Here is a 144,179-nt window from a genome sequence, read left to right as displayed (position 1 = left end):
TTACCCCTCATCAATCTACACACAATACCCCATAATGACAAAGTGAAAACAGGTATTTTGAATTTTTGCAAATGTATTAAAAATAAGTATTCAGACCTTTTGCTATGAGCCTCAAAATTGAGTGCAGGTCCATCCTGTTTCCATTGATCATCCTTTAAATGTTTCTACAACTTTATTGGAGTCCACTTGTGATAAATTCAGTTTCTTGGACATGATTTGGAAAGGCACACACCTGTCTATATAAGGTCCCATGGATGATAGCGCATGTCAGAGCAAAATCCAAGACATGAGGTTGAAGGAATTGACCAAATAGCTCAGAGGCAGGATTGTGTCGAGGCACAGATCTGGGGAAGGGTTAAAAAAAACCTGCAGCATTTAATGTTCCCAAAAACACAGTGGCCTCCATCCTTTTACAAATTGAAGAAGTTTGGAACCACCAAGACTCTTCCTAGAGCTAGCCGCACGGCCAAACTGAGCAATCGGTGGAGATGGACCTTGGTCAAGGAAGTGACCAAGTACTGTCAGAGCTCCAGAGTTCCTCTGTGGAGATAGAACCTTCCAGAAGGACAACCATCTCTGCAGCACCCCACCAACCAGGCCTTTATGATAAGAGTGGCCAGACGGAAGCCAGTCCTCAGTAAAAGGCACATGATAGCCCGCTTGGAGTTTGCCAAAAGGCACCTAAAGGACTCTCAGACCATGAGAAACAAGATTATCTTGTTTGATGAAACCAAGATTTAACTCTTTCCCCTGAATGCCAAGTGTCAAGTCTGGAGGAAACCTGGCACCATCCCTACAGTGAAGTGTGGTGGTGGCAGCATCATGCTGTGTGGATGTTTTTCAGTGGCAGGCTGAGGGAAAGATGAACAGAGCAATGTACAGAGAGATCCCCATCCAACCTGACAGAGCTTGAAAGGATCTTCAGAGAAGCATGGGAGAAACTCCCCAAATAAAGGTGTGCCAAGCTTGTAGCTTCATACCCAAGAAAACTTGAAGCTGTAATCACTGCCAAAGGTGCTTCAATGAAGTACTGAGTGAAGGATCTGAATTCTTAAGTAAATGTGATATTTTGTTTTCTTTATTTTTAAGTACATTTGCAAAGAAAATCTGTTTTTGCTTTGTTATTATAGCGTATTATTGTGTGTCGATTGATGTATTTAAAAAAAAATCTGTTTTAGAATAAGGCTGTAAATGAGCAAAATACAGAAATAGTGAACGGGTTGGAATACTTTCCAAAAGTTTTTATACCCCTTGACTAAATCCACATGTTGTTGTGTTACGGCCTAAATTCTAACTGGATGAAATACACACAATACCCCACAACGACAAAGTGAAAACATGTTTATTGGAAGTTTAGCAAATGTATTGAAAATGAAATATCTAATTTACATGAGTATTCAAACCCTTTTCCTATGACACTCCAAATTGAGCTCCAATTTCCTTTGATCAGCCTTGAAACATCCCTACAACTTCCCTGACGTCCACCTGTGGACAAATCAATTGTTTGAACATGATTTAGAAAGAAACACACCTGTCTATATAAGGTCCCACAGTTGACAGTACATGTCAGAGCGGAAACTATACCATGAAGTCAAAGGAACTTTCCCTAGATCTCTGAGATCACTCTGACAAAATGACAGAGTTCCTTGGCTGAGATGGGAGAACCTGCCAGAAGGACAAAAGTCTTTACATCAAATAAAATATTAATTGTCACATGCTTCGTAAACAACAGGTATGGACTAACACTGAAATGCTTGCGGACCCTTCCCAACAATGCAGAATAAAACATTTAAATAATAATAATACAAAATAAAGTAGTAACACCAGGACTAAATACACAATGATAGCTTGTATTAATATATACAGTACCAATCAAAAGTTTGGACACACTTACTAATTCAAGTTTTTTTTTTTTGTAATATTTTTTACATTGTAGAATAAATGTGAAGACATCAAAACAATGAAATAACAAACAGACTGGCCCAACACTCTTACCAACTAGGCAACCTGCCGCACTATAAGTTGAGATAAAGTGACTAGGCAACAGGATAAATAATGTGTGTGTGTGTGTGTGTGTGTGTGTGTGTGTGTGTGTGTGTGTGTGTGTTGGAGTGTCAGTGTGAGGGTGTGGGTGTGGGGAGAGTCAAGAAGTGTATGCATAGAGTCAAAAAGAGTTAATTCAAAAAGGGTCCAAGCAGATAGTCCGGGTAGCTATTTGGTTAACTAGCAGTCTCATGGCTTGGGGGTAGAAGCTGTTCAGGAGCCTTTCGGTCCCAGACTTAGTGCTCCGGTACCATTTGCCGTGTGGTAGCAGAGAGAACAGCCTATGACTTGGTTGGCTGGGGTCTTTGATAATTTATAGCTCATTCCTCTGACACCACCTGGTATAAATGTCCTGAATGGCAGGGAGTTCGACCCCAGTGAAGAACTGGGCCGTACACACTACCCTCTGTAGAGGATGCCGAGCAGTTTCCAAACCAAGTGACCTCCTACCTATAAGCTGCATCATCGTCGTTGGTGATCAGGCCCATCACCGTCATGTCATCGGCAAACTTGATGATGGTATTGGAGTCGTGCGTGGCCATGCAGTCTTGGGTGAACAGGGAATATGGGAGGGGACTAAATACGCACCCCTGATGGGCCCCCGTGTTGAGGATCAGCCTGTCGGATGTGTTATTGCCTACCCTCACCACCTCGGGGTGTGCCATCAGGAAGTCCATGATCCAGTTGCAGAGGAAGATACTCAGTCCCGGGTAATTTAGGCTTAGTGATTAGCTTGGAGGTCACTATGGTGTTGAACCCTGAGATGTATATGAACAGCATTCTCACACAGGTGTTCCCTTTGTTCAGTTGGAAAAAGACAGTGTGGAGAGCAATGGAGATTGCATTATCTGTGGATCTGTTTGGTTGGTATGCAAATTGGAGTGGGTCCAGGGTTTCTGAGATTATGGAGTTGATGTGAGCTATGACCAGCCTTTCAAAGCTTTTTATGGCTACAGATGTGTGTGCTATGGGGTGGTAGTCATTTAGACAGGTTACCTTGGCGTTCTTGGACACAGGGATTATTGTGGTCTGCTTGAAACATTTAGGTATTACAGACTGGGTGAGGGAGAGGTTGAAAATGTCAGTGAAGATACTTGCCAGCTGTTCAGCACATGCACTGAGTACGCATCCTGGTAATCAGTCTGGCCCTGAGGCCTTGTGAATGTTAACCTGTTTAAAGGTCTTACTGACATCGGCTACGGAGAATGGTGGTCTCACGCATGGTTCAATGTTGTTTGCCTCGAAGCAGGTATAGAAGATATTTAGCTCATCTGGTAGGCTTGCATCACTGGGTAACTCTCGGCTGGGTTTCCCTTTGTAATCCGTGATATTTTGCAAGCCCTGTCACATCCAATGAGCGTCAGAGCCAGTGTAGTAGGATTCGATCTTAGTCCTGTATTGATGCTTTGCCTGTTTTATGATTTGTTGCAGGGCTAGTGGGATTTCTTATAAGCATCCGGATTAGTATCCCGCTCCTTGAAAGCGGCAACTCTAGCCTTTAGCTCAGTACGGATGTTGCCTGTAATCCATGGCTTCTGGTTGGGATATGTACGTACTGTCACTGTGGGGATGACGTTGTCAATGCACTTAATAAGGAAGCCAGTGACTGATGTGGTAAACTCTTCAATGTCATTGGAATAGTCTCGGAACATATTCCAGTCTGTGCTAGCGAAACAGTCCTGTAGTTTAGCATCCGCTTCATCAGACCACCTCCATATTGGTATACACAGGTACTTCCTGTTTTAAATTTTGCTTCTAAGCAGGAATCAGGAGGATAGAGTTATGGTCAGATTTGCGGGCAGGAAAGGGAGAGTTTTGTACGCGTCTCTGTGTGTGGTTTAAAGGCGATCTAGAGTTTTTTTCCCCCTCTAGTTGCACAGGTAACATGTTGTTAGAAATGAGGTAAAACAGATTTGAGGTTTCCTGCATTAAAATCCACAAAAGATAAATATGTGGCGTGGTTATGGCGTTGAACTGAGCGGACATGTTTTTAGTGCTCTCCTGCCAACTTCCGCAAAAATTATTTTAATATATTATTTTAAATCCTCGTAACACAACAGCAATTTTGTTGGACAATTTTGGGCAATTCTACATCCATTATAAAACAAAAATATCATCTCGCATCGACAATGTGGTCCAGGCTAGGCCAGTTAGCTCTACTAATTCAGCTGGCACTACTAACCTAGTTAGATCTGCAAGCTCAGCTAGCCTCTCGCATCATGAGTCCGACATGGCAACCAACGATGTTGATGACCTAAACCAGAACCAGAGCAAAGTAGTTTTAGAAACAATCTCTGCCATGAGGGCAGACTTTTCCACCACACTCAAAGGTGTCTTAACAGCGATCTAGTGAGGTTAAACTTGACCTTCAAGCTTACTACACTTGCTTGAACAAAGCAGAAGAGCGCATTAGGAAAATACTGTCGTCACTGTCAAAACAACCCGAAAAGTTGGAAAAACATTTGGCGGACCTTACTTTAAAACTATGCTTGCTAGAGAACCACTACAGAAGGTATCATTTGAGACTGGTAATCTACCCAAAAATGTTTTAAATGGTGATGAGAGAGATGGCTGCCTGAGGCATTGGGGCTGGAAAACCTGTCTGGTTTCAGTCAACAGATAAGGTAGGACAGCCGTGAGTTAGGGAGGAAAGAGGGCTGAGGTCAGGCCAGATGAAGTGAAGAGGAACAGTCCTATGACATACACACATAGGAGGCAGGGCCATGACTACACCAATGAGAGGAACCACTTAACTTCTTGGCGGTAGGTGGCAGTTTTTTCACGTCCGGATGAAAAGCATGCCCAGAGTAAACAGCCAGCTACAAAGCCATTAAAGCTAGAATATGCATATTATTAGTAGATTTGGATAGAAAACACTCTGACGTTTCTAAAACTGTTTGCATGGTGTCTGTGAGTATAACAGAACTCATATGGCAGGCGAAAAATCTGAGAAAAAATCCAACCAGGAAGTGGGAAATCTGAGGTTGGTGGGTTTTCAACTCAGCTCCTATTGAAGATATATTGGTAATGTTGCACTTCCTAAGGCTTCCACTAGATGTCCACAGTCTTTAGAACCTTGTCTGATGTCTCTACTGTGAAGTGGGAGCGAATGAGACGGGAATGAGTCAGAGGTCTGCGAGCAGCCACGAGCTGACCATGCGCGTTCACATGAGAGTTTGCTCCCTCACTGTACCAATTCGGCCACGTGGGTACATTTCGTTACATTTGTGTGGGACACCTGGGTGACTTCATGCTCAATGTCATGTAGCTCGCTCATTTTTGAAGTTATCTGTCTAAAACTTTGCTCAGCTATTGTTTCCATCTTATGTTCTTCATTAAAATCATCCCAGCATCCTATCTGTATGTTTGGCTGTTCTTGGCCATTTCAAAGATGATGCAGCAACAATAAAAAACAGAAAACATGTTTATTTCCTTGTAATTTCTTCTACCAGATCTATTGTGTCATATTCACCTACATTCAATTCACATTTCCAAAAAATTCTGAGTGTTTCCTTTCAAATGATACCAAGAATATGCATATCCTTGCTTCTGGGCCTGAGCTACAGACAGTTAAATTAGGGTATGTCTTTAGGCGGAAATTGTTTATGTAATTTCCAAGTTTATATGATGTTGAACAGTATGGAGTTACTGTTTAAAAGAGGAGACTATGGGTACTGGACATGAAGTTTAAGTTTATTTTTTGTTATGTTGATCATTCTCTTCCATTGGATTACATGAGACACTGTAAAAATGCCTGCGAAGATGTATTGCTCCGGTCTCTAAATGGTTAACGTTACCTTATTTAGGCAGTGAGCCAGCCATAACGTAGTGGGATCTTATTCATTCATTCTACACACCCTATCCACATACACCCCCCTATCAACACTGACAGTAGTGTAGAAGGTGGAAAGTTTTAAGTTCCTTGGCGTACACATCACGGACAAACTGAAATGGTCCACCCAAACAGACAGCGTGGTGAAGAAGGCGCAACAGCGCCTCTTCAACCTCAGGAGGCTGAAGAAATTTGGCTTGTCACCGAAAACACTCACAAACTTTTACAGATTATCAATCACGAGCATCCTTTTGGCCTGTATCACAGCCTGGTACGACAACAGCTCTGCCCACAACTGTAAGGCTCTCCAGAGGGTAGTGTGGTCTTCCCAACGCATCACTGGGGGCAAACAACCTGCCTTCCAGGACACCAAAGGCACCCGATGTCACAGGAAGGCCCATAAGATCATCAAGGACAACAACCACATGAGCAACTGCCTGTTCACCCCTGCCTGTTCACTGAAAAAAAGCTTCTATCTCAAAGCCATCAGACTGTTAAATAGCAATCACTAGCACATTAGAGGCTCTGCCCAATATACATAGACTTGAAATCACTGGCCACCTTAATAATGGAACACTAGTCACTTTCTAATGTTTACATATTTTGCATTAGCCATCTCATATGTACACTACCGTTCAAAAGTTTGGGGTCACTTGAAAGTAAAGCACATTTTTGGTCCATTAAAATAACATAAAATTGATCAGAAATACACTGTAGACATTTTTAAAGTTGTAAATGACTATTGTAGCTGGAAATGGCAGATTTTTTATGGAATATCTACATAGGCGTACAGTGGCCCATTATCAACAACCATCACTCCTTTGTTCCAAGGGCATGTTGTGTTAGCTAATCCAAGTTATAATTTTAAAAGGAAAATTTATCATTAGAAAACCCTTTTGCAATTATGTTAGCAGAGCTGAAAACTGTTGCTCTGATTAAAGAAGCAATAAAACTGGCCTTTTTTAGACTAGTTGAGAACCTGGAGCATCAGCGTTTGTGGGTTCAATTAAAGGCTCAAAATTGCCAGAAACAAAGACCTCTCTTCTGAAACTAGTCAGTCTATTCTTGTTCTGAGAAATGAAGGGAATTCCACGTGAGAAATTGCCAAGAAACTGAAGATCTGGTACAACACTGTGTACTACTACCTTCACAGAACAGCGCAAACTGGCACTAACCAGAATAGAAAGAGGAGTGAGAGGCACAACTGAGCAAGAGGTCAAGTACATTAGAGTGTCTAGTTTGAGAAACAGACGCCTCACAAGTCCTCAACTGGCAGCTTCATTAAATAGTACCCGCACAACACCAGTCTCAACGTCAACAGTGAAGAGGCGATGCCATTTGGAACACAGGAGTGATGGTTGCTGATAATGGGCCGCTGTACTCCTATGTAGATATTCCATTAGAAATCTGCCGTTTCCAGCTACAATAGTCATTTACAACATCAACCATGTCTACACTATTTCTGATCAATTTGAAGATATTTTAATTGACCATTTTTTTGGCTTTTCTTCAAAAACAAGGACATTTCTAATTGACCCAAAACTTTTGAACGGTAGTGTATTTGCTGTATTGTATTCTATCTTAGTCTGTGCTGCGCTGACATTGCTCTTAAAAATATTCATATATATTAATTACTTTCCTTTACTTCAATTTTTGTGTATTGAGTGTTGTTGTTGTGAAATTGTTAGATATTACTTGTAAGATATTACTGAACTGTTGGAGCTAGAAACACAAGCATTTCGCTAAACCCACAATAACATCTGCTAAACACGTGTATGTGACCAATACAATTTGATTTCATTTGATCAGGTGGGGTTTCAGTGATCTGAAAGTACATTATACAAAAATAGCAATAGGCAAACAACAACACTAAGTCAATCACAAATTTGAAAGACTACACTATATGCAAAAATTGTATATACAATTGCATTGTTTACCTCAGTCAACAGCTGCGGCTCCCGTCCATAATGGTGGAGGCCTGGTTGCGGTTTTTGCGTGCAAAGAGAATTACCTCCAGGTTTTTCTCCCACCCTTCCTGGTACCAATCAAGGGACTTGCCCATGGCAGTCCTGAGGGTCTGGTTGGTCCAGTCACCAAACTTGGAGGAGGGGGTAGGAAAGTGATATCTATTGACAATGTAAGATATTGAAATATGTCTGATTATGTACCATGTAAAAAACAAAAACAAATTGTACCAAATAAATAAAACACACCAGAAAATAACTTATAACATCCGTACCTTGTTCCGGCGTTCATGACCTCAGTCACTCAAGATAAACTCAGGAGAACCGTGGGTGTTAAAGATGTCCATTATCGCCTTGGAGGTGGCCTCTCCAGTCTCGTCCTTGATGGGTATCATACAAAATGAAAATCCATTTTTGCTCCAATCACCTTGTTTAATGGGTTACAGAAGGGAATGTAGAGTTAAGCACATACTCTTCATTTACTGATGTTAATGCGTATTGTCTCCACCCACTTGGTAAAGTGATCGGTCGTAGTCAGACTCCAGCTGTTGCCTTACCTGGAGTCCGATGAGGTTCACCCCTAACATTTAAACCGGTCAGATGAGGTTCACCCCTAACATTTAAACCGGTCAGATGAGGTTCACCCCTAACATTTAAACCGGTCAGATGAGGTTCACCCCTAACATTTAAACCGGTCAGATGAGGTTCACCCCTAACATTTAAACCGGTCAGATGAGGTTCACCCCTAACATTTAAACCGGTCAGATGAGGTTCACCCCTAACGTTTAAACCGGTCAGATGAGGTTCACCCCTAACATTTAAAGTGTTAGAGAGAACATTTCTTTTTTTCTACCCCTTATTTGTTTCATACAGTATGCAGATTTTCATATTTATAAGGTTTTTGACAGACACACACACATTCTATAATATTGAACCCTGCTGAGGTCAAATAAAACAACCATTACAAAACAATTTATCTGGACAAAATTTGAATTGGGACACTTACCGTTCATGTGCCATGGTGAAACAACTTTGATGGGCTTCATCTCCGGTGCCACAGTCTTTGCCCTCTCAAACTTCTGGCAGGCTAGACAGGGTACTACTTTAAGAAAAAAAAAGATAAACAAAAGGTTATTTCACTTTCCCAGCTGTCCATCTCCTTGACAATTCCCCGTCAGAAGAAGCGTAGGTTGATTTTGGCAATCATGCTCTTCACTCCAAAATGGCCAGCATGCATCTCGGTCAGCACGGCCTCCTCCTTAGTAAAAATCACCCTCCTGTGTGGCTGGCCATCCTTCCCCCGTAGGTACATATGATTGCCTAACAAGTTGGAAGATAACAGTTGCTGAAATACTCTAGTCTAAGTACATTTGCACTGCTGTCTTTCTCTCTCTGTTTCTTTCTCTCCATCTCTGTATGTCTTCCACTCTCTTCCCACCTCTCTCTCCCTCTCTCACTTTTATCCTTTCTCTGAATGTTGCGCCTCTTGTCAAGATCAGTGGTGCCTTCATAGTACTCCGCCTCGTTCGAAAGATAAAATAAAATCTCCTCGAGGATGCCGTTGAAGTGCAAGCTACAACAACAGTTACAGTAACTAGCTAGCTAACATTAGATAAATAAAACTATCTGGCTAGCTGACTAGGCAGGCAGAGATAAATACAGTGCCTTGCGAAAGTATTCGGCCCCCTTGAACTTTGCGACCTTTTGCCACATTTCAGGCTTCAAACATAAAGATATAAAACTGTATTTTTTTGTGAAGAATCAACAACAAGTGGGACACAATCATGAAGTGGAACGACATTTATTGGATATTTCAAACTTTTTTAACAAATCAAAAACTGAAGAATTGGGCGTGCAAAATTATTCAGCCCCCTTAAGTTAATACTTTGTAGCGCCACCTTTTGCTGAGATTACAGCTGTAAGTCGCTTGGGGTATGTCTCTATCAGTTTTGCACATCGAGAGACTGACATTTTTTCCCATTCCTCCTTGCAAAACAGCTCGAGCTCAGTGAGGTTGGATGGAGAGCATTTGTGAACAGCAGTTTTCAGTTCTTTCCACAGATTCTCGATTGGATTCAGGTCTGGACTTTGACTTGGCCATTCTAACACCTGGATATGTTTATTTTTGAACCATTCCATTGTAGATTTTGCTTTATGTTTTGGATCATTGTCTTGTTGGAAGACAAATCTCCGTCCCAGTCTCAGGTCTTTTGCAGACTCCATCAGGAGTTCTTCCAGAATGGTCCTGTATTTGGCTCCATCCATCTTCCCATCAATTTTAACCATCTTCCCTGTCCCTGCTGAAGAAAAGCAGGCCCAAACCATGATGCTGCCACCACCATGTTTGACAGTGGGGATGGTGTGTTCAGAGTGATGAGCTGTGTTGCTTTTACGCCAAACATAACATTTTGCATTGTTGCCAAAAAGTTCAATTTTGGTTTCATCTGACCAGAGCACCTTCTTCCACATGTTTGGTGTGTCTCCCAGGTGGCTTGTGGCAAACTTTAAACAACACTTTTTATGGATATCTTTAAGAAATGGCTTTCTTCTTGCCACTCTTCCATAAAGGCCAGATTTGTGCAATATACGACTGATTGTTGTCCTATGGACAGAGTCTCCCACCTCAGCTGTAGATGTCTGCAGTTCATCCAGAGTGATCATGGGCCTCTTGGCTGCATCTCTGATCAGTCTTCTCCTTGTATGAGCTGAAAGTTTAGAGGGACGGCCAGGTCTTGGTAGATTTGCAGTGGTCTGATACTCCTTCCATTTCAATATTATCGCTTGCACAGTGCTCCTTGGGATGTTTAAAGCTTGGGAAATCTTTTTGTATCCAAATCCGGCTTTAAACTTCTTCACAACAGTATCTCGGACCTGCCTGGTGTGTTCCTTGTTCTTCATGATGCTCTCTGCACTTTTAACGGACCTCTGAGACTATCACAGTGCAGGTGCATTTATACGGAGACTTGATTACACACAGGTGGATTGTATTTATCATCATTAGTCATTTAGGTCAACATTGGATCATTCAGAGATCCTCACTGAACTTCTGGAGAGAGTTTGCTGCACTGAAAGTAAAGGGGCTGAATAATTTTGCACGCCCAATTTTTCAGTTTTTGATTGTTAAAAAAGTTTGAAATATCCAATAAATGTCGTTCCACTTCATGATTGTGTCCCACTTGTTGTTGATTCTTCACAAAAAATACAGTTTTATATCTTTATGTTTGAAGCCTGTAATGTGGCAAAAGGTCGCAAAGTTCAAGGGGGCCGAATACTTTCGCAAGGCACTGTAAGTACAATAGCTAGCAATGTCAATCTAAAAACAGCTTAAATTATTTCTTCCTATTTAACAATATTTTCTTATATAAAGACAAATATATGATAAATAAAGAGTGTTCTCTTTCCAGTCTTTTCGGGTATTCTGAAGCAGCAGGTAGTCAGCAGGTTGGCACTGTCAAAAATACCATCCATGGAGACAAATTCTGAGGTAATTATTTTGCGCAGACTGAGCGAGCGTTTTTGAGGTGAAATAGAACTACAACTGCCATGTCCTCCCTCCTTCCTTCATAACCGCTATGCGGTAAAAAGAGAGCCAAGCAACCAGCACAATAATGGACGCTCATTACGTAATCCAGTCAAAATGTTGCAGGTTTTAGTAACAGCCCTAGCAACAAAAGGTCGAACTCTTCGAATCCAATTGTGACTTTTTGGCATGAAAGGCCCACCTGTCAATTAGTGGAATTAAAACATCATATTTTGAACATCAAGTGGCCCTGTATTTGTATTTGTATTTATTATGGATCCTCATTAGCTGCTGCCAAAGCTACTCTTCCTGCGGTCCAGCAAAATTAAGGCAGTTTATACCATTTTAAAAACATTACAATACATTCACAGATTTCACAACACACTGTGTGCCCTCAGGCCCCTACTCCACAATTACCACATATCTACAGTACTAATCCATGTACAGTGGGGAGAACAAGTATTTGATACACTGCCGATTTTGCAGGTTTTCCTACTTAACAAGCATGTAGAGGTCTTTTATCATAGGTACACTTCAACTGTGAGAGATGGAATCTAAAACAAAAATCCAGAAAATCACATTGTATGATTTGTAAGTAATTAATTTGCATTTTATTGCATGACATACAGTAAGTATTTGATCACCTACCAACCAGTAAGACTTCCGGCTCTCACAGACCTGTTAGTTTTTCTTTAAGAAGCCCTCCTGTTCTCCACTCACTACCTGTATTAACTGCACCTGTTTGAACTCGTTACCTGTCTAAAAGACACCTGTCCACACACTCAATCAAACAGACTCCAACATCTCTACAATGGCCAAGACCAGAGAGCTGTGTAAGGACATCAGGGATAAACATTGTAGACCTGCACAAGGCTGGGATGGGCTACAGGACAATAGGCAAGCGGCTTGGTGAGAAGAAAACAACTGTTGGCGCAATTATTAATTAATGGAAGAAGTTCAAGATGACGGTCAATCACCCTCGGCCTGGGGCTCCATGCAAGATCTCACCTCATGGGGCATCAATGATCATGAGGAAGGTGAGTAATCAGCCCAGAACTACATGGCAGGACCTGGTCAATGACCTGAGAGAGCTGGGACCACAGTCTCAAAGAAAACCATTAGTAACACACTACGCCGTCATGGATTAAAAATCCTGCAGCGCACGCAAGGTCCCCCTGCTCAAGCCAGCGCATGTCCAGGCCCGTCTGAAGTTTGCCAATGACCATCTGGATGATCCAGAGGAGGAACGCCTTTCCATAGGGTGTTTTTTAACATATATTTTCAATCTAATTTTACTGCTTGTATGAGTTACTTGATGTGGAATAGAGTTCTATGTAGTCATGACTCTATGTAGTACTGTGTGCCTCCCATAGTCTGTTCTGGGGTACTGTGAAGAGGGGACTGTGAAGAGAACTCTTGTGGCATGTCTTGTGGGGTATGCATGGGTAGTATGCCAGTAGTTTAGACAGACAGCTCGTTGCATTCAACATGTCAATACCTCTCAGAAATAAAAGTAGCGATGAAGTCAATCTCTGCTCCTCTTTCAGCCAGGAGAGATTGACATGCATATTATTAATATTAGCTCTCTGTGTACATCCAAGGGCCAGCCATCCTGCCCTGTTCTGAGCCAATTGCAATTTTCCTAAGTACTTTTTTGTGGCACCTGAGAACACAACTGAACAGTAGTCAAAGTGCGACAAAATTAGGGCCTGTAGGACCTGCCTTGTTGATAAGAAGGCAGAGCATCGCTTTATTATAGACAGACTTCTCCCCATCTTAGCTACTACTGCATCAACATGTTATGACCATGACAGTTTACATTCCAGGGTTACTCCAAGCAGTTTAGTCATCTCAACTTGCTCCATTTTCACATGATTTCTTACAATATTTAGTTGAGGTTAAGGGTTTAGTGAGTGTTTTGTTCCAAATACAATGCTTTTAGTTTTAGAAATATTTAGGGCTAACGTATTCCTTGCCACCCACTCTGAAACTAACTGCAGCTCTTTGTTGAGTGTTGCAGTCATTTCAGTCGCTGTAGTAGCTGCCTAAACAGCTACCCTGGGGAATTCCTGATTTTTAACTGGATTATATTTGAGAGGCTTCCATTAAAGAACACCCTCTGTGTTTTGTTAGACAAGTAACTCTTTATCCACATTATATCAGGGGGTGTAAAGCCATAAGACATACGTTTTCCAGCAGCAGACTATGATCGATAATGTCAAAAGCTGCACTGAAGTCTAAGAAGACAGGTCCCACAATCTTTTTATCATCAATTTCTCTCAGCCAATCATCAGTCATTTGTGTAAGTGCTGTGCTTGTTGTGTGTCCTTCCCTATTCACGTGCTGAGATCTAAATATTTCTCTCTTCCATCTCCAATTTAATTAATAGGGTGCAAGGTTATTTTTCTGGGTTAGTTTTCTGGGTTTAAAGTGAATAAAACCAAATATCCTCAACAAGCAAGAGAGCAAGAGAGAAGCAAGAGAGACTGAATCCTGTTGTACAGCAAACATTTGTGAATACAGAACAAGGTTTCACATGTCTTGCTCTTACAGTTTTTTTCGATTGCTAAACGACAGTGGGCACAACTGGAGTCACATGTGCAAAACTCTAACTACAGTCTGCACTACCAACAGTCACCTGAGCTAAACAGTTCACATCACCTGCAAAACTCATTCCAAGCAACACATGGCTCAAAACACGCTCAGTGCAGCCAAACACTATGCACAACCCTCACTGAGAACACACACTGTCACTCAGAACACACTGAGAGTAAAAACACTAGCATCAAACACCAATACAGAAAATACAAACTTTTCATCTTTACAGTTTGAACAATTTCAGTGACTTCATACAAAGTAATATTTTCTTCAAAGAAAAGAGTGACATTCTTTCACATGATTTATATATATTTTTAGAACATAACAATTCTTTAAGGTAAATGAAAATTAGCAGTTTGCTTCAATAGTCTGTAGTAATTTACGGAATTACAGTAATGAGAAAAAAAAGGTAGAAACTAAATGTACATACTGTAATTCGAACAAATAATTGAGGGGCTAATCCTGCCTCTCTCTAGCATCAGGCCACAGGTTTTCTTCAACATCACATCTAATGTTTTCTCTTGCCATGCACCTGGGGAAGAACCTTCTGGAGTGCCTTATCCATCCCTGGCAGTCCTCTGGACTCGTGTCCTCACATCCGGCACGCATGGCTTTCAAAAGAGACATTTGGTCATGTGGGTGGTGACCAAACACTCTCCACCTCCAGGCAGAGAAAAACTCCTCTATTGGGTTGAGGAAGGGTGAATATGCAGGCAGGTACAAAACCATAAATCTGTGATGTGCTGCAAACCAATCTGTGACATCTGCACTGTGGTGAAAAGCAACGTTATCGCATACTATGACAAAAACTTGGGGATTTCTTACTGGCTCCCCCTGTTCTGCTGGCACTAGCTGAGCATAGAGCTGTTCTAGGAAAGCTATAAGCCTTTCTGTGTTGTATGGGCCAATGAGTGGTGTGTTGAGAAGCAAACCATCATTGGCCATTGCAGCACACATGGTGATATTTCCCCCCCTTTGGCCTGGAACCTCCACAGTGGCCCTTTGACCTATAACATTCCTTCCTCTGCGCCGTGTTTTGGCAAGGTTAAATCCAGCTTCATTGATAAATACAAATGAATGTGGTCTTTCCAGTGCTTCCACCTCCATTACTCTCTGAAAAACAGTAAGTGCACAGTTTTACTGTAGAAATGCTAGTGTTTTTTTTACTGTAAATATTTTGTATAGCTGTGTACGTAACCTCAGACGTCTTACCTGGACATATTGGTATCTTTGCTCTTTTACCCGTTCACTGTTTCTCTCGAACGGTACAGTGTATAACTGTTTCATTGTAACTTGGTGTTTCCTTAGGACTCGAGCAATAGTTGTTGTGCTGACAGAATTAACATTTTCAAATATATCATTATCAGCCAGCACTCTATCTTGAATCTCCCGCAGTTTTATTGCATTGTTGACGACAACCATGTCAACAATAGCATTTTCCTACGCATCTGAAAATATTTTTCCTCTTCCCCCTGTTGGGGGCAGCCTTTGGGTCCTGTTGTAAAAATATATTTTACAGTCAAACTTACTGTAATATATATCTGTGTAAATATTCTATAATTGCAATACAAAATAGATTCCTGTAATGTTTTCATTTACTGTAAGGATGTAACTCTCACCTGTTTGCATGATGGAAAATTCGCATTACAGATGCCACTGTGGATCTTTGCAGTTTGGGTTGCACCCTCAACCCTGCCTCTCTCAATGAGAGACCATGGTTCACAACATGGTCTATAAGTGTAGCCCTTATTTCATCTGAAATAACAGCTCTTTGTCTTCCTCCACGCATCCGTCCTCTCCCTGCCACCCTTCTCCCTCCACGAACCCATCTTCCTTGTTCCATTTCCAAAATGAGTCTTTCTGAGCTCTACCTATATATACTGTAATATGTGTGTGTGTTCACTAACAAGTCTAAAACAAGACACCTGCTTAGCCTTTCAGCTGAAATTGCAATCAGCAGTGTTAGAAAGGCACAAGGCTGAAATCTATTCCGTTTTGAATGTGTGGTTCACAGTTTTGACAGCAGTGTGTTAGCATTTGAACAAAGTGCTGTAAATCCACAGTGTTGTGCAGGTTGTGGTTAAAGTCATGGGATAAGTGTGTAGAGTTTTGAAAACTGTGTTCAAGCAATGAAAAACGAACTAGAGTTTGGTCCACATGAACTGCTGCTGTGCAGACTGTAGTTAGAGTTTTGCACATGTGACTCCAGTTGTGTCCACTGTCGTTTAGCAATCGAAAAAAACTGTAAAATCACACCAGAAATTATCTCCTTAAATTCAACAAATGATGAACCCATGGTAATGAGTAACAGAATCCATCAACAGATGGACATCATTGCCTATATCTATTATTGGTGGAATAAATATTATTAGGATGAATATTCTGCCCAAATTTCTCTATCTATTTTAATCAATTCCTCTGACTCCACCACCTTTATTTTCCCCAAAGATCAGAAATATACTCTCAGTTTGATATGGAGCAACAGAAAACCAAGGCTTAGACTTTCTCTTCTTTATTTATCCTATGACAAAGGGGGTTGCAACTTCCAAACCTACAGTGATATTGCTGGACTGTTCTCCAAGAAATCATACTTACCTTGGCTGCAGACTGAAATGTTGTCCACAAAAGGCTTAAATTGGATGGATATTTGTACTCTGCTCCCTTAAAGAAACAAAAGAAGAATACTACTAATCCCTTTGTTAAAAACACCCTAACTGCACGCACCACATTTCTGTTTTTACATTAAAAAAAATAATTTAAACAAGTATTTTTTTTTCATTTCATTTCACCAATTTGGAATTACAGGTTTTAAATGCAACAAAATAGGAAAAACGTCAGGAGGGATAAATACTTTTGCAAGGCACTGTACAAGCTAGATGTTGAATTGCTCTCTCTGGATGTCAATTCCCCCTCACTTGGTCATTGTTTAAAACAATGAAGCTCTGTCACGTTCTGACCTTAGTTATTTTGTTATGTCTTTGTTAAGTATGGTCAGGGCGTGAGTTGGGTGGGTTGTCTATGTTCCTTTTTCTATGTTTTGGAATTTCTGTGTTTGGCCTGGTATGGTTCTCAATCAGAGGCAGCTGTCAATCATTGTCCCTGATTGAGAACCATACTTAGGTAGCCTGGTTTCACTTTTGAGTTGTGGGTGATTGTTTCCTGTGTCTGTACCATACGGGACTGTTTCGATTTTCATTTGTGCATTCATGTTGTTATTTTTGTAGTGTTCAGTTTTATATATTAAAATGGACACTTACCACGCTGCACATTGGTCCGACATCTCTTACTCCTCGTCAGAAGAAGAGGAGAGTCGTTACAACGTCAAGCCTGGCTCTTGAAAAATGTACTTATATAGTGAGAAAGAAAGCCCCAGAAAGCTCCATGATATTTGGGATATGTTTTTTTTTATTTTTACAAACAGGTTATATTGTAGACGCATTGGAACTGTAAATCTGTATATTCTCAATTGTTGTATGTTAATATTGGTTATAGTTTAATCGTAATCTGTATTATCTGCAACTGCATATTATAATTATTATTTATTTTTATTATTTGGAATGTGAGGACTTTTTTGTTGTTGTTAATGTTTGACCAACTTTACTCCACACATACAGACGTGTACAAAGTTCTCCCTTGCCCTCCATTTGGCAAATCTGGCCATAATTCTAAACTCCTGATTCCTGCTTATAGGCAATAACTCAAGGAGGAAGTACCAGTGACTCGCTCAATGCGGAAGTGTTCTGATGACGTGGATGCTAAGCTACAGGACTGTTTTGCTAGCACAGACTGGAATATGTTCCGGGATTTATCCCTTGGCATTGAGGAGTATACCACAGAAGTCAACGGCTTCATCAATAAGTGCATCAACGACTTCGTCCCTACAGTGACTGTCTGACATATCCCAACCAGAAGGCATGGATTACAGGCAAATTCCACACTGAGCTAAAGGCTAGAGCACCCGCTTTCAAGGAGCAGGACACTAATCCTGCTCTGCTTTCCGATGAACCATTAAACAGAGCTGCCCAGTGATGCGAGCCTACCCGATGAGCTAAATGCCTTTTATGCTCGATTCAAGGCAAGCAACACTGATTCATGCATGAGAGCACCAGCTGTTCCGGACGACTGTGTGATCACGTTCTCCGTAGCCGATGTGAGTAAGATCTTTAAACAGGTCAACATTCACAAAGTCGCAGGGTCAGAAGGATTACCAAGATGCTTACTCAGAGCATGCACTAACCAACTGGCAAGTGTCATCACTGACATTTTCAACCTCTCCCTGACCGTGTCTGTAATTCCTACATGTTTAAAGCATACCACCATATTCCATGTGCCCAAGAACACCAAGGTAACCTGCCTAAATGACTACCGCCCAGTAGAACTCACGTCTGTAGCCATGAAGTGCTTTGAAAGGCTGGTCATAGCTCACAGCAATACCATCATCCCAGAAACCCTAGAACCATGACAACTCGCATACCGCCCCAACAGATTCACAGATGACGCAACCTCCATTGCACTCCACACCGCCCTTTCCCACCTGGACAAAAGGAACACCTACGTGAGAATGCTGTTCGTTGACTACCGTTCAGTGTTCAACACTAGTGCCCTCACATCTCTTCACTAAGCTAAGGATCCTGGGACTACACCTCCCTCTGCAACTGGATCCTGGACTTCCCGACGGGCCACCCCTAGGTGGTAAGGGTAGGCAACAACACATCTGACATGCTGATCCTCACCACCGGGACCCCCTCAGGGGTGCGTGCTTAGCTTCAAGTTCCTTGGTGTCCACATCATTATCAAACTATCATAGTCCAAACACAGCGAGACAGTCATGTAAAGGGCACGACAATGCCTATTCCCCCTCAGGAGACTGAAAAGATTTGACATGGGTCCTCAGATCAACAAAAGTTCTACAGCTGCACCATCGAGAGCATCCTGACTGGTTGCATCACCACTTGGTATGGCAACTGCTCGGCAACCGACTGCGAGGCGCTACAGAGGGTAGTACGTATGGCCCAGTACATCACTGTGGCCAAGCTTCCTGTCATCCAGGACCTCTATACCAGGCAGTGTCAGAGGAAGGCCCTAAAAATTGTCAAAGACTCCAGCCACCCTAGTCATAGACTGTTCTCTCTGCTACCGCACAGCAAGCATTACCAGAGCACCAAATCTAGGTCCAAAAGGCTCCTTAACAGCTTATACCTCCAAGCCATGCTAAACAGTTGACCTGGATTTACATTGACCCCCTTTTTTACGCTGCTGCTACTCTCTGTTTATTATCTATGCATAGTAACTTTACCCCTACCTACATGTACATATTACCTTAACCACCTCGACTAACCTATACCACCACACATTGACTCGGCACCGGTACCTTCTGTGTATAGCCTCATTATTGTTATTTTATTGTGTGAATTTTTTTCTTACTTACTTTTTTTAACAATTCTGGATTGTTGGTCAAGGGCTTGTAAGTAAGCATTTCACAGTATGGTCTACACCTGTTGTGACAAATATATGTCTCTGTGCATGTACTCCCACCATTGGCATCTGCGCTTGGCTACATTTCCTTGGGTAACACTGCCCCTAAGCTGCCATTCAGAGAAACCGCATGTTCAATTCCTGCCGATAGTTTTCGAAAGTCTTTTGACAGAGACTAACCAATTAAATAATGGGGTACTGTCAGAATCCAGTTGTAAGGGGTGGGTTTCATCATCACCTCTGACCTGAAATGGGGTCCTTCCTCATCCCTCAAGGCAGTCAGCTGAAACAGAATCATGTCTCTGCCCAAACAACCTTGGGTCTCTGACCTTGGCTTGGGGCTTTAATGAATCAGTAAAATAGGAGTCGCTAATCAGCCCAAATTGCTTCTCATATTAACTGTATTTACCAGCCAGCTATACCTGAAGAAAAGCACATAGCGGTTCTCCACTGACTCTAGGCCTAGACCACAGGAGGTTGGTGGCACCTTAATTGGGGAGAACGGGCTCGTGGTAATGACTGTAGTGGAATCAGTAGAATTGTATCAACTACATCAAACACATGGTTTCCAGGTGCTCCGCTCAGGACATTATTATGAGCCCCTCAGCAGCCTCCTGTGGCCTAGACATTACATTTCATTGACTCATTTAGCAGTAGCCGGGTTAAAGGTCGGTTAGGGCCATGTTGTATTGTTTTGTTTGTTTTGTGTTTGAAACATCAGCCATGAAATATGATGCCTGATCAATTGTCTGACATTGTCTGACATTACCATTAATTAACTTGCATCTTGTCTGTGTGTTTTTGAGTTCTCCAGGAAAGCGTGGTTGACTAACGTGAAGCACGTAGCCTACTGGTGCGTTCCTGCCTTTGTGAGAATGCTCGCACCTGATTGGGTGCCTTAAAATATTTTTTTCATTTTACCTTTATTTAACTAGGCAAGTCAGTTAAGAACAAATTCTTATTTTCAATAACAGCCTAGGAACAGTGGGTTAACTGCCTGTTCAGGGGCAGAACGGCGGATTTGTACCTTGCAGAGGCGCTACTCTATTTGGAGAGGGCGTGGTATAGAGAGAAATAGTAATGCCATCTTTTTGTAAGCAGTAACTCCGCCGTGGTTTGTTGCACAAAGACTTTGGGGAGATGAACGCCAAAATTAAGGTCTGTGGTAATCACAGGCTTAGGAGATCTTATACGTTTTGTTTAGTGAGATAATCTTCATCAGCTAATGCCACTTCTTGTGAGTTTTGAAGCATTTATGTCATTTAAAAAAAGCACATCATTCATTAAGGTCATGTTAACTGTCTGATATTATCTCATAGAACAAAACTTATATAATCTCCTGAACCTGTGTTAACCAATTCTTTCCCCATTCATTTTCCCCATAGGGATGGCTGAACGAAAAAGAGGTAACTCATTTCTTGTTCTTAGGACTACAAGCTGGCGAGCTCTATATGCCTATTTTTGTTTTGCCAGTGATACAAGTAATGTGTTCAGCATTTATATATCGAATAATTAATATAATATGTATATTTAAACTGTAAAATTGAAAATGAATTATATGCTGTGGGAATGTTCTTGTTTAAAATGTATTCATGTGGCTAATTACCTGCCTTGTTAACTTCAAGGTATGGGCGGGGCTATATAAGCAGCTATCTGGCAAGTTTATGGAAATCTCCGATTCAGAATCAGATTGGGGTTGGATGACTGCGCCTAGCCCACAGGCCAGTGTTAAACTTCCCAATATCAGGTAACCTTTCTGGACTTTATTCTGCATGAGTTTTGCAGGGTTAGTTGTCATTCTTTAAATCAGCAGGGCAGCAGGAAGCCTCAATGTTAGAGCGTTGGGCCAGTAACCGAAAGGTCGCAGGTTCGTATAGTGGAGCCGACAAGGTGAAAAATCTGCTGCTGTTCCTTGAGCAATGCACTTCACCCAAATTGCTCCAGGGGTGCTGTACAATGGTGACCCTGGCTGTGACCCCACTCCCTGGGGGTGCCTCAGGGGCAGTTGGGATATGCAAGAAACACATTTCAATTACACACTTGTGTGTATAAGGACAAATATCATCACCACCAAATGATTATTATAGCTGTCTTTTTACTTTTCCCTCTTTGGAGCCTTGTTACAATTTTATTTTTTATTTATTTCACCTTTATTTAACCAGGTAGGCTAGTTGAGAACAAGTTCTCATTTGCAACTGCGACCTGGCCAAGATAAAGCATAGCAGTGTGAACAGACAACAACACAGAGTTTCGCATGGAGTAAACAATAAACAAGTCAATAACATAGTAGAAAAAATATATACATTGTGTGCAAAAGGCATGAGGAGGTAGGCAATAAATAGGCCATAGGAGTGAATAATTACAATTTAGCAGATTAACACTGGCGTGATAAATGATCAGATGTGCATGTAGAGATACTGGTGTGCAAAAGAGCAGAAAAGTAAATAAAATAAAAACAGTATGGGGATGAGGTAGGTAAAATGGGTGGGCTATATACCGATGGACTATGTACAGCTGCAGCGATCGGTTAGCTGCTCAGATAGCAGATGTTTAAAGTTGGTGAGGGAGATAAAATACAACCTGGACTCAGTAGTAGACGTTACATAGTAAATGTAAATCTTTCTCATTCAATTTAAATCAAATCAAATGTGATTTGTCACATGCTTTGTAAACAACAGATGTAGACTAACAGTGAAATGCATAATTACGGGCCCTTCCAAACTATTTCAGAGTGAAGAAAAAGGGATATAATAACACAAGGAATAAATCATCAAGAGTAATGCTAACTTGGCTATATACAAGGGTACCAGTACCAAGTTTATGTGTAGGGGCAGGGGGTAATTGAGGTAGATTATGTATGTACCTAAAAGTAGGGATAAAGGCAATAGGATAAATAATAAACATTAACAGCAGCGTATGTGATGAGCCAAAAGTGTTTAAAAAAAAAGGGTCAATGCACATAATCCGGGTAGCTATTGGTGAGCTATTTAACTAACTATTTGGCAGTTTTATGGCTTAGGGGGTAGAAGCTGTTCAGGGTCCTGTTGTTTCCAGAATTGGTACATTGATGCCACTTGCTATGTGGTAGCAGAGATAAGTCTATGACTTGGGTGGCTGGAGTCTATTTAGTCTGATATGTTACCTGGTATGGTATGTATTAATTTGTGTATGTCCATCATCCATTTCTTATATGTTACGAATTACAAGTTGTATGAGGTTACGAATTGCAATTCATACAATATGTTATACATTTGCAATATATTTGATATGTTACGAATTACAATTTGTTGTGGCTAACGTTAGCATTAGCTAGGCTAGGGGTTAGGTTAATGGGTTAAAGTTAGGGGAAGGGTTAGCTAATATGCTAAGTAGTTGCAAAGTAGCTAAACAGTAGCAAATTAGCTCAAATTGCTTGTGATGAGTTTCAAATGCGCATCCTTTGGATTGCTAGACATTCGTGTTATATGTCCACCCATCCACCCTTCTTTCTTGTAACCATACCATACTAATTTGAGTGTCTCAGATTTACATTTACTATGTACCGTCTAGTCTTTTTATTTATATAAAAACACTTGGATTCCTTTGCCATGACTGTACCAATACCTTTAGCCTCTTCACTAGTATCCAACCTTCACATATCTACACTATTTAATGTTACATTTGCAGTGTCTTTGAGAAAAAAAAGTGATGGGTCTCTGAAGAACTGACATCTTTGACCAAGACTCAGGGGTCATGACCTACACTGCCACTGAATTGAATCCCGTTACAGCTTTTTCAGCATGAAATTATCATACTCTCCCTCTGCAGGTGTCGCCTTCCTTCCCCAAGTATGTTGACTGAGACATGGCATGCATAAATAATGAATTCTCAAATACCCGGTTGTCACAGAGACTCACATGCTGGGGTTTCAGATAATTTCACAGCCCCCCCCACACACACGAGAGGGGCTGCCGCTGAGCTAGCGGATTAGAAAATGCAGCTCAGTCAAAAGTTCTCTGATGAGGTTGATGCTGGGAGATTGATCTTCATGGTTGGTTGACTTTCTCCGGCTCATGCTGCTGCAGCCTTCCTCCCCGAACAATTAGCATCGGATTGGGGGGATATGTGGGCGCTGTGAAGCCCACTGCATGGACTATGTGATGCCTGGCATACAATTCTGAAGAAAAACCACATTTTTGCTAGATTGCCATTTTAACAAAAGAAACATAATGCCAGATCAATGTCAAAGCTTTTAAGAGATTTAAGGAATTAAATGCTTTGAAAGGGGCAATTAGGCTACTTTATGACAGCAACTTTTTATCATGATTGTACCATCATGTATTGATGAAGGTGATCTTATGATTTGACCTGCTCCACAATGCCCTGGGCCATGGTTAAACATCATTTAAATGAATTGCACTCCATACAATGGTGGCACAGCTCCTTCTTGTGGTTGTCTATGTAATTGTCTTAATTTCATTGAACACAAAAATCCATACCACACAGAAAATCAGTGATTCAATACCATTTTTATTTTATTTTCAGTGTTTTTATATAAAAACATACTGGACTTTGCCAGCATCCACTCCCATTGGCTATAATGTGGTTTTCCCAGAGAATAAAGACCAGGATCAAGTCTATTTACAGAACATCCATACAAAAATGGATTTTGAAAAAAAATCTACCCACTGCTACCCCAGATCCTCCTAACTGAATAAAACGTAATGGATTCTATCACCCCACCTTTAAGATTAATGCCTCTGATTAAAACAAACAATATGCAAAAATGGCCTTTACACAGTTGGCTCCTAGTGAGACAATAGTATCTCTTACAATTCTTTCTATATAAAGTAATGCATATACATTTCTCCTTTACAATAAATTAGTACAGGCACATTCACCTATGGTCATGGTATAGGTCCCTGTAACACAGTCAAAACCATTGTGAACGAAGACAACGTTTTTACAGGTTATTCACAGATCTCTCTCTCTCTCTCTCTCACACACACACACACACACACCAAAAACTGTAATAAAAAAAATAATAAAAAATAAAATGAATCAAATCTGGGCAGCAAATTTTTGGTTTTGTGTGAATGATGCACTTTCTGGTTTTAAACATTGAAAGCATCTTATGTATACAATTATATAGATTTATATAAATATGTACAAACAAAACACACTAATTCCCATAAAAACATTATTGTATTCAAAAACCACAATAATGCAGAGAGAAGCTTGTCCATAAACTTCAATAACTTAAGAAACCATAAAAAAAAGTAGCCGAAATAAAAACAAACGTTCAATCGATACAGTATATATTTTGCCCTGGATGAGTCTCAGTTGTAGCCAAGACTTGCACAGGTTGTAGCACCAGCAAATATTTAATAAGCACCATAGTGCTGACATGAATCACCCCTACAGCATAAATAGCAAGAAAGTGAACACGCAGTACCAATAACTGAAAACAGAATAAATTAGTGTCACGCCTTGTACAGGTATTTACAGGGTTAAATACAGGGCAACTGCAGAGAGGAAATGAGGGTGAGAATCATGATGGAAGTGAAAGTTGCAGCAGTGAAAGGTGCAGCATATTACAGGACAGAAATTCAACATTCATCAGGTTAGGCCAGTGATTTTCGTGAGTCAGTTCTAGGACTCTGTATTAAGGTTTTTTGCACACGCCAACCCAAATCGCTTGAGTTCAGTTGCATAGCTCATTGATTCATGTGGATATTACATGTTGCCAGCTACAGTTTTTAGAATGGAATAGATTAAAAGGGAGCATGCGTGTAGTGGTGTCATACACATACCATTTACCCATGAGCAGCTCAGTTGATATAATCAAGACGAGGTGGAATGGAAACCTGCACCAAGAGACCGTAGGGCTACTTACTTGAGGGCTTTAGATTCTCCCCCAGTACACAGTAAACACGAAGAGAGGGTGTGTGTGTTAGAGGAATACTGGGACTGCTGTGGAATATCAAGTAAACTAAGGAGAGTTGAAGAAGGGCTCCACCTAGAGGTGAGGGGATGCATGAGCAGGTTTAGTCCACATTGCAGGGCTTGCTGCTAGGCTTGTCCTTGACCTGGCTCAGGTGGCTCACAGCGCGATGAAAGGCGGTCTGCACTGCTTTACGGATGCCAGAGGAGCAGCCCTCCATCAGTTTGATCTTGTCCACAGTCTTATTGATACCAAAGGGAACCATCTTGGCTCTAGGAAGCCATTGCCTGTCAAAGCCAGTGATGTATCATTAGGATGATGCTAGAATTATGCTACATCATATTACCTCTGACTGCCATTGCAACTCAAGATAACCTGAGCACTGACTATTTGATTAAAAATAAACTGTTGGCCAAGTTTGAAGATTATTACAAGTGTCAAACTATAGAAGGGGAGTGTCGTCTCACCAGCTGCGCTTGTTGTCGAAGAAGTGGACGAGGAAGAGTTTCTCTTCGGACCTGTACTGCATCTGCTCGCCGACCCTGAGGACGTCCAGAGGGGGTAGAGGGAGAGAGACCCCGTTGTGGTGACACCCCGCCCTCGGCATCTTGTGGTCTATGATCTGCATGGGGGAGGGGGCGAGAGAAGTGATTGGTTGTAGTGACCTGAAAACAAGAGGATGCAGGGGAATCCTGGTTGTGGTGCAGCAAAGTGGTGGACAGGAACGTACATTAACACAATCACAATCACACACACTACCACACACAGATGCCATGCTACCTGAGTCACCCAGAAAGCTGTAAGCAATCTGTGTGACTCCTAACACACTCAAACCACCCACAACACACTGAAGCTGAGCAGCTAGCTGCAGGGCGTGCACAAACACGAGCTACACCACTTACGATGAGAGGAATGGATGGAAATGGGACATATATAGATGGGCATTGGCCAGGCTGGGACATGCGCTCACTCAAACTCACCAAAGCGGGGTAGGAGGGATATCCACTACATTTTGCCCAAACTAGTTTAAGGGGTTCCAGTACATATGTTGCAGCACTAGCAGGCATCCAAATATTTCCGTTGCCAACTTCTACGGAAGCAGGAATAATGACAAGCAAGTTATGGGGGGGTTCACTCCAGACAAGAGACTACTCTAAAAGCCATGCTCACACTGACAGGACACACAAAAACATGAACATACAGTACGTTCACACACAGGGAAGTATTACAGGGCATCAAAACACTGAAATACACGTTCAGTTATAGGAATTTTGAAACAATGTGAATTGTAGAGGGTAACCACTTCTTTGTTTGCGACAAGAGTAGAAGATGACTGAAAACTGCTGAATTATGTATAGGAAGTGGGATTTCTTAGTCTAGACTGGGTGACGAGGAGACCATTGGTGCCTTGGGGCATGTCAGCTCAGTCCACTAGGACAAGATGGTGACAGAATAAGGGTTGTTTAAAAAAAGAAAAAAAGTTTGCCCTGGCCCCAGTCTTAGAACGCAGAGTGCTGGGAGCCTCAGTTGTCCTTTGTCAAACAAGCTCATGTCACTTGTCACACTGTGCTCAGATGCATTCTTACCAAGGAACACACACATGCTGGCACACATATTCTTGTCTTAATCAAAATACATTGGTTCCCCAAACTATCTTGCATTGATTATATGCACACTCACAAGACTATATACACTGAGTGTACAAAATAGGAACCACTGCTCTTTCCATGACAGACTGACCAGGTGAAAGCTATGATCCCTTATTGATGTTAGTTGTTAAACCCACTTAAATCATTGTAGATGAAGGGGAGAGAGGTTAAAGAAGGAGTGTGTACGTGTGCCACTCAGAGGGTGAACCGGCAAGCCATTGAACGGGGAATGGTAGTATGTGCTAGACGCACTGGTTTTAGTGTCAAAAACTGCAACGCTGCTGTGTTTTTCACGCTCAACAGTTTCCCGTGTGTATCAAGAATGGTCCACCACCTAAAGGATATTCAGCCAACTTGACAACTGTGGGAAGCATTGGAGTCAACATGGGCCAGCATCCCTGTGGAACGCTTTTGACACCTTGTAGAATCCATGCCCCAATGAATTGAGGCTGTTCCGAGGGCAAAGGAGGGTGCAACTCAATATTAGGGAGATGTTCCTAATGTTTTATACACTCAGTGTATATCTGCTATCAATCTCAGAACTTGCTTAACACTCATTCTATGAATATCAATAAAACACACTTCGGGACAAAAACAGCCCCTCTACTAAGCCTGGGTACGAGTCAATTTGTGCTAACCTTCCACTCCTTGCCACTAGCAGGTCTGGATTTCAGGCTACCCTCTACTTTTCTAAGCTGAGACTTGTGGTCCATGGGAAGCAAATTAATGTAAGAACAGCAGAATTCCGTGATGTCTACTGGCCGATGAGTTATTGAAAGTGGTAGAATTCCAAAGCTAAAAACAAACTACTATGAACAAGCCTTTGGGTAGCAGGCAATGACAAGAGGACTTAGCCAGCTATTCCAGATAGAAATGTTAGAACGATACAACAAAAATGTATACATTTATCATTCATAATATAAGTCCAGTCTTCGCATTTATTTACAGAAAGAACCAGTGTCTCACCTGCTGCAATCTTAGCGGCTTTGGTAAAGTCCCCATTTTCGATACAGGTGATGAGTGCGTTTTTGTCGTCCACTGTGCTCCTACGTGCCATGGATGGCCTCCCTTTTCCGTTTTTTGGCACTCTGACCGTGCTACAGTAAAAACAAAGGAAAACCGAGGAGGCTACTATGAGCAAATGGCAAATGCGCTAATAGTCGAGTGCAACATTTTGCCTGGTAAGTGATGATAGACTACAGACAGCTGCTGGAGGATCTAGATACTACATTAACGTGGCACTGTGATGTAGGCCCACTGCCAATCCTGTACCTGGTGCTACACAGCAGAGTGCTGCCGGCAGAGAGTCTGCATTATTGCCATTGTGCTGAGGTGTTAACAAGCATACCTTGTGCTACACAGCACGCTGCCGCTAGAGGAGATGCTGGACTCAGAGGCACAGCGTCGGCGAGGCTCCAGCGGCCTACTGGGGCTAGCCTCGCTCTCTGGCTCAACGACAAAGCCATTAGCTAGTCCTGGAGACAACGAAATGGTCAGAGCCTGCACACACACTTGCCTCTCCATTACTATGACATTTGCAAACCAAAAATATGAATTTTGTACATGAATGAGAAGGGTGACATTTGCATATTAACACTGGGCTTTACCTGTGTCAAGGCGCTTGATGGGCGATTCCTCCTCATCTTCGTCACAGTCTCCACTGGAGCTGTGGGTCCTCTTCCTGGGTAAAAGGAGGGTCTCAAGGCGAGGAATGACAACAGAGAGGAAGGTTTTGGCCCCCAGCGGCGGGGAGCCGGGCAAGTGCTCTGCTGTCCTTGGGGGCTTCTGCAGGCTAGCACTCTTGGACTTGCATAAGAGCACATTGGTCCGCCTGTTGCCCGTGCCAGAGGGCTCTGCGAGCATAGAGGTGGCCACGAAACTGAGGTCACTGACTGGGAACAGCGGGTTACAGATGTGCCCGTTCATGGGTTCCTGGGGTACAGAGGTAGCGGTCTTGACACCGTTGCACTTGGAGGTCTTCTGGCTCTTGTCTGCATTGGATTTGATGGGCTTGAGCATGGGAGGTTCTGAATGACTGTCTGAGTTGACAAGCGGCGGCGAAGAATTCAACGGCTCTAGTTTTGGTGGGGGCAAAGACTTGCCTCCTATACAATCAAAACAGAAGCACAGTAGAAAATGAAAATGATTTTTGACATGTGGAACAAACAATCATTAGCTAATAGCCTACAGTTCATCAAGTAAGATAAAAAGAAGGTTTAATTGAACCAATTCATAGCTTTAGGACAGCCCGATATGTACCTTCTTCCTGTGTGCTGTGTCCAGTGGGAGGCAGCGGTTTATCCTCAGTATCTGCTGGTTTCGGTTCAGAGGAAGCGGCAGCGGGGTGCCTCGTCTTTAGGTATATCTCGCTGCGAACGTCTGCGATGGTCTTTTTGAGCAGCTTCAGTCGCTTGCTGCGAGACGGACTGGACTTCATGGCACTGCTCAGGTCCAGCTTCTCCAGCAGCTCTTTAAGTTGCTCCTCCAAAGACATGTGCTGGCGGTTGGCTGGGTTTAGTATCCGGTCCACTGCAAGACACACACAGACAACAACTTAGTTGGCTGAGCTCAAAACATTTCCCCATTCCCCAAAACTACAGTAACATAAATCAATCGCTGTGTGCAAGCATACAACTTAGGCCGTGTACAAGATAAATGGAGAAGTAAACATATGTAGAATGTCCTTACCATCGTCCCAGGAGAAAGGGGGAAGAGCCTCCACCTTGGGCGGCTCAGGGAGGTGCATCCCGCTGACAAAGTCAAAGCCGATTCGCTCTGCATACCGACGAGTCTTCCTGAGGATGGCCTCGCCTTGGTCTTGTAGACGCAGACCGGCCTTGTGGAAGAACGTGTCCTTGGCGTTGTACTTCATGCAGTTGAATATGATCTGGTTGAAGTCGGCCTCAAACTCCTCCAGGCTCTTGTAGCCATGGGCCTCAATGCGCTTCCTCATGGTGGAGAAGTCCATTGGGTTCTTGATGTGGTCCAAGTAGTCAGGCACCTGAGGATGGAGAGATAATTTAATTTAAAAAACATGATGCTAAGTGAAAGGTACCCAAATAACTAAATAGAACGATATACAATCTCTGTGAGGGTACCATTTGTTTTTCATTTGTGAAAGTAACATTCTATTGGGGGTATGGGGGATCATACCTCTTTAACGCTGACAGGCTGGGCAAAGATCTTGGCCTGGTCCTTCTCCTGAAGCTGGTCCAGGACAGCTCGTAGTAGAATGTTGAAGGGTGTGAGCTGTACCTCTAGAACGGACTGTTGGAGCTTCATCTGAATGGTTACAGGACATAGCACAAAGCTGTAGTATACTAACATTTACAAGGGGATCCAACAACCAATTCTAAAGCTCTTTTAACAATGCAGATTATCTTTTAAAAGGAAATTAAGTTGACCTCATTTTATTGATAGGAGGGCTTACAACTACTAGCCATTGATATGCTGTCACACAAACATTCTTATTTCACTACTGGGGTTATGAGAATGAAAAACCGAGACCAATTCTCTGTACCTCCTCTCTCTTTATCTTCTCCCTCTTCCTGATCATTTCGAGCAGTAGGCGAGCTCGCTCCAGGTCGTGGCGTAGGCGGTGCCATTCCTTTAGCTGCTCCTTCATCACTCGATTATCCTCCACCCTGCGATCCTGTAACATCAGTGTCCAAAAGGGCATTTTAATTAACATCCACAAGACCTTAATCTCAGGTAAGGCGGCAAAAAATTACAAAGAGCTACAGTGCCATCAGAAGGTGTTCACACTCCTCGACTTTTCCACATTTTGTTGTGTTGGAGCCTGAATTTAAAATGGATTAAATTGAGATGTCACTGGCCTACACCCAATACCTCAAAGTCAACGTGGAATTGTGTTGTGAAATGTTTACAAATTAATTACAAATTTAAAGCTGAAATGTCTTGAGTCAATAATTATTCTTCCCCTTTGTTATGGCAAGCCTAAAGTTGCATGGGCTCACTGTGTGCAATAATAGTGTTTTAAATTATGTTTGAATGACTGCCCCATCTCTGTACCCCACACTAAGGTCCCTTAGTTGAGCAGTGAACTTCAAACACAGATTCAACCACAAAGACCAGGAGGGTTTTCCAATTCCTCACAAATAATGGCACCTATTGGTAGGTGGGTAAAAATATCAAAAGCACACATTAAATATCCCTTTGAGCATGGTGAAGTTGTTAAATTACATTTTGGATGGTGTATCAATACACCCAGTCACTACAAAGACACAGGCGTCCTTCCTAACTCAGTTGCCGGAGAGGATGGAAACTGCTCAGGGATTTCACCGCGGTGACTTTAAAACAGAGTTTAATGGCTGGGATAGGAGAAACTGAGAATGGATCAACAACATTGTAGTTACTCCACAATACTAACCTAATTGACAGAGTGAAAAGAAGGGAGCCTGTACAGAATAAATACAAATATTCTAAAACATGCATTGTTTGCAACAAGGCACTAAAGTAATACTACAAACATTTTGGCAAAGCAATTCACTTTTTGTCCTGAATTCAAAGTGTTGTATTGGTTTTGCCTTAAAATATTACTGAGTACCACTCTCTATATTTTCAAGAATAGTGGTGGCTGCATCATGTTATGTTTGTAATCGTTAAAGAATGTGTTTTATTTTTTTTTTGGGGGGGGGGGGGGACCTAAGCACAGGCAAATCCTAGAGGAAAATCTGGTTGTCTGCTTTCCACCAGACACTGGGAGATGAACCACCTTTCAGCAGAATGATAACCTAAAACACAAGGCCAATCCACACCAAAGTTGTTACCAAGAAGACAGTGAATGCTCACGAGTCACGAATTTTGACTTAAATCTGCTTGACCATCTATGGCAAGACCTGAAATGGTTGTGAAGCTGTGATCAACCACTTTGACAGCGCTAGAAGAATTTTTAAAATATTAATGGGCCAATGTTGCACAATCCAGATGTAGAAAGCTCTAAGAGACTTACCCAGAAAGGTGCTTCTACAAAGTATTGCCTCCGGAGTGTGAACACTTATGTAAATTAGATGTTTCAGTATTTCATTTTCAATAAATGTGAAAACATTTGTAAAAACATGTTTTCACTTTGTCATTATGGGGTAGTGTGTAGATGGGCGAGGAAAATAATATACTTAATCAATATTGAATTCAGGTTGTAACAACAAAATGTTGAATAAGTAAAGGGGTATGAATACTTGCTGATGCACTGTACTTTCAATGGACATCGACTGTTATCTATTTGTTTTTTTTACTCCACTGACCAACAAACTAGGCAAATTTCTATTAAATGTATTCTCTTCTTTTATAGTCTATATTGAAATGGATAAATGGCCCATATCTCTAGCATCCAAAAACCTACTTTTGAGGAAAAAGGCCTAGACACAGGAAACTGTCTTTTTCTCAATTCAAGTATTAGTGTGCTTTATTTTGATTTCCAAGCACTGGAGAGCGGTTTAAAAACAACATGTTTAAAGCAGACACAATTGTCTATTACAAGGATTCGGATACCATGAAAACGACTAAACAATTACACTGACCACTAGACTGACCGGCTGCTCTGATTTGGGGGGTTGAGGGTTGGCCTGTAGCCGCCTGATCAGTGGCACGCCGTTCCTCGACTGTCGCTTCAGCATCCAGTAGCTCAGGACCCGCTCCACAAACGCCTTCTTCTTCTGGACAGACACTTGATTGAGGATCGTGTCGAAACTGAGAGGGGAGAATATGTTAGCATTGGTCAGACACAGGATTATACTTTTTAATGCACATTTCACACATTCATTGGGAGATTTGTTATTTAGGAAAATATTTAGTTATTGGTAGACAAAAGAAGTAAAAAATAATATGCCAACCTGCTGGGGGTTATACTAGGCCCAGGCACAGCTGGAACCTCTTCCTCAGGCACCACCACTATTCTCTTGCTCTTCTTCTTCTGCCACCCTTTTAACCTCGTCATCCCTCTTTTGTCACCCCTCTTGTGACAGACACCGTTTTTAGCATGGCCTTCCTTGTAGATAGCAAGAGGTCTCCGGGTGCACCCTTTAGGAGTGTGAGCACAGCAGAAGGCTGTTTTCTTGACAGAGAAAGTGGGCGACCCCGTATCTGTGACTTCTTTGACAGGCTCCATTTTCATGTAGAGGCCGGCCTTTTGGGCACAGCTGACATGGAAGGCCGTATAACAGTTAACCTTGTGACACTGGATGCAGGCCCCGGCGCCCTTCTCCTTGCAGAGGTAGCAGGTGAGTTTCCAACGGGCGGGCGGAATATTGCTGACACCGTCGATGGGCTCGATAAAGACTGTGTCGGAGAAGCCCACTTCTGGCACCCACAGGGCACACACCACATGGCCCCAGCGGTCATCATCAGTCTTCTTCAGGGCACCGCCTTTATTGGGGCAGAACACACACTCAGCGGGCCGTGAGGGGCACTGGAGGCAGTGGCGACACAGCCACTGGCCCTCAGGGATGTAGGGAACACCGTAGCACTCCTGGTGCACGGCAATGTTGCATGAGTCACAGAAGAGGATGACGTTGCTGTCCTGTCCGTCTCCATCCATGCAGATGCAGCACACAGCATCCTCATCGATGAGGGTCTGCGGGTCGCTCCGACCCTGGCTGGCAAAGAAGGACTCCTTCTCAAAGCGGTCCATAAGGAACTCAAAGAGGTTCTGGGACACCTGACTGACGCCCTCACTTTTCCTCTTCTCATTGAGAAGATCCAGCCAAGCGTAGTCCTCCTCATCCATGTCGTACTCCACTTCCTCATCCAGCTCTTCGGCAGTCTTCTCAGAATACTTATAATATATGGAGGGCCGCCGAGGCACCGCGGGAAGGTTGTACTCCACTGCGCGGAACTTGGGTTCCAGGAGGGCGCTCCCTTGCGGGGCAGCCCCATGCGTGGTGGTGAGGGCAGCGCTCTTCTTCTGCTGGTTGTTTTTAAGCCTCACCGAGCGCACCAGCACTTGCTGGGGCTTCTCGTTGTTCTCCTTGTTACTGTTGCACTCCATGATCTCTTGGGCCATGGGATCATCGTCAGCGATGACATCCAGCTTGTCATAGATGCTGATCCTGTGCACGCGGCCATCTATCTCTAGGTCCACCATGCGCTGGGCCTGGGCGTATGTCAGGGTCTCCTTGTTCGGTGAAGGTTTGATGGGAGAGGGGGGCCTCTGGGGCGTGGACATGCGATTATAATGCCGTACTTTTTTCTTCATCATGAAGACCTAAAAAAATGCTAAGAAAACCCACTTTGATTGAGATTTTACTTAGGCCAATACCAACCAAGATTGTAATATCAATAGTCACAATTTCTCTTTCTTGGTTTCAGTTGTCTATTATTTTTTTGAGTGGACATAACAGAAGGCTTTTCATTGACATGACAAATATCATGGCATGGATGAATACAATGTGTCATCACTTTTACTTCCTTATGGTGTGCAGACGGGAAATAAAAGTAAGTAGGTGTATGTAATAAATGCAATTTCTCCACAACCTGGATAGGCCTATATTATTACAGTACCTGTGCCAATTTGCTTGCTAGTAACCTAGGATGGGGCTAATTAACTTTTATATTCACCCAAAGTCCCAAACTAGCCTACTTGAAGTGTGCAGAGGCATACCTTTCTTGTTGTTCTGTGAAATCAGAAACTAAATATTTGTAACTACTCTAAATTATTTGGAAGGTAAACGGTATAAAATATTAGTGTTGCTAACTGTTTGCTGCATAATAAGTGAACAGACACTATTAATTTCGTAGTTGAGCATTCATTCAAAATACATGCTAAACAGGGGAGTAGCTAAATAGACAGTTTGCCTGAGCTGTCATCTCTTTTTCGAAGAAACACAGTCATTGAAATATTTGGCAGACTCTGGGCATGTACACACTACACAATGAAAGCCAAACACAGCAGCTGATTTATGACTCCAAATGGTACCAGGCGACTGTTCTTGGGAAATTCCACTGACAACAAATGTAGGTATTCTCAACTAACAGAACACATTGTAACGAAGGGGGTGAGACGGGAGAAACAAATGGGAAGTCCCTTGCGCGCAACATCTTATTAAGTTGACATAATTGCTAAGCAACCATTTAGCTAGCCTAGCTAAAGTTAGTCAACTTTCAGCAAAAAATAGCTAACCAATTAGCTATCCTGGCAATGCTAAATTGTGCTACTTAAACACACCTATATAGATAGCTATCGTTATGGTAGAGTTGCCTTGATAGGTATATTAGGCTAGCTGGCTAACTGCTAGCGTAAAGCCAATGTATTGTGGCCACCTAACGTAGTAGTTAACTTAGTAGCTAGCTAGTAAGACATATAACCTACATAGCTTTAGAAGTAACGTTAGTTGAAGGTTGAGCCAGACATAAATAATATGTATATTGAGCTAGGACAGGAGGATCCCGTAAAAGTAGTGCCAGCGGCCTCAAGTCAAGAGCTAGCTAGCTAACGTTCACAATAAACCAAGGAAGGAAATATGGCGTCCGACTAAACAAGAATCCGAGTCGATTCGGTCACGTTTAAGTTATAATTTTCTTCACTAGAATGTATAATCCATTTGTATAAATGCATTTAGGTTGTTCTGAAAAGCATGCATATGTGCATAGACAGCAAATTCGGCTATAGCCATCTAACGTTACCTTTGTATTTTCGGTAATTCCGCTTTTGAAAACAGCAGCGCTTGCAAGCAATGGCGATGTGGCCTGCAGAGCAGCAGTAAATCCACACACAATCCTCTCATCCAACGGGCACCGCTCGAGCAGCTTTGAATTATAAATTTAAACGACGACGGTCTAAATTCCAAATTCGATTCTATTACAAACATAAATATTTCTGAAGAGCCACCAAATACTAATGTCCTTTTGCGACTTGCTAACGATCAGTAGCTAGCAGCCCCTGGTTTCTTTTCGCCAACAACAATGCGGTTGTGCGGCTCCCCAGTTACGGCATGACGTGATTACGTCCCAGCGAAAAGAAATTGCAAACATCAAGGAGGTGGGGGGAGTTTTAGCTAGAAGGGATCAAGTTTTTGTTAAATTGACGTTTCGTAGCACAAAGTTTCCCACAAAGGTCCAGCCAGGGTGGCTGGTTGCCTATTCGAATCGCAAATATGATGGGACAATCTGGTGGTGGTAGGGTTGTTAATGTTTGATTATAGCTTGGATTTCCTATCGTGAATGTCGTTTTCTCTACCCTAAATTGAGACAACATTCCCAGGACATAAAAAAAAGATAATTTCCTGCAATTCCACATATTTTTACATTGTTTAGGGCCATGACCAGGGTGAAATAAAAAAGGTTTATTATTCAGGATTCTTTTCAAATTTAATTTGAAATTACTTGGTTTGAAGTTACTTTGAGATTATTTGGGCATTGAGAGTATGCTAACTGGGGGACACTGAATTACATTGTTTTTTGGTTAGAAAATGTTCATATTAACAGTTGATGGAAGTGGTCATTTACGGCATATTGTTTTGTAGTTGTACAGTGTAATTGTATAATCAACTTAAATTGAATGACATATATTTCGATTTGTTTAACACTTTTTTGGTTACTACATTATTCCATATGTGTTATTTCATAGTTTAGATGTCTTCACTATTATTCTACAATGTGGAAAATAGTAAAAAATTAAGAAACACCGTTGAATTAGAAGGTGTTCTAAAACTTTTGAATGGTAGTGTATATAAATCTCACAACCCCATACAAAACAATATATAATAAAGATATGTATTTTCATTACTGTAGATTACAGTACTGTAGATTACATTTGCCATCTCATTTTGAGATTAGATTGAGATGGTATAGACAACTATTGTAGGTTTATAATTTGTGATGTAAACGTTTTGAAAACGTATGATTTATGTTACTGTACTTGCAGTGCTTTCTAGTCATTTACAGCATATGACTAAATTATTCATTTTTTTGCAGATCAAAATTGACCCAGGTTCGAACTTTACAGTCCCAAAGAACGTCAGGAGGGCAGCCATGCAACAAGGCAACAGTTCCACTGCGATGGTAAGAGCGCTGTTGGGTGCTTTAAGATGTTGACATGTTGCTGAAAAGCAACCTGAGAGCTTCTGTATGTACAGAGATTATTTTGACTGTAGAATTAGAATCGAAGAAGATCCAATCACATTTGGTCATTTTTGGGAGTGCTCCACCTTAGAATGCACATCAAAGGATAACAAACAAAGTGTTGGAGATACATTGGCTGTGAAAAGAGGCTACTTGCTGTCCACCCCAACCAGCACTGTTTGAAATAGGAATATCCATTCTACTCATTCCAATTATATCGACAATGGCAGTAGTGCAGTATGTACAGTCGAAGTTGGAAGTTTACATAGACCTTAGCCAATTACATTTAAACTCAGTTTTTCACAACTCCTGACATTTAATCAAAGTAAAAATTCCCTGTCTTAGGTCAGTTAGGATCACCACTTTATTTTAAGAATGTGAAATGTCAGAATAATAGTAGAGAGAATGATTTATTTCAGCTTTTCTTTCTTTCATCACATTTCCAGTGGGTCAGACGTTTACATACACTCAATAAGTATTTGGTAGCATTGCTTTTAAATTGTTTAACTTGGGTCAAACTTTTCGGGTAGCCTTCCACAAGCTTCCGACAATAAGTTGTGTGAATTTTTGCCCATTCCTCCTGACAGAGCTGGTGTAACTGAGTCAGGTTTGTAGTCCTCCTTGCTCGCACATGCTTTTTCCGTTCTGACCACACATTTTCTATAGGTTTGAGGTCAGGGCTTTGTGATGGCCACTCCAATACCTTAACTTTGTTGTCCTTAAACCATTTTGCCACAACTTTGGAAGTATACTTGGGGTCATTGTCCATTTGGAAGACCCGATTGCCACCAAGCTTCAAATTCCGGACTGATGTCTTGAGATTTTGCTTCTTTTGAGGAAAAAGGGGGAGGCTTGCAAGCCGAAGAACACCATTCCAACCGTGAAGTATGGGGGTGGCAGCATCATGTTGTGGAGGTCCTTTGCTGCAGGGGCTGGTGCACTTCACAAAATAGATGGCGTCATGAGGGAGGAAAGTTATGTGGATATATTGAAGCAAAATCTCAAGACATCAGTCCGGAATTTGAAGCTTGGTGGCAATTGGTCATTATGGCAAAACAGTTCTATTTTTGTTTCATCAGACCAGAGAACATTTTTCCAAAAAGTAAGATCTTTGTCCCCAGGTGCAGTTGCAAACCGTAGTCTGGCTTTTTTATGGTGGTTTTGGAGCAGTGGCTTCTTCCTTGCTGAGCAGCCTTTCAGGTTATATTGATATAGGACTTGTTTTACTGTGGATATAGATACTTGGTTTCCTCCAGCATCTTCACAAGGTCCTTTGCTGTTGTTCTGGGATTGATTTGCACTTTTCTCACCAAAGTACGTTCACCTCTAGGGGACAGAACGCCTCTCCTTCCTGAGCGGTATGACGGCTGCGTGGTACCCATGGTGTTTATACTTGCGTACTATTGTTTGTACAGAGGGATGTGGTACCTTCAGGCATTTGGAAATTGCTCCCAAGGATGAACCAGACTTGTGGAGGTCTTGGCTTTCTTTTGATTTTCCCATGATGTCAAACAAAGAGGCACTGAGTTTGAAGGTAGGCCTTGAAATACATCCACATGTACACCTCCAATTGACTCAAATGATGTCAATTAGCCTACAGAAGCTTCTAAAGCCGTGACATAATTTTCTGTAATTTTCCAAGCTGTTTTAAAGGCACAGTCAACTTAGTGTATGTAAACTTCTGACCCACTGGAATTGTTATACAGTGAATTATAAGTGAAATAATCTGTCTGTAAAGAATTGTTGGAGAAAATTACTTGTGTCATCCACAAAGTAGATGTCCTAACCAACTTTCCAAAACTATAGTTTGTTAACAATAAATTTGCGGAGTGATTGAAAAACAAGTTTTAATGACTCCAACCTAAGTGTATGTAAATTTCCGACTTCAACATTATATGTAAGTATTATTTGTAGTGTTGTACAGATAAGCCAGAGTCATTATCTTCAGAACTAACTCAAATCTGTCTGTGTCATTATGACTTGGGGGAATTATGTATGACAGATAGGTGGCAAAGCTACACTGAACAAAAATATAAATGCAACATGTAAAGTGTTGGTCTCATGTTTCATGGGCTGAAATAAAATATCCCATACATTTTCTATACGTTCATAAAGCTTGTATAACATTTTCTGCAGAAATTAGTTTACATCCCTGTTAGTGAGCATTTGTCCTTTGCCAAGATAATATCCATCCATCTGTCAAGTGTGCCATATCAAGAAGCTGATTAAACAGTGTGATAATTACACAGGTATACCTTGTACTGGGGACAATAAAAGCCCCCTCTAGAATGTGCAGCTTTGTCACACAACACAATGCCACAGTGGTCTCAAGTTTTGAGGAAGAGTACAATTGGCATGCTGAATGCAGGAATGTCCACCAGAGCTGTTGCCATGCCAGATAATTGAATGTTTCTTTCTCTACCATAAGCCGCCTCCAGCGTCGTTTTAGAGAATTTGGCAGTTCGTCCAACCGCCTCACAAACGTAGACCACATGTAACCACGCAAACCCAAGACCTCCACATCCGGCTTAATTCACCTGCGGGATCGTCTGGGGCAAGCCACCCGGACAGCTGATGATACTGTAGGTTTGCACAACCAAAGAATTTCTGCACAAACTGTCAGAATCATATCGGAAGTTCATCTGCATGCTCGTCGTCCTCACCAGGGTCTTAACCTGACTGTAGTTCGTCTTTGTAACCAACTTCAGTGGGCAAATGCTCACCTTTGATGGCCATTGGCACGCTGGAGAAGTGTGCTCTTCACTGATGAATCATGGTTTCAATGGCAAACAGCGTATATGGCTTCGTGTGGGTTATTGGTTTGCTGATGTCAACGTTGTGAACAGAGTGCCCCATGGTGGCAGTGGGGTTATAGCTTGTCTCACAAAGACACAGCGGTTGGAACCAAAAATCTCCAATTTGGACTCCAGACCAAAATGTCCATTGCTTATGTTTCTTGGCCCAAGCAAGTCTCTTCTTCTTATTGGTGTCCTTTAGTAGTGGTTTATTTGCAGCAATTCCACCATGAAGGCCTGATTCACACAGTCTCCTCTGAACAGTTGATGTTGAGATGTGTCTGTTACTTGAACTCTGTGAAGCATTTATTTATGCTGCAATTTCTGAGGCTAGTAACTCGAATGAACTTATCCTCTGCAGCAGAAGTAACTCTGGGTCTTCCATTCTTGTGGCGGTCCTCATGAGAGCCAGTTTCATCATCGCTCCTGATGGTTTTTGCGATTGCACTTGAAGAAACTTTCAAAGTTATTGAAATTTTCCCTATTGACTGACCTTCATGTCTTAAAGTAATGATGGGCTGTCATTTATTTTTTCTTATTTGAGCTGTTCTTGCCATAATATGGACTTGGTCTTTTACCAAATAGGGCTATCTTCTGTATACCCCCCCTACCTTGTCACAACACAACTGATTGGCTCAAACACATTAAGAAGGAAAGAAATTCTACAAGAAGGCAAATATGTTAATTGAAATGCATTCCAGGTGGCTAGGTCATAAAGCTGGTTTAGAGAATGCCAAGAGTGTGCAAAGCTGTCAAGGCAAAGGGTGGCAATTTGAAGAATCTCAAATATAAAATATATTTTGATTAGTCTAACACTTTTTTGGTTACTACATGATTCCGTATCTGTTATATCATAGTTTTGATGTCTTCACTATTATTATACATTGTAGAAAATAGTAAAAATAACCAAAAACCCTGGAATGGGTAGGTGAGTCCAAACTTTTGACTGGTAGATGAGCAACCCAGAACTGTGTGAGTATGTTTGCCTCAAAAAGCATCTTGCTTCAATCAGTTTATTCCAGTTAAGAATCAAAATTATTATTGTATTTTAACAGCAACAGTTACAATCTAGACTAGTTTTCAACAATACTTTCTTCGGTAAGATGTACAGTAGGCCTGATCATTCTTTCATCTTCATCTGTACTGTTACTAGGGTTGCACTATCAGTAGCTAGCTTGCTGTGGTGAATGATAGCTATTAGCTATGTACAGGGCCAAGTACAAGGAAAATGACAACAATGCCTTGCTAGCTGATTTACTTTTTCACTGTCGAAGCACTGTTACCTGAAGCATTCGACCCTTTTCTGAAAGAACTCCCTGGGTTTACCATCATGCTGTGGATGTTTGGTCAGGACGTGTCGTTTCATTACTAAGAACTTTCCCACACAAAACACATTGTGGGCGCTCCTCGTTATAAGTTTGTATGAAAGAGAAACTCATCACTGTATATGTGTTTCATGACAATTGAGCTCAGTCAGAACTTGTGGCTAGCATGAATCCATTTGATGACAGCAGTGAGTGATGACGAGTGGGAATGACAAGTCAGTGGTAGACAGCGCATCATCTGCTGCTGAACGACAGCGCTGCATCACGTGTGTCGCGGAGTAATCTTCAAGCACACGGGCATCTCCCTCTCACATTCACGCAGCTGCCAAACTAAGCAGAGACCGTTGCAAAGCAGAGAAATCAATTCCAGTAATTCAAATCAAATCAAATCAAATGTATTTATATAGCCCTTCGTACATCAGCTGATATCTCAAAGTGCTGTACAGAAACCCAGCCTAAAACCCCAAACAGCAAACAATGCAGGTGTAAAAGCACAGTGGCTAGGAACAACTCCCTAGAAAGGCCAAAACCTAGGAAGAAACCTAGAGAGGAACCAGGCTATGTATATGGACCACATGTTATGAGATTATTATTAATAATGATTAATTAATGAAATAATTATACATTTACTCTGACACATCGCAACCCAACATTAACAGGTCCGCGACCCACTTTGGATCACGACTCATACTTTAAAAAAGGCTAGTCTAGAGTTAAAATTGGATATTTTTGTTTCCAACCGCCATGTCCTTGTGAGACGTGGTGTGGGTGAACGGATGACCCTGCATGTGTATTTCCCACTGTAAAGCGTGGAGGAGGAGGTGTTATGGTGTGGGGGTGCTTTGCTAGTGACACTGTCTGTGATTTATTTAGAATTGAAGGCACACTTACCCAGTATGGCTACAACAGCATTCTGCAGCAATACGCCAATGAGTAGGTGTGATAACATTTTTTGACAAGTAGTGTATGTTGAAAATATGATATCACTGGAGTCATTGCAAATCAATTTGTGCCACTTGTGTAGCCTACCTGGAGCAAGCAAACCAATTTAACAAATAACCTGTAACTTCAGTTTATAGTTGTTGTAGCCTTGTGTTATTATCCAATTATTAATTGCACGTTTAGTTAATTAAATTGGAAATTATCAAAGCTCTATCGCAATTGCCAAGCAGTTGTTAGAATGCATTTGAGGGACAGTAACAGTAGTCAGATTAGGCTACAGGTAATGCAAATTCTAAAAAATAAACACTGGCTGTTTGTTGACAAGCATATTCAGTTCATATACATATTATTAATATTTAATTCAGTGATTAAAATGATGACCCCATTCTCAGTATCCTATTCCAGCAGGCATTGGGGAAAAACAAGCATTTCTTATCTCAAAATCGCCTCCCTATTAATGTTGAATAAATTAGTCTGTTAATTTGAACTAAGCAAGCTTCTAAATAGTTCAGTTCACATATTGCCTGCATCTTGTCTAGGCTACTGTAGAGTATCTGAAAATGAGATGTAGACCTATCAGGGGCTATAGGCTATCTGCCTTTATCTAAGCAAACCATGGAAAAATTGAATTACAATCATAAACACAGATTTTAGTCTGTAGCCTATGCCTATTGCAATAACAAGTCAATCTCGTAAATGGGCCATTTATAAAAGGTTATAGTCTTAACAATTGTCAAATAACATCACAATTGCCAGAAAATAGCCTAACATTCGTTTTTTTGTTCGTCCAAGTGTTTCTTGCTCAGAGATTGAGATCCTCTGTCCAACTTTTATCACTCAAACTCTCCTGTCGTATTTACTACAGTTATGCACTAGCACAAAGGGGATTTATTTACAATTATAAACCTGGTTCGAGCCTTGAATGCTGATTGGCGGAAAGCCGTGGTATATCAGACCATATACCACGGGTATGACAAAACATCACATTTTACTGTTCCAATTACGTTGGTAACCAGTTTATAATAGCAATAAGGTCCCCTGGGCGTTTGTGGTATATGACCAATATACCAAGGCTAATGGCTTTATCCAGGCACTCCGCGTTGCGTCGTGCTTAAGAACTGCCCTTAGCCGTGGTATATTGGGCATATACCATATGCCCTTGTGCCTTATTGCTTAATCATAGGAGTCAAACGAGTTAAATCGACATCCATTGGAAAATTATCTTGGGGAGTTGAAAAAGGGCAAAATATATTTTCTCTTGCCACATATTCAAATTCCTATATTATATCATGTCATAGCTTGTAATAATTATTCTTTTGAGGCAACACACATTTTGCTTCCAACTGGCTATGACATCATTACAATATACTATGATATTCCTTCTTTAATTGACTCGATAACGTCATGGGAAAAGGGTTTATTGTATAAATATGGCAACTCTTCTCGTTGTGGAGAACAAATTGGGCGAGTTTTCAGGCCTTTGGATATTTTAGCTTGACCTCGCAACAACAGCCGAGTGGCTACCCCAAACTGCATGATAACAGTGCCTAAAACTAGTTGATTCATCACCAGGGACATTTTCTGTAGAGTATTTGGCTGTTCCAACAAGGCAGGAAAGGCAATGGGAAGAAATATGTTTACAGATTCCCCGCAACAATGAAACACCATTGGTGACACCAATGAGTTAAGACTCAAGAACTGTCAGAAAAGCAAAGAAACCTTTTTGGCAGTCTAGACCTGAACCTAGACAGCTGTTGGTAATGGGGCTGCTATGATCATTTCATCACTAGTAAATCAAGTCTGACCAGATGTTAACAACAACACTGAAATTAGCCAAAATTAGCTATTAAGATAGTTCCTAGTCTATCAATTAGCATGTGTCGCGTGAGTTTTGGGGAAGCTACTTTTCACCATAAAAATGCACCTTTATAACAAAGGATTGCATGCCTCTATCATTGTATTTGCAGACTAATGTAAGCCTACTATTCCTAATGTCATATAGATTGGATTATTTGTGCTATTAATAAATGCATAGATGCATAGGTTTATAGGCTATATCAGAGACGTTTCCTTTGCATGGAAAAAATGTACCATTGATAAACATTTCATGTAATTCTACCAGTGGAGGCTCCTCAGAGGAGGAAGGGGAGGACTATCCTCCTCAGTGAATTTCATAAACATTTAAATTGTACTTTCTAAATAAAACTATACTAAATATAATCATGTCACCAAATAACTGATTAAAACACACTATTTTGCAAAGAAGGTCTACAGAACTCTGTAGGGTAGCAACATGGTGTAGTTGGAGGACAGCTAGCTTCCATCCTCCTCTGGGTACATTGACTTCAATACAAAACCTAGGAGGCTCATGGTTCTCACCCCCTTCTATTGACTTACACAGTAATTATGACAAATTCAGGAGGATGTCCTCCAGCCTATCAGAGCTCTTGCAGCATGAACTGACATGTTGTCCCCCCATTCAAAGGATCAGATAATTAATCTAGTACTGAAAGCATAAGCTACAGCTAGCTAGTACTGCAGTGTATAAAATGTGGTGAGTAGTGGACTCAAAGAAAGAGACAATAGATGTTTTGAACAAATTAATTTCTTCCAAAATGAAGGAGGCAAGAGAGAAAGAGTCATTTTTTCTCACTTTTACTTACTTAGCAAATGCAGCTACCTAGTTTAGCATACTGAAACACCCTGCTCAAAGAGAGGGATGCAATGCTAGCTAGCTGGCTATGACTTTCCAACACAACACTGGAATTCTTCCAAGTCAAGGTAAGCTTTTGGTATTACTAGTTTGTCACCGGGGCCCGCCGGTGTAACTGTACACTAACGTTACTGCATGATTGTAGCGGGTTTACTAACGCATTAGTTATATTAGCTATGCCGACTATGATATTACTTTAGCTAATATGGTGACAACGATGTAGGTTGTGTGTGGCAGTTTAGCTTGGAAAGGTTTTTTCGCCTGATCGCATACAGCTGATGTGTTGTGCATTGAAATCCACAAGCGACGGGAAAAGGAATACAACACGGTTGTTATGAGATTGAACTCTGTTTATCAATGATCAGGGGTGTATTCATTCCGCCAATTTTGTTGAAAAACGTTTCTTAAACGTGCTAGATGCAGACAAGAGTGTGCAAAGCGGTACTGAATGTCTCTGTCACCTCAAATTTGTCTTTCAACCTGTGTGCACCTACGTTGTAAACTTTAATTCATAGACTAGGTTGTAGCAACCTCATGATGGGCATAGGGAACATTTTAGTATCATGTAGTAGCCTAAAACTATTGCTGTTACATTGAACTGGGTGAATGGAATATAAATGAGTTATCCAATATGCTGTAATAGAAATAAAGCCATGCTCATGAAAAATTAAATCGTCCTCCCTCATCTTACACGGCACTGACCACCACTGAATTCTACTAAATTTAATATGACTGGAGAAATTAGCAGAATCTTTTTTAATACGATGGTAGTTTAGGTCTACTCTACTGACAGCAAATCAATGCAACTATGTAATCTAGGCCTATGAGAAAGGGGTCCTAGCCGAAAGGGATCCAGCTTTTGTCAAATGTATTTTTTTTGCATTTTTAGCTAACTGTAACCTAATTCTCCTAACCTGCTGCATAAATTCTCCTAATCGGCTATGGAATGTAAAATATGATTTGACAAAAGCTGGATCCCTTCAAGCCATGACCACGAAAAGGGGAGACGCAAATGATATAGCCTGGAGGACATTATTGTCCAAAACAACTCCAGTGGCTACCATATATTCATATCATAACCCAATAATGAATTTGTTGAGAACTTTATTCATAAGAGGGAAAATATGGAAATTACAGCATCCCTCAATTATATGAGATGGTTATTATATGCTTTGGTCAATCTGAATGATTCTGTTGTGCCATTTGAGTAGAGCACCATCACCTTGTCGCCATGACAAAAGTGCCCCCTTAAACAGTATGAATATATAAAATGTAATACTTTAATAATATGCTATATTGTGCTATGGGTGAAATTAAAAGTACTGGGATCTCTGCTTTGCCTAGCCCCGTTGAATAAAATGTATTTCTTATAGCCCAACTATTTCCTTTCTTTACAATTTAAAACACATTTAGAATAGACAATGTAATTGTTGTGGTAGTCTTAGGAAAAGACGGCGTGGCAGGGTAGCCTAGTGGTTCGAGCGTTGGACTAGTAACCGGAAGGTTGCAAGTTCAACCCCCCGAACTGACAAGGTACAAATCTGTCATTCTGCCCCTGCCCACCAGTTAACCCACTGTTCCTAGGCCGTAATTGAAAATAAGTTTTTGTTGTTAACTGACTTGCCTAGTTAAATAAAGGTAAAAAAAAAAACATCTTCATTATCACCACTCAAGACCTTCTTGGAGAAAAGTATCTGGACTTGGTAGTAGTGTGTGTGCATACGATAAGGAACCCATTTCCTGCTTCCACCTAGATTACAAGGGTTGGATTTACACCAAAACAAATGTCAGCACAAGGCATGTACAAAATCTAGTTTAATGATTAGCCTCATACATTGTCTACTGGTATAATTTTTAAATTAAGAATATATAGCTGAACAATATGTAAACAGTGTGTGAGTTAAGCTTCAGCTGCTTCAGATGCACAATGTGCAATGTGCAAAGGGGTGCATTGCAAATGCCCATAAGGCTAATGCCATCCTACTGTAGGCCAGTGGTTCCCAACTCCGGTCCTCGAGTTCCCCCAAGAGTACATTTTTATTGTAGCCCCAGACAAACACATCCGATTCAATGTCAACTAATCATCAGGCCCTCAATGAGTTGAGTCAGCTACGTTTGTATGGGGCTACAACAAAAATGTGTGCTGTTGGGGGTATTCGATAACTGGAATTGGGAACCACTGCTGTAGGCCTATGGCTGCATTGGCGTTGGATGCCATTATCAGCTGCAAAATGGGTACACATGGCTGATATCCTGAAAACAAAAATGGTGACAAACAAATAAAACGAATTGGAAAGTTTATGACCTAACAAAAAGGTGATGTTCATTTGCGAACACTTTTTATTGCAGGGTTGTGATCTGTGATAAACCAATATCAACGCTAGTTCATCTTGAATAATGGTTCAGTTAATTACAACAAGTTTAAAACACTGTCAAAGAATCAAAACACATAATTTCAAAGTGTACAAGTAAGCTAACTCATATGTAGAGGCTAGACATTTTAGTAACAAGTAGGCTATTATTAATAAAAAATCATTTCAGGTGAACAAAAAAAGTCACTCCTATGATCCACTGGGTGATACGACTTCTGTTCCAGCCCAGAAATAGCACACTTGATTATTAACTAATTAGGTTTGATACATTGAATCAGGTGTGTTAATGTGCACACCCATCAGGGTTGGCTTGCTCCAGTTGTAATAGGTTTATACATTGTGTGTGACTTTTAAACTGTATTTTTGTTCACAAAATATGCTAGGTACACATATAATCCATGGCACACAAGAATGTACCCTTACTCTTTTGGGACATTCATTGGTACCTCATTCTGCAGACAGGGTTTGACAGATCTCTGTATCTGAGGACAGAAAACAAAGAAACAGGCTGCATTATACTTAAGTTAGATAGAGAGATATAGCAACATAATATTCAGGTCTGTCTTCCGTTTTTATTGCTAGGGTCAGGGACTGGAAATGGAGAATAGTTTCATGTCCTCCCGCAAAGGTACCTGCCCTATCCAGAGTAGCTTACTCTCCCTTCTCATGGCTGTTGAGCTTGCTACCTATCTAGCTAAAAATGCATTTGGAGTTACAATGATTAATGCATTAAGATAACTAGCTACTGTGAATATAGCAAGCTGATGACATTTAATTTACGTAGCTAGCTATACAGTATGTAAAGTTAGCTAACTAGCGAATATTATCTTAGTGTGCAGGCTAAATCAAATGAGCTGCTAAGTTTCTGTAGCAAGCTAGCTAATAATACATCATTTTTGATCACTTTCAAATATATTTACTTAGAAAAACTAAATAATGGCCAATCTTCCTGAAGTTTCCGGTGGTAGCAAAACGCAGCCAGTCATGTGGACTATTGTATTGGAAGACTTCACTGAGTTTGGTACATGCTACAATTACAAAAGATTTTACTGAGTTACAGTTCATATAAGGAAATCAGTCAATTGAAATTAATTCATTAAGCCCTAATCTATGGATTTCACATGACTGGGAATACAGATATGCATTTGTTGGTCACCTTAAAAAAAAAGTTAAATAAACGCAGGTGCATGGATCAGAAAACCAGTCAGTTTCTCATGTGGCCACCATTTGCCTCATGCAGCACAACACATCTCCTTTGCATAGAGTTGGTCAGGCTGTTGATTGTTTAATTCTGCTATATTTTATAGCCTAAAAAAAGGTGGCCAACCATCCTAAAAGGGACAGTGTTGTATTTTAAGACAGGCAAAGCCTTATTCTCTATATGGTAATAATAGGCCTAATAATGATGATTTTTATTTTGCAAAGTGGTTCCTTGCATCATACAATACGATTTTCAGTCACCATTTTGGCCCATATATATATATATATATATAGTGTTTTTTTAGGGGGGGGGGGTGACTCAGCTTTTGGACAGCCTGGCTGTCAGCTTCCCCCTTAGTTTCAGATGCAACGTCCCCTTATTTGATTTGCTTTTAGCTGGAGAGGATTAAGCTTCTTGTGAGTCATTGCCTTCAGTTGTGGCTCCAGCTACAACTGGTTCTTGCAGTACCTCTTCCTGGATGTCGGTATTATCCTCTACCGTTAGAGGGTCGATATGCTCTGCGTTGGAGCAACCCTCCGGCCGCACACCGTCGGGGAAACGCTCCCACCACTCCGAGATGATCTCGTCCTTGCTGTACCGCCTGTCGGCGTTCCTCAGGGTGTCTGGATATGCCGTGCTGGATGGCGGCCTGGGCGCTGCTGTACACAAAGACCTGAGTAAGATAAGGAATACATTTACTGCTTCAGGGACAGGCAGGAAACTGGCTACGGAAACAGTATGACTGCTATGCGAGTTAGGATTGGGGTCAATTCCATTTCAGTACAGGAAGTAAATCTACATTCTCGTTCAAGAATTGTACATTTACATTTATTTTCAGAAAAATTTGAACACCAATTTGTTTCCTGAATTGACAGAATTTAAATGGAATTGACCCTAGACCTTGTGAAAATGTGTTTTTTTTATTGTGTTTTTTTGTGTGTCCTTACCAGGATGGAGAGCACGATGGTGAGGAGCACAGGGATCTGCAAGGTAACTGGTGACTGCAAGGTGACTCTGCAAATTTCCACAGTAAATTGCTTAGGCAAACCACATAAACTACGCATTCTAACCTTCATGAATGTGTCGATCTCCACACCAAAGGTGTCCTCAAATTGCCATCTCCAGGCCTTAGTAGTCATGTGGTTTGAGATTCACCAGGATCTGGCTGAAGGAATTGTTCAGAGTCCCCGTTCTCCAGCTGTCCATTCCCTCCAGAACCTTCTGGATCTCCGCTACTGCTTGCCGAGATAAGTTGACTGTGCCTTTAAACACTAATGTCCTTGAGGAGGGCTTGTAGGAACTGGCTGATCCCCTGGCCAAAATGCTTCAGAGGCTCTGTGAAGAAGGTGGTGATGACCATAGTGATAGCCTTCAGAGACAGAGAGATAATACATTATCACACTGCATCCTACAGCTCCAGGAAAAAGGCTACATTTTACACAGTTTAGTCAATTCCATTTCAACTTTTTCATAATGCTCACAGGGCAATCATAGACACTGGATTAGATTGATATTGCATTGTTAAAAAGACAGTATATTTTTTTAGTTACAAGTGAAACACATGGCAATACGTACTTTCACATTTGGGCTTACTCAAATAGTTATGTTAAGTTGCAAGAGTAAGGTATGGGTGACTATCTTTCGGTCCTGGCCTGTGGAATAGGTTAGGGTCAATTCCATTTCAATGCTGTCATTTCCCGGAAGTAGAATGTCAGGTTACTTCCTGAATTGACTGAATGGAATTTGACTTTCCCTGGTCGCCAAAAATAGGTTAGTTGGTGGTACAAGAAGGATGGGGTTGACCATGAGGACTTCGTAGTGCATCCTACAGGGATCGTCTTGGAGAGTCATGGCACCTCTGTACCAATCTGGGGCACAGGCAGGGAGGATTAAACAGAAGGCTTCACAACAACATAAACCAATGTGCATTTCCACAGTAAACTTACTGCAACAAAAAGGTCAAAATGTGAAAGCCAGAAAAGAGGAGTGAGAAGTATTGTGTATTTATGCCCGACCCGGGCTCCTCTGCACACATCGACAACAGCCACCCACGAAGCATTGTTACCCATCGCTCCACAAAAGCCGCGGCCCTTGCAGAGCAAGGGGAACAACTACTTCAGGTCTCAGAGCGAGTGACGTCACCGATTGAAATGCTATTAGCGCGCACCACCGCTAACTAGCTAGCCATTTCACATCGGATACACTCACCCCCCTTTTGACGACCTCCTTTTCCACAGCAACCAGTGATCCGGGTCACGGCACCAATGTAATAGTTTAACTTTAGTCCGTCCCCTCATCCCGGGCTCGAACCAGGGACCCTAGCTAGCCATTTCACATCGGTTACACATGCACCAATAATTATGAAACAATGACGCATCAATTAAATGTACTTTCGCATATATTTTTGAGATGAGGAAAATCTGATACCCTGGCAGTAAAGAAGGAACTTTGTACCTTTTCTTTTAGATAATTATATTAATTTACTAATAAACATAGACCACCAGACAGACAGTAAGGGGTAATTAGCATGTGGAAATTTGACAAAATACATGGAAGTGTGAATATTGGCAATTTACCTTGTAGAGGTAGAACCAATTCCAGACCAGACTGATGAGAAACCAATGGCAAAGATTTGCTTGAACTGGACAAACCAGGAGACTGTAGACCACAGCTTGTTGCAGATGATGACCAATATGATTAAGACAACCACAGACACCTAGGAGAGAGAGATCCTTTAAATAATTGCAATGGCAATGAGAAATATTCCTGACGCTGTAATGCCAATGAGTGGTTTCAAAGTCTGTTTGTCTTGTCTTGAGTGTAAATGACTGGGCTCTGAATCAGATTGGTTTAGTTACAGTGCCAGTCAATAGTTTGGACACACCTACTCATTCTAGGGTTTTTCTTTATTTTTGCTATTTTCTACATTGTAGAATAATAATCAAAGCTATGAAATAACACATAAATCATGTAGTAACCAAAAAAAGTGTTAAACAAATCAAAATATATTTGCGGTTTGAGATTCTTCAGAGTAGCAACCCTTTGCCTTGATGACAGCTTTGTACACTCTTTCAGTCACCTGCAATGCATTTCAATTAACAGGTGTGCCTTGTTAAAAGTTCATTTGTGGAATTTCTTTCCTTCTTAATGCGTTTTAGAAGGAAAGTATTTAAAAAGTTTTGTTTTTATGTTCTGTTGCTTTTGTATAGGCTAGTGTGAACAATGTGTTCTTGTGTATGAATGACGGTTCCTCATTGTTCAAGAAAAGTTACTTGAATTTCATCCTCATTGCCCATGTAGCCTAGTTTACAAACCGTGTAATCATAAATTGCTTAGGCAAACCACACAAACGACGCATTCTGACCTTCATGACTGTGTCGATCTCCACACCAAAGGTGTCCTCAAAGTGCCATCTCTAGTCCTTGTAGTCATGTGGTTTGAGATCCACCAGGATCTGTCTGAGGACATCGTTCAGAGTCCCCGTTCTCCAGCTGTCCATTCCCTCCAGAACCTTCTGGATCTCCGCCACTGCTTGCCACCATTGATGCCAAAGTGAGACTTCGTGGATATCGTTCTTGAGATCATTGGGCTGGTGGTACAGTTGAAGTCGCAAGTTTACATAGACTCAGTTTTTCACAACTCCTGACATTTAATCCTAGTAAAAATTCCCTGTCTTAGGTCAGTTAGGATCACCACTTTATTTTAAGAATGTGAAATGTCAGAATAATAGTAGAGAATGATTTATTTCAGCTTTTTTTAAATTCATCTGGGATTGATTTGCACTTTTCGCACCAAAGTACGTTAAACTCTAGGAGACAGAACGCGTCTCCTTCCTGAGCGGTATGAAGGCTGCGTGGTCCCATGGTGTTTATACTTGCGTACTATTATTTGTACCGATGAACGTGGACCTTCAGGATGAACCAGACTTGTGGAGGTCTACAATTTTTCTTCTGAAGTCTTGGCTGATTCCTTTTGATTTTCCCATGATGTCAAACAAAGAGGCGCTGAGTTTGAAGGTAGGCCTTGAAACACATCCACAGGTACACCTCCAATTGACTCAAATTATGTCAATTAGCCTACCAGAAGCTCCTAAAGCCATGCCATCAATTTCTGGAATTTTCCAAGCTGTTTAAAGGCACAGTCAACTTAGTGTATGTAAACTTCTGACCCACTGGAATTGTGATGCAGTGAATTTTAAGTTAAATAATCGGTCTGTAAACAATTGTTGGAAAAATTACTTGTGTCATGCACAAAGTAGATGTCCTAACCAACTTGCCAAAACTATTGTTTAACAAGAAATGTGTGGAGTGGTTGAAAAACAAGTTTTAATGACTCCAACCTAAGTGTATGTAAACTTCCGACTTCAACTGTATATGCACTTAGCATACAGACAGCATACTACATTCCAAAGTGGTAACATAATTTACAAGGTGGGTAAGATACAGTGAGGAAGTGTTTTACATAAAGAGAATCAGTGCATAGATTTATACCATACCAGGCTAACTTTTTCTCTTTCAGAAGTTTGGTGAGGAATCCCTTGAACACTGGGTTGCAATGATGGCTGCTGTGCAACCAGTGTAATATTCTTCTTATGCTCCTCAATTTAAAAAGAAATTAAGGAAAGTTAGACGATCACACACCATCTATTTGTCACGGTTTCATAAATATACATTTGAAAAACATGTGTGACGTTTAAAATCCGTTTCCAACACTCAACACGAACCTCTCTTTGTAACCCTTCCACTTTGTTGTTGTACTCCGTTACGTCCACTTGATCTGAGCCCTGCATGTATTCCCTTCTCTTGGTGGGCACATTAGGGTAATTACTTGCCGGTGAAGATGACTTTCATTTAGTTTTCCGATTAAATTAATATCACGATACAAGGCAGTATTCGTCATGCTTAGTGTATTTTCACACTTCATGATTTTGTTTCATACACTGTAATAGGAAACATGACAAAGAAAAACAACAACAAAGCAATATTATAATTATTTCAAGTGATGGCACGGAAAGATGCATTACACAGCTGCTTCTACTTGTACCTCGGTAGGCTTTCTCATGGACTGTATGATTGGATCGTAGTTCTATACGGATCAATCTATTCGTCGTCGTCCATCTGCCCTTGAGCAACCAGCATACAGCAACAGTGATGGTATGCATCCTGACAGCACTTGTTGACATCTTCATGTTAATTAAGATGGCTAACGTTAGCTAGCTACTCCATTGAGGCTAACATGCTAGAGAACTCTGGGTTCATGAGCCAGAAACAGACATCCTCAATAAACCCTACAGAGCAGTAACATCAATTACAAATAGCTGCACATTTTCTTAACTCGATCCGTTGGAATATGACAATATGAGCGCCTATTTTAGAGCGCGCTCCGTAAACCATGCCTCAGTATGCAGAGCTAGGCTTGGGACTCGTTTAAATATGATAAACAAAGCCTCATATTTTACAGTGGGTCTGCCTGCTATGGTTCTGTGTAGCCTAGTTATGCTAATATATTTGAGACCAGTGTATTGCAGTTCATTTCGTCTTTGACTTAATAAGTAAAATATATTTGAGTAGTAAACAGGGAACCAACAACGAGTCCCAGACAGTTCGCAATAGAACATCCCAGAAGGGGCTTAGTTTACTAGGCAACCTAAATAATTGGTTACCACAAGTGTTTGGAATACATTGACCTCGTTGACAAAAGAGCCAATGGGGACGCATTTTCACAAGAAATTCCGCGGTGGGTCTGTGTGAATTGTGCGATTATTTTTGAGACTGGATTATAGAATCGAATGTCATCTATTAATGTACTTTTATAGCATTTATAAGGAGAAGCCATATCAGCCAGTGAAACTAATTGTTCTCACTTTGTAATAGAACCTTCAGATTTGTCTGCCTGACTGTGGGGCTCTTTACCTGAATTATTAAGATGTTCTTGTGATCACAACAAAAATACTTATTTTGCTCAAACAGAGATATAAATGGTGTTTTCTTTGAAAAGATGGCCTGGCTGAGAATTGAACATTCAGTTTTGTGCCTGAGTGTGGCGCTGTTTACTGCAATTCTCTGGATTATTTTGTGACCAGAACAAAACCATTTCTTGTACTCAACTAGAGATTTAAATAAATGGTGTTTCTTACAAAAGACGCTGGACATTTAATGATAACTGAATTGACTCAGAAAAGTAACATAAGTAGGCCTACAGTATCAGTGAGATCAAACAGGTGTGCCCTCTGATGCTATTGGACTGCGACTAAGTAAACCCTGGCCTGACACCTGGACAGTATGGCTGTTGAACAAGTTGAGACTAAAGTAATTGGTGTTACCTTAGATTGTAAACTGTAATGGTCAAATCATATAGATTCTATGATTGTAAAGATGTGGAGAGGTTTGTCTGTAATAAAGAGATGCTCTGCTTTTTGCACCACACTCCCCAAAGCAAGTCCTGCAGGCTCTAGTTTTATCTCTTCTTGATTATTGTCCAGTCATATGGTCAAGTGCTGCGAAGAAAGACAGAGTTAAGCTGCAGCTCGTCAAGAACAGAGTCGCACGTCTTGCTCTTCATTGTATTCAGAGGACTAATATTAATATGTGCATGGCAGTCCCTCTTGGCTAAGGGTTGAGGAAGACACTGTCACTTCTTATTTATATAAGAAACATTGGTTTGACAATTCCAAATGGTTTGCATCGTCAACTTACACACACACACTACCAGACATGCCACCAGGGGTCTTTTCACAATCCCCAGTTCCAGAACAAATTCATGGAAACGTAAAGTATTATACAGAACAATACGTGCTTGGAACTCCCTTCCATCTTATATAGCACAAGTGAACAGCAAACCTGGTTTAAATAAACACCTCACGGCACAACGCCATTCCCCTATCTGACCTACTTGTTGTGTATGTACTGACATACAGTGGGGCAAAAAAGTAGTTAGTCAGCCACCAATTGTGCAAGTTCTCCCACTTAAAAAGATGAGATGCCTGTAATTTTCATCATAGGTACACTTCAACTATGACAGACAAAATGAGGAAAAGAATTCCAGAAAATCACATTGTAGGATTTTAATGAATTGGTCAATAACAAAAGTTTAACTCAATACTTTGTTATATACCCTTTGTTGGCAATGATAGAGGTCAAACGTTTTCTGTAAGTCTTCACAAGGTTTTCACACACTGCTGGTATTTTGGCCCATTCCTCCATGCAGATCTCCTCTAGAGCAGTGATGTTTTGGGGCTGTTGCTAGGCAACACAGACTTTCAACTCCCTCCAAAGATTTTCTATGGGGTTGAGATCTGGAGACTGGCTAGGCCACTCCAGGACCTTGAAATGCTTCTTACGAAGCCACTCCTTCGTTGCCCGGGCGGTGTGATTGGGATCATTGTCATGCTGAAAGACCCAGCCACGTTTAATCTTCAATGCCCTTGCTGATGGTAGGCTTTGTTACTTTGGTCCCAGCTCTCTGCAGGTCATTCACTAGGTCCCCCCGTGTGGTTCTGGGATTTTTGCTTACTGTTCTTGTGATCATTTTGACCCCACGGGGTGAGATCTTGCATGGAGCCCCAGATCGAGGGAGATTATCAGTGGTCTTGTATGTCTTCCATTTCCTAATATTGCTCCCATCGTTGATTTCTTCAAACCAAGCTGCTTACCTATTGCAGATGCAGTCTTCCCAGCCTGGTGCAGGTCTACAATTTTGTTTCTGGTGTCGTTTGACAGCTCTTTGGTCTTGGCCATAGTGGAGTTTGGAGTGTAACTGTTTGAGGTTGTGGACAGGTGTCTTTTATACTGATAACAAGTTCAAACAGGTGCCATTAATAAAGGTAACGAGTGGAGGACAGAGGAGCCTCTTAAAGAAGAAGTTACAGGTCTGTGAGAGCCAGAAATCGTGCTTGTTTGTAGGTGACCAAATACTTATTATCTTATTTTTTTGATCATAATTTGCAAATAAATTCATAAAAAATCCTACGTGATTTTCTGGATTTTCTTTCTAATTTTGTCTGTCATAGTTGAAGTGTACCTATGATGAAAATTACAGGGCTCTCTCATCTTTTTAAGTGGGAGAACTTGCACAATTGGTGGCTGACTAAATGCTTTTTTGCCCCACTGTATATGTGTAACTGATATATGTACACACACACTACATGTTAATGTTTTTAAATGTATGTAAATTGTAAAGTCTTTTGTCTGTAATGTATTTTTGTTTTATGTCAGACTAGCTGTCGCCATTGGCTTCGGCTAATGGGGATCCTAATAAAATAAAAAATGACTGAGAAAGTACCTCAGCCATAGGGAAATCATTGGGGAAAGAAGTCGCACTTCCAGTTTGCACAAATCTTTATTTTATTTGCTGTAATACAGAGATAATGTGTAAAAACATGCATTCAATCTCACTGTCTTCAATGTCTTCATTGCATTTTAATTGAAAATGAAGCAGTCTTCCTTCATTCACTATTTCAATAAGGAAAGGGCAATACCAGTATTAAATGGCCAGCAGGCTCAGAATATATCCATAATGACTATACAGAAAGTACTGTCAGTTCAAGACCATATGGACAGATGGCTTTGCCCCACGTTTTGGGGGGATGCATGCCAGCAAAGCCACAACACAACACTAACCAACACATTAATTGCACTATAACAGTGACAAACAGTTGCCCACAAACTGTCAGGGCCTACATTAAGCTGTCCAAACAGCAGAGCTGTCTTTTCAGCACCGTGGAGTGAATTCTTACTACTGCTACACCTGGCTATCAGCGGAGCCTTGTCTAGCAGCGAAACAGTTAATTCAGCCTCGTTCACTGCCTTTTAAATTAAACATAGCTGATATGCGTGACTTGCTTAAACAAATGTGGTTTCTACTGATAGTTGAGATGTACAAACTATGGCATATGGGGACGACGAGCAGAAAATAGGTAATCTGTAATTTCGATTAAGAAATTCATGAGCAGGACGGACGTAGAATTCAGAACATGGGCCATTTTTACAGTATACTCCCTGTATACCAAGTCAGATCCATAGGATAAATAAAGGGGGCATATCAGCAGACAATGAAAGACATTTCTCTTAAACAGGCTATAGGCTAAATGTGCACCACCAAGTCAGAACAGTAGGCTAAATTATGAGGTGAAAATGGAGTAAATTGTTAGGGTGAGGTACATGGGCTACTAACAGCTTACTACACAAGATACACTTAGTATTACTTTCTTCGCTACAGTATAAATATCTCCCTGGCATATTACATAATTTATGCAGCAGCATACAATACATTTTTGAACTCACCTTGTTGTGCTGTGCTCACTTTAACAGGAATGTGGCGCGGCAGTCCTTGTGGGCAAATGTTGACATCACCTCTGGACTTATGGTGCTTTCAAGACAACTGAACTCAAAAAAACAAGGTTGAATCAGAGCTTTAGAAAGAGCTTGGAATTCCCGACTTGGAATTGCGAGTTGGATGAGGGTTCAAAATGTATTTTCCCAGTCTGGGGCTCGTTTTTTCCTCGAGGTCCCAGTTGTCTTGAATTCACTGAAGTCTGAGATTTCCTCGTTACGAGTTTTCAGTTGTTTTGAAAGCGGCAGAAGTCAGATTGACAGCACGAATGATTGTATTTTAAGTTTAGAAAAGAGCCCATTAAACCCAGACTTGGACCACACATCCACTCCACTGAATAGCAGGCTAGTGATTGCTTTGCAACGCTTGCAGTTAGCCACTGGTTCCTTCCAAACCATAATGTCTATATATGTCCAGTGGCCGATTAGCACCGCTACATTTTTAACTATAATTTGTCTTCCTATGATAAGAATTGAAAAGGATTTGCCAGAAGTCGAAGTGATTCATGATGATGACTGCTTATCTAACTAGCAAGCTAAGATTTTGAAAGAATGATGTTGACATGATCAGTCCCATCAAAGCTACGGTAGATATATGATTTTATGAAAATCAGGGATGTAAACAAATTAGTGTACAAAATTTGAGAGAAATAAGTTTTTTATGCATCTAGACATTTTCTGGGATCTTTTATTTCAACTCATGAAACATGGGACCAAAGAAAACACAATTACATTTTTCTCTATTTGAGCAAAATAAGTAGTTTTGTTGTGATCACAGGAAAATCCTAATAATTCAGTTAAAGAGCCCCACAGTCAGGCAGACAAATCTAAATGTTCTATCATAAAGGAGAACAATTAGTTTCTCTGGCTGATATGGCTTCTACTTAGAAGTACTGTAATTAAGTGAAAGAGTGGTTGCTAAGTTAACGAGGCCGCTGCACCATGTAGATTTTAGCTGTCTAAAAAATAATGTATGGACTTTTATGTAACATAATGCGATGTTGTCCGGTCCGAATTGACCCTTCTCTGGGTCTGGACCTGGACCTCAGTCTGCCAGTTGAGTTTGGCTGTTCTAGACCGTTCTGTGCTTTCAACTTTGTTGCAACAGTTTGGGGAAGGCCCTTTCCCGTTTCAGCATGACAATGCTCCCGTGCACAAAGTGAGGTCCATACAGAAACAGTTTGTCGAGATCAGTGTGGAAGAACTTGACTGGCATGCACATAGCCCTGAACTCAACCCCATCAAACACCTTTGCCGACTGCGAGCCAGGCCAAATCGCCCAACATCAGTGACCTCACTAATGCTCTTTTGGCTGAATCGAAAGTCCCCACATCAATGTTCCAACATCTAGTGGAAAGCCTTCCCAGAAGAGTGGAGGCTGTTATAACAACAAAGGGGCAACCGACGACATATCAATACCCAGGATTTTGGAATAGCATGTTTGACGAGCAGGTGTCCACATACTTTTGGTAATGTAGTGTATATGGAAATGGCCAATTCTTGTATATTTTAACATATTTGTGACATAAATGTACTTATGTGTGGATACATATATAAGCATACAATGAATTCGGAAAGTTTTCTGACCCCTTGACTTTTCCACATTTTGTTACGTTACAGCCTTATTCTAAAATGGATCCTCATCCATGTGCACACAATACCTCATAATGACAAAGTGAAAACAGTTATTTTTTTGCAAATGTATACTAAATTAAAAACATAAATACCTCACTTTTATAAGTACTCAGACCCTTTGCTATGGGACTCAGAATTGAGCTCACGTGCATCCTGTTTCCATTGATCATCCTTGAGAGGTTTCTACAACTCGATTGGAGTCCACCTGTGGAACATTTTATTGATTGGACATGATTTGGAATGGTACACACCTGTCTATATAAGGTCCCATAGTTGACATTGCATGTCAGAGCAAAAGCCAAGCCATTAGGTTCAAGGAATTGTCCGTAGACCTCCGAGACAGGACTGTGTTGAGGCACAGATCTGGGGAAGGGTACCAAAAGAATTATGCAGCATTGAAGGTCCCCAAGAACAAAGTGTCATCCATCATTCATGAATGGAAGAACTTTGGAACCACCAAGACTCATCCTAGAGCTGGCCGCCCGGCCAAACTGAGCAATCATAGGAGAAGGGGCTTGGTCAGGGAGGTGACCAAGTACTAGGTGTTCACACTGACAGAGTTCCTCTGTGGAGATGGGAGAACCTTCCAGAAGGACAACCATCTCTGCAGCACTCCACCGATCAGGCCGTGATGGTAGAGTGGCTAGACGGAAGCCACTCTTCAGTAAAAGGCACATGACTACCGATCCGTATCACTTACATCTGGTGGTCATGGCTCACATCATCAACACCATTATCCCAGAAACCCTAGACCCACTCCAATTTGCATATCGCACCAACAGATCCACAGATGATGCAATCTCTATTGCACTCCACACTGCCCTTTCCCACCTGGACAAAAGGAACACCAATGTGAGAATGCTATTCATTGACTACAGCTCAACGTTCAACACCATAGTGCCCTCAAAGCTCATCACTAAGCTAAGGACCCTGGGACTAAACACCTCCCTCTGCAACTGGCTCATGGACTTCCTGACGGGCTGCCCCCAAGTGGTAAGGGTAGGTAACAACACATCTGACACTGATCCTCAACACAGGGGCCCCTCAGGGGTGCGTGCTCAGCCCCCTCCTTTACTCCCTGTTCACTCATGACTGCATGGCCAGGCACGACTCCAACACCATCATTAAGTCTGCTGATGACACAACAGTGGTAGGCCTGATCACCGATGATGATGAGACAGTCTATAGGGAGCACGCCTTCATTATCATCGACGGGGCTGTAGTGGAGCAGGTTGAGAGCTTTAAGTTCCTTGGCGTCCACATCACCAACAAACATTGTCCAAGCACACCAGGACATTTGTGAAGAGGGCACAACAAAACCTATTCCCCCTCAGGAGACTGAAAAGTTTTGGCATGGGTCCTCAGATCCTCAAAAGGTTTTACAGCTGCACCATCGAGAGCATCCTGACGGGTTGCATCACTGCCTGGTATGACAACTGCTCGGCCTCCGACCGCAAGGCCCAGTGCATCACCGGGGCCAAGCTTCCTGCCATCCAGGACCTCTATACCAGGCGGTGCCAGAGGAAGGCCCTAAAAATGGTCAAAGACTCCAGCCACCCTAGCCATAGACTGTTCACTCTGCTTCCGCACGGCAAGTGGTACCGGAGCGCCAAGTCTAGGTCCAAGAGGCTCCAAAATAGCTTCCAACCCATAAGACTCCTGAACAGCTAAATAACTGGCTACCCAGACTATTTGCATTGCCCCCCCCCCCCCCCCCCCCATGGAACGCTGCTGCTATTCTGTTATCTATGCATGGTCACTTTAGTAACTCTACCTACATGTATGTACATATTACCTAAATTACCTTGACACTGGTGCCACCGCACATTGACATTGACTCTGTACCGGTACCCCCTGTATATAGCCCCGCTATTGTTATTTACCGCTGATCTTTAATTATTTGTTATTCTTATCTCTTACTTTTTTTGTATTTTCTGAAAACTGCATTGTTGGTTAAGGGCTTGTAAGTAAGAATTTCACTGTAGGGTTTACACCTGTCGTATTCGGCGCATGTGACAAATTTGACTTAATTTGGAGTCTGGAGTTTGCCTCAAGGCACCTAAAGGACTCTCAGACCACGAGAAACAAGATTCTCTGGTCTGATGAACTCAAGATTGAACTCTTTGGCCTGAATGCCAAGCATCACATCTGGAGGAAACCTGGCACCATCCCTACAGTGAGGCATGGTGGTGGCAGCATCATGCTGAGGGGATGTTTTTCAGCGCCAGGACTGGGATACTAGTCAGGATCAATGGAAAGATGAACGAAGCAAAGTAAAGAGAGATCCTTGATGAAAACCTGCTTAGGACCTCAGACTTGGCCAAAGGTTCACCTTCCAACCGTACAATGACCCTAAGCACACAGCCAAGACAACGCAAGAGTGGCTTCGGGACTTGAACCCATCTAACATCTCTGGAGAGACCTGAAAATAGCTGTGCAGCAACGATCCCCATCCAACCTGACAGAGCTTCTCTCTGCAGAGAAGAATGTGAGAAACTCCCCGAATACAGGTGTGCCAAACTTGTAGTGCCATACCCAAGAAATCATGAGGCTGTAATCACTGCCAAAGGTGCTTCAACAAAGTACTGAATAAAAAATAAAAACATTTGCAAAAATATCTAAAAACCTGTTTTTGCTTTGTCATTATGGGGTATTGTGTCTTGATTGATGAGCGAAAAAAAAACAATTTAATACATTTGTGAATAAGCCTGTAACAAAATGTGATATTAGCTGCGGATCTGGCTCTGTACTGTAGGTGGCACCATGTGCGCTTCTTAAACTTCTTAAGGCTAGGGGGCACTATTTTCACGTCCGGATGAAAAGTGTGCCCAACGTAAACCGCCTGCTACTCAGGCCCAGAAGGATATGCATATAATTGGTAGATTTGGATAGAAAACACTCTAAAGTTTCTAAAACTGTTAAAATTATATCTGTGAGTAAAACAGAAATTATTAGGCATGCGAAACCCTGGCATGCGAAACCCATCCAGGATTATATTTTTTTTAAGTCACTCTCTTTTCAATGGCTTTTCTATGCGGATCTAGATTTTTAAGGCACTTTCTTGCAGTTCCTATTGCTTCCACTAGATGCCAACAGTCTTTAGAAATTGGTTGATGTTTTTCCTTTGAGAAATGAAGAAGTAGCCATTTCCTATCTTGATGGATTGCCAAGTGTATTGTTGTGGTTGGGACGCACGACCTGAAAGCTTGCTCCACTTTGTTTTCAATAAACACAGTTTATTCCGTCTTAAATTTGATCTATTATTGACATTTAAAATGACCTAAAGTTGGATTAGGAAAGTGGGCCTCTAGGAAATAACACTGACAGGAGATTTACAATGAGATCGCATTCCAGAGCATGAGATAATGTTTCTGTTCTATATGGTACCAGGGAGACATGACCCCAGGGCCAGACCTTAGTCTCTACACAAAGAGAACTGTTTTTACAGCAGATACTGACTGCTGTGAATTATAAGTATCTTTCATACAAATCTTAACCTTGTGACCCATTCCATACATCTGTTGTTCGTCATGTAGGGTGTGTATCTTGGCTATAAAAGACCATTGTACCTTTGTCTCTGGGCTCTCAACGAATCATCTGAGGGTGATTCGTCGACCAGCCATCATTATCGTAGAGCACTCAATCGATTAACTTTATATGTGTGCATTGTATTGACCTGTTCCCTTATTAATAAGTGAATAAAGATTTAGTTTAAGTATATTTCTGACTTGTCTGATAAGTTTTTCTTTCCTCATTTGATAGTAAAGAAATTAACCACCACATTTGGCGGCAAGGATGGGATGTGAATCTTCACTTGGTGACCCCTCCTGACGACCTGGGTAAATAGTGCACGAGGGATCCCTCAAACTTGGGATCTCAGGGAGACCACACTTCAGGAACGGAGCAGATGGATCCACCCATGATCTGAGAGGCAGCGAGCCGAGTGGATACCACATCTCAAACTTATTTTTTTTAAAGCGAAACATGCAAAGTCGAGTTTGTAAGAAAAGCCTGTTACATAGGCTCTGAGTGTGTATTCCTGTGTGAGGGGGGCACCTTGAAGGCATGAACAGGGCCGACTCAGTGGAGGATGACTTGAGAGTTAGTCGACTCAAAGACACCTATCGTTGGTCAGTTGTGGGCGACCTAGAGCCGTCCTGACACTGAATTGATTACAGTGGGGATTGGTGCGGTCTGTAGGGGTGAGGGGCCAGGGTGACTGGGTTCCATGTGAAGCATGGTACCTGGTGAAACCCTATTGGAAGAAGGACCTCATTCTGAAAAGTGTCTGTGTGACCATCTAAGTGACCCTCAGAAATTGTGAATTCCAATTATTTTAAATGTGCTAGCCACCTTTAATCAATCTGCTTTCTCTGTCTGGAATACCCTGCCATCAGACACACAGAACTGTACCACCTATCACACCTTCAAAAATAACATGAAGACATGGCTAAGGGCCAATCAGAATAGTGAAAATAATCCCTAGCTGTGTATTTCCGCTTTCCATGTTGTCTGTAGCTAGTGAGCCGTGGAAACACTTTGTTGCTTTTGTTTGTTTCTTTTTTGTGTGCTATGTGTTGCTTGTTCTATGTGCTCACTGCTCCTTGATTGTCTGTATTGTTATTGAAATTGTTTTTAATAACCCGCCCAGGGACTGCGGTTGAAAATTAGCCAGCTGGCTAAAACCGTCACTTTTACTGAAACGTTGATTAATGATTACTGTCCCTGTAAAAATACAAATAAACTCAAACTCAAACTGCAATCCACTTTGTTCAATATTCCACGTAATGGAAACAGAATATAATGTCAGAATACATTAACTTCCCGCTCACATTCACTGGTGTTACCTAAACTATGAAACCCAACAACAGTAATCAGAAATTATCACAGAATGTTTCCGATTCAACTATGCAGATCTCTACTGCAAATGTCCCACTGAATCCCTTACTGCCCGATATAGCCCAGCAAGCACGACTAACTTTTCTATTCTTACCAGTAGGACAAAAATATAATCCATTCTCAATTAACGTTCTGCGCTTACCTCTATCGTAAGATTAAAAACAAACGTGGAAACTTTCTCTTCTTTTTCAGATTCACACGTATGAAATGTCCAAGACTTTAATACCTCTAGAGTGTAGGGGGCAGTATTTTGATGTTTGGATGAAAAACATACCCAAATGAAACATGAAACACAATATGCATATAATTGTCAGATTATGATTGAAAACACTCTAAAGTTTCCAAAGCTGTCAAAATATTGTCTGAGTATAACAGAACTGATATTGCAGGCGAAAACCTGAGGAAAATCCAACCCGGAAGTGCTGTTTTTCCTGAAAGCTCCCTGTTCTATTGCCTGCCTTCGCTCCATTTAAAGGGATATCAACCAGATTCATTTGCCTATGGCTTCCCCATGGTGTGAACAGTCTTTAGACATAGTTTCAGGCTTTTATTTTAAAAAATAAGTGAGAAAGATCACATTGCGTAATTGTATGGCTGGGTGCCAGCAGCGTTTTGCATGCGCAACAGCTTGGAACAAACATTTTCTCTCTCTCTCTCCTATTGAAGAAGCTACAGTCCCGGTTGAAGTATTATCGATTATATTTTGTAAAAACAACCTGAGGATTGATTATAAAAAACGTTTAACATGTTTCTACGAACTTTACGGATACTATTTGGAATTTTCGTCTGATCCGTCGTGACCGCTCGAGCCTGTGGATTTTTGAACATAACGCGCCAACCAAATGGAAGTGTTTTGGATATAAAAAATAATCTTTATGGAACAAAAGGAACATTTATTGTGTAACTGGGAGTCTCGTGAGTGCAAACATCTGAAGATCATCAAAGGTAAGCGATTTATTTTATTGCTTTTCTGACTTTCAATCCCAATCTACTTGGCTGCTAGCTGTTTGTAATGTTTTGTCTACTGCGAGAGATGTCCTTACATAAACGCTTGGTATGCTTTCGCCGAAAAGCTTTTTTGAAATCTGACACGACAGGTGGATTAACAACAAGCTAAGCTGTGTTTTGCTATATTGCACTTGAGATTTCATGAAAATTTGGCGCTCTGCAATTCAGCAGATGTTGACGAAAATGATCCCGGTAACGGGATGGGTGAATCAAGAGGTTTTAAATTCTTGGTGACGGGGGCAGTATTGAGTAGCTTGGATGAATAAGGTGCCCAGAGTAAACTGCCTGCTACTCTGTCCCAGATGCTGATATATGCATATTATTAGTAGTATTGCATAGAAAACACTCTGAAGTTTCTAAAACTGTTTGAATGTCTGTGAGTATAACATAACTCATGTGGCAGGTGAAAACCTGAGACAAATCCAACAAGGAAGTGGGAAATCTGAGGTTTGTAATTTTATTTAAATGATTGCCTATCCAATATGCTGTGTCTATGGGTCCAGATTGCACTTCTCAAGGCTTCCAGCAGATGTCTTTAGAAAGTTGTTTGAGGCTTCTATTGTGGAAGGGTGTCGAATAAGAGCTGTTTCAACAAGTGGACTACGCTTTGGCCAATCAGTTGTTTACTGCACGGTCACGCGGGTGCGACGTTCCCTCTTTTTCCTCTGTAATGAATACGCTATTGTCCGGTTGGAATATTATTGAAGATTTATTACAAAAAGGATTGATTGTAAACATAGTTTGACATGTTTCTACAAACTGTAATGGAACTATTTAGACTTTTTGTCTGGATTTTGCGCTCACGCATTGTGCCTTTGGAATAGTGAACTAAACGCGCAAACACAGCGGAGGTATTTGGACATAAATATGGACGTAATCGAACAAAACAAACATTTCTTGTGGAAGTGGGAGTCCTGGGAGTACATTCCGACGAAGATCAGCAAAGGTAAGGGAAGATTTCTAATGCTATTTATGACTTTTGTTGACTCCACATTTTGGCGGGTAACTGTATGGCTTGCTTTTGTGGCTGAACGCTGTTCTCAGATGATTGAATATTGTGCTTTTGCCGTAAAGCTTTTTTGAAATCTGACACAGCGGTTGCATTAAGAACAAGTTTATCTTTAATTATATGTCAAATATGTATCTTTCATCAAAGTATATGATGAGTATTTCTGTTATTTGAAGTGGTTCTCTGCAATTTGTCCGGATGTTTTGGAGGCATTTCTTAACATGGCGCCAATGTAAACGGAGGTTTTTGGATATAAATATGAACGTACATGTATTGTGTAACATTGAGTCCTGGGAGTGTCATCTGATGAAGATTGTCAAAGGTTAGTCATTCATTTTATCTATATTTCTGCTTTTTGTGACACCTCTCTTTGGTTGGAAAATGGCTGAATGCTTTCTGTAACTAGTTGCTGACCTAACATAATAATATGTTCTGCTTTCGCCGAAAAGCCTTTTTGAAATCGGACACTGTGCTTGGATTAACGAGAAGTGTATCTTTAAAATGGTGTAAAATACTTGTATGGTTGAGGAATTTTAATTACGAGATTTCTGTTTTGAATTTGGCACCCTGCAATTTCACTGGCTGTTGGCGAGGTGGGACGCTAGTGTCGTGTCTTTGGCTATGCCGGATTAAGTGATATGACATGCTATTCTATAAAATAATTTATCCGTAATTAATATCACCTGATTGAGCTAATCATGTAAATGTAATTAACTAGAGAATCAGGCACCACAAAATAATATTTATAGAGCTGTTATCTTCCGAATAAACTCTTAAAGACCTAGTAATATTTTACATCAATAGCAGTAAACATTTATCGTCCTCTTAATTCAGTCTCATCTGAAAATGGTAAATTCTTAGTTATCTGCACGAACCCTGGCTAACAATTTGAATCAGCAATAGAAAATTGGTTTTAATCATTTATTTACTAAAAGCTAACTAATCACACAGAATTACACATACAAATAATTAAATCATAACTTGATTACAAATTACGTCATAAAGGAAAACGTCCCTAGCGGGCGGAACAGATATGACAGCTGGTTACACAAAAGAAAAGGGGCTGGGTTTGAGTGAAAGAGCGGGAAGACTGAGGAAAAAGGGGAAGAAGCTGTGCTATCGTAAATACAGTATCTTATGCATTCTAAATTACCGCCCATTTGGAAAAGGAAAATGCAATAAATATTTACTCTGAGCTGTGCTTCGGTAGGTTGGTGGTAGATGGAAGGCCGTGTTGCCCAACCGAGTCTTTTGAAGAATGTCTCTGGTTGTCAATTGGATACGTTGTAGTAACGTCGTTGGGTTATAGACGGTATACTCTGTCTGTTCCTTCCTAACCCTCGTTGCATCTGCTGTTGCTAACTCAACGGCTAGGAGGTATCACTTCTGTAGTGAATAAGGGTTCAAAGTTCATACCATTCGCAACCAAAGCTCACGCTGATGTTGGCTTCGTTCTGTAGTTATTATCTGAACCATTCTGACATCGGACCGCCGTCTTACATCCTCGGAACAGGAGGTTATATTGTCATCAAGGGCTTATATAGGAAGGGAGAGGAGGGCGTGTTTGAAAAGTTTTATAGCCCATGTTCCTTCACAGGGGCGGGCCACTGATTGAGTAGCCCTATCTTATGAAAACCCAAATCTCACATTTAAGAAGCTAAAATCACATTTCATCCCATCACGAATAATTTCATATTCAAACATTTAAATTGAACAACAATTCCATGTGAATCGGATAACTCTGATGTGTAGACTTTCCACTGTAGAGTTTGTCATCTTGTCATTGATGAGAATGTCTCAGATGACAACCGAACTGACATCATATTCATTAAGTACCACCGCATATGTTCAATTGTTCGGATTACCAGAATATAGTTAATTTCCCCCCACCTTCTGATGTTCCCAGAATCTCTATGTTAACCAAGGGTTTTGTAAATGTAACCTCAGTAGGGTAAAGAGAGAAAAAAGGGGAGAGGTATTTACTACTGTCATAAACCTACCCCCCAGGACAATGTCATGACACTAGCGTCCCGAACGATCCCAGAGAGGTTAATCCCGCAATGATAATTAGTTTGATGGATACCCTAGGCTTTATATGATGTTATAATTTATGTCGAGATTCCATCTTAATTCTCTCTAACTTTATGGGAAAAGGTTTATTCACTAAATCTAGCAACTCCTCTCATACTAATTTTCATTCAAGGGCAGTTTTATTTCAAATGTAGTACCCGGGTGGAAAAAGTACAATAAGCGTTTTATAGTTACATCGTTAGGGTAAATTACCTGAAAGTGGACACGCTCCAATCAGTTTCTGAGACAATTGCTCAGACCTTCTAGACAGTTTAATAATGCTTAAACCTCATCTTTATAAAATTATCCATTAAGATACCAACTCAAAACCTATGTACGTCTACGTATTGGTTGTTTAAGTTGCATCTTATATTCCTATTATTACTTTGTCAAATCTATAGAAAATCGATTATACACGCATACAATTCATCATATTTTCATATCTTCACAGAATCCACATAAAACGTAAGAAATTCTTAGGTACTCACATTTGTCACGTTCTGACCTTAGTTCCTTTGTTTTGTCTTTGTTTTAGTATGGTCAGGGCGTGAGTTGGATGGGCAGTCTGTGTGTTTTTCTATGTTGGGGTTTTGAGTTCGGCCTAGTATGGTTCTCAATCAGAGGCAGCTGTCAATCGTTGTCCCTGATTGAGAATCATACTTAGGTAGCCTGGGTTTCACTGAGTTGTGGGTGTTTGTTTCCGTGTGAGTGTTTTGGTCCACACGGTACTGTTTCAGTTTTCATTTTGTTCACATCATTTATTGTTTTGTATTTAAGTGTTCAGTTAATTTTGAATACATCATCATGAACAGTTACGCTGCTGTCACGAATATTACCGAAGGTGACTCCCCTTCTTGTTCGGTTGGCGCTCGGCGGTCGTCGTCGCCGGTCTACTAGCTATCGCTGATCCGTTGTTCTGTGTTCGTTTAGTTCTGTCTAATTGGTATCACCTGTTTCTTGTTTGGTTGTTAGGATAGGGTTATATATAGTCTGTTCAGCCCGCTTCTGTTTCGTGCGGGCTTGTTCTCCTGTTTCTTTGTTTGAGTGTATTTTGTTTGCATTTGGGTTTCACGCTGTCCGTTTATATTTCTGTTCATTTGTGTTTCCACTTTTGTACATGTTATGTTTCCAGGACATTAAAGCGTGTTGTTTTTCCCACATCCTTTGCTCTCTGCGCCTGACTCCACACCTCTTCACTCATTTACACGTCACAGCTGCACTTTGGTCCGATCCTTCTTCCACCTCTGAATGCCGTTACAACATCAACCATTCCATTTGTGTTTTCAAGGGCTCTCCACAGCTTCAAAGCAGCTCTCCAAGTACACTACCAGCGGAACCAAAAATGTTTGCTTTTGTTTCCCGGACAATGACCGGTTCTCTAACCTTCCAGAGAACATGGCAAAATCGAGCCTCCTTGGAACTATAGACCTTCCGCTGCTTTCTAAAAAATCATACTGCTCTCAATACCATTTTGTGATATTCTATGATGGGCAGTGAATTCCAAGATAACATTATATCAAAGCTTATTATCGAAATTTCAGTCATCTGATTAAGCATATTTCTATATGTTACTATCCAAACTTCAGATTAAGACTCATCTCCACATTCACACAACTCTCATGTCATAGTTACACATTGCCATTCCTAAACATACATAATCAATTAGTTTTTTTAGACAATATTGTAACCGGCAGGAATATTTTCTCATTTCTATCTCATGGTTAGTTCCTTAGATAATGCAACTCATACATTTACATCTTTCAATACTTTTAAAATTGGGGACAGGTTTAAAACAATTACAGGTGCACCTTACTATCTAAAACTATATCGTCAATGGTCTTAACCGTGTTCACACAGATTCCGGATGTTAGAGCTAGGCGTTCCGCTAGTGGGACAACTTCCGGTGAAACTAGAGGGCGCGCAATTCAAATAAATAATCATACAAATTACGGATATTAAACATGTAGGTACATACAAGTGTCTTATATCGATTGCAAGCTTAAATTATTGTTAATCTAACTGCACTGTCTGATTTACAGTAGCAATTACAGCGAAAGCATGCCATGCGATTGTTTGAGGATGGTGACCCACATCAAAATATTTTTCCACCAGCACAGGTTTCATAAATTCACAAATAGCGATTAAATATTCACTTACCTTTTGAAAATCTTCCTGATTTCTCATATAAAGGGTCCCAGCTATAACATGTAGTGTCGTTTTGTTACATAAAATCCTTCTTTATATCCCATAAAGTCTGTTTAGTTGTCACCATCGTTTTGAGTAATCCACTCGTTCAACATGCAGATAAAGGAATCCAAAAAGTTCCCACTAAACTTTGTTAAAATAAGTCAAAATACTGTTTCAGTATGATATGTTAGATAAAGGAATAACGACAGACACCAATGTTAGGTTCAATAGCCTTGTTTGTGCATTGTACGAATGGCTGCAACTGGAGTCCGGGGAACAGTCCGGCTAGTCGATTACCTATCAACTAGACTCCGTAACATCATCCTTTTCAATAGAAAGTGCAAACATAAAGGCATAACATTAAATTCTTAACAGTCAGGTCATAACAATAGAAAAGCATTACATTTCTTTTTTACTTCAGTTGTCATATAGATTTTAATTAACCGAGGGCAAGTTAACAGTCCCTTGCTTACAGAGTAAGCCTGTCCGGTGGCTTGCACAGCCGACCCACCCGTGAGTAAGTATTGGCTCTGACAGGGGTAGGATTAGGGGCACGAGCTGGAGAGCTTGGTGGGGTAGAAGCCTCACCTTCGGTTGGCCCATGTCTCAATTCTGCACCCCTTACCCTTAGGCCTGGACTGTGATCCTGCTCATCTAGGTGAGTGTATGGCGTGTTCTGGTTTGTCTGCTCTGCTACGCGCAGATCCACCCGATTGCGACGATAGAGGGAGCCACCAACATCCACCAGGTAAGAACGTGGTGCAACTCTCTGCAGGCATGTGCCCAGCCTCCAAAGTCGTGTGTGGTCTCCCGGCAGCGGTTTCATCCTTATCGTTTCACCCACCTCCAGCTCTGGTAGGTCCCGAGCAGTCCGGTCGTAGAAGCACTTAGCGAGCTGCTTTCTGTGACGCAGTTTGTCCGTGACGCCAACCATGACGCAGGGCTCAAGTAGCTTGTTAGCTACGGGGATGGTAGTCTTCAGACGTTTGGACAGAAGGCGTTGTGCTGGGCTGCTGTCCATGTTTTCAGTGGGTGTGTTCCTCCACTGTAAGATCGCTTTCCATGGGTCGTTGCTGTCGCGCAAGGCCCTGCTTAACAGGTTTTTTGCAATCTTGACAGCTGATTCTGCCTTGCCATTTGCTTTTGGGTGTCTTGGAGAGGAGGTCACGTCGTCAAACTCCCATTCTGAGGCGAAACGCTTGAACTGCGCAGTGAATTGTGGGCCATTGTCCGTGATTACCTTGTCAGGCTGACCTTGCCTTGCAAACTGCGCCTTGCAGGGCTTTATGACCGTCTCTGCAGACAAGTCAGGGAGCAGTTCAATTTCCCAAAAGTCAGAGTAGTGATCAATGATGAGAAGATAGTCCTTTTGTCTGTGGCTGAATAAGTCCATGCTGACGATTTGCCAGGCCCTTGTGGGCAGTTCATGTGACATCATGGTTTCCTTTTGCTGTTCATGAGCGTACTCGTTGCATGTGGTACAGTTGCTGACAAAGTCTTTAATTTCTGCTTGCATGTTTGGCCAGTATAATGTTTCACGAGCCTGGCGGTAGCATGCATCACCTCCAATGTGACTGGAGTGTATGCGAGTAAGCATCTTTGGACGTAGTGATTTGGGAATAACGACCTTCTGACCTCTGAACAAGACGCCATTTTGCACGCTGATCTCATCTCGAAAGGTCCAGTATTCTCTCACTGTGAAAGGTGTCTCCTCTTTCAGGTATGGCCAACCTGCGAGAGCCATGGACTTCAGTGGCTGTAGGCGTTCGTCCTTGTCAGTGTGTTGCCTTATCTGGGCTAGGCGGTGATCTGTGACGTTTAAGTAGTCTGCCTGATTGATCTGTTGAACATCTTGTTGTTCCTGCTGTAGCAAACAGATGGCCTGCCGCTGATAGACAGTGCCTCTGCCTGTACATTGTGTTGTTGCCCTGCTCAGTGTGTCGCTGATGTACATCTCTGGTCCTGGCTTGTAAATGACCTTCAGGCTGTAGTTTTGCAGAGTCAGGAGCATGCTTTGAAGCCTCTTGGGCGCGTTGAGGAGAGGTTTACTGAATATGGCAATGAGTGGTTTGTGGTCAGTTTCAGCGATGACCAGGTCTCGCCCATATAAGTGGTGATGGAATCGCTGGCAGGAGAAGACGATGCTGAGGCACTCTTTCTCAATTTGTGCATAGTTTTGTTCGGTGGGGGTGAGCGCTCTCGAGGCAAACGCAACGGGCTGGCCTTCCTGCATAAGGCAGCATCCAAGTCCCCTTTGGCTGGAGTCGCTCTGGATTGTGACAGGCTTCATGACGTCGTAGTAGCGCAACACTGGCATGGATGAAGCCAGAGATTTCATCTCCTGCACTGCGGCCTCGTGCTTGGGTAGCCAGTGCCATGGTGTGTCTTTGTCCAGCAACCGGCGCAGAGGCTCACAGACTGCTGATAGGTGTGGCATGAACTTTGCAAGATAGTTTGCAAAGCCGATGAGACGCTGTACTCCTTTTGCATCAGACGGGTTTGGCATGTCGAGGATCGCTCTGACCTTGTCTGGGTCTAGCTTCAGGCCTTTTGCCGAGAGAATGTGGCCATGGAAGTGGACGTCTTTCACCTTGAACTGCAGCTTCTTCAGGCCAAGGCGAAGCTTAACTGATCGGCAGCGCTCCATCAGTGCCAGGAGCTTCACATTGTGGTCGCGTACTGCTTCTTCGTCTGTGTCACCACAGCCTACGATCAGGACATCATCTGCGATGGGTTCAATGCCCTTGAGCCCAGCCAGTAACTCGTGCTGCTTACGTTGGTATATCTCAGGCGCCACCGAGACACCAAACGGGAGCTTGAGCCAGCGTTTCTGACCCCAGGGGGTCCAGAAGGTAGACATGAGGCTGCTTTCTTCATCCAGCTTGCATTGAAGGAATGCATCTCGGGCATCCACCAAGGTGAAAATCCTGGCCTTGGGAAGCTTATAGAGGACATCCTCTAGTGTCGGCATGATGTAGTGGGATCGTTTCAGTGCTTGGTTCAGATGCTTTGGGTCGATGCAGACCCTCAGCTTCTCTGGTTTTTTCACTATGACCATATTGCTGATCCAGTCAGTTGGTTCAGTCACAGATGTCATGTGGCCATCGGCCTCATACTTGTCCAGCTGGGCCTTCACAGCCACTTTCATTGCAATGGGCACATTGCGAGGAGCACACTGGACTGGAGTGATGCTCTCATCCACTTCAAAGTGTACCTCCCCAGGCACAGATTCAACGGGCATGTTGAATACATCGTCATATCTGCTAAGTAGTTGTTCTTTGGACAGGGGTCCATGCTGGACATGATCCACAATGTGCAGGTCATTTGGTACAGTGAACTGCATCAGTCCCAGTCGTTCGCATGTAGAGCCTGAGAGGAGAGGATGTTGACTGGTTTTTACAATCTCAAACTCCAGCTTGTGTTTGCGTCCCCGAATAACACATTCGGTCTCAAAGGTGCCCATAGAGCTCCTTAGCTCTCCTGAGTAGAGCTTTAGTCTAGTATCGCTGGGCAATAGATGTGTGTCAGGTGCCAGATTGATTTTGTCTTTGTAGCTCATTACGTTGCATGTAGCACCAGAATCCAGTTGACATTGTTGTTGCTTGTTGTGTAATCGTAGTGTCACAAACCATTTCTTCCCTCTTGAGTGTACAGCCCCAATGGATTCATGCATGTAAATGTCACTTTCACTTTTCAGCTCTGAACATTGAATGACATCATCAACACAGTGAATCTTGCCCTCACTCACCCTTCTTTTTTGCTTTTGAGACACACTTTTGCAAAATGATTATTAGTTCCACAAGCTCTGCATGGTTTTCCGTAGGCAGGGCAGTGCTCTTTGCCACGTGTGTGTGTGTATTCCCACAGTATTTACATGCTACGGGGCTCTCTGTGTTCACCGTTCGTGGTGAATTGCTCTGCCTCGATTGATTTAGTCTGAATGTCTGCCTAGCAACAGCGTGAACGGTATCAACGTCAGAGCGTGGGGTTTCGATTTCCATTGCTCTCATTCTCATGTCAGTGACTTCAGCAGTGCGGCACATTTCAATGGCAGTTACTAATGTTAAGTCTCTCTCTCTCAGTAGATGCCGGCGTGTATCCTCATTTGCAATTCCCAGCACTATTTTGTCACGAATCAATTCATCTTTCAATCCCCCGTATTCACAAGTGGCGGATTTCTCTCTCAAACGGGTTACAAAGTTGTGTACTGACTCACCCTCTTCCTGTTTACAGCTTCCGAAAACGAACCGCTCATAAATTACGTTTCTGGCGGGTTTGAAGTAATTCTCCAATGCATCCAATATAGCCTTTGCATCACACTGTTGACGTGCTGTGAGGGTGAGATTGTGCCGGTAGATATGCCTGCATTCGCTGCCCATTAAACTCCTCAGAGTTGCCGCTTGTACCTCGTTGGGTTTCTCATGTAGACCGGTCGCCAGCGCATAGTCCTCGAATTCATCCCTGAAGTTGTCCCAATTAGTATTCCAGTCAGTCCCCTGTGAGAACCATGGGATTTGGTGGCGGAATGTTCGCTGCCATAGCAATGGAATATGAGATTTCTTTGCCTTCAGTCATCGACGTAGGTAGTGATGGTCATCGACGTAGGTTGTTAGCTAGCTAGGCAGCTAACAACGAGTTCATCAGTGTTGTGAGTAGGAAACGGCGTGTGTTCGCATATGGAACGTAACTGCGCCTATACTGTACTTAGCTACAAAAATAACAAACGTGTGTTTTCCGAGCCACTTCTGATACCATGTTTCAGTATGATATGTTAGATAAAGGAATAACGACAGACACCAATGTTAGGTTCAATAGCCTTGTTTGTGCATTGTACGAATGGCTGCAACTGGAGTCTGGGGAACAGTCCGGCTAGTCGATTACCTATCAACTAGACTCCGTAACAAATACGTTTCTATTTAATCCTCAGGTACCCTAAAATGTAATTAAACTATAATATTTCATATGGAAAGAAGTATGTTCAATAGGAAAACGATATTAGCAGGTGCGCATCCTCTTCGTCGCGCATGCACAGACTGATTTCCAAGTCTGTATCCCAGTACTAAAACATAATTCTTCCTCGTTTGGGAAGAAACAAGCCTGAAACCTTGAACAAAAACTACTGACATCCAATGGAAGCCATAGGAATTGCATACTGGGAACTGGATTACATTTTTTCCCTTTACGTTCTAATAGAAGAGCATGGGCTCTCAAAAAACAATTCTGGTTGGTTTTTCTTTGGATTATCTCCTACCATATCTATTGTGTATAGTTTCCTACATTATTTTAACATTTCTACAAACTTCAGAGTGTTGTTTTCCAATGGTACCAAGTATATGCATATCCTGGCTTCAGGGCCTGAGCAACAGGCAGTTTACTTTGGGCATGTCAAGTCAGGCGGAAATGGAGAGAAATAGACCCTAGCCTGAAGAATGAACCTCTCTTGGCTCTTGTATGGAGGCCAATAACATTTGTCCTTGGTGCATCAGGTTTTTGAGATGACAGCTAAACTGTCATCTTCGTTCAGGAAATTAACCACAGCAAATATGGTACTGTGAACAAAAAAGCAAATAAGGGCACTCAATTAGATTAGTTTACTCAAACATTTCACAATTGTTACATCTAATTAAGTTTAAGAAAATCTAATCTAGTTTAAGAAAATCCCTTCAAGTAAATAATACATTTTCTGTAATGTCTTTTACTGGCAATTTATCTTGAAAAGAGATAACGGGAAAACATTTAAAAAATATATATTTCTGCTTTGCATCCTACAAATGGAACAATGGCATCCCAGCAAAGCCTCCTTTGCACGGGAGTAGATTACACTTCCGTAGCACGTTTGTGGCTCAAGTGAAAAGAAGTTCATCCTTCAATCAAGAGAGTTGGAAAATATCAAGCAATGATGATGACAGGGTTAATGGGAAAGGTCTGTCTTGTTCCTAAATGTTTTGTACACAATCAACGTTTTCCTCCACCAGCAGGTTTTGCACTAGGACAACTTCCTTGTTCCTCAACTGGACACAGTTATTCCCAGTGGACATCTGCACAGAGAAGTGAGTGAACTGCATTTTTTTAATACTGCTCTTTCACCGTTAGACCATTTGGAACTGGGCCATTGTCATGCTGCTTTGTAGTGTTTTCTCAGCATCTGACTGTGTTGCTCTCATGGCCTCCATATAACCTGCTCTAAAAGGCTTGTTTTGTTTTCTTAGAATTCTTTTTAACTGGCCAAGAAAATGATGGAAGGGCAAGCAAGAGATATTGTCAGGATCACCAAATGCTTGTGCTTCCGAGACTGACATGGGTCAAGCAATATATGTTATATGTTATGTTTTCCTTCACATACAGGCAGCTGCAGTGGTCCACAAACAAAACCAGGAGGTTTCCAGCATAGTCTGTGTGGTCTGCACACAAGGATACACTTAGGAAGATGGTCATGGGAACTGCAAGCTACATGAAGTTTTCATACATCACCCTTGAATATTCCCTTTTAAACAGATAGGCCCAGTGTACAAGAGAAATGTACTAAACTCCGTTGCCTTCCAATGGTCAGACTCATTCAGTGATCTGGGTTTTCTATTGATGTGAGGTCTTAGGTCAGTCAACTGTGAAGATACATTTCTGACAACAGCTGGACCTAAACGTGTTTTCAGTGGCCCTTTCTGCCATAGAGTTATCAGATTCCGAACTCCCAAACATACCAGGTGCATGTAGTCAAGAGGAAACGGTGTCACCAAACCAATTGACAATGATCCCAAAGTTGTTGTCCCAATGAAATGAGAGTCATCAGTCAAATCATCAAAAGTGTTGTGGTTGGACCTCAGAGGAGCAGTTATTTCTGGGAAGGTAATACAATTCAGGTAGTAGGCTCCCTTTTGACAGCCATAGTAGTATGTACCTTTTGCATTTCTGACAAAGGCCCTTGCTGGTGCGCCACATGTAATGGCAGAGATTTGGACTTTAAGATTTCTGTCTCCAATAAAAAGTTTATAGCTGCTGCATTTCCTCAGAGTCATGCAAGAAATCAAGACTGGTTGGATATAGTATTGTTAACCTATACCAGTAGCGTGCCGTGGTTCTGGGGCCTGGGCCTTCAGTGAAGTCCTACACAGTCCCACCTGAAATAATCCACCTCTTATTACCATCATTATGATGCCATGGCTCTAGACACTATATATTTAGACAGAAACGCAGTATAACCAGGCGTTGCGTCACCTTGAAATTGCCATTTTTATTCAGAGAATTGCAGGGGAAGAGTACAATACCTTTTCATTGTGCAGCTTCGTTGCCCTGCGCGCTTGTTCGTTGAGCTGTAGATCCACTCGGGTGTCCCCAAAAGTACCATTGTTTGTAAGTGCCCAGCCGTACTTTGGTGTCTCGTTGCTGCCTTGGTTAGACAACTCAGGTTTGCAAAGCCAGTGTGGCTCCAAACACCAAATCGATCACTTGCAAATAATAGGCATTCCCAGCAGTACAGTTTGCAGTGCTTCTCGGAGCCTGTGAGTCATTCATAGTTGAAAGTGGCGAACGAACCCCTTTCCCGCCTGTGACAGGCTTTGTAGCGTCGGCGTATACCTCTCCTGACATTGTCTAACTTTTCTTGAAAAGTTTGTCTTGAGAATGGCGTTATAATTATATCCTCGACCAAATCGATATCTTCTCCTTCCGCCATTGTGGGTTGAAAAAACAGCTAAGTAGTACGCAAATTAATTCGTTGATCAATTTCAGTTTCCTAGTTCTGAGACCTGCCCATATAGGACCTGCCTCTCAATATTGGTAATCCAATCAAAAGACGTGCACGCACTACGCCTGCTAGCTGGCTCCTGTGTAACACTCGAGCCAGCCAGCAGGCTTACAATAGCCAACTCTAAAGCTGATTGGTTGACACTAAATTTTAATTTCCATTCACTTTATGCTACAAGCGCCCGCACTGTTGATTCTGAAGGCCTGAGGGCAGATTTTAGACCCCTGGCAACACATGATTGCTGAATATGATTGGATAAAAGATCTAACATAAAGACCAGCCCTCAAAATCTCAACCTGGGGCTGGAAGCAGTGCAACCAAGAGGAACGCTATGAAATGAAGAGTGTAACTCTTACTCTGGGGAATAATTTAATACATATTTGTGGGAAAATATATTTAAAAGAAAATTATATTCTGATGATGTTTAGGCCAGCAGAGAAGGCCTTGCTGGCCCTGACGGCCCACCACTGACCTATACTTGATACCATATCTTAATTTGTGTATTGTTGTGAAATAAAGATGCATTTCCTGTCATTTTTGTCCTATATTCACTAAACTCTCCTCCACAATGCCCAAGATTACTAAATAGGTTACTTAAAAGTGAAAGTATGCAAGCTATCTACTTGTAAGAACACACAAAAGTAGTGGAACTTGCTATACCATTGAAATTGCATTATGATTACAAAATGTGGAACCAGACAAAGCTGAATGGTACAGTTCAATTCTTGTCAAATCCGTGTGGTTTATATTAAAATATATATGTATTGTTTTCAGCAATAGTAGCAGTACTTATTCAATTCATGAGAAGGTGTTACAGAGGGTCGCACACATTGGTCTGCATTTCGACATGCCGAAGTTCCTCCACTGAAGGTAAGACCTCCACCTAGCATAGCGGCCTGCCGCTCAAGAAACGCTAGTGGGCCGATTGCCAGTCTGCCGCCGGAGGCCCGACCACGGCAAGCCGCTGACGGCATGCCACCCAAAAAACGCTGGCGGACCGACAGATCATTGTTAGCTGGGATATATACTTTTTTTTGCTGAAATGTCGTGGAATCAACATTGATTCAATGCGTTTTTGCCCAGTGGGTTGAGACCATTCACATTTTTACTTTCATCAATGTGGCCTATTTGACCTGTAATGCACAGCAAATACAAATGGCAGTAATTATTTCACGTAAAATGTACACAGACAGTTTTCGAAATAGGAAGCAGGCAGTCCAGAAAAAAATATATAGAATTATTGTCTGCCTGCATCCAGGCCTGTTTCCTGAAGGCACATGTGCAAGCCAGCTACATTCACTGTCAGTGCAACACATTGTATTCCTTATATAATAACTACAGACCTTGGCCTACCGTATAACCGTACAATAATCAGGATATGGCCTTATTTCTCTACTTCAGGTGTTGGGTTTGCGTTGATATTTTACCCAGACAAGCTCTGCTACACTTGACTAGACTATTTTACACGCACACGATGGCGCAATGGGACTGCATTTCCTAACGGTGTCGTCAACGAAAACTCCCGTTTCAACATCCACTGTGCAAATGTTTTCCCACTGGGAATATTGCTTGATGAGAGCCGTAGGCATCTTATCCTACTTATACAAATACATGTCCGTTTGTCTCTAAGAGTGTAAGGAAGAAATATGGTTATGTTTTCTCTTAGTATTTCCGAACTAATGTTGAATGATCTGAATTACCTGCCTGGTATAATTCGCAAGCATCTTTGAGATAGTTTATAATATTCTAGCCTGTAGTCTTTGAAAGTAATGTCCTTTGAAAACTACAGATAAGACTAGCCTAGGCTACATCGTCTTTATGTAGGCTGTCATGGTGTGGCATGTCCAACCCACAGTAGGCTATCAGTGCCGTACAATTGCCAGTTTGAAATTGTAACACACCAAATAACATCGGATGCTGGCTGCAACCTGGTGTCAGAGAATTTTGTATTATTATGTACGTAAACCGAGCCAGCTAAATGTGTGGTTCTGTTACGTTTCATATGGTATGTATTGATTTGTGGATGTCCACCACCCATTTATTCTGATATATTATGCATTAACATTCGTATTATATGTTACAAATTTGAAAGTTTTGTGCAATATGTTAAGAATTTGAAATGTGTGATGTGTACAAATTCTAGCTAGGTGGCTAGCTGGCTAACGTTAGCTAGGCTTGGGGTTAAGGTTAGAGTTATGTTTATGAGTTAGGTTAAAAGAGTTAGGGTTATAGGAAGGGTTAACTAAAAGGATTGGGTTTAGGGGAAGGGTTAGCTAAAGGGGTTAAGGTCAGGGGAAGGGTTAATTAACTAACATGCTAAGTAGTTTCAAAGTAGCTAAAAAGCTAAAGTTGTCCATGATGAGATTCAAACTCTCATCCTCTCGGTTGCTAGACTTTGTGTTCTACGCCAACCCATACAACCCAACCAACCATCCCACTTTCATTGTTTCCTTAAGTAACCATCTGTCTTATGTAACCAAACCAAACATAACATATCATAATAATATTTACCTATTTATGTTGACTATGTTACGTATAGTGTATGAGACCAGCCTGGCTATGCATGTCTTGAGGGAAGGAACATGCCACCATGCACTTTTGGACTAGGCAAACACTCTGAGCATGAATTATATGAATTCGTCCTAAATAGTCCCTGCACACGTTTTCATGTGTGGTCATGGGTTATGGTGATTTGAAACAATCAATTGAAATAAACTGCTCAGTATGTACAGCAACAACTAACAACCATCAGAGAAGCATTAGGTAGCACAGAGTTGAAAAACCAATAACCGTCGTGTGGGAGTACTGGGTGATTCCACGAGACAAGAAACGCGCTCGGGCTTCCTGTGGTGTTTTTTCAGCACTATGAGCAAAAGCTTGCGCCGCATTGGTGTGGTAGTGAGAGCGCGAAGGACCTGATCTCAGTAACCCGCAGGTAAGTCCTACTTAATTGTTGAATTTCTAATAACTATTTATTCTGCGATATGAATCATGTTCTTTTTTAAATGTGTTTCGATTTTTTTGTTTTTATCTTCTACTTTAGCGATAGCCTACAGACTTGAAATTGAGAATATCAGTTTTCGACACTCACGGTTACAGTCATTCACCCAAAGTCACATTTTGACCTGTTAACACATGGTATGCTTGTGATATGTCTTTCTGGTAGGTACTCAAAAACATGTTCAAAAAAGTGGCCCCATTGAAGGAAACACTGATGCAAAAAAAATGCATGTTAATTTTGTGTCGTTATGCATGTTTCCAGCGCATTTCTGTCATCATCAGAGTCCAACTCGATCGAAAGGGAGAGAGAGTAAAAGTTAAGAAATGTACAATGCAAACCACTGAATATACTATCTGATAAAACAATCCCAGAGTGAAATTCTCACCTTTCAATCATCATGCTCATTGATCATATTGCACCTTCATCACAAGTGTACATTTTTTTATTTTGGAAATAGGGTGCAATCAAGTCTTCAACAATAAAAATAATTCATTTTGATAACTTTATAAAATGCATTAATTAAAAAAACTATAGGCCTATTATTTGCAAAAACGATTATGCCTACATTTGATTGATATAGCTTTTGTTTGCAGTGATGGGTGAATGAGCAGGGGCACACCGCAGTTTCACAGCCCACAAGGTCTGAGCAATGACTCAAATAACTTCCTACAATTCTAAAAACAATTCCATGGGAAAATAGAAAAATGAGACTTTTATAGCTAATCTCATGCTATTCTACACCTTTTGCCATGAGGCTGAGACAAAATGTTGCTGTTGATTCAACCAGTGTGTTGAATCAAAGTGGGAGGAGGCTGCCTAATCGTCACCTGTGGGTCAAATCTTCAAGTCAAAGCCTTTTAACATTTTGACTGGCTGTTGCCAAGTTGTTGCTTTTTGTGTGTAGTCATTTAAAGATAATATATGCTCTGCACTTAGATATTGTAGTTGATGAGTGGGTCCCAATTGTTGGGTTGAAGAAAACATTATGGACTCGCTGGGTTATGGGTTGATGCATGTCATTACGGTAGTCTACAAATAAGCCTGTTGGTATATAGCAGTGTTACTCACCATTTTTGTAAGAGGGGCACTTTGGGTTGAGATAATCATTCAGAGGGCCGCACAGATGTTTAATTTATTGTACTTTTTCTTCAAATATGATCAATTATCAATTGAGAGCAGATTCATAGCAAAAGAGCACATGCAATTGATTTGATGTACAGCACATCACAAAAATATACATACACACATCAAATAGGCTACATCACATGTATAAGACCCATATTAAGGGTTACCTCGGTAGTTGGATGAGCAAAAATGTCCCTTCTGCTCCTTGATTGAATTCATTCAAAATGTATAATCTGTTGTTGCTATCCTTGTGAGGCAATCCAGGTGTGCATTGGTATGTCTGTTTCTCTGTTTTTGTTTCACAATGTTCATTGTTGAGTCCCTTCTCCTTCCCTCACATGTTTGGGGTGCTGTCAGTGCACACAGTTGCCAGATTTGACCAGTCAATATTATTATCAACAAAAAATTTAACGAGGGCTTTCAGAATATCTTCTCCTCGTGTTTGTCCCTGAAGGGGTGGTAAACATAACATTTCCTCTCTGAATGACTTGTTTTGAGGGAACACATAATTGGGCAATGTCACTTACATCAGTGCTTTCGTCAAGCGCAATACTAAAACACAGCGCCACAATATGTCAGTAATCAGTTGCTTAGCGATGTCCTCGCTGATGTCTTCTATGCGTCTTGTTGTGGTCGAGTCTGAGAGTTGCAGTCCTTTAATTCATTTTCTTTCAAATATTTTCCTTGTTTGTGAAATTAGCATAAAATATTTCCGCTGAGGCCAAAAAACATTTGACAATCTCTGCATCTGTGAAGGCCTTCTTGTTTCTTGCGAGTATCCAAGCAATCTTATATGTTGCTTCTGTCGTTTTCTCTGCAACAATGTTAGATCTGTCCATTATTTGTTGTTGTCCTTTGAGCTGTCCTTTGAGTTGGATATGTTTTGTCAAAGTGGACATGGTGTGACTGGAAACGTTACTCTAAATTTGCTTGTTTAAAACAATTGACTGGCTTCTGGCAATTAAAACAAAATGGGCTAGTCCCATTATGCATTCTAAAAATTACTTGTCTGTACATTTCTCTTGGAGCTTTCTGTGTTCTTCTTGAATCGACCGTATCCTTCTCTTAACCACCGGAGCCACGTTAGCTACGTTAGCTAGCTGCATTTCCCAGCCGCCATCTTCCTGATTTTCCTGGTTCTCCGGTGGTTGTTCGTTCATAGCTGTCAAGTTGTTTTCCAACTCTTCCCCCTCATTTTCATTGTCAGTAGATTTACGTTCCTTTTTTACAATAAATCAATCCATGTCTACCAGACTGCAAAATTAGCTAGTAGCAAACTGATATGTATTGGTCGCTGGCAGTTGCGTTCTATTTCGGCGTTTCTGTTCAACAGCAGCGCTATACTGCCATCTATCTGCCGTCCAGGGAACAATAGATACATTAAATGAAGTGATTCAGGCCTGCATTAAACACATTGAATTGAAATTGTATCATTGTTATGTATTATGAAAAAAAGAAAATCACTGTGAGCCACAAATGCGGCCCACTGTCCGAGCAATGAGTACCACTGGTATATTGCCTGCCATGCCAACCTCTTAGATGTTAAGTCCCCTATTTAGGACTTTGAGTGGTTCTGGACCGGTTCCGACTGACCTTTTGGTGTACAAAGAGCTCTGTAAACATTGCAGTGCCTTATAGTGCCAGCAAGCCCCATCTGTCTGCTTTCTGCTACCACTCTGTCAGTGGAGCTGACTTGAATGGGTTTACCCCCCCCCCCCACATTTGCATAGGCCAGAAAATGTTACACGTCACTCCCTTTCCAGACAAAGAATAGATTTCATCTCCCTCTGAAGGACGAAGCCCAGCCTTGGAGATAGCATATTAAAGGGGACAGTCTAACCAATCCAACAGTTGTGATTATTCATCCAGATTTTAAACTCTCAACATGAAAAAAATGTAATGTTGTAGCATTGAAACATGACCACTGTCTCTTGGTCAAACAGGGACAAAATAACTTTATAAGGAAAGCTGAACTTGAAATGAGTCTGCAGACATTCAAATGTTCTCTTTGTGTCACTCAGAGGAGGCTTGGCAGAAAATGCTCTGTCATCAGTTATATGAAATGGGGTCAAATTTGTACTGTCACTAAATATGATCATATTTATTTTACAGTTATAATAAAGGTGAAATATTACAGTAAATTGTTTATAATTTGATTGTTACTGTATTTGGAAAGCATTTGTCCTTTACCCCAGAAAGCATTTCAGTCACTTACCACACTTTTGTTGAATAGGAAAACAATATTTTAGTAATATATCTACTATGTACTTGATCTTGTGTCCTCAAAAGTGAGATTTTTAAAAACTTTGGGGTATTATTTAGGCGAAAATCTACATTTTCTCATTACGTTCAAAAGTTTTAGTTCAAGAAATGTGTCATGTTCTCAATACTCAGAATATCCATCATAAATTAGTCGGCTACTAGCATAGAACAATACCTTTTGTGAGGCTAGAACAACTCAACCATTTATGATGGAAATGTTCGCATGCCCGTCTGGAGTTTAGGAGGTGGCTAATAATTGTGCGCCGTTCACCACAGAAGGGAACGTGCAGCACAGGTGCATGCATTCTTAGGCCTACTCATGCTATGCTACATATGGTTGTTATCGACATGCTTCATTTGTGCAGCGATGGGTTCTTTTAAAGAGTTACAGATCAATTGTTTTATAACTGTAACAAACGTTATTGTTTGGTATTTTGTACATTTGACATTTTGTAAAGAAAAACAAGTATTTAGACCAATGTAGGAGTGCACAATGCACATCTTGCACATTTTTCTCTCACTGCCATGTTACTCTTTGGGATGAGAGTGACTGGCTGGGGAGGGCACACACTGTTTTCCCAGGTAGCAATCAGTATCTGGTTAAAAGGTAAGAACGATTAGAGTAAGGGCCGGAGCTGTCTGACAGCTATGTCACACAATTGTAATGTGCACATGAAGCCTCCATTGATCAGGCGCAACATTTGTATGATTCTGTAATCACGAGGGGCACTCTAAAGAGAATTGTCATTTGTACCAAAAAGTATTCTGAGTCGTAAATAAGTGTGGATAATGAGTTTTTATGTAGGCAACAGTGAAAGAAAAGACAGTAAGCCAACCTCTCAGTTCCGAAAGAAAGGACGGGCATGTTTTCATTTTACAGGCTAGCAGCCAGCGTGCGCACACACACACACTGTTTCTGTCATTGTCATCGATGCTATTGTGCGGCAATATATCTGTAAGGCTGTAGGGTATGTTGCTGTGTCGATTCTTATGTAGCTTACTGTATATCTATGGATTATGTAAAACACATATCTATGGATTATGTAAAACAACATCACAGCAATTTAAATTCACATCAGGGTAAGGATAAGAGTCATTGCAAATGCAATAGCTTACTACATGATAATACACTTCTTTGATGTTTTTATCAAGCACAGTCTCAGCTTTGTAGACAGAGTTTTTGCAGATGTGCGTATGTTTGAGGAGTTCACCGTTTTCAAGGGGAGATTCCTTGCTGTGTCATGTGGATGTTTGTTGTGTCTGCCCCTTTGTGTGTGTGTGTGTGTGTGTGTGTGTGTGTGTGTGTGTGTGTGTGTGTGTGCGTGTGTGTGTGTGCCTGTGCATGGGTGCATGCTTATGTGCAGAGGTATTAAAATCATTCCCTGGAGGTCTGGCATACTGCTGGTTTTCTATTCTACCTAATAATTAATTGTATCCACTTGGTGTCCCAGGTCTAAAACAGTCCCTGATTAGAGGGGAAGAATGAAAAAAGCATTAGAACTGACTTCGAGGTCCAGATTTGAATTTGATGCCTTTAGTGTGTCGTGTGCACATACACCACATGACCAAAAGTTTGTGGACACCTTCTTGTCTAACATCTCATTCCAAAATCATGGGCATTCATATGGAGTTGGTCCCTCCTTTGCTGCTATAACAGCCTCCACTCTTCTGGGAAGGTGTTCCACTAGATTCTGGAACATTGCTACGGGAACTTGCTTCTATTCAGCCACGAACATTAGTGAGGTCAGGCACTGATGTTGGGCGATTAGGCCTGGATCTCAGTCGGCGTTCCAATTCCTCCCAAAGGTGTTCGATGGGGTTGAGGTCAGGGCTCTGTGCAGGCCAGTCAAGTTATTCTACACTGATCTCGACAAACCATTTCTGTATGGTCCTCGCTTTGTGCACGGGGGCATTGTCATGCTGAAATAGGAAAGGGCTTTCCCTAAACTGTTCCCACTAAGTTGGAAGCACAGAATGATTTAGAATGTCATTGTATGCTGTAGCGTTAAGATTTCCCTTTACTGGAACTAAGGGGCCTAGCCCAAACCATGAAAAACAGCCCCAACCATTATTCCTCCTCCACCAAACTTTACAGTTGGTGCTATGCTTTGGGGCAGGTAGCGTTCTCCTGGCATCCACCAAACCCAGATTTGTCCGTCGGAATGCCAGATGGTGAAGTGTGATTCATCACTTCAGAGAACTAATTTCCACTGCTTTACACCACTCCCGCCGACACTTGGCATTGCACATGGTGATCTTAGGCTTGTCTGCGGCTGCTCGGCCATGGAAACCCATTTCATGAAGCTCCTGAAAACAGTTATTGTACCGACATTGCTTCCAGATACAGTTTGGAACTCTGTAGTGAGAGTTGCAACTGAGGACAGACAATGTTTACCTGCTACATGCTTCAGCACTCGGTAGTCCCGCTCTGTGAGCTTATGTGGCCTACCACTTCGTGGTTGGGCTGTTATTGCTCCTAGACTTTTCCACTTCACAATAACAGTACTTACAGTTGACCGGGGCAGCTCTAGCAGAGCAGAAATTCCACGAACGGACTTGTTGGAAAGGTGGCCGCCTATGGCGGTGCCACGTTGAACGTCACTGAGCTCTTCAGGAAGGCAATTCTACTGCCAATCTTTTCCTATGGAGATTGCATGGCTGTGTGCTCAATTTTATAGACCTGTCAGCAATAGGTGTGGCTGAAATAGCCAAATCCACTAATTTGAAGGGGTGTCCACATACTTTTGTGTATATATATTGAAGGGGTGTCCACATACTTTGGTGTATATATATAGTGTATGTGTTTGAGAAAGAGCGAGGAGAAACAGCATATGTGACTTTGCGTGTGGTCGTATGCCTTTCTTATAGAGCGGGGTCCGGAATTATTGGATCCCTTGATACAGATGAGCAAAAAACACTATAAAATAAATACTGAGCTATGCTCCAATTTTTAAAATGATTTTATACTAATACAATTGCTCAGAGATAGAGATTTTGTTTAACAAGTAATCCACCATTGGTGTCTGGGCCAAAGAGCTCTATTTTCATGTCATCTGACCATAGCACCGCCTGGAATTTGCTAAACGGCATTGGCACTTGGATTGGAACCGGTGTTATGGTCATATGATACGTGGGTTTGGTCTTAGAGAGAACAATGCTCATGCAGAAAATACCTAATCCATACTGTAAAATATGGTTGTGGATCTTGATATTATGGGGTATTTTTCTTCCACTGGTCCTGGGGCCCTTGTTAAGGTCAATGGCATCATGAACTTTACAGAGTACTAGAATATTCTAGCCAAAAACCTGGTTGTCTCTGCCAGGAGTCTTGGCCGCAAGTGGATCTTCAAGCAAGATAATATCCCCAAGCACACATTTAAATTCTCAAAGAAAAATCAACATTTTGCAGTGGCCATCTCAGTCTCCGGACTGGAACCTTATTAAAAAAATGTGGTTTGAAATAAAGAGGGCAGTCCATAAACTCAGTTTAAGCATATCAAGGATTGAGAAATATTTTGTATGGAGGAATGGTCTAAGGTCCCTCCCAATGTGTTCTCCAATCTCATAAAACATTTTAGAAAGAGGCTCAGTGGCGATATCTTGCAAGGGGAGGGTGCTGGAGTACTGAAAAATCTTTCTCTGGACAATTGCATTATTATAAGATAATACAATTTTGGATTTTTTTTGCATACAATATACCTCTGTACTTATTTATTTCATACAGTCTTCTTTATCAAGGGATCCAGTAATTCCGGACCTCTCTGTATATGTTTAATGACTTAGGTGCCTGTCTCTAATAGAGAGCTCAACCCTACATTGTGTAACAGATTAATTGTATTTCCCTTTGTCTCACATCACAAACAGGGTCTTTTGAGCATGTGATGCCAAGGATTGCAGAGAGAGATCACCACTGTCCAGCCAGTGTGAGAAACTCAGCCTCTCTTCTCTCCAGCTCCCTTATATCACTCAAACTGCACCCCCTTTCCAGTGATGCCAGGAACATGCATCAGCAGCTCTTTGAAACCAAGAGGTAATCATCCCTAACCTTACCCTGATTTAGAGAGGGGCACCCATGGTACGCCCCACCCTGTGCACCCACCACCACCCACCAGCTGCCTGCTGCTCCGATCTTCCAGTGCTACACCATCCCTCCCCTGACCCACTATCCCACTCACCCGCACTGCTACCACCATGGCCAGGGAGTCCAAACACCCCTCACTCTCCCGTTACTGCTTCCTCTTCCTACTGACTACCAAATGCTACTGGCTGTTGGTCTCTGCCACTCAGAAGGTCTCGGACCCGCAGCTGCCTCTGCAGGAGTACGCCCACTCTATCCGGCTGGACGGTGACATCATGCTGGGTGGCCTATTCCCTGTGCACTCCCGTGGCGAGAGAGGAGTGCCCTGCGGGGAGCTGAAGAAAGAGAAGGGCATTCATAGGCTGGAGGCCATGCTGTTTGCCATTGACCTGATCAACAAGGACCCAGAGCTGCTACCAAACGTGACCCTGGGGGCGCGCATCCTGGACACGTGTTCCAGAGACACCTATGCCCTGGAGCAGTCACTGACCTTTGTTCAGGCACTCATCGAGAGGGATGGCTCAGACGTGCGCTGCGCCAACGGGGACGCACCCATCTTTGCCAAGCCGGATAAGGTGGTGGGGGTCATAGGGGCAGCGGCTAGCTCGGTGTCCATCATGGTGGCCAACATCCTGCGGCTCTTCAAGGTGAGGATTCTGTTTCCGCTATTTGAAATTGGGATTATGTTTATTTTTTCCAATAGTCCTTGTTCTCAATATTATTTAAGCTTAGGTTTGACTCAGGCTAAGGTCTAGTCTACTCTGAAGTCTGTGAAAAGGTCAAAGATTTATGACGAGTCATCCCTTCAAGGTTCAGTTGGTTAGCGTAGCAGGCTTTGTTCCGCTGTCTTGGACATTAGAATGCAGATGGGGCTTCCACAGGCTTGGTGGGGTGTCATCATAAAAACATTACGCAACGGCCTTTATTTAGATAACTATTTTCCTCTCCCAAGCTAGTGGCTGGGCCTTTGTTAAAAATTGAGAGATTTTCTAAACACAACCATCATCATCCTGTCCTGTCCTGTTGCCAATGGGTATTAGCAAGGTTATGGGTTGACAATATTGCTCTGGCATTGAGACGTTTGTCCTGTGTGCTTGGCATGTTCGCTATTGAAGCAGATTAAGCTCAGTTACCCGATACCCCATTAGAATATAGTCAGCGTTATTAAAATAGGTTTTACTTCTAACCCCAGAGGGCTGTAAACTATCAATGACAGCTTATAACAGTTCTTGCATGCCAATCAGGTCTGATGTCAGCAGCTGACCAGTGGTAGACACACGAAAAGGTCAAACCAGTGATGTGAAACGACTGACTACGGTATGGAGTTTTGGTTCCCAGAGGGATGTGAATGAGATGTACTTTAGCACATAGTTGTTGGAATATTGGGGCGGCAGGGTAGCCTAGTGGTTAGAGCGTTGGACTAGTAAGCGGAAGGTTACAAGTTCAAACCCCTGAGCTGACAAGGTACAAATCTGTCGTTCTGCCCCTGAACAGGCAGTTAACCCACTGTTCCTAGGCCGTCATTGAAAATAAGAATTTGTTCTTAACTGACTTGCCTAGTTAAATAAAGGTAAAATTAAATTAAATTAAATATGTAGTGTCAGCCTGACAAGGTGTATTGTTCTCAATAGCTATGCATTAGTCCCTTTCTTTTGTCTGGGCTAACTAAGTGAACTGTCCAAAAGGAAACATATACCATGCCCAGTGTTTCTGTGATTTAATTGACCTTGATCGTGATATTGCAGCATATTGCTCTCAAAACAGCATCCTTTGTCTCCCTTCTTTGTAATACAGAAAGCAACTGCTCCGGATCTAAAAATACAATGTGGGAAATGTGATAGACCTGCATTGATATGTTGCATTAATCTAATACAGCCATTATCATTTTCATGGTCAGCACAGATATTACTTACCCAACATGGAGGAGAGTATAAATATTCAGTGATCTGCTTGAGGAGAAAAGGTGAAAGTGGAGAATGACCCGACAGGTTGAATCTCCAGCCTAAAGCAGCGGCATGAGCAATGTCTTGACTGTGAATTAAATACTGATGGAATAGCAGGTAGCATCAGAGGTCAGAACAAGGGAGAGGAAGGGCCTGACAGGCTGATAGGTGCTGCCCTAACAAAGTGGATAATGTAAACTATCTGCTAGGTGCAGTACATCTCCCAGTTCTTAGTTCAGACCTCCCCACACCCACCCCCCTCATATTTGACACCTCCCGGTGACAATGCAAGTCTCAGAAAAAACAACATCTCAATGTCTGGTGAAGGATACGTTACATCCTGGACACAAAAGCTCTGATTTTACACTCCATTGACTCCACAGGAGGCTGCTGAGGGGAGGAGGATGTCTCATAAGAATGGCTGGAGTGGAGTGGAAGAGATGCGTTTGATGTTTGATACCATTCCATTTATTCCTTTCCAGCATTACTATGAGCCCGTCCTTCCCAATTAAGGAGCAACCAGTCACCTGTGATTGACTCCCATAAACAGACTGTGCTTTCGTCAATATCGATCCACGTGCTGAGGGGCTGGCCCAATTACAGTCTTAGTAATGGAGTGGATATGCACAGCTTCATCCTCAAGACAAGAGGAACTCTGAATTGTTTTCCCCTAAGTGCTGTTCCGTGATCAGCTTTCTCTTTCACCCAATCCCAACCTTTAACAATTGGGGTTAGTTGTGATGTAGTTGCAGTTTAAATGGATGTAGACCTCGGGGCGATCCCATTGACCTGTCATTCCAAACTGGGTTTCCTCAATTAAGTTCAGGTTCCAAGTCACAACCAGTCTGTGCAGGATAAAACCATGTTTGAAGTTCGAAATGGCTCCCTATAGAGTTCCGAAATCCATTCATTCCCATCCAAAGTGTACAAAACCATATGGATTTGATCATCCATAATTTACACACATTCAGTATTACTGTGCACTGTATTTGTGTAATTTGCTGTAATTAGATTTTGGGACAACAGTGTTAGAAACTGACTAGTTATAGTCACGAGAAGTAGTTTGGGGGTGAGGGTGCTGCGATTGTTTTCCAGGTTCTTCAACTTATTTCTATGTGAATTCTGATATGGTTTATTCATTCCTTTTCAATTTTAGTAGACCCTCTTATACAAAGCAACTTACAGTAGGCTAGTAATAGGGGTTGCAACAATTTCGGCAGATCATTTTAGAAAGAGAGGGTCCAGATTGTCTAGCCCGGCTGATTTGTAGGGGTCCAGTTTTTGCAGCTCTTTCAGAACATCAGCTATCTAGATTTGAGTGAAGGAGAAATGGCGGAGGCTTGGGCAATTTGCTGTGGGGGGTGGAGGGCTGTTGATCGGGGTAGGGGTAGCCAGGTGGAAAGCATGGCCAGCCGTAGAGAAATGCTTATTGAAATTCTCAATTATAGTGGATTTATCGGTGGATACAGTGTTTCCTAGCTTCAGTGCAGTGGGCAGCTGGGAGGAGGTGGTCTTATTCTCCATGGACTTTACAGTGTCCCAGAACTTTTTTGAGTTTGTGCTACAGGATGCACATTTCTGTTTGAAAAGCTAGCCTTAGCTTTCCTAACTGCCTGTGTATATTGGTTCCTAACTTCCCTGAAAAGTTGCATATCATGAGGTCTATTAGATCCTAATGCAGAACGCCACAGGATGTTTTTGTGCTGGTCAAGGGCAGTCAGGTCTGGAGAGAACCAAGGGCTATATCTGTTCCTGTTCTACATTTTTTGAATGGGGCATGTTTATTTAAGATGGTGAGGAAGGCACTTTTAAAGAATAACCAGGCATCCTCTACTGACGGGATGAGATCAATATCCTTCCAGGATACCTGGGCCAGGTCGATTTGAAAGGCCTGCTCGCTGAAGTGTTTTAGGGAGCTTTTGACAGTGATGAGGGGTGGTCGTTTGATCGCGATGAGTGGTGGTCATTTGACTGCAGACCCATTACAGATGCAGGCAATGAGGTAGTGATCGCTGACATCTTGGTTGAAAACAGCAGAGGTGTGTTTGGAGGGCAAGTTGGTTAGAATGATATGTATGAGGGTGCCCGTGTTTACGGATTTGGGGTTGTACCTGGTGGGTTCATTGATAATTTGTGTGAGATTGAGGGCATCAAGCTTAGATTGTAGGATGGCCGGGGTGTTAAGCATGTCCCAGTTTAGGTCACCTAGCAGCATGAGCTCTGAAGATAGATGGGGGGCAATCAATTCACATATGGTGTCCAGGGCACAGCTGGGGGCCGGGGCTAGCAAGCTAGCAGAAGGGCCTTAGAGGGACGTCTCAACAGAGGAAAGTCAGTTTTAGTCTCCGTGTGCGGTGACGTCGATAGACCAGTCGTGATGGATTAGTAGGGTTCCGAGTAGCAGAGAGGTCCAAGTCCAATTGGCAAAATGGGTATCATGGCCCAAGAAATTGGCCAATGGATCTATTCAGCTAACAGTCCAATATGCTCCAGAAAGCTAGCAGCTAGTGGTGACCAGCCTATGTACAATACAGTAATGTACATTTACATTAAGTGGTTTGTAAGGATGTTAAATTAATACTGCACAAAAAGTAGCTGTCATTTGATGTAGGAAAATGTTTTACATAATGCAGATGTTTTGTGTCTTTCACGTAGTTATGCACCTTTTAATGTTAAAGTTTGAGGACAGGGTTTTGTTCTTTCTGGATTCCAATGAATGACAATCACAGAGAAAGGGACAGGGCAACATCTTCTTACAATTCCAATTGTTGAATCTTGCACTTCTTAACGATTTGATACGTATCAACAAACTGGTGTGATCATTCTACAGTGGTCCTTGCAATGTAACGCTCAAATCTGTGTGATTAGAACGCTTATTTAGACCGTCCAGTTTCGATTGACGCAACAGTCAGCGTTTGAGCTGGTGACACTGTTTTTTCACAGGAACATTTTTCACAAATACAGTCCTTACAAAGTTATATCTTGAATGTGACCAGTTTATTTTTGGATGCAATGTTCAGACATTCACAGAAGTAGCGACAGCGTAACGCAATCATCCAAACCTGAAAATGTAGGCTATATTAGTTATTACGCTAACTGAGGAAAGATTGACGTAACTCAAGCAGTCATATTTAGCTAACTCTCGGCTGACAGAAACCACAATATAACTTAGCTAATAGCAATTACTATTTACAATTCATCACATCACAGGTGAGCTCACCATTGATCGAATTAATTGAGTAAATCACTTTCTAAAAATCGAAAGTAATCCGACGATGGGTAGTTTTTGCGTGACACCATGTTTGTTTTTTCGCGTCAACCAAAGATAATAAGAAGAGGCAAGATGAGTTTGGACTGTTTGCAGTATGGATGTTGTCTACAATCATTCACTTACGGAAGTTTACTTGAAAAATATGATTGAACCATTCCGTCACCTCTAACATCTTTGGTCTGACAGACATTTATGTGACACTCAGAATGCATTGTATTATGTCAACAAACATGGCGCCAGACATAGCTTGCAAAAAGCTTAGCTTTAGCTCATCATAATCAGTACAACCTTCAAAAACGTATTTTACACACTTCATAGGTGTCCATTAAAATCGATGCAAATTTCAGAATGCATTATTTGTCACCAGAACTTAAAAACATGTGAATAAAACTGTAAATACATTATGCTTCATACATACAGACATACTATATGAATAGAAACGACAACACGATATACAGAAAATAAAGCACTTACTTTGATAGGAACGTACACATGTCCAAAGTTATTATTTGAAAGTAATACAACAATGAAGGCAATGCAAGCGCCAGCCAGATAATATGCCACGGGGAAAAAGTTAGTGCAAGACTGCAGAAATGTCTGCATACTTGATCGAAAAGAGAAGTTTGTTAACTTCTTATGCCTTCTGGGGCAGTATTGAGTAGCTTGGATGAAAGGTGCCCAGAGTAAACGGCCTGCTCCTCAGTTTCAGTTGCTAATATATGCATATTATTAGTAGTATTGGATAGAAAACACTCTGACGTTTCTAAAACTGTTTGAATGATGTCTGTGAGTATAACAGAACTCATATGGCAGGCGAAAACCTGAGAAGAAATCCAAAGGAGGTGAGAAATCTGAGGTTGGTTGATTTTCAACCCAGGCCCTATTGAATTTACAGTGGGATATGAATGAAGTTGCACTTCCTAGGGCTTCCACTAGATGTCAACCATCTTTAGAAACTTGAATGAGGCTTCTACTGTGTTGTGGGCCTGAATAAGAGCTGAATGAGTCAGGTTACTGGCAGAGAGCCATTTCCTGGTAACACGCATTCCACATGATATCGACCTGCGTTCCATTGCTTCTCTAGACACAAAGGAATTCTCCGGTTGGAACTTTAATGAAGATTTATGATAACAACACCCTAAAGATTAATTCTATACTTAGTTGAAATGTTTCTTCGACCTGTAATATAACTTTTTGAAGATTTTGTCCGAAGTTATGCGGGACCTGCACTAGCGTTTGGATATGTGTACCTAACTCGCTAACAAAAGTAGCTACTTGGACATAAATAATGGACATTATCGAACAAATCAAGCATTTATTGTGGAACTAGGATTCCTGGGAGTGCATTCTGATGAAAATCAAAGGTAAGGGAATATTTATAATATGATTTCTGGTTTCTGTTGACTCCAACATGGCGGAAAATTTTACTTATTTTCTGAGCGCCATCTCAGATTATTGCATGGTTTGCTTTAAAAAAAATCTGACACAGCGCTTGCATGAAGGAGAGGGAAATCTATAATTCCATGTGTATAACTTGTATTATCATCTACATTTATGATGAGTATTTCTGTTGAATCGATGTGGCTATGCAAAATCACTGGATGTTTTTGTGTCAATCACGTTTTGAAGCAGTGAGTGCATAAAACAACTGTTAGAGATATTTGGAACTCACGCATGAAAAGGTTGATTATACAACTATCTTTTTTGCCAAAGTGGAGATGCTGAAATAATGTTTTTGTACGTGTTACAGACATCTTTATTGGTCCGCTAATAGTAATAAAGTTTTTTCAATTTTAATTTAATTTTAAATAATTGAGTGGGTGCTGCACCCCTACCCCCCGAGGCTATGGACTTGAGCATGTTTTAGTATGTTTATAATCATATAGCAAAGAGGGCCTGTCTCTGAGACAGAAGGTTTTCGTAAGGGTGAGATCGGAGGCATGTGTTAGATTTAATAGATTATAAACTACTGCCCTATGACGTTGTCTTATATCATATTTTTATATCATTATTCGTCTCTCAGTATGTTATAGCTTCACTGTTATATCATTTTTTTCTCTCAATATTTTTTACATCAATATATTCACTTGAGTATGAATGGGTCGCTTATTCTCAAATAGCCCTTTGTGTATGAGTCCGGAAAATTAACAAGGGACTGAGGCAAGCTGCCAGAATGTATACTCCCTAGTCTCAAAGCCTCTCCTGACCATAAAGAAGACCGGGAGATGTGTGGAGGAGTACCAAAGGTTCCGGACTCGGGATGGGACGATAACACCACCTGCCTAGCCGTAGAGATTCATTGTACATCCTAGACTTAGGAGGGGGAAGGGCTTGTCTGGGAAGAGGGTACAAATGGAGGTTATAAATATGTATAAGCATACACTACCGGTCAAAGGTTTTAGAACACCTACTCATTCAAGGGTTTTTCTTTATTTTTGCTATTTTCTACATTGTAGAATAATAGTGAAGACATCAAAACTACAGTGGTTCGTCCTTTAAAGGTTGCAGCGTACTGCAGCGCAGATTGCATGGTGCCACAGAATTCTATGGCACGTTATTTAACTTCTTACGGCTGAAATCCCGTTAACGGGATCGATTTGACAACAGCCAGTGAAAATGCAGGGTGCCAAATTCAAACAGAAATCTCAGTTAAAATTCCTCAAACATACAACCATTTTAAAGATAAACTTGTTGTTAATCCCACCACAGTGTCCGATTTCGAAAAGGCTTTACAGAAAAAGCACAACATATGATTATGTTAGGTCAACACCTAGTCACAGAAAAACACAGCCATTTTTCCAGCCAAAGAGAGGAGTCACAAAAAGCAGAAATAGAGATAAAATGAACCACTAACTTTTGATCAAATCAAATTTATTTATATAGCCCTTCGTACATCAGCTGATATCTCAAAGTGCTGTATAGAAACCCAGCGTAAAACCCCAAACTACAAGCAATGCAGGTGTAGAAGCACGGTGGCTAGGAAAAACTCCCTAGCAAGGCCAAAACCTAGGAAGAAACCTAGAGAGGAACCAGGCTATGAGGGGTGGCCAGTCCTCTTCTGGCTGTGCTGGGTGGAGATTATAACAGAACATGGCCAAGATGTTCAAATGTTCATAAATGACCAGCATGGTCAAATAATAATAATCACAGTAGTTGTCGAGGGTGCAGCAAGTCAGCACCTCAGGAGTAAATGTCAGTTGGCTTTTCATAGCCGATCATTAAAAGTATATCTACCACTCCTGCTGTCTCTAGAGAGTTGAAAACAGCAGGTCTGTGACAGGTAGAACGTCCAGGGAACAGGTCAGGATTCCATAGTCACAAGTAGAACAGTTGAAACTGGAGCAGCAGCACGGCCAGGTGGACTGGGGACAGCAAGGAGTCATCATGCCAGGTAGTCCTGAGGCATGGTCCTAGTACTCAGGTCCTCCGAGAGAGAGAAAGAAAGAGAGAGAGAATTAGAGAGAGCATACTTAAATTCACACAGGACACCAGATAAGACAGGAGAAGTACTCCAGATATAACAAACTGACCCTAGCCCCCCGACACATAAACTACTGCAGCATAAATACTGGAGGCTGAGACAGGTGGGGTCAGGAGACACTGTGGCCCCATCCGATGATACCCCCGGACAGGGCCAAACAGTAAGGATATAACCCCATCCACTTTGCCACAGCACAGCCCCCACACCACTAAAGGGATACATTCAACCACCAACTTACCTTCCTGAGACAAGGCCGAGTATAGCCCACAAAGATCTCCGCCACAGTACAACCCAAGGGGGGGGGGCCAGACAGGAAGATCACATCAGTGACTCAACCCACTCAAGTGACGCACCCCTCCTAGGGACGGCATGAAAGAGCACCAGTAAGCCAGTGACTCAGCCCATGTAATAGGGTTAGAGGCAGAGAACCCCAGTGGAAAGAGGGGAACTGGCCAGGCAGAGACAGCAAGGGCAGTTCGTTGCTCCAGAGCCTTTCCGTTCACCTTCAAACTCCTGGGCCAGACTACACTCAATCATATTACCCACTGAAGGGATGAGTCTTCAGTAAAGACTTAAAGGTTGAGACCGAGTTTGCATCTCTGACATGGGTAGGCAGACCATTCCATAATAATGGAGCTCCATAGGAGAAAGCCCTGCCTCCAGCTGTTTGCTTAGAAATTCTAGGGACAATTAGGAGGCCTGCGTCTTGTGACCGTAGCGTACATATAAGGATGTACGGCAGGACCAAATCAGAGAGATAGGTAGGAGCAAGCCCATGTAATGCTTTGTAGGTTAGCAGTAAACTTCCTTATGTCTGAAACACAGGCTTCTAGCGAGGGCAATTTTGGGGCTTCGCCATGTTTCATTGAAACGTACAGCTGTGTGTCATCCGCATAGCAGTGAAAGTTAACATTATGTTTTCGAATGACATCCCCAAGAGGTAAAATATATAGTGAAAACATTAGTGGTCCTAAGACGGAACCTTGAGGAACACCGAAATTTACAGAGGACAAACCATTCACAGAGGACTAACCATTCACATAGACAAACTGATATCTTTCTGACAGATAATATCTAAACCAGGCTAGAACTTGTCCGTGTAGACCAATTTGGGTTTCCAATCTCTCCAAAAGAATGTGGTGATCGATGGTATCAAAAGCAGTACTAAGGTCTAGGAGCACGAGGACAAATGCAGAGCCTCAGTCTGATGCCATTAAAAGGTCATTTACCACCTTCACAAGTGCAGTCTCAGTGCTATGATGGGGTCTAAAACCAGACTGAAGCATTTCGTAGACATTGTTTGTCTTCAGACGCTCTGGATAAGAGCGTCTGCTAAATGACTTAACCTCTTAAGTCGACCCTCTACTTTTTTGAACATTCTGTAAAAATCGCGCAACATTTCAGCGCCCTGCTACTCATGCCAGGAATATAGTATATGCATTTGCTTAGTCTGTGTGGATAGAAAACACTCAGACGTTTATAAAACTGGTTTAAATCACTGCTGTGGCTTTACCAGAACGGCATTTACATCGAAAAGCACAGGAAAAACTGATCACTGAAAATGGGAAAATATATCCATGCGCTACTTGAACCCATTGATAAAGGTGAACCACAATTAATTGACTGAGGTTGCAGTACCTACAGCTTCCACACGGTGTCTAGAGTCTTGTCATTTCCCTTCGAGTTTTTTCTTGGTCAAACACATGCAGGGCACCGTATCTCCTATGGTCTAGGACCGGATATTTTCGTTGAGTTTCTAGCCGGACATTTTTCCAGACGGACAGCTAATGATCTTTACATCGCCTCCTGATGAATTTTATCGCTTATTAACGTTTACTAATACCTAAAGTTGCATTACAAACGTATTTCGAAGTGTTTTGTGAAAGTTTATCGTCGACTTTTTGAATTTTAAAAAATGACGTTACGTTTTGAAACAATGTTTTTTTCGTTTATCACACAGTCTACATATAACGATATCTAGGCTTTATATGGACCGATTTAATCGAAATAAACCCAAATAGTGTTTATGGGACATCTAGGAGTGCCAACAAAGAAGATGGTGAAAGGTAATGAATGTTTTCTATTTTATTGTGCGGTTTGTGTAACGCCGAAATGCTAATTATTTTGTTTACGTCCCCTGTGGGTCTTTTTGGGTGTTACATGCTATCAGATAATAGCTTCTCATGCTTTCGCCGAAAAGCATTTTAAAAATCTGACTTGTTGCCTGGATTCACAACGAGTGTAGCTTTAATTTGATACCCTGCATGTGTATTTTAATGAACTTTTGAGTTTTAACTAATACTATTAGCATTTAGCGTAGCGCATTTGCATTTCCAGAGCTCTAGTTGGGACGCAAGCGTCCCGAGTAGAAGCAAGAGGTTAAATGTAAATGTAATTGTTTGTCTTCAGAAAGGCAGGGAGTTGCTGCGCAACAGTCTTTTGTAAACATTTTGAGAGGAATGGAAGATTCGAAATAGGCCGATAGTTTTTAAATATTTTCTGGGTCAAGGTTTGGCTTTTTCAAGAGAGGCTTTATTACTGCCACTTTTAGTGAGTTTGGTACGCATCCGGTGGATAGAGAGCCATTTATTATGTTCAACATAGGAGGGCCAAGCACAGGAAGCAGCTCTTTCAGTAGTTTAGTTGGAATAGGGTCCAGTATGCAGCTTGATGGTTTAGAGGCCATGATTATTTCCATCGTTGTGTCAAGAGATATAGTACTAAAACACTTGAGTGTCTCTCTTGATCCTAGGTCCTGGCAGAGTTGTGCAGGACAACTGAGCTTTGAAGGAATACGCAGATTTAAAGAGGAGTCCGTAATTTGCTTTCTAATAATCATGATCTTTTCCTCAAAGAAGTTCATGAATTTATCACTGCTGAAGTGAAAGCCATCCTCACTTGGGGAATGCTGCTTTTTAGTTAGCTTTGCGACAGTATCAAAAATAAATTTTGGATTATTCTTATTTTCCTCAATTAAAGTTGGAAAAATAGGATGATCGAGCATCAGTAAGGGCTCTTCGATACTGCACGGTACTGTCTTTCCAAGCTAGTCGGAAGACTCCCATTTTGGTGTGGCGCCATTTCGTTCCAATTTTCTGGAAGCTTGCTTCAGAGCTCAGGTATTTTCTGTATACTAGGGAGCTAGTTTCTTATGATAAATGTTTTTAGTTTTTAGGGGTGCAACTGCATCTAAGGTATTGCGCAAGGTTAAATTGAGTTCCTCAGTTAGGTGGTAACATTATAAATATTCACTTACCTTTGATGATCTTCATCGGAATGCACTCCCAGGAATCCCAGTTCCACAATAAATGTTTGTTTTGTTTGATAAAGTCCATAATTTATGTCCAAATACCTCCCTTTTGTTCGCAAGTTTAGTTTACAAATCCATATTCACAAGGCGCAGCCACTTACTTCAGACGACAGTTCCATGACAGTTCGTAGAAACATGTCAAACGATGTATAGAATCAATCTTTAGGATGTTTTTATCATAAATCTTCAATAATACTCCAACCGGACAATTCCTTTGTCTTTAGAAAGGAAAATGAACAAAGCTCGTGCCCACGGCCGCGCGCGAGACTGAGCTCATGGCATTCTGCCAGACACCTGACTCAAACAGCTCTTATTCTCTCCCCCTTCACAGTAGAAGCCTGAAACAAGGCTTTGAAGACTGTTGACATCTAGTGGAAGCCTTTGGAATTGCAATCGGACAAAATTTTACACTGTATATTGGATAGGCAAAGACAAGAAAACCTACAAACTTCAGATTTCCCACTTCCTGGTTGGATTTTTTTCTCAGGTTTTTGCCTGCCATATGAGTTCTGTTATACTCACAGACATCATTCAAACAGTTTTAGAAACTTCAGAGTGTTTTCTATTCAACTCTACTAATAATATGCATATCTTAGCTTCTGGGCCTGAGTAGCAGGCAGTTTACTCTGGGCACCTTATTCATCCAAGCTACTCAAAACTTCTTATGGCTGAGGAGCAGTAAAGTGTGAACCACTGGTACCATAAATACTAGTTAGTGCTAGTTTGACCACCAGAGGGGATCTTTGAGAAGCATTTGATAGCCTTCAATAGTGGCTGTACTAGACAATTTCAAACCTTTTTTGTAAGAACATAGTATATGGGACTGATTTTAAGAAATGTTGCTTAATTAAATTGATTAATATTATGGAAGAAAAGAAAAATGAAAAACCCTCTGGGTTTCCGTTAGGATGGAATGGAAAATATGGAGCTGTACAACGTGACGGTCGGGAGTGGGCTACAATACTGGGCTATTTAGCTAAAGAATCCCCGTGTCGTGCGGGCAAGCGAGGAGACCGGGGTTCAATTCCCCGACAGGGAGGAAGGAGTAGGCTGTCCTTGTAAATAAGAATTTGTTCTTAACTGACTTGCCTAGTTAAATAAAGGTTACACTAAGAGCATAACATTTCTACATCCTAATTGTATAATTGTAGTCTAACCAATAGCCAAACGGTGATTCAGTGAAAATAAAAATCTCGTTGATTTATCCAGATAAGTCCCCATGCTTGTCTCAGAGCAATGCGAAACGGTGAAAAAATAGTTGTAGGCTATTGCTTCAAATCCTGTTGCTTCTAACTTTAATGTGCTCTTTAAATAAATAAGACGTACACCACTTTTATCAGCACATTACTCAACAACAGTGAGACTCATGTGGCCTACAGTAAATCAAAAAATATGACGTGACTCTCAGCCAATAATTACATATAGAGGATTGGAGGAATCAAAATTAAAACCAAAAGCCGCCTAATGGGTCTCCCGGTGGCAGCCGGCATGGGTATCGATCCTGCATCTGTAGCAACGCATTTTGCACTGCAGGAGCCCCCCATCTAAATCGGGAGCCCCCTTCCACAAAGTATCCAAATACAAAGAGGTGTTGGTAAAGGTAAATTGTCCTGCTAATAGCCCATAATGGCTATTATATTACTGTACATGGTGTCCTGGTAAGGATAACCAAAACTTATCTTTATTAAAGACTATCAGAAAGAATGTTGGTACTTATTTATTTTGATCCAAAGCTGTGGATGAGTGAGTCACTCAGCTTTATGTACAGTTGAAGTCGTAAGTTTACATACAGCTTAGCCAAATACATTTAAACTCAGTTTTTCACAATTCCTGACATTTAATCCTACTCAAAAGTCCCTGTCTTAGGTCAGTTAGGATCACCACTTTATTTTAAGAATGTGAAATGTTAGAATAATAGCAGAGAAAATGATTTATTTCAGCTTGTATTTCTTTCATCACATTCCCAGTGGGTCAGAAGTTTACATACACTCAATTCGTATTTGGTAGCATTGCCTTTAAATTGTTAACTTGGGTCAAACGTTTTGGGTAGCCTTCCACAAGCTTCACACAATAAGTTGGGACAATTTTGGCCCCTTCCTCCTGACAGAGCTGGTGTAACTGAGTCAGGTTTGTAGGCCACGCTTTTTCAGTTCTGCCCACACATTTTCTATAGGGTCGAGGTCAGGGCTTTGTGATGGCCACTCCAATACCTTGACTTTGTTGTCCTTAAGCCATCTTGCCACAACTTTGGAAGTATGCTTGGGGTCATTGTCCATTTGGAAAACACATTTGCGACCAAACTTTAACTTCCTGACTGACGTCTTGAGATGTTGCTTCAATATATCCACGTAAATTTCTTTCCTCGTGATGACATTTATTTTGTGAAGTGCACCAGTCTCTCCTGCAGCAAAGCACCACCACAACATGATGCTGCCACCCCCGTGCTTCATGGTTGGGATGGTGTTCTTCAGCTTGCAAGCCTCCCCCTTTTTCCTCCGAACATAACGATGGTAATTATGGCCAAACAGTTCTATTATTGTTTCATCAGACCAGATGAATGTGCATTTGCAAATCGTAGTCTGGCTTTTTTATGGCGGTTTTGGAGCAGTGGCCTCTTCCTTGCTGAGCGGCCTTTCAGGTTATGTCGATATTTTTTTATTATTTTTTTTATTTCAACTTTATTTAACCAGGTAGGCTAGTTGAGAACAAGTTCTCATTTGCAACTGCGACCTGGCCAAGATAAAGCATAGCAGTGTGAACAGACAACACAGAGTTACACATGGAGTAAACAATTAACAAGTCAATAACACAGTAGAAAAAAAAGGGGAGTCTATATACAATGTGTGCAAAAGGCATGAGGTAGGCGAATAATTACAATATTGCAGATTAACACTGGAGTGATAAATGATCAGATGATCATGTACAGGGCTCCGGGCAGCCGAGCGGAAATGGAAATGGAGGAAAACTCGCCTCCCTGCGGACCTGGCATCCTTTCACTCCCTCCTCTCTACATTTTCCTCTTCTGTCTCTGCTGCTAAAGCCACTTTCTACCACTCTAAATTCCAAGCATCTGCCTCTAACCCTAGGAAGCTCTTTGCCACCTTCTCCTCCCTCTTGAATCCTCCTCCCCCTCCCCCCCCTCCTCCCTCTCTGCAGATGACTTCGTCAACCATTTTGAAAAGAAGGTCGACGACATCCGATCCTCGTTTGCTAAGTCAAACGACACCGCTGGTTCTGCTCACACTGCCCTACCCTGTGCTCTGACCTCTTTCTCCCCTCTCTCTCCAGATGAAATCTTGCGTCTTGTGACGGCCGGCCGCCCAACAACCTGCCCGCTTGACCCTATCCCCTCCTCTCTTCTCCAGACCATTTCCGGAGACCTTCTCCCTTACCTCACCTCGCTCATCAACTCATCCCTGACCGCTGGCTACGTCCCTTCCGTCTTCAAGAGAGCGAGAGTTGCACCCCTTCTGAAAAAACCTACACTCGATCCCTCCGATGTCAACAACTACAGACCAGTATCCCTTCTTTCTTTTCTCTCCAAAACTCTTGAACGTGCCGTCCTTGGCCAGCTCTCCCGCTATCTCTCTCAGAATGACCTTCTTGATCCAAATCAGTCAGGTTTCAAGACTAGTCATTCAACTGAGACTGCTCTTCTCTGTATCACGGAGGCGCTCCGCACTGCTAAAGCTAACTCTCTCTCCCCTGCTCTCATCCTTCTAGACCTATCGGCTGCCTTCGATACTGTGAACCATCAGATCCTCCTCTCCACCCTCTCCGAGTTGGGCATCTCCGGCGCGGCCCACGCTTGGATTGCGTCCTACCTGACAGGTCGCTCCTACCAGGTGGCGTGGCGAGAATCTGTCTCCTCACCACGCGCTCTCACCACTGGCGTCCCCCAGGGCTCTGTTCTCTAATTAATCTTCTCCTTTCCCCCATTCTGATGACCAGGTGGCGAATCGCATCTCTGCATGTCTGGCAGACATATCAGTGTGGATGACGGATCACCACCTCAAGCTGAACCTCGGCAAGACGGAGCTGCTCTTCCTCCCGGGAAGGACTGCCCGTTCCATGATCTCGCCATCACGGTTGACAACTCCATTGTGTCCTCCTCCCAGAGCGCTAAGAACCTTGGCGTGATCCTGGACAACACCCTGTCGTTCTCAACTAACATCAAGGCGGTGGCCCGTTCCTGTAGGTTCATGCTCTACAACATCCGCAGAGTACGACCCTGCCTCACACAGGAAGCGGCGCAGGTCCTAATCCAGGCACTTGTCATCTCCCATCTGGATTACTGCAACTCACTGTTGGCTGGGCTCCCTGCCTGTGCCATTAAACCCCTACAACTCATCCAGAACGCCGCAGCCCGTCTGGTGTTCAACCTTCCCAAGTTCTCTCACGTCACCCCGCTCCTCCGCTCTCTCCACTGGCTTCCAGTTGAAGCTCGCATCCGCTACAAGACCATGGTGCTTGCCTACGGAGCTGTGAGGGGAACGGCACCTCAGTACCTCCAGGCTCTGATCAGGCCCTACACCCAAACAAGGGCACTGCGTTCATCCACCTCTGGCCTGCTCGCCTCCCTACCACTGAGGAAGTACAGTTCCCGCGCAGCCCAGTCAAAACTCTTCGCTGCTCTGGCCCCCCAATGGTGGAACAAACTCCCTCACGACGCCAGGACAGCGGAGTCAATCACCACCTTCCGGAGACACCTGAAACCCCACCTCTTTCAGGAATACCTAGGATAGGATAAAGTAATCCTTCTCACCCCCCCCCTTAAAAGATTTAGATGCACTATTGTAAAGTGGCTGTTCCACTGGATGTCTTAAGGTGAACGCACCAATTTGTAAGTCACTCTGGATAAGAGCGTCTGCTAAATGACTTAAATGTAAATGTAAATGTACAGGTAGAGATATTGGTGTGCAAAAGAGCAGAAAAGTAAATAAATAAAACCTGTGGGGATGAGGTAGGTGAAAATGGGTGGGCTATTTACCAATAGACTATGTACAGCTGCAGCGATCGGTTAGCTGCTCAGATAGCCGGAGTTTGAAGTTGGTGAGGGAGATAAAAGTCTCCAACTTCAGCAATTTTTGCAATTCGTTCCAGTCACAGGCAGCAGAGTACTGGAACGAAAGGCGGCCGAATGAGGTGTTGGCTTTAGGGATGATCAGTGAGATACACCTGCTGGAGCGCGTGCTACGGATGGGTGTTGCCATCGTGACCAGTGAACTGAGATAATGCGGAGCTTTACCTAGCATGGCCTTGTAGATGACCTGGAGCCAGTGGGTCTGGCGACGAATATGTAGCGAGGGCCAGCCGACCAGAGCATACAAGTCGCAGTGGTGGGTAGTATAAGGTGCTTTAGTGACAAAACGGATGGCACTGTGATAAACTGCATCCAGTTTGCTGAGTAGAGTGTTGGAAGCAATTTTGTAGATGACATCGCCGAAGTCGAGGATCGGTAGGATAGTCAGTTTTACTAGGTAAGCTTGGCAGCGTGAGTGAAGGAGGCTTTGTTGCGGAATAGAAAGCCGACTCTTGATTTGATTTTCGATTGGAGATGTTTGATATGAGTCTGGAAGGAGAGTTTGCAGTCTAGCCAGACACCTAGGTACTTATAGGTGTCCACATATTCAAGGTCGGAGCCATCCAGGGTGGTGATGCTAGTCGGGCATGCGGGTGCAGGCAGCGATCGGTTGAAAAGCATGCATTTGGTTTTACTAGCGTTTAAGAGCAGTTGGAGGCCACGGAAGGAGTGTTGTATGGCATTGAAGCTCGTTTGGAGGTTAGATAGCACAGTGTCCAATGACGGGCCGAAAGTATATAGAATGGTGTCGTCTGCGTAGAGGTGGATCAGGGAATCGCCCGCAGCAAGAGCAACATCATTGATATATACAGAGAAAAGAGTCGGCCCGAGAATTGAACCCTGTGGCACCCCCATAGAGACTGCCAGAGGACCGGACAGCATGCCCTCCGATTTGACACACTCAACTCTATCTGCAAAGTAATTGGTGAACCAGGCAAGGCAGTCATCCGAAAACCCGAGGCTACTGAGTCTGCCGATAAGAATATGGTGATTGAGAGAGTCGAAAGCCTTGGCAAGGTCGATGAAGACGGCTGCACAGTACTGTCTTTTATCGATGGCGGTTATGATATCGTTTAGTACCTTGAGTGTGGCTGAGGTGCACCCGTGACCGGCTCGGAAACCAGATTGCATAGCGGAGAAGGTACGGTGGGATTCGAGATGGTCAGTGACCTGTTTGTTGACTTGGCTTTCGAAGACCTTAGATAGGCAGGGCAGAATGGATATAGGTCTGTAACAGTTTGGGTCCAGGGTGTCTCCCCCTTTGAAGAGGGGGATGACTGCGGCAGCTTTCCAATCCTTGGGGATCTCAAGACGATATGAAAGAGAGGTTGAACAGGCTGGTAATAGGGGTTGCGACAATGGCGGCGGATAGTTTCAGAAATAGAGGGTCCAGATTGTCAAGCCCAGCTGATTTATACGGGTCCAGGTTTTGCAGCTCTTTCAGAACATCTGCTATCTGGATTTGGGTAAAGGAGAACCTGGAGAGGCTTGGGCGAGGAGCTGCGGGGGGGGGCGGAGCTGTTGGCCGAGGTAGGAGTAGCCAGGCGGAAGGCATGGCCAGCCGTTGAGAAATGCTTGTTGAAGTTTTCGATAATCATGGATTTATCGGTGGTGACCGTGTTCCCTAGCCTCAGTGCAGTGGGCAGCTGGGAGGAGGTGCTCTTGTTCTCCATGGACTTCACAGTGTCCCAGAACTTTTTGGAGTTGGAGCTACAGGATGCAAACTTCTGCCTGAAGAAGCTGGCCTTAGCTTTCCTGACTGACTGCGTGTATTGGTTCCTGACTTCCCTGAACAGTTGCGTATCGCGGGGACTATTCGATGCTATTGCAGTCCGCCACAGGATGTTTTTGTGCTGGTCGAGGGCAGTCAGGTCTGTAGTGAACCAAGGGCTGTATCTGTTCTTAGTTCTGCATTTTTTGAACGGAGCATGCTTATCTAAAATGGTGAGGAAGTTACTCTTAAAGAATGACCAGGCATCCTCATCTGACGGGATGAGGTCAATGTCCTTCCAGGATACCCGGGCCAGGTCGATTAGAAAGGCCTGCTCACAGAAGTGTTTTAGGGAGCGTTTGACAGTGATGATGGGTGGTCGTTTGACTGCGGCACCGTAGCGGATACAGGCAATGAGGCAGTGATCGCTGAGATCCTGGTTGAAGACAGCGGAGGTGTATTTGGAGGGCCAGTTGGTCAGGATGACGTCTGAGGGTGCCCTTGCTTACAGAGTTAGGGTTGTACCTGGTGGGTTCCTTGATGATTTGTGTGAGATTGAGGGCATCTAGCTTAGATTGTAGGACTGCCGGGGTGTTAAGCATATCCCAGTTTAGGTCACCTAACAGAACAAACTCTGAAGCTAGATGGGGGGCAATCAATTCACAAATGGTGTCCAGGGCACAGCTGGGAGCTGAGGGGGGTCGGTAGCAGGCGGCAACAGTGAGAGACTTATTTCTGGAGAGAGTAATTTTCAGAATTAGTAGTTCGAACTGTTTGGGTATGGACCTGGAAAGTATGACATTACTTTGCAGGCTATCTCTGCAGTAGACTGCAACTCCTCCCCCTTTGGCAGTTCTATCTTGACGGAAAATGTTATAGTTGGGTATGGAAATCTCAGAATTTTTGGTGGCCTTCCTGAGCCAGGATTCAGACACGGCAAGGACATCAGCTGTTAGCAGAGTGTGCTAAAGCAGTGAGTAAAACAAACTTAGGGAGGAGGCTTCTGATGTTGACATGCATGAAACCAAGGCTTTTTCGATCACAGAAGTCAACAAATGAGGGTGCCTGGGGACATGCAGGGCCTGGGTTTACCTCCACATCACCCACTGAACAGAGAAGGAGTAGTATGAGGGTGCGGCTAAAGGCTATCAAAACTGGTCGCCTAGAGCATTGGGGAGGAGCAGAGGAGCAGGTTTCGGGGCATGGTAGAATATATTCAGGGCATAATGCGCAGACAGGGGTATGGTGGGGTGCGGGTACAGCGGATATAGGACTCGTTTTACTGTGGATATAGACACATCTGTACCTGTTTCTCCAGCATCGTCACGAGGTCCTTTGCTGTTGTTCTGGGATTGATTTGCACCTCTCGCAACAAAGTATGTTCATCTCTAGGAGACAGAACATGTCTCCTTCCTGAGAGGTATGATGGCTACGTGGTCCCATGGTGTTTATACTTGCCTACTATTGTTTGTACAGATGAACGTGGTACCTTCAGGCATTTGGAAATTGCTCCCAAGGATGAACCAGACTTGTGGAGGTCTACAATTTGTTTTTTGAGGTCTTGGCTGATTTCTTTTGATTTTCCTATGATGTCAAGCAAAGAGGCACTGAGTTTGAAGGTAGGCCTTGAAACACATCCACAGGTAGACCTCCAATTGACTCAAATTATGTAAATTAGCCTATCAGAAGCTTCTAAAGCCATGACATCGATTTCTGGAATTTTCCAAGCTGTTTAAAGGCACAGTCAACTTACTGTATGTAAACTTCTGACCCAGTGGAATTGTGACACAATGAGTGATAAGTTAAATAATCTGTCTGTAAACTATTGTTGGAAAAATTACTTCATGCACAAAGTAGATGTCCTGACCAATTTTGCCAAAACTATAGTTTGTTCACAAATTTTGCTGCTTCAGTGTCAGATATTTTTGTCAGATGTTACTACGGAATACTGAAGTATAATTACAAGAATTTCATAAGTGTCAAAGGCTTTTATTGACAATTACATGAAGTTGATGCAAAGAGTCAATATTTGCGGTGTTGATCTTTCTTTTTCAAGACCTCTGCAATCCGCCCTGGCAGGCTGTCGATTAAATTCTGGGCCACATCCTGACTGATGGCAGCCCATTTTTGCATAATCAATGCTTGGAGTTTGTCAGAATTTGTGGGTTTTTGTTTGTCCACCTGCCTATTGAGGATTGACCACAAGTTCTCAATGGGATTAAGGTCTGGGGCGTTTCCTGGCCATGGACCCAAAATATCGATGTTTTGTTCCCTTAGCCACTTAGTTTTCACTTTTGTCTTATGGCAAGGTGCTCCATCATGCTGGAAAAGGCATTGTTAGTCACCAAACTGTTCCTGGATGGTTGGTAGAAGTTGCTCTCGGAGGATGTGTTGGTGAGCCCATTCCCTTGGCTGAAAAGCAACCCCACACATGAATGGTCTCTGGATCCTTTACTGTTGGCATGACACAGGGTTGATGGTGGCGCTCATCTTGTCTTCTTCGGACAAACTTTTTTCCGGATGCCCTAAACAATCGAAAAGGGGATTCATCAGAGAAAATGACTTTACCCCAGTCCTCAGCAGTCCAATCCCTGTACCTTTTGCAGAATATCAGTCTGTCCCTGATGTTTTTCCTGGAGAGAAGTGGCTTCTTTTCTGCCCTTCTTGACACCAGGCCATCCTCCAAAAGTCTTCACCTCACTGTGCATGCAGATGCTCTCACACCTGCTTGCTGCCATTCCTGAGCAAGCTCTGTACTGGTGGTGCCCCGATCCTGAAGCTGAATCAACTTTAGGTGACGGTCCTGGCGCTTGCTGGACTTTCTTGGGCACCCTGAAGCCTTCTTCACAACAATTGAACCGCTCCCCTTGAAGTTCTTGATGTTCCGGGCCTCTGAAGCCCGTTTTGTGCAAAGCAATGATGACGGCACGTGTTTCCATGCAGGTAACCATGATTGACAGAGGAAGAACAATGACTCCAAGCACCACCCTCCTTTTGAAGCTTCCAGTCTGTTATTCGATCAGCATGACAGAGTAATCTCCAGCCTTGTCCTCGTCAACACTCACACCTGTGTTAACGAGAGAATCACTGACATGTCAGCTGGTCCTTTTGTGGCAGGGCTGAAATGCAGTGGAAATGTTTTTGGGGATTCAGTTAATTTGCATGGCAAAGAGGGACTTTGCAATTCATTGCAATTAATGTGATCACTCTTCATAATATTCTGGAGTATATGCAAATTGCCATCATACAAACTGAGGCAGCAGACTTTGTGAAAATTAATATTTGTGTCATTCTCAAAGCTTTTGGCCACAACTGTACACTTAGTTACATTGCTTTAGTTTGAACGTGCAGACTGGCACCTAGAACAGCGGGAATGTTTTCTCTAGTTAGCACCATTGTTAGTGCAATGCCCCTTAAAGTGTTGCTCTGTGCTACCCAGTGGGGCTGCGTGGGGGTCCACCCCCCCTTCCTCATCCTCCCTTCCTCATGGGCTAGGTCGGTCTTCTGTGCTCTGCGGCCATCCCGTGCTCCCTGCCCTCATGCCTTGAACCGCCCACCGCTGTTTCAGTGAATACAGCTGGAGAACTGCAAGGCAATCGCCACTCGGGAGCCATGACCAATTTGACAAATATATTTTGTCCTGCTAATGACAGGGTTAATAATATATCTGTGAGAATATCCAAGGGGCTTTTATATAGTTCTAAATTAATAATAATACTTGCTTTGTTTAATAAATAACAACATTTTGGAGATGATTTAATTTTCAAATAATGTAAAATGAGCGAGAGAAAGGCCATTCTTGAACATGGGGTGAGACATTGTTACCAATTTGTAAATAAAGCCAGTTTATTATTTTTTTCTGTTTTTAGAGGGAGAGAAACCATAAACCTGTACTGGTTGGCGCAGGTATTGAACCAGCATCTGTAGCAATACAGCTTGCACTGCTATGCACCGTTGCGCCACTCAGGCACTGTACAATGTGAACGGTCGGGGGTGGGCTACAGTACAACAGTAAGAGCAAAATAATCCTAATAAAATAATATAAACCTTAGTGTAACAACAGTTTTAGTAAGTAATACTGAAGTCATGCAAAATGATCAGTTTCTATTTAGATTTATGTCGTCCATTCATTGTCAGTTAGAGACACAGTAGCGTCTTAGGACCCAAAAGCATATTCAGTGCTCTAACTCTAACGCTGGTCTGGAGCAATGAAGTTGTAATGCAGTGTACCATACGTACTAAATCGCAAATTACCTCCAAATCCCGCAGCATAATCACGATATGAAATTATAGTGATTATGAATAATAACACATATGGAATCATGTAGTAACCAAAAAAGCTGGTTGAGAGAATTCCAAGAGTGTGCAAAGCTGTCATCAAGGCAAAGGGTGGCTATTTGAAGAATCAAATATGAAATAGATTTTGATTTGATTAACACTTTTTTGGTTACTACATGATTCCATGTGTTATTTCATAGTTTTGATTTCTTCACTATTATTCTACAATGTAATAAATAGTAAAAATAAAGAAAAACCCTTGAATGAGTGGTGTTCTAAAAATTTTGACCGGTAGTGTACTGTGTTTGTAGCTGTATGACCCAGTGTGGTTTAATAAATCTAGTTAGAGCTTTCTTCAGAGTCCGACTGGAATTTGTACCAGACTCTTCCGGCTGTAAATTCTACCAGGTGTCAATTCAGTACCGCTTCAAGGTTATGTAGTAATGACGCGGAACATGATCAGCACATGTGACTAGGCAGTGAGCCTAGCCTTGTGGTGTTGACGCCTTAAGGTAGTGTGGTCCAAGTGTATTTGGCCCTCCACTGAGGTCTCTGACCCGAATGAGGCTGACCTGTGGTGTGCGCTGTGTGGTGGTAATTCTAACCAAAAGGAGAGAGAATGTATCCTTCAAAACAACTTTTTTTAACAAGACTTTCAAAAATGAAGCAATCAATAACAACCACTAAATCAGTGCATCGTTAGGAAAGCCCAAAAAACGGAGTTCTCTCTCCTCTCATAGAAAAAGTACAACCTATTTTGTCTACTTGGCAGTTTAGCAGATGGGTGGAATGGTGTGCAAAAGCTGATATAGCTTGTCTGTTCAGATTTAAATAGCTGATGTTGCCATCATTGTCTGTTCCATCCTGCATGTTTCCACACATCTAAGTTCATGTAGATTGTGAAAACAGGATTTCACATACTGAGGTCGCACCCAAATGGCTCTTATCTGTACACCCAGACTGATGACGAAGTCACACAAGACAAGCCTGTATCAGTAAAAATACTAACATATAACGATATACTATGCTGTTTTTACTTACGAGAATTGTCTATCTAATTAAACAGTATAGTATGTCATTATTATTTAATATCCACCACATCTCCTCCCTTTTGAGATTAATCTCAAACTAATAGGAAATGACTCACAAGCATTTTCATCAAACAAGCATTAACATGAGGAAAAATGGAAGACCGTCTTACACTTTACAATCATAAATTACCTCCATTGTCATTGCGTTGCAACTCTCCACATAGTGCAATTCATTCTCAGAAGGGGGAAAGGAACATATGAATTTAAACATCAGTACATATTTTATCACCACACACACTTTATCACCAAGGCAATCGCTTCGTTGAGACTGTCCATATTGCCACAGGGTCACCATGATGGTAGGCCCCTAACTTCTTATGGCTGGGGGGCAGTATTGAGTACCTTGGATGAATAAGTTGCTCAAAGTAAATGGCCTGCTCCTCAGTCACAGTTGCTAATATATGCATATTATTGGATAGAAATCACTCTAAAGTTTCTAAAACTGTTTGAATGATGTCTGTGAGTATAACAGAACTCATATGGCAGGCAAAATCCTGTGGAGTAATCAAAACAGGAAGGGAGAAATCTGAGCTTTGTATGTATTCAGCAGAGTCCCCAATGAAATCCCCTTGAGATATTAATGCTGTTGCACTGGCTAGGGGTTCCACTAGATGTCAACCATCAATAGAAATTTGAATGAGACTTCTATGGTGTTGTGGGAGTAGAATCCAACAGGTGTCTGGCAGTCAGCCATTTTCTGATCACGCTTATTCCTCATGGTATCCACTTGCTCATGAAGACACGCAGGAATACTCCGGTTGGAACTTTATTGAAGCTATATGTTAAAAACATCCTAATGATTGATTCTGTACTTAGTTTGAAATGTTTCTTCGACCTGTAATATAACTTTTAAAAGTTTTTGTCAGCTATAACGCTGACCAGAATAAGCGTTTGGACATGTATACCAAACGCGCTAACAAAAGAAGGTATTTGGACATAAATAACAGACATTATCGAACAAAACAAACATTTATTGTGGACCTGGGATTCGTGGAGTGCTTTCTGATGTAGATCAAAGGTAAGGGAATATTTATCATGTAATTTCTTGTTTATGTTGACGCCATCATTGCGGCTATTGTGACGTTTACTTCTGAGCGCCGTCTCAGATTATTGCATGGGTTCTTTTTCCGTAAGGTTAAAAAAAAAAAATCGGACACAGCGGTTGCATTAAGGAGAGGTATAACTATAATTCCATGTGTATAACTTTTATCATCTACATTTATGATGATTATTTCTGTTGAATGATGTGGCTATGCAAAATCACTGGATGTTTTTGGAACTAGTGAATGTACCGCGCCAATGTAAACTCATATTTTGATAAATATGAACTTTATCAAACAAAACACACATGTATTGTGTAACATGAAGTCCTATGAGTGTCATCTGATGAAGATTATCAAAGGTTAGTGATTCATTTTATCTCTATTTGTGGTTTTTGTGACTGTCTGGAAAATCTTTTGCTGGAAAAATGGCTGTGTTTTTCTGTGGCTATGTGGTGACCTAACATAATCGTTTGTGGTGCTTTTGCTGTAAAGCATATTTGAAATCGGACACTGTGGTGGGATTAACAACAAGATTAGCTTTAAAATGGTTTGAGATACATGTATGTCTGAAGAATTTTAATTCTGAGATTTCTGATGTTTTGAAATTGGCTCCCTGCACTTTCACTGGCTGCTGTCGTATCGCTCCCGTTAATGGGATTGCAGCCATAAGAACTGTTTGGGGTAGGGGGCAGCATTTTCACTTTTGGATAAATAGTGTGCCCAAACTGAGCTGCCTCCTACTCTGTCACAGATCCTAATATATGGATATTATTTTTAGTATTGGATTGAAAACACTCTGAAGTTTCTAAAACTGTTTGAATCATGTCTGTGGGTATAACATAACTTATTTAGCAGGCGAAACCCCGAAGACAAACCATTCAGATTTTTTATTTTAAGTCACTGTCTTTTCAATATGTTTTCATGGGAATCCAGAATTCGAATTGACTTTCCTGCAGTTCCTACCGCTTCCACTGGATGTCACCAGTTTGTAGAAATTGGTTGAGGTTTTTCCTTTGTGTAATGCAGAAGTACCATAGCTCAGAACGAACATCACTTCATGTGTACCTTTTGATAGAGGCATGTAACCAGAAAAGTAGCGTCAGTTTGTTTTGCTCCTGTATTAAACACAGATCACCAAGTCTTCATTTGGTTTGATTATATACGTTTAGAAATACCTACAGTTGTATTACAAAAGTAGTTTGAAATGTTTTGGCAAAGTTTACAGGTAACTTTTGAGATATTTTGTAGCGACGTTACGTAAATTGGAAGCAGTGTTTTTCTAGATCAAACGCGCCAAATAAATGGACATTTTGGATATATATCGATGGAATGAATCGAACAAAAGGACCATTTGTGATGTTTATGGGACATATAGGAGTGCCAACAAAAGAAGCTCGTCAAAGGTAAGGCATGATTTATATTTTATTTCTGCGTTGTGTCGCGCCTGCAGAGTTGAAATATGCTACTCTCTTTGTTTACTGTTGTGCTTTCATCAGATAATAGCATCTTATGCTTTCGCCGAAAAGCCTTTTTGAAATCTGACATGTCAGCCGGATTCACAACGAGTGTAGCTTTAATTTGCTATCTTGCATGTGTAATTTAATGAAAGTTTGATTTTTATAGAAATGTATTTGAATTTGGCGCTCTGCGTTTTCCCTGGCTATTGGCCATGTGGAACACAAGTGTCCCGCCTACTCCAGAGAGGTTAAACATTCATGAAAATATAAGTGTCTTACATCGTTTAAAAGCTTAACTTCTTGTTAATCCAACCACGTTGTCAGATTTTAAAAAGGCTTTACGGCAAAAGCATACCATGCGATGTTCTGAGGACATCGCCCCGCATACACCAGCATTTTTCAATCCAGCAGAGGTGTTACAAAAATCAGAAATAGCAATAAAATAAATCACTATTCCTTGAAGATCTTCCTCTGTTTGCAATCCCAAGGGTCCCAGCTACACAACAAATGGTCGTTTTGTTCGATAAAGTCCTCCTTTATATCCCAAAAAAGTCAGTTTAGTTGGCGCGTTTGATTCAGTAATCCATCCGTTCCACTCGTTCAACATGCAGACAAAGGAATCCCAAAAGTTACCAGTAAACTTCTTCTAAACAAGTCAAACAACGTTTCTAATTAATCCTCAGGTACCCTAATATGTAAATAAATGATCAAATTTAAGATAGAATGTAGTATGTTCAATACTGGAGATAAATAAGGTAGTGCGTGCCCTCATTCTCGCACACCACAAGACTAGTCCTAACAAGTGACACCTTAGAAAAACAAAAAACAAGCCTGAAACCCTTCCTAAAGACTGTTGACATCTAGTGAAAGCCATAGGAACTGCAATCTGGGAGGAATTATGTTGAATATCCCATAGACTAGCATTGAACTAACCTGTGACCTCAAAAATAAAATCTTGTTGGATTTTCCTTGGGTTTTTCCCTTCCATGTCAGTTCTGTTATACTCACAGACATTATATAACAGTTTTAGAAACCTCAGAGTGTTTTCTATACAACGCTACAAATTATATGCAGATCCTAGCTTCTGGGCCTGAGTAACAGGCAGTTTACTTTTGGCACGTCAGTCATCCGAACTTCCGAATACTGCCCCCTAGCCCAAAGAGGTTTAAACTATTTTTGTTAACATTGGAATGTTATTTTAGGAGTCATAAGAGATAACTACTAATCATATCCTTTGCACATTAAGTAGCCACACCCCGAATGAGGTCAGAGCGTATCAGTGTGATGGAACCGCCCTTATCGACCAGAGACTCACTAAGAATTAACATACGAGACCAAAAAATCGTGAGACCGAGGTCCACGTGTTGAAAGGGTTAGAAACGCTGCAACTCACAACACGAGGTGAAGAAAATGAACCTACCAGACCAGGACCACGCCAGTCTGCAGCTACGAGTGTAAAGTGAGTTTGGAACTTAACTATCTACCCAAGGAAGAGAGGAGAAGCTCACCTCAGACAATCACTGGTGAGTCATTGAAGCCACAGGCAACTAAGAAGAATGACACATCGATATACAACTTATATATTCTAGAGTTTCTTTCGGGAGATGGTAACTGTAACGGTTCTCTTGTAGTGAAGGAGAAGCGGACCAAAATGCAGCGTGTAGATTGCGATCCATGTTTAATAAACAAACGTAAAACACGAATCAATACAAACACTACAAAACAAAGAACGTAATGAACCGAAACAGCCTATACTTGTGTAAACTAACACAGAGACAGGAACAAGGACACTAAGGACAATCACCCACGAAACACACAAAGAATATGGCTGCCTAAATATGGTACCCAATCAGAGACAACGATAAACACCTGCCTCTGATTGAGAACCACTTCAGACAGCTATAGACTTAACTAGAACACCCCACTAAGCTACAATCCCAATACCAACACACCACATACAAAAACCCCATGCCACACCCTGGCCTGACCAAATAAATGAAGATAAACACAAAATACCTCGACCAGGGCGTGACAGTAACTCGTTAAACAACAACTTCTTCCATGGTGCACCAAATTCCTAATGAGTTCATTGTTACATGATTAATATAATCAGGCAACAATTAAACATAGCAGGTAATTATTCGATAAATAACAGTCATCACGTTAATGAATGTCACGTCATGACAATTTATACATATTTCAGACATGGAATGCAATAGATGACAGTAATCACCCCAGATATACTTGGTTAACTTGATAGGTCATGTAATCATCTGGCAAAGTGGAGTCTGTTGTTTAGATATGTAGCTAGCTAGCTAAACAATGAACCATAATCCCAACCCATACAGTACAAACAGATTTTGTTATAGCTAGCCACCATGCATAAAATGCTGTAGTATGAATCTGTAGGTAGCTAAAGCTAACCAACTACGTTCAATGTTAGCTAGCTAGCTAACATTAGACTATAACAAGCAATGCAAATGGATTTCTGAGATACAAATAATATTTCTACACAGATCATACACGTAACATTAGCTAGCAAGCTACCAAGCTAACGTTCGCTAGCTAGCGAACAGTTCGCTTTAACTTGCAATGAAAATACTTTCTGACAAAATTAGAAACGTATAATATCTGAAAATGTAGCAAGACTCTTACCCATATACATGGATGAACCTTTCACAGCAGACTGGAACTCTTTAACTAGGGTAAGACGACCTCTATCGTTTCCGTTTTGTTTGTAGCTACAGCTTGTTTGGCTCGTTGTGTCAAGTCACTCCAGTTCACACTAACCATGTGCAGAAAGTAGTCCAACTTTTTCCCACTGATCTTCGTCGATAGCGTCTGCTAAATGCAGGGCAGCAATGTTGTTGAGTGCAGTAGAAACACTTTTGTAGTTGTCCATGGCTAACGTTATATATGGCACTTTACAAAACAAAAGCAGTTCATACATTCTCATAGATCATCATAGTGTTGACATCCTAGAATATGGGTTATTATTTTCCAAAACATTCATGGTTGCAACTGAATTATGTCTTTGAGGTAAATATAATAATCAAATAAAAGTCTAATTTTAAAAAATCATTTATTGCAACAAGTCCTGAATGTGCATAAGTAACAACTGACTATGTATCCCCCTTTCCCTTTAACACCCAAGGGAACATAAAAAGTGTTTAAAAATGTATATTTTTTCTTCATATCCTGCATTAAATCTGTAATGAATTTAACTGAAAAGCCTCCGAGCCCATGTTTGTTGAAGTCATACATGGCTAATGAGGAGAGAAGGGGTTACCAACATGAGTTATCTAAAATTAGCTCTAAATGACTCCGGGGAGGAGTGAGTTAGAATGTGCCGATGCTGAGTTCTCATCCACCTACCGACGCTGTCACAGTATTTAACAGTGGAAGTGTGAGGCAATGTATTTCTGGTGCGCAAACAGATTTCACTGTGTTAGATCTCTCATGAGTATTCACCATACAATATTTTTAACCTGATTTTCTGTCAGTGAGAGGGAGCAAGGAAATTAATGCCAAAGATAGCAACACCCCAAAATGTACAGTGCATTCGGAAAGTATTCAGACACATTGACTTTTTCCACATTTTGTTAAGTTACAGCCTTATTCTAAAATTGATTAATTAGTTTTTTTCCCTCCTCAATCAACACACAATACCCCATAATAACAAATCAAAAACAGGTTTTAAACATCTTTACAAATGTTTAAAAAATAATATCACATTTACATAACTTTTCAGACTCTTTAATCAATACTTTGTTAAAGCACCTTTGGCAGGGATTACAGCCTTGAGTCTTCTTGTGCATGATGCTACAAGTTTGGCGCACCTGTATTTGGGGAGTTTCTCCCATTCTTCTCTGCGGATCCTCTCAAGATCTGTCAGGTTGTATGGGGAACATCGCTGCACAGCTATTTTCAGGTCTTTCCAGAGATGTTCGATCAGGTTCAAGTCCGGAGTCTGGCTGGGCCATTCAAAGACATCCCAAAGCCACTCGTGTGCTGTCATGGCTGTGTGCTTAGGGTCGTTGTCCTATTGGAAGGTGAACCTTCACCCCAGTCTGAGGTCCTGAGCGCTCTGGAGCAGGTTTTCATCAAGGATCTCTCTGTACTTTGCTCTGTTCATCTTTCCCTTTATTCCAATCCGGACTAACCTCTCAGTCTCTGTCCACTGAAAAATATCCCCACAACATGATGCTGCCACCACCATGCTACACTGTAGGGATGGTGCCAGGTTTCCTCCAGATGTGACACTTGGCATTCAGGCCAAATCATGGTTTGAGATCATGGTTTGAGAGTCCTTTAGGTGCCTTTTGGATGTGCCTTTTACAGTGGAGTGGCTTCCATCTTGCCACTCTACCATAAAGGCCTGATTGGTGGAGTGCTGCAGAGATGGCTGTCCTTCTGGAAGGTTTTCTCATCTCCACAGTGTAACTCTGGAACTCTGTCAGAGTGACCATTGGATTTTTGGTCACCTCCCTGACCAAGGCCCTTCTCCCCCGATTGCTCAGTTTGGCCAGGCAGCAAGCTCTAGGAAGGGTCTTGGTGGTTCCAAACTTCATCCGTTTAAGAATTATGGAAGACACTGTGTTCTTGGGTACCTTCAATGCTGCAGAAATGTTTTGGTACTCTTCCCCAGATCTGTGCCTCGACACAATCCTGTCTCGGAGCTCTACGTACAATTCCTCATGGCTTGGTTTTTGCTCTGACATGTCAACTGTGGGACCTTACATAGACAGGTATGTGCCTTTCCAAAACAGGTCCAATCAATTGAATTTTCCACAAGTGGACTGTTTTTGTTTTGTCAACATGGGGTATTGTGTGTAGATCGATAAGGAAAATGCTTTATTTAATACATTTTAGAATTAGGCTGTAACGTAACAAAATGTGGAAAAAGTGAAGGGGTCTGAATACTTTCCAAATGCACTGTATGTCACCTGTAGTGTAAGCTTCATATTTACAGTACATTCTCCTTGGTTCGTTGATGCGTCAGGACTGGATTTATGGGTTATTATTGACCTTTAGATGTCAACATGGCTGCCAGTGAATCATGTGATATCATTTAAGAGCACAACAATGCCTTTTAGTTTAAATCACAATGACCAAGCTCTCTCAGCACATGGCTCCGTGGTCGCAGTATTAGCTAAACAGAGACTGGAGTAGATTTAGTGCTAAATTAAGGACATATAAAATTAATTATAAGAGGATCAGTGGAGTGGTGGTGCATAGAATTGATGCATTGTTCTTCTCTGCATTAATTTATCTGCCTCAGTAATAACATGTTAATGAAATCTTTCTCTCCCTGTCACCATTATACTTCACCTCTGATGATATTCTGTTTTGCTGAATGCATATCCTCACAGGAAATGATGGTAGTAGACTCCCACAAATGAAACTCTGCATTGAAGAGACATAACTGAGCAATAGAGATGCCTTCATCATTACTGTGTCATTGTGTGCCCTTGTGATTTTGGAAAGAACATATCCTTTTGGGAAAGCAATAATAACTTTATTGATTCATTCATGACCATGGGGGAAAAGATTAGCTGTGATTCGTTTTAGCTAATGAATGTTTCTGGTGGTTACTGCAGCAAAACGTCTTTCTGCAGGGTTGCCACCTTTATCAGCGCTTCCTCCTTTCACCCTGGTAGTCCTTTGAGCTACTTTAACAGTGCGGAAGACTTGGGCCTGGATACAAAGCGGGGGAACTTTCATACACACAAATAATGATGGCAAAGTGTGTAGAGGATTTTGTTAAAACCTGTGTTATTTTATGTATGTATGTGAGTAAGTCTTTGTTCATGTACTATGTGTGTGTGTGTGCGCCTGTACGTGTATGTGCATATGTGTGCGTATGGATGTGCCGCATAACTAATCCTGTGGCATAATGTGTGACGGCCACCCCTTGATTTCCATTATAGAATTAGATTGCCAGAGGTGTCGCACTGCAGTCTTAATCAATACACCCTCCCAGAGCCTCCAGTGTGTGTGTGTGTGTGTGTGTGGGGGGGGGGTCTTCTATTTGAGGTTGTGCCATACCCTCCTAATTCACTATCCCATCTCAAAAGGGGAGACATTTCTCTCTCCCTTCTCATTTTGGGTGAGTGTTGAAATAGGTTGCATGGTGCCTGTTTAATTAAGAGATCTCCAAGTTCAAATAGTATACTGTGCAGACGTCTCATTTTCTTATCCATCTCTGAGTGGATGGTAGCAAATGGGTTTATTATGTGTAGGTTTGGTTTTCTGCCTAAGGTTCTTATTTTCTGTGGGAGAAACTCAGAATATTGTATATTTTGTATGTTGACTTTCTGTTTCTATTCTGTTTGTACATTGTCTATTGCTGGCAGCACCTATTCAGTAAGTAACATTCCGGGTATGTTTAAGTGTACTAGGCAAATAAAATGATTCTGATGAGGGTTTGGTTTGCACTTGACTAAGCAATTCCTAAGGTCAAAACTGTATTTGTCAAGACTGCACCCAACAACACAGAGAGGGTTCCCCTGGAGTTTCTCTTCCCTCGCCAATAAACCAAGGAAAGGTAGAGTCAGGTCCATCATTATTGGCACACTTGATAAAGATGAGCAAAAAAGACTGTATAAAATATAATGCAAATAGTGAGGTATATTGTACGCTCAAAAGAATGGAGAATTTAGATTACCTTATACAATTGCTCAGATAATAGTAAAAAAAGTCATACAAATAAATTTGAAAAAAGACAGGGGTCAAAATGATTGGCACCCCTTTGCGAGGATAACGACACAGCCTTTTCCTAAAATGTTATATGAGATTGGAGAACACCTTCGGAGGGATCCTAGACCATTCCTTTGTATAAAATCTTTCCAGATGCTTGATATCCTTCGTCTGCTCTTATGGACTGCCCTTTACAATTCAAATCACAGATTTTCAATGGGGTTCAAGTCCGGAGACTGAGATGAACATTGCAAAATGTAGATTTTGTGGTCAATTATCCATTTCTTTGTGGGGTTTTTTAAACTCCTTTGACTCATCACATACCCTGCTGCTACTGTTCATTATCTATCCTGTTACCTAGTCACTTTACCCAACCTCCAGTTGAAGTCAGGAGTTTACATACATATAGGTTGGAGTCATTAAAACTCATTTTTCAACCACTCCACAAATTTCAAATGACACAATAAATTTTTCCAACAATTGTTTACAGACAGATTATTTCACTTATGATTCACTGTATCACAATTCCAGTGGGTCAGAAGTTTACATACACTAAGTTGACTGTGCCTTTAAACAGCTTGGAAAATTCCAGAAAATTATGTCATGGCTTTAGAAGCTTCTGATAGGATAATAGACATAATTTGAGTCAATTGGAGGTGTACCTGTGGATGTATTTCAAGGCATACCTTTAAACTCAGTGCTTCTTTGCTTGACATCATGGGAAAATCTAAAGAAATCAGACCTCCTTGGTCGCAATTTCTAAATGCCTGAAGGTACCATGTTCATCTGTACAAACAATAGTACGCAAGTATAAACACCATGGGACCACACAGCCCTCATACCGCTCAGGAAGGAGACTCATTCTGTCTCCTAGAGATGAACGTACTTTGTTGCGAAAAGTGGAAATCAATCCCAGAACAGCAAAGGACCTTGTGAAGATGCTGGAGGAAACAGGTACAAATGTATCTAAATCCACAGTTAAACTAGTCCTATATCGACATAACCTGAAAGGCCACTCAGCAAGGAAGAAGCCACTGTTCCAAAACCGCCATAAAAAAGCCAGACTACGGTTTGCAACTGCACATGGGGACAAAGATCGTACTTTTTGGAGAAATGTCCTCTGGTCTGATGAAACAAAAATAGAACTGTTTTGCCATAATGACCATTGTTATGTTTGGAGGAAAAAGGATGAGGCTGGGAAGCCGAAGAACACCATCCCAACCGTGAAGCACAGGGGTGGCAGAATCATGTTGTGGGGGTGCTTTGCTGCAGGAGGGACTGGTGCACTTCACAAAATAGATGGCATCATGAGGGAGGACACTTATGTGGCTATATTGAAGCAACATCTCAAGACATCATTCAGGAAGTTAAAGCTTGGTCGCAAATGGGTCTTCCAAATGGACAATGACCCCAAGCACACTTCCAAAGTTGTGGCAAAATTGCTTAAGGACAAAGTCAAGCTATTGGAGTGGCCATCACAAAGCCCTAACCTCAATCCTATAGAACATTTGTGGGCAGAACTGAAATAGCGTTTGCGAGCAAGGAGGCCTACAATCCTGAGTCAGTTACACCAGCTCTGCCAGGAGGAAAGGGCCAAAATTCACCCAACTTATTGTGGGAAGCTTGTGGAAGGCTCCCTGAAACATTTGACCCAAGTTAAACAATTTAAAGCCAATGCTACCAAATACTAATTGAGTGTATGTAAACTTCTGACCCACTGGGATTTCGATGAAAGAAATACAAGCTGAAATAAATAAGTCTCTCTACTATTATTCTAGCATTTCACATTCTTAAAATAAAGTGGTGATCCTAACTGACCTAAGACAGGGAATTTTTACTAGGATTAAATGTCAGGAATTGTGAAAATGTTTAAATTTATTTGGCTAAGGTGTATGTAAACTTCTGACTTCAACTGTATATGTATATGTTGTATCTACCTAAATTACCTTGTACCCCGACTCGGTACTGGTACCGCGTGTATATAGCTGTCACGTGTGCTCCCTCTCTGGCCTCTAGGTCACCAGGCTGCTCATTAATGCGCACACCTGTTACCTTCGTTACGTCCACCTGCGTGTCATCAGACTCACCTGGACTGCATCACTTCCCTGATGACCTTCCCTATATATGTCACTCCCTTTGCTTCCTTCCTCAGGTGTCATTGTTTCTGTTTCATGTCTGTGTGTTGTTTGTGTTTCTTGTTTTGTTTTATGTTGCGTTTTTTTATCAAAACACTCACTTCCTGAACTTGCTTCCTGACTCTCAGCGCACATCGTTACAATAGCCAAGTAATCGTTACTTATTGTGTATTTATTCCTTATGTTATTATATTTTTCTTTCTGCATTGTTGGGAAGGGCCCGTAAGTAAGCATTTCACTATTAGTCTATACCTGTTGTTTAAGAAGCATGTGACACATGTAATTTGATTTGATTAAAGTTCATGATGCCGTTGACCTTATCGCCTTACACTCGTGATAATTGGCCTATATGGTTAAGGATAAATTGAAATGTTTCTTACGGAAGGAATATGGAAAACATATCCATAACCATGGTAGCAATTAAAAGAGAACAGTTTGGAGATTATGGGAAATCTGAGTTCACCTGATAAGATTTAATCCAATTATTACACTGATTTTACATGCATTTTACATTTACTTTTCGCCATATTTGTGACAATGAAACCAGAAAATACTCTGCGTACATTCAGTAACCTGACAAATATTATTGGAAAGTTTGGGGTAGGAGCAACATAAGACAGAAAAATACATGGGTTTGAGTGAGAGGTCTAACTGGTGTTAAGTTGCCACCTACCTCTCCAAAGTGTAGATAATTCCTAAGTAATTTAAATGAACTTTTGACTCGAAGAGTCTTCAAATATGTGACTCACCACCTCGATTCAGTCTTCTGCTACAAAATTGAATATCATACATGGCATTTTTGAAGAACATTGGAAGGTTTTTCTACTTTGAATGTTGATACACTTGTGAAATCCCTTTTGAGAAAGGGGCCTTTGAATGTTTTGGTACCTACTAGAGAGCTCTCCCTTCTCTACACCGATTCAGCATTGTTCACACCCTTTTAAGCCAGCCCCACCCATCTCTTTTAGGATTCACATGTGCTAAACATTGAGTAGTGTAGTAAAGACTACAATTGGTAGTAGCCTACAGTAAAGACAAATTCCTGGTAAACAGAAAGTATCCAGATGAAAATATTTTATATTAGATGACGCTTATCCAGACACATTTGTCTAAAATGATGGGTCACGTGAAATAAATGCTTTAATCCCTAGCCACATCCAATGGCTTGAGTAAACATATAAATCATTTGAAATTCCTTACATTAAGCAAACCAGGCGGCACAATTGTATTCATATTTATTTGACGTAGAGCCAGGGGCACTATGTACTAACCTATCAAAAGTAAAAATATAAACCATTTCAAATTCCTTTTATTAAGCAAACCAGACGGCACAATATTATTATTTTTATTGACGTAGAGCCAGGTGCACACTCCAAATCTCAGACATAATTTACAAACGAAGCATTTGTGTTCAGTGATTGCCAGAGGCAGATTAGCTCTCTGTATGACTGGCGGATTAGAGTCAGGCGTGTTCTACTGATTGATGCTGAGAGACAAATTCCAGATACAAATATTTGTGCATTATTTTACAATAGATGTGCAATGGCATTCTGAGATCACTACACAGTTCATACAGGTAATACAAACCGATTTGTCATAGCTAGCTAAAGTTAATCTATAGGTTCAATGTTAGCTACCTAACATTAGGCTATAACAAGCAATGCGAAATGGCATTCTGAGAAAACATCACTGACGTTACACACACATCATACATAAGTTAATGTTAGTTAGCAAGCCAGCCACCTAACCTCAGCTAATGTTAGCTAGCTAACAGAAAGCTTTAACTTGGGATATTTTGTTTAGACATGTCACGTTAATGTTAGCTAGCTAAAACATTAACTATAATTCCAATCCATAGAGTAGCGTCACTAGCAACACAAACCGATTGTCATAGCAAGCTAAAGTTAGGTTTAATGTTAGTTAGTAAGCCAGCCATTGTACTCCAGCTGGCTAGCTAACAGCAAGCTTTAGCGTGTTTTGGAAAAAACTTTCTGACATAATTAGAACCATGTAAATCTGTAGTTAGATTCTTACCTGTATACATGGATGAAAGCTTCACAGCAGACTGTACCCCCTTTTATAAGACATCTTGTGTTGTTTCTATTTAGTTTACACAGCTTATTTGGCCCATTGTGTTCCACTGATTTCAAAGTTTGTCATCCAGAAAGTAGTCCAATTTACCTTTGCCTTTGCCGATAGCGCCTGATAAATTCAGGGCAGCAATGTTATTGAGAGCAGTAGCAACATATTTTCAGTTCTCCATGGCTAACCTTATATCTTAATCCTTTCTACTGCAGTTTTTTTTATCTCGGTATTATGAGCAGCTCATTTTATAGACACAAGATGCAACACCGCAGACCAATCCAAACTCATCTCTCGGCATGTCCAGCGGGAAGGTTGCTGCCTTTCTCTGTGACTATAACCAAGTAGGCTCGTAATTTAACCATTTTATTTGTATTTACAGATGACATACACGTTTGATATTACGGCACATGAAAATGTACAAGTTCGGGAAGGCATTTCTGCCCAAAAAAACGCATTTTGATAAAAATATATTTTTTACGTTCAAACGGCTCGTCTGTGAAGTCGACTTGTGACATACGCCTAGTTTCCTAAATGGGTCACACATAAGGTGCTTTTGTGAGCTTTCCTAGCTGTGCTGTTGAGAAACTAGAGCAAGCACACATTGTTATTTGTTTTAGAACACAGCCCTGCAACCACGCTTTTACAAAAATAGTATTGTTTAAGCAATCCAAAAACGGTCCTTTATTAATCGCATTCTCGGTCAGGTGGGCAGAATTTGAAAGCTTCTTCTATTGCCAACATGGCTAGCTAAATTATAAGATACTTATAAGATCTTACAGTGTTAGGCTTTCACAACGCAATTCAGAAAAGATGATTGTAATTTTGGTGCGCATGGATGGGAGTCATGAGATGCGTGGTCCTCGACAGATATTCTTCACAATTCAACAAACATATGCTCCTTCTGTTCAGGACCACAGAGGGTATACCACCATTTCATCCTGTAACTGTAAATCAAACATAGTGATCATAAACATTGACACTGTATATTACATTTCGATTTATGTTATGAAAATATCATGTGCACATTTGGAAAGCAGTGTTTATTTTAATGCTCAACGTCTCATCTTTCAAAATACATTGCGTCCTTGTAGTTTACAGAATTTCCCACACTCGGACAATAAAACATTTGCAAAAGTTGTATGATTATGGGGGCAACTTCTTGTCACACATGGTGCTCAAGTTCAGAACGGCTGTCAGTCAAAACCCGTACAGAGCTGTGAAGAAGACCCTGAGGTCTGACACATAGAAAGTTTTAAATTTTATCTTTATTTAACTAGGCAAGTCAGTTAAGATCAAATTCTTATTTTACAATGACAGCCTACCCTGGCCAAACCCTCCTCTAATCCGGAAGACGCTGGGCCAATTGAGCGCCGGCCTATGGGACTCCCGAATCCTGTGGCATAGCCAAAGGATATAAAAATAATGTAAAAAAATATATACACACTCGACACAGTCTGTCAAGGAGTAACACTTTTTCTTTTATTAAACTTTTGTAACACTTGTAAATGGTTTTAATTCTCCAAAATAAGCATTATTTAAATATTTACTGTATATTTTTAACCTTTATTTAACTAGGCAAGTCAGTTAAGAACAAATTCTTATTTTACAATGACAGCATACCCCTGCCAAATCTTCCCCTAACCCAGACGACATATGCATTTTTTATGTTTTGAACAGTTCTAATGTCTGGATTAGCATGGTGAATAAATAATTCCCCATAGGACAATCGCTTTCAGGTTAACCCCCTCTAGAGGCCATATTAGGAGCTACGGTCAAGTGTGCCAAACACAGATCAACAGCTGTGTGGAATTTAGCGTAGAAGAGGGCCTATGGTGGGGTGGTGGCAGATAACTGTCAGTTATAGGGATTCGTCCCCTTGTTGAATTCTAGCCTTAGAATGACAGTTTATGTGAAATGACAAACAATGCTTCTTTCTGCTTTTCTATGTGGTATTTTCCATCTTTTTTTGCCTAGGCTGCAGAAAGTACATAAACATAAGCTCTGTCACTCGCTCTCTCCCACGCAGCAGCGGGTGTACGGGAGATATAGAAATGCAATGTTGCAGATAACCCCATGATGGAATGCACCCTGCCAATGCGATCTTGTGCAAATGTATGTGCAAATCTTATGCATGTCTTGAGAACTTGTCCATGAACACAACAATATGTGCAGCCTTTCCTATCTGCTGTCAGCTAAACAAAAGGCATTTTATTTTATTGTGCAGATTTTTAGAAGACCATATAATAATCTGTGCGAGTGGTGAGGACCTTATACTCAAACCCTACCTCAGGTTTAAGATAACTGAAACACACACAATAAGGCATTGGATTAAATTAATTTATCTCCAAGGGGCAATTATTGCTGGTGGTGAAACTGGCAGGCAGACAACACATAACAACACTATAAACACATTACCAACAAGCATACCACATGCATACAGTGAATTTGGAAAATATTCAGACCGCTTGACTTTTTCCACATTTTGCTACGTTATAGCCATATTCTAAAATTGATTGAATTGTTAGTTTTTTTTCCCTCATCAATCTACACACAATACCCAATAATGACGAAGCAAAAACAGGTTTAAAAAAAATAATGAAATATCACATTTACATAAGTATTCAGACCCTTTACTCAGTACTTTGTTGAAGCACATTTGGCAGTGATTACAGCCTTGAGTGTTATTGGGTATGACACTACAATCTTGGCACACCTGTATTTGGGAAGTTTATCCCATTCTTCTCTGCAGATCCTCTCAAGCTCTGTCAGATTGAATGTGGAGCATCGCTGCACTGCTAATTTCAGATCTCTCCAGATTTGTTATATCGGGTTCAAGTCTGGGCTCTGGCTGGGCCACTCACAAACAATCAGAGACTTTTCCCAAAGCCACTCCTGCATTGTCTTGGCTTTGTTCTTAGGGTCGTTGTCCTGTGTGAAGGTGAACATTCGCCCCGTTTTGAGGTCCTGAGTACTCCAAACCTGAGGTGTTCATCAAGGTTCTCTCTGTGCTTTGCTCTGTTAAACTTTCCCTCAATCCTGTCTAGTCTCCCAGTCCTTGCCGCTGAAAAACATCCCCACAGCATGATGCTGCCTGCACCATGCGTCACCGTAGGGATGGTGCCAGGTTTCCTCCAGACATGACCCTTGGCATTCAGGCCAAAGAGTTCAATCTTGGTGTCATCAGACCAGAGAATCTTGTTTCTCATGGTCTGAGTCCTTTAGGCGCCTTTTGGCAAACTCCAAGCGAGGTGTCATTTATGGAGGCCACTGTGTTCTTGGGTACCTTCAATGCTGCGGAATATTTTTGTTACCATTCCCTAGATCTGTGTCTTGACAAAATCCTGTCTCGGAGCTCTATGGACAATTCCTTCGACCTCATGTCTTGGTTTTTGCTCTGACATGCACTGTCAACTGTGGGACATTTATATAGACAGGTGTGTGCCTTTCCAAATAAGGTCTAATCAATTGTATTTACCACAGGTGGACTCCAATCAAGTTGTAGAAACATCTCAAGGATGATCAATGGAAACAGGATGCACCTGAGCTCAATTTCGAGTCTCATAGCAAAGGGTCTGAATACTTATGCAAATGTTATATTTCCGTTTTTAACTTCCGTTTTTAACTTTTAATGCATAAACAAACATTTCTAAAAACCTGTTTCCCCTTTGTCATTATGGGGTATTGTGTGTAGATTGATGAGGAAAAACATTAATTTAATCAGTTTTAGAATAAACCTGTAACGTAACAAAATGTGGAAAAAGTCAAGGGGTCTGAATAGTTTCCGAATGCACTGTATTTATAAGGAAGAAGATAGGGCAGACACTTGAGCCAGTCATGTAGTTAAAGCTAACAATGTGGAGACCAGGCTTATGCTGTGCCATTTATCTGAATGTGAATACTATACTATCCCTACCTTTTTTGTTCTAAAAAATAAATCACTACTTTCCATGCACATCTTTTGTGTTAATTCAGTCAAAATTATTTCGCTGTTGGATAAAATATTTTGTCTAATTGTTGAATGAAAGTGGGAGATTGTTGGTGGATAATTTGATTGAACGGAAGATTTAGGTGCTGATAAAACGACACCTTACTGTAGATGTATCACCATGCATTCCTTTTCCTAAGTCTATTTTCTTTATTTGGGAAAGAAGTTATAGAGCATTTCTGTTCATCAAAGTAACTGGCCTGGGCTACCCAAAAGACACACATATAAGGGGAGAAGTCTATTTTACTTGTATGACAACTCTGTTTTGTGTCAAAATGAAGGGCATTAGAAACCAGATTATAAAAACAATATGCAGTATCAGTAGAATCATCACCTACAAGTGATGATGGAGACAGAGAGATCCCATGTTGCTGCACATTGTTTGCAATCTCCTCGACACTGAGACCGCAATATCTTAAATCACAGACAGAATTATATTATGTGTTTGCAAAGGGGTGATGGGCTGTGAATGAGGGATTTGCTAACCATAAATGAAGCTTGAAATTCAATTGAACAAACAGGAACTTTTCTCTTCCCTACTTTTTTGGGGGAATTAGGATTCTGTTCCAACAGCAATACACTTTTGTTAGGACAGTAATTCTAGATTGAGCACTCCCATCCTGTAATAGATTACATACTGTATCAGCACCGTTACAGAAAGCCCTTTGGAGATGATTATCTCAGAGGGGATAGGGGATGTCACAAGTAATTATAGTAGTAGATGTAACATGACTATGTCAGCAGATGCACACTGCAGTAGAGGACACAGTGGAAGTTGATGTCACAAGTAAATGATAGTAGATGCCACACCTAAAGTAATTAACGTAACTGGATGTCACAAGTACATTTAATAAATGCTACAGGTAAGTAAACAGAGAAGGTGTCACAGTTCAAAAGAAAGGGGATACCTAGTCAGTTGCACAACTGAATGCATTCAGCCAAAAGATGTCTTCCCCCATTTAACCCAGCCCTTCTGAATCAGAGAGGTGCAGGGGGCTGCTTTAATCAACATCCTCGGAGCAGTTGTTGTTGGGGGTTAACTGCCATGATCAGAACGGCAGATTTTTCCACATTGGGAATTCAAACCGGCGAACTTTCAGTTACCGGCCCAATGTTCTGAACCGCTAGGCTACCTACCGCCCTCCACAGAGTAGGTGTGACAGGTGCAGTAGATGAGGAGATCGCAGACAGCAACATATTATTAGAGGCTGACCCAACCACTCTAGCGAAATCTGTCTAAAGACATTATTACATTCTCTGGTAAATCATCACCACATTGCCAAGTCCATATGAAGTGCTGGTTTCAGCCTGGGAAGATGGCGGTGGAGAAATGTGGGAGGAATGCTGTCAGGGTCTCTGAACCCAGCTAGTCAATGGAATGACACTGTGCTGGACCCCTAGCCTGTAAGTCAGGGCCAATTACAGATTTGAGAGTTGTTATTATACATTCATATTCAATTATGTATGCACCCGCCACCGCTCTCGTGTACGGCTGTTCTGAGACGTTTAGCCTTTGTTTGGGTTGGATTCGCTAAGGAACATATTCTGATTATAAAGTTCTGAGTTCCAACCCGACTTTAACTTTTAGTGTACAGAAAGTTCATACTATTATCACATATGACCGCCAAGTACTTCTGGACATCGGATCGACAGTTAATAACCTCGACTTTCGAATTCAACTCAGCTGTTCCCGTGTTCATTATTTTATTTCACGGGCTACCAAAATGCAGCAGGTGTAGACGCGGTAGACAAGGCGGCATCCTGGTGAGATTAAGACAGAGAATATCGACTGGCACTAGGGCTGTTGCGGTCATTACATTTTGTCAGCTGGTGATTGTCAAGCAAATAAATGCTGGTCTGACGGTAATTGACCGTTAATGAACATAAACACGTTTAGCATCTAGCATTGCCTACAAGCCACTGATGCAGACCATTTAATAGAGACTACACCATCACAATAAATCCATGATTTATTTTAGACACGTCTAAAGAAACATGATATGAATAAAATGTAGTCTATTTCAGAAGAACAGAGTAGCATACTCGTGAGTTATCCTTATGTTAGGCCCTGATCTGGCTATGCCATATTGCTTTGGGCTACACTAGTTCATTTAGCAGACAAGATTTGCATAGAATTCTATGGCATTATTTTATAGTATGAAGAATACAATTGAACATAGCTGAATAAAAAATAAAGGATATTTTCTCCAAATTATTTCCTTAGGGAGTGCGCACATGCGACTATTCTGTGTTGAGCAGTTAACAAAGAAACAGGTCCTCCTGAATGCTTAATTTGGACTTATTTATGCAACTTTAGTTGTGATACAAACGTTGGGCTATATGTTTTGATTTTTAATACATTGTGTAAGGCTGCATGATGCAACTCTAATGATGATTTGAAAAAAGTTGCATGAAAGTCATGAGCTCTGCTTTGTTTCTTGTGCAGGCTGCACACACGTCATCACTTCACACGTCTCTCATTCACAATTTGACATGTACTTGATAATATACTCACCAGGCCTCAAATTTCCCGGCAGTATCCCCCTTGTGTGGCTGTAATGCCCCCTAAAAACCTTTTACGGTTTAAGTGGCCGTTGAGCCCTTGGGCAGAATATAATAATTATGATTCTCTTCTCCCGGCTGCCAATCGCATGCTTTAAAGCACCTCTCACTCACATGGCTCTCTCAGATATCTCAATTCTTATTAGCCAATGCCCGTCACCTGATCAGGTCCTTATCACAGGCTTCTCAGCTCCGAAGGAGGCTACAAGTGAAGACAGACACATTGGAGACTCAACTGCACGTGTCCTTGTTATCGAATTCCGAGCGCATTTTGGAGAGGTTATAAGAACTGTCCACATTTACTTTTTGTCAGCCGGCAAGATGAGTAGGCCTAACGAACAGTAAAATCACTAACCTGTGTCAATCTACTATCCCACCATAGTACAAAAGTTGACCTATTCTATTGGTCAACTTGTCTGTCTGTGCGAGAAATACATTTACCAAACAATTTGAAACTCACGCGCCGCCTATATATGACAGTTAGACTCTAAACCGATTCATGTGGTTCATTTTAAGAAGTTATTTGGCCACTTTAATACGAACCTTGGGCCTGGCTACATGAGGTGTGCGACTATAATTTTAAAAAGGCTTGCGCTGTTTCTTGCCTTACTGCACACGCTGGGCAACATTCACAAGTGATAACACATAATTCACAAGTCATAGGCTAATATTGTCACCATTCGGACTATTCTTCATTTAGTCTTACATATACTAAATAATATATGTGTAAAATTAGTTTTGATTTAGAATGGACCATTATCATGCTCTCATCTCGGAACAGGGCAGGGGGAAAAAAATGCATGTCATCTATGCACTCACATAGTGAATGTGGGAAGTTTTTCCCATGGTTAATTTTCATGCCAGCCTGGTAGGCTATACTATACTGTAAAGCGAAGCAATGTACTTAATATTAGGAAAGTTGAGAAATTAACATAGTAAGCCTATAGAAAGCTGATGGGATTCTCCTCTTTTTAATAGAGGACATCAAAACTCTGCTTTTCTCACACAATTGCATACCCTATAGAAATGTTGCGCAACATGAGCCCATGGGCTCTCATGAAGTGTTTGATTTTTATTTTTGATAACATTTGCATTGATTTCAGAGTGATAAGAGGGACAATAGAGTGCTGAGTACCAGGCAAGTGGCAAGTTTGGTAGGCTACTAATGATCATCAGCAGCATTAGAGCTTGGAGAAGCCTAGTTACCATGACTAAATGGTTTATGTGAAATTTGCCTGCGGTCATGAATCATAACCGCTGGTGTGGTGGTAATATGGTCACCTTAACAGCCCTAACCAGCACTCCCCTTCGTTCTATTGGGAAATTTCCAGTCACTCCAGAATAAGATGGATGAGCTTGGTTCGGGAGTCTCCTATCAGAGAGATGAAAAGCTGCAATGTTCTATGCCTTGCAGAGACGTGGCTGGATGACTCTATGTACGTAGAACTCAGTGTTTCTCCATGCAGCGGCACGATCGGACGAAGGCGACCTCAGACAAGTCCAAAGGGGGAGGGGTGTGCCTCTTCATAAACAACAACTGGTGCGTTGCTGCAGACCCTTTTATCTACCAAGAGAGTTATCACGGTTGTATACATCCCTCCACAAGCCAACACCATGTTGGCACTCAACAAACTGTATGGGGCAATAAAATAACAACAAATCCGCTCACCCAGTGGCAGCATTTCTGGTGTTCGGAGACTTAAAACTGTTTTACCTCACTTCTACCAACACTTCTCATGCGCCACTAGGGGGCGCTGAAACTCTAGACCACTTTTATTCTACCCACAGAAAGGCATATAAGGCCCTCCCTCGGCCTCCCTTCAGCAAATCTTACCATGACTCCATTCTCCTGCTTCCTTTTTACAAACAAAAGCTCAAACAAGAAGTACCAGTACTCGCTTAATACGGAAGTGGTCTGATAAAGCAGACGCGAGGCTACATAACTGTTTTGCTAGTGCATACTGGGATATATTCCAGGATTCATCCAATAGCATTGAGGAGTTTACCACATGAGTCAGGGGCTGGTCATGACACACATGAACACCATCATCCCAGGACCCACTCATTTTGAATACCACCCCAACCGATCCACAGATGGTGCAATCTCAATTGCACTTCACACTGCCCTCTCCCACCTGGACAAGAGGGGAAATAACTATGTGAGAATGCTGTTCAAAGACTACAGCTTAGTTTTCAACAACATAGTCCCCTCCAAGCTCATCACCAAGCTGGGGATCCTGAGACTGAACACCTCCCTCTGCAACTGGATCCTGGACAGCCCCAGATGGTGAGGGTAGGCTGACCGTCAACACGGATTCCCTCAGAGGTGTGTGCTTGGTCTCCTCCTGTACTCCCTGTTCACCCACAACTGTGTGACACCGCACGACTCTAACACCATCATCAACTTTGCTGACGACACGAGGGAGTCAGCCTACAGGGAGGAAGTCAGAGACTTGGCAGTGTGGTGCCAGGACAACAACCCCTCCCTCAACATTAGTAAGACTAAGGAGTTGATTGTGGACTACAGGAGAAACAGGGGAGAGCATGCCCCCATCCACATCGACGAGCTGTAGTGTAGCGGGTCGAGAGCTTCCAGTTCCTTGGTATCCACATCACTAAGGACTTAACATGTTCCACACACACCCGCACAGTCATGCCAAGGGCACGTCAACACCTCATCCCCCTCAGGAAGCTGAAAAGATTTGTCTTGGGCCCTCGGATCCTCAAAAAGTTCCACAGCTGCACCATCAAGAGCATCTTGACTGGTTGCATCACCGCTTGGTATGGCGGTTGCCAAAGATTCCAGCCACCCAAGCCATAGACTTTTCACTATGCTACCGGACTATCTGCACTGATCCTCACTTGCACTGACTTTATACACACTCACAAGTCTATACAGCCTCAATTCATTGGGGCATGGACTCTACAAGGTGACAAAAGCATTACACAGGGATGCTGGCCCATGTTGAATCCAATGCTTCCTACTGTTGTGTCAAGTTGGCTGGATGTCCTTTGGGTGGTGAACCATTCTTGATACACACAGGAAACTGTTGAGTGTGAAAACCCTGCAAACTGGTGCACCTTGCACCTACTACCAAAGGCACTTAAATATTGTGTCTTGTCCATTCACCCTCTGAATGGCACACATACTCAATACATGTCTTAGTTGTCTCAAGGCTTAAAAATCCTTCTTTAACCTGTCTCCTCCCTGCATCTACACTGGGTTGAAGTGGATTTAACAAGTGACATTAATAAGGGATCATAGCATTCACCTGTATTTACCTGGTCAGTCTGTCATGGAAAGAGCAGGTGTCCTTAATGTGTTGTACACTCAGTGTATATGCACACTATACTGTATACACACTCACTCACACACACACACATACACTGACAAAACCCACACACATTCACATACAATACATTCGCACCCACACACAACACACATACTGACACAACACACACACACACTTTTACACTCATCATGTGCTGCAGCTACTCTGTTCTTCATTTTACTAGTTCGCTTAATATGAGGATTTTGATGCATAGCATTTACTTTTACTTTGTACCTTTACTCAAGAATGAAAATGTAGTACTTTTTCCACTGCTGTACTTAAGTACATTTAAAACCAAATATTTTTTTACTTTTACTCAAGTAGTATTTTACTGGGTGACTTTTACTTTTACCTTAATAAAAAATGACTAAAGTATCTTTACTTTTACTCAAGTATGACACGTGAGTACTTCTCTGCCAGTCAATGTTCACCTGGCGGGCCTGCCTGCCTGCCTGCCTGTCTGTCTGTCATATTCTTTGTCCTAGTATTCACCAAGTTGCTCCTCATCAAAAGCATCTTCCTCCAAGAAGTCCATGCCTCTTCCCCATCCTGCAGGCTTTCCTCAGCGATGACCTTTTAGCACATAAGAAAGGGGATCATGAATGGAAGGGAATTGTGAAGATACAAGTTATCAAATTGTTGACAAGGTGACAAAGTAACATTTTAAGGTTTTCACTCTCACATTTGAGAAAACATAACATAATTTCATATCTGATAGTCCATAACTGAAATAATAGGATCATGTATGCCTGTAGCAAAATCAAACAGCTAGACTTCCAGCCTGAAGTCAAACAGTGGCTTGCGAAAGTATTCACCCCCCTTGGCATTTTTCCTATTTTGTTGCCATAAAACCTTTGATTTACACAACATGCCTACCACTTTGAAGATTACATTTTTTTAAATTGTGAAACAAACAAGAAATAAGACAAAAAACTTGTGCGTGCATAACTATTCACCTCCCACAAAGTCAATACTTTGTAGAGCCACCTTTTGCAGGAATTACAGCTGCAAGTCTCTTGAGGTATGTCTCTATAAGCTTGGCACATCTATCCACTGGGATTTTTGCCCATTCATCATTCCTCAGTCCTTCAATTATGACAAGTTTCCCAGTCCCTGCCGATGGAAAAACATCCCCACAGCATGATGCTGCCACCACTATCTTCACCCCGAGATGAGAGGTGTTGGGTTTGCGCCAGACATAGTGTTTTCCTTAATGGCCAAAAAGCTCAATTTTAGTCTCATCTAACCAGAGTGCCTTCTTCCATATGTTTGGGGAGTCTCCCACATGCCTTTTGGCGAACACCAAATGTGTTTGCTTCTTTTTTTCTTTAGGCAATGGCTTTTTTTATGGCCACTCTTCTGTAAAGCCCAGCTCTGTGGAGTGTACTGCTTAAAGTGGTCCTATGGACATATACTCCAATCTCCGCTGTGGAGCTTTGCAGCTCCTTCAGGGTTATCTTTGGTCTCTTTGTTGCCTCTCTGATTAATGCCCTCCTTGCCTGGTCCATGAGTTTTGGTGGGTGGCCCTCTCTTGGCAGGTTTGTTGTGGTGCCATATTATTTCCATTTAAAATGATAGATTTAATGGTGCCCCGTGGGATGTTCAAAGTTTTGGATATTATTTTATAACCCTGATCTGTACTTCTCCACGACTCTGTCCCTGACCTGTTTTGAGAGCTCCTTGGTCTTCATGGTGCCGCTTGCTTGGTGGTACCCCTAGCTTAGTGGTGTTGCAGACTCTGGGGCCTTTCAGAACAGGTGTATATACATACTGAGATCATGTGACAGATCATTTGACACTTAGATTGCACACAGGTGGACTTTATTTAACTACTTATGTGACTTCTGAAGGTAATTGGTTACACCAGATCTTATTTAGGGGCTTCCTAGCAAAGGGGGTGAATACAAATGCACGCAACACTTAAGTACTTAAAAAAAAATTCACTTCGCAAATTTGGAGTATTTTGTCTATGTCGATTACATGAAATCCAAATAAAAATCCATTTAAATTACAGGTTGTAATGCAACAAAATATGAAAAATGCCAAGGGGGTGAATACTTTTGCAAGGCACTGTATGATCTTTCGTTGCATTTCAAAAGGCTTACTATTTTTTTTAGGAATCATATCACAGTTAAACATACGATATATCTAGCTAGCTAATAATAATTGCTACCCTCTCTTTCTTCTGGCTGGTAGGCTAGTAGCTACAAATCCAATCACAAGCCAGTTCGTTTTAGCTCTAATACTTAATGACAAATTGTCAATTTGAGCATTTTATTTTGTACAGTCATCAAAGAGAACAAAAAAAAGACACAAGCTAAATCAAGTAGGCTACATTGGTCTGTTTTGGGTGACTGAATCTGACTGCAGCTTGATCAACAGTCAACAGGCTAACTACCATTAGATAGCTCACAGTCTTTGGTAGCTAGCAATCTAGCTAACAATTATCTGAGGAGACACTATAGTGGCCTGGAAATATGATGACATTGCTAAAGTAGGATAGTAATTAGTAGGAAACAACTTTGCCATAGCTAGAAAAGTTTGTCAAAAATAGCTAGCTAAAATCCTGTTTTGTACCTTAATCTTAGCTACTGTAATTAAAGTTATGCTCCATCTAAAATCAATCTGGCGACAAAAGTTTTCAGGCATCGTCCTCGAGAACGTTCAAAACAATATTGTGACGAAGCATGCAGCCCATGAATAGCATGTCCTCTACTTATAATAGAAAAATAACTATCTAGACACTTCATGAATGGTTGCTGTTGCTGCCTATTTCAGGATGCTGGGAAATCCACGTGTACTTAGCCTGATTTGCAATGTAGTCCGATGCAAAGTGTGCTGTGCAGGAGGTTCATCTGAACTTCTCCGAGAGTTGATTCTGAAAAATAAATTGCAGCCAAATAAGATGAAGTGGTTGTTTTGATTGAATACAGTGCAAGGCAGCCATACTGCACAATCTCTCATGCTTTCGGGCGGGACTAACACCAAAACTAGGAGGAAAGACACTGCTCTTACACAAAAAGGGCATTATCATAATTCCGACCTCATAGTAGATTATTATTTTTTATTTTAAATGTTTTAATGTAACTAGGCAAGTCAGTTAAGAACAAATTCTTATTTACAATGACGACCTACTCCGGCCAATCACAGCCGGATGTGATTCAGCCTGGATTCAAACCAAGGACTGGTAGTATCACCTCTTGCACTGAGATGCAGTGCCTTAGTCCTTTGTGCCACTCGATAGCCCAAGTAAATAATTTAACAATATTTCATGAAATGTTGCCTGAAGACTTACCCTCATCATTTCCTCTTGGCATTCGATCATTCACATTTCAGAAGAGACTGAATTGGAGATGATGAAATTGGGTTCAGCTGAGGAATGAAGCTGCATTTGGCATGACATCATGGGTCAGGTCCTCTGATTCACTCATGGCCTGTCGCCTTACTGTAGCAGCTACATGTTCAGAAGGGGTGGAAATGAGGCTTTGACGCAAGTGTTGATTAGTGGACCAGTCAGGCGGATGTTCTTGCACAAGACAGATGGGTAATTTCATGTGTACAATTCCAAGGTGCCATGATGGAATTACTTTTGAAAGGCTTATTAGAACAAGGAAATTGTGATGTCAATACATGGATTTACCTGTCTGTTTACACTTGTCTTTGAGAGAGAGGGGTGGGGAGAATGAGAGAGAGAGAGAGAGAGCCCGTTCTCTACCCGTATGTGTTTCTGAACAATAAATATGGTGTTTATGTTTGAGTGATTGCTGGTATAATGTATGCTTGCAGGTATTTGACTGTGGACCCACCTTTTCATCAAGCCCCCACAGTGCGTTCAAGTAAAACATTTTCCCATAGGTTTATACCCCTCAATGCAGTGATCTGCCTCTGGGTTCAAATTGATTCGATTACGACCATCCACATGGACAAGCCTCTCGGGCGGCAGGCCTATAATAAATAACCAGCTACTAAAGCCCCATCAAACCCAATTCACTGAGTGGACACAAAATGGGGTCTGAGTCATACCTTGTAAAAGGTTGTCATCACCACTTAGTAACCCGACTTGACATGGAGATGTTTCTCCCGCTCTCTTTCTTTTCCCCCCTTTCCTGTCTATCTCATCTTCTCATCAGATAGCTTTTAGATAAGTGTTTGGATATCTCATTTCATGAGTTGTGAATATAACATCCTTTATTCAAAGACGGCTTCAATGAATAGTACACATGCCCTCTTTCTTCTTTTATCCCCAAGACTTGCTGAGAAGGAAAACACTGGTCAAGGATGAAGCAGTTCCACCAGAATCCACCAGCAGTGTTTTAAGTTTTTTTTTAAATGCATTAGCTGTTATACGTGCAATTTCTTGTAGTTTTAATCTCAGTTTTAATTTTATAGCCTTCATATGCTTTTGGCTTGAGAGTTCAGAAGTTTGTGGGTGTGATTTTTCGCATAATCACATAATCATGGATTTTGTGCGACTTGCATGCAGATCTCATGTCAGTACCACCTTTGGTTTCATGTGCTAACATAGTCATGTAATCACTGAGGAGTCCATTTAAGAGCCCTAATAAGTCTCTCCGAGGAGTCTTTTATTGTGACATTTGGCCAGAAGTGATATTTAGCCTTCAAGACGGCTAAGTATTTCCCAGTCCTCCCTCAGTCTGGGATATTTATCACAGTCCAATAACCCTGCTGTAACCTAGAGCAGCTTCAGAGGAAGCATTTACAAGGGCCATACAGCTGGTTGAATGCTCCTGCCCCTGGTAACTCCAGTCCATACCTCCAGTAGGGCACTGGTGGTACAGTACCAGCTCATAGATGGGAAGCATGATGGGCTGCTGTCTGCATTAATGCTGGAAGCTCCTTAGATACCCTTTTGGAGTAGCAGAGGGCTAGCCACCACCCAGAGGCACCACCCAGAGGCTAGCCACCACCCAGAGGCATGGGGGTTGTGTAACTGCGTTTTGACCCTTCTCCTCACCGTCACTGTAGTCGTATTTCACTAGGTCATGCTTAGGTGAAACTCTCCACAGGGAATCAAATCAAATCACATCTTATTTGTCACATGATTCGTAAACAATAGCTGTAGACTAACAATGAAATGCTTACTTACTTGTCCTTTTCCAACAATGCAGAGTTAAAAATTAAGAAAAAAATTAAGTGACACAAGGAATAAATACACATTGAATGACGCATACTGACGTATTCTCGTCCAGATGCTGCCTCGCCTGCCTCACTGCTTCCTCTTTCGAGACCCGGAGATTAGGCTTGTTGAAGTAGAAATGTTCTTCCAAATCGAGGTTAGTGGCTGAGACATTATGTACAAAAAAAAGTTATAATCAGCGTAAAAAAACACCATCCACCATGAGTTACTCACATTTGACCTCGCTTAGTTGTCCCCATGGTTTTAGTTTAATTTAAAGGATCTGTGGAAACAGCTGGTTACTCACAGAGATGTTTAGCCTGGCAAATAGTTTAAAAGCCCAGCACGTTTCCTGACAGATACTGGCTCTGTGGTCACCATCAATTCAGTCACCCGGCACTGCCGCTTTGAATAGCATCGTATTGCAGTCAGGTTCTTTGCCTCTCTTTAATCACTTTAGCACACACTCTTATCCAGAGCAACTTACATAAGTTTTCATACAGGTTCTCCGTGGGAGTTGAACCCACAACTCTGGCATTGTAAGCATCACACTCTACCAGCTGAGCTACACAGGGGAATATGGAGATAACCATCTCCTGTAATCTGAGCTACAGCGTGTTTTGACTCAACACCCTTGGGAAAGTCTGTCCAGGCTGCAACTCATTCATCATTGCCACGAGCAAATCCATTACAGGCCATCTCATCCATTATATAGATCTGTAGCGTGTGTTTTGGAGTCCATTTGCTGGCATTAGAGATGTTACAAAGCCATTGCTGTCAATTAGATCATATCCCGGACCGGTTACACACGGTAAGTTATAGGGTCTTCTTTCTTGGACTGAGCTCTCGAGAAATGAAATATTATCATGAGGGGTCATGATGGACCATAGACCTGGAACAGATGTAGGATTTGAGCCAATTTGCTATAGCAGGAAAATATTCGTACAGGAAACTTCCTGTTGCTGCAGGAATATTTATGTACATTATAATTATTAAGGATCGGACCCTTTTTTTTTTATCTTTTTTTTTTCGCCCAAAATGACACCCAAATCTAACTGCCTGTAGTTCAGGACCTGGAGCAAGGATATTCATATTATTGACACCATTTGAATGGAAACACAAGTTTGTGGAAATGTGAAGTTCATGTGGGAGAATATAACACATTAGATCAGGTAAAAGATAATATAAACCAAAAAAAAATGCGTTTTGAATTGTTTTTTATTTTTTATTTTTTATTTTTGAAATGCAAGAGAAAGGCCATAATATAATATTGCAGTTTAGCAGTGTGTGTGCAAAGTTTCAGATTGAACCAGGGAAGCATTGCAATACTGCACAATATTTTGTATCAAGTCTGCCCAAATGTGCCGAATTGGTCAATTGATACATTTTCAAATACAAAACTATAGAGAAATTTCCATAACTCCATTGTGTCCTCCTCCCAGAGCGCTAAGAACCTTGGCGTGATCCTGGACAACACCCTGTCGTTCTCAACTAACATCAAGGCGGTGGCCCGTTCTTGTAGGTTCATGCTCTACAACATCCGCAGAGTACGACCCTGCCTCACACAGGAAGCAGCGCAGGTCCTAATCCAGGCACTTGTCATCTCCCGTCTGGATTACTGCAACTCGCTGTTGGCTGGGCTCCCTGCCTGTGCCATTAAACCCCTACAACTCATCCAGAACGCCGCAGCCCGTCTGGTGTTCAACCTTCCCAAGTTCTCTCACGTCACCCCGCTCCTCCGCTCTCTCCACTGGCTTCCAGTTGAAGCTCGCATCCGCTACAAGACCATGGTGCTTGCCTACGGAGCTGTGAGGGGAACGGCACCTCAGTACCTCCAGGCTCTGATCAGGCCCTACACCCAAACAAGGGCACTGCGTTCATCCACCTCTGGCCTGCTCGCCTCCCTACCACTGAGGAAGTACAGTTCCCGCGCAGCCCAGTCAAAACTGTTCGCTGCTCTGGCCCCCCAATGGTGGAACAAACTCCCTCACGACGCCAGGACAGCGGAGTCAATCACCACCTTCCGGAGACACCTGAAACCCCACCTCTTTCAGGAATACCTAGGATAGGATAAAGTAATCCTTCTCACCCCCCTTAAAAGATTTAGATGCACTATTGTAAAGTGGCTGTTCCACTGGATGTCTTAAGGTGAACGCACCAATTTGTAAGTCGCTCTGGATAAGAGCGTCTGCTAAATGACTTAAATGTAAATGTAAATGTAAAATACAAAAAATGATATGATAATCCAAAATGTAAGTTTAAACACTCACAGGAATGTCATACATGATGGATCATTAGCTTATACACTAACTTTCACACATCTAGATTGCCGGGCGGGTCAAACTGTAGACCCAAGTTCCTATATTTGAACATAAAAAATGTATTTTATCAAACAAAATTATGCTACATTTTATCTCTGGGACACTCAGAATGACAGAGCAAGATTACTGAATGAAGCACATTATTTACCTTCAGACGTGAATGTATCAAACCAGTTGCCATGATAGTTTTTTGTTGTTGTGCGCTCTCCTCAAACAATAGCATGATATTTTATCACTATAATAGCTACTGTAAATGGGACAGTGCAGTTAGATTAACAATAATTTAAGCTTTCTGCCCATATAAGACATGTCTAAGTCCTGGAAAGTTTGCTAAGACTTACAATGTCATCTAGTCACATTAGCGCACATTAGCATCAACCGTCCCGGTATAGGGACGCTGATCCTATATTATAGGCCATTTTTGTAGGGGGTAATACATTTTCTGTAAGGGAAAATCAAGTTTAGAATTTCAAAGTGAAAAA

General features: G+C 41.7%; 2 protein-coding genes and 1 pseudogene across 4 annotated transcripts; 1 reads left to right on the top strand and 2 right to left on the bottom strand.

The window, feature by feature from the left end:
- Nucleotides 1-23,921: 23,921 nt before the first annotated feature.
- On the bottom strand, nt 23,922-35,946 carry LOC115134475 (bromodomain-containing protein 1-like). 3 transcript variants are annotated; one of them, XM_029668481.2, is made up of 13 exons: nt 35,645-35,946; nt 32,857-34,237; nt 32,557-32,713; nt 30,525-30,656; nt 30,158-30,286; nt 29,693-30,005; nt 29,264-29,533; nt 28,612-29,109; nt 28,353-28,479; nt 27,971-28,101; nt 26,336-26,445; nt 25,823-25,977; nt 23,922-25,642 (listed from the first exon to the last, which is right to left on the bottom strand). In XM_029668481.2, the coding sequence occupies exons 2-13, from the start codon at nt 34,218-34,220 to the stop codon at nt 25,459-25,461; spliced, it is 3,570 nt and encodes a 1,189-aa protein (XP_029524341.1). In that variant the 5' UTR covers nt 34,221-34,237; nt 35,645-35,946; the 3' UTR covers nt 23,922-25,458. The 3 variants fall into 3 exon arrangements, with proteins under 3 accessions (XP_029524341.1, XP_029524339.1, XP_029524340.1); XM_029668479.2 differs by lacking the exon at nt 26,336-26,445 and having other exon boundaries at nt 25,531-25,642; nt 32,545-32,713; nt 35,645-35,945; XM_029668480.2 differs by lacking the exon at nt 26,336-26,445 and having other exon boundaries at nt 25,531-25,642; nt 35,645-35,945.
- Nucleotides 35,947-50,276: 14,330 nt separating this feature from the next.
- On the bottom strand, nt 50,277-53,617 carry LOC115134798 (chloride channel CLIC-like protein 1; annotated as a pseudogene).
- Nucleotides 53,618-81,147: 27,530 nt separating this feature from the next.
- LOC135573302 (metabotropic glutamate receptor 8-like) lies at nt 81,148-124,249 on the top strand. The gene is made up of 3 exons (XM_065022157.1): nt 81,148-81,242; nt 88,560-89,420; nt 124,157-124,249. The coding sequence occupies exons 2-3, from the start codon at nt 88,887-88,889 to the stop codon at nt 124,247-124,249; spliced, it is 627 nt and encodes a 208-aa protein (XP_064878229.1). The 5' UTR covers nt 81,148-81,242; nt 88,560-88,886.
- Nucleotides 124,250-144,179: the final 19,930 nt, after the last annotated feature.

The sequence above is a fragment of the Oncorhynchus nerka genome, linkage group LG9a (genome assembly GCF_034236695.1).
Source record: "Oncorhynchus nerka isolate Pitt River linkage group LG9a, Oner_Uvic_2.0, whole genome shotgun sequence".
NCBI lineage: Eukaryota > Metazoa > Chordata > Actinopteri > Salmoniformes > Salmonidae > Oncorhynchus > Oncorhynchus nerka.
Note: the sequence above shows the minus strand (reverse complement) of the source record. Positions and strands in the feature narration are given on the sequence as shown.

Bases quoted from the DNA above. Each gene is read 5' to 3' on its own strand.
- LOC115134475 (XM_029668481.2), bottom strand. From the start codon at position 34,220: ATGATGAAGAAAAAAGTACGGCATTATAATCGCATGTCCACGCCCCAG. The intron at 25,978-26,335 runs GTGAGTTTGAGT...TCCCCCATGCAG, and splicing joins ATCCCTCCTACCCCGCTTTG to ATCATAGACCACAAGATGCC. The intron at 25,643-25,822 runs GTGAGACGACAC...TGGCTTTGACAG, and splicing joins TTCGACAACAAGCGCAGCTG to GCAATGGCTTCCTAGAGCCA.
- LOC135573302 (XM_065022157.1), top strand. From the start codon at position 88,887: ATGGCCAGGGAGTCCAAACACCCCTCACTCTCCCGTTACTGCTTCCTC. The intron at 89,421-124,156 runs GTGAGGATTCTG...TCTGGCCTCTAG, and splicing joins ACATCCTGCGGCTCTTCAAG to GTCACCAGGCTGCTCATTAA.